Here is a 144,179-nt window from a genome sequence, read left to right as displayed (position 1 = left end):
GCAGGGAAATGTATGTATTACAAAAGTCAGTATCATATAAAAAAAAAAAGAAAGGGCAAGGAAACATTGCAGATTATGCAACAATGACCCTAACCCGGGTCGTCTCCTAGTGAGTAACCATCACTAGAAGATGAAAATTTCTCTGAAGTGTTGTTAGTTCAAAAAATAAAATTAGATTATGGCCAGTAGATTATACTGTAAATCTGTAAAGTCAGTCACTGCACTGTGGTTACTTAGGAGAATATTCTATGTTTAGGAAGTACAAAGTATGTATGGATAAAGTTCCATGCTGTTTATAACTTATTTTCAAATGGTTCAGGAAAATTATGCATAAATGGGGAGAGAGCACATAAATAAAGCAAATGAGGTAAAATGTAAAGAACAGATAATCTGGATAAAAGGTAAATGGCCGTTCTTCATACTATTTTATTTTAGTGATTTAAAATTTTCTTATTTCCAATTTTTTTTAATTTAGTGATACATGATTGATCAAAGTAAGTCAGAAAGAACAGAATACATTTTGTGTGATTCCATTTATATGAAGTTCCAAACCAAGCAAAAGTAAACTGTGTTCTTTAAGCATGCATAATTAGGTGGTAAAACTATCAAGAAAAGCAAGGAAATTAATGCTATAGTCGGTATGTGGGAGCATGATCCCACAATAGGATACCACAACAAGATATCGTTAACTCTAGCAGAGGAGAGGAGATTACTTAGGGAAAGTACCTGCTGAGGGCTTTAGAGTGCTACCAATGTTCATTTTTGCACCCTGGGTGAGGGTTGAATGAATATTTGTTTTATGATTATTAAGCAGAATATTTACCTTCTATAAGCTACTTTGCACATGATTTCTAAAGGAAGGAAGGAAAGAACAGAAAGAGGGACAGGGAAGAAGGCAGGAAGGAGAGAAGAAAAAGAGGAGAGGCAAGCCGGGAGGAGAGAGACCAAGATATAATTTATTACCTGTCCTGAATGCTCTTATTGATGAGTGATTTGATCCACTCTAGTTATCCTTGTCAGGACTAAGAATTGCTCCTGAGTCTTATCTTAGAGCAGAAGCCCACAATTGCTTTCTGGTCCCTGACTTGGCACAAGCCAGATTTTGAGAGTTTCACATGTCAGGTTTTGCTAGAGGCAGTCTAGCTAACTATAGAAACAGGAAGTCAACAGAAGCAAGATCTGTGAGGCCCAACTGCACACTTGGAGAATGTCCAGGGCAGCAGGTAGATAATGGTATTAAAAGGATAAGAGAATAAATCAACAATAGCCAGAGTCAGCTCTCCTGCATCTTAACTCTTTAGCATCTCTTTTCCTGCGACATGATTGGCATACACCCGAGGGAGTGTTGTATGGCTGCTAATGCTTGGAACCTATCCCTGAAGGGGTGTGGTCACCTCCCAGCCTCAGCTCTGCCTGTCTCCCTCACCCGCACGCTCTGACCAAGTGGTGTTCATCAGTCCCTGAAGCAGGCAGGCCTCTCTCCTGCCTCCCCTCTCCTTGCCTAACCAGTGCCCATCCTGGAAGCTTAATTTTTGGAGAAGCCTCTTCTGACTCCCCAGACTAAATCAAGTCCTTGTAATACTCTTCCGGTGCATTCCATCATTTTCCTTCATAGGATTTATCATAGTCTACAGTTATATACTTATTTATAATACTACTTACTTCCCCACCAGCGGGAGTTCCTGAGAGCAGTCTAACATCTATTTGACAGTTGTTTTCCCTGTTCCTAAGGCAGTCACTGAGCATGGCACTCATATGTATTTGTTGACTTGTGATGAATGAAGGGATGAGTGAATGAATGACTTCACTTGTCAATCAGCCTCTCTACCAATTTCTATTCTCTCTCCCACAGGTAGCAACATGATGGAAAAATTGGTTAAATAATAGCATCCCAAACCCTTCTACAACCATAGAGGATTTTCAATAACATTGGCAGATTCAAAAGAGATCATGTGTGGGAAAGCGCATGTAAACATCACTTATTCTTTCCTAATTGTTTAAAGTTCCAAATTGGAGACAGGATTATTTTTATTTTTCCTACCCCTGGTAGTGCCTATACGTATTCGATGCACATTAATCTTTGTCAAATGAATGAGCTTGATTAATCTCACAGTGTATCAGTTCTCCGATGGATAAAGTGGGTATAATAATAGCCACTTTATTCTCTCAGGGACACTGTAAAAACACTTTTTAACTCTCATAGCAAGACTTCTTTTTATACCAATCGAGGTATTTTCTGATGTTCTCATATCTTTTCTAAAAATATAAATATGTGGTATATTTATCAGCTCATAAAAGTAATAGCTTAACAATAATATCAAGCAATAAACTAATGATTTTAAAGACGTTATCTGATTTAATCCTCACAACTCCTATGGTTAAATAGGTATATTACTACCTACTTATTACATGTGAGGAAGCTGATATTCAGAGATACCAAGTGACTTCCAAGACCATGCAACTAATTGTAGTGTAAACTAAATTTAAACCCAGATCTGTCTATAGGACTCAACTTATAGGGTTGTTTCTACCATAGCAGAATTATTAAGAGTTGCCATAAATTGTAATCTACAAAGCACTTCCATAAAAGTTCTGAAAGATAAAAATTACTGGGTCATCATGAAATTTACAGTTGAAAATAATAAAATCAGTAGTATATTTGGTATATGTGGTTAAGTGTATAGTCAGTGTTTACAAAGTACCAAAGAAAGAGCTGATGAGTCTTACACAATAAGACTATTCAGTCAGGCCAATTAGACACTTTCATTAAGAAAAGTCAGTCAAATTGTTTATGCTTTTCATTTAAAATTTTACAAACCAAAACTACAACCAGTTGAATTTTTCCTTTCCCTGTGTGGTATACAAGTATGTAGAATACACACAATCAGGGGCAGATCTTTCATGTTCTCAAAGGTAGTAGTAATGTAATGGGTGGTGTGGGGTCAGGGGAAGGTCTGATGACTGTTTTCAGCATTTCAAGGAGTCTAACAGATGCCAAATATGTCTCCTAGATAAGGTAGAATAGGCTAATTAAATAACCACATTCCTAAGCTTTTGACCAGAATTACTTCAGCTCAATGCAATGACACTGATGATCTCATTCTGATCAGAAAGACTGATTGGGAGTTACATGTGTCTTTGGTTAATAAAAAAAGTTTCAAAAAAATAAATGATTACTTAATGTCAAAAAGGTATACTGCTAGAATATTTATGCTTCTTGCAGTATTGTAGCTATGATACCAAAAAGGATGCAAATTGGGTAAAACAGATTCTCAACGATAAAGGAATAACTAAATGAACTACAGTTTACTCATGCAATACTATGTAACTAAGAAAGGGCCAGCATCATTTCAAGATATGTTACAGAATGAAACAAACAGGTCACAGAACAACACATCACATGAATGCTATGTGCCTTATGTTTTCACCCAGGTTAAGAAGATATGGATAGAGATATGAATGTATATGAATAGAGATATGCATACTCCCTAGGTACCTTCTAGTGCATTAATAGAAAAGGAAATAGAGAAAGGTAACCTGAACTGGTAAAATCAATTACTTCCAGGAAGGAAGAAGATGGGGAGAGATAAAGAGGGTCTTTCTGCTTTCTAGTCTAAACTCTGAATCTGAGTAATACACATCAGTTGTGCTGTAGTTCAGGTGTATTAATTCCTTAACACATATAAGGAGTTTTTTTGTTTGTTTTTTTGTTTGTTTGTTTAACCTTGCAAACCAGGACTCAATATGGGAACCAAAAGAAAAGAAGTCAGTGGTGGAAAAAAGGTGATCTGCTAGTACAGACATAGCCTTCCAGTGGACGTGCATAACACACACATCCACTCTACCGAGGAGTCATGGGCTCTTGCATCATTTAAAAAGAAAGCTGTTTTTCACTGCCAGAAATCTTCACCATGCAGTGTCTCTTCTCTGCAACCATGGAACTACTGCAAGCTGGTAGCTAAGGAGCATAAACAAGCTGAAGGACCCACACTAAGACCCTTCAGAAACTCTGGCACCATCCTAAGACCCGGGTATAGTCCTGCTCCTACTTGGTCACAGGCACATCTGAAAGGGAAGAGGCCCTGTAAGTGTCCCCGTGAGGACCCCCACCGGCTGTGTCCTTCCCACTGACGGCGGTGGACCAGGACCTGCTCCGTTGGCTGGGCCACTGAGTGACTTGCTGTCCACCCAGCTCCACCTCTGGCACAACAGCTCAGCCCATAATGTGTGACTGAGAAGGTGCCAGCAGTACCCAAAAAGCTCTGCTGGATGGTGATGGTCTCCCCAAAACAAGCTTCCCAAGGCCTGGAAAAAGTCACTTGGGCTGTTCCAGGGAGTTCGCAGTCGGGAAAGAAGAGGGAGGCTCAGCAGGGCCTGATTTATCTCCCGTCTCATATTCAATCCAAGTCTTTTATTCCAAGTTTCTTAGTTTTCATTGCAATAGCCTAACCTTCCACGTATTTTTGTGCTCTCTCAGCCTATGCTTTTTATCATAACTTTACATGTTAAGTTATTCGTTTGGAGGGAGGAGACCCCATCAAATAAGGGACATGGTGGGGGAGGAACAGGACAAAGGGAGTGAGGAAGAGTCAAGGATGACCAGGAGGACTTGCAGTGCATCTTCTTGACAGTTCTGCTGAGACCCACCTCTCCCTGTTTGTGGTGAGGATGCTGTCAGGCAGGACATGCCCCAGAGGCTGCGCCCCTCTGATAAGGCAGGGGTAATGAGGCCAGAGAGCTGGGTGTCACGGGGACTGGGTGAGTGTGTGGCAATTAAAGCAGCCAGAGTAGTCGAGGTTAGCACAGGCGTGTGTGATCAGAACAAAAGGAGATGCCAGTCGGGGGTGCCGGGTGCGGTGAGGGGGTAAGAGTCTCCGAGGGAAAGGAAGGAAACTGAGAAACGAGACGCTGCAATAAAGAAATAATAAAGTGGGTGGAGCATCTGCAAGGCATTAACACAAAGATGCACCAGGTCATTTTTTTTCTCAGGTGGTGGCGCCTTTCCAGCACCTTAACCTTCAGATACAATGAAAGAGCCGTTTTTAAGTTTTTGAATAAAAAAGGAAGGCACACCCCTAACAGCTCTGGCTTTTTCTTTGGAATGCACTTAACTGAGCTCAGAAACAGGCTGGGCCCTGAGAGCTGGTGGTGAGCACACAGATGGGGGGAGGTCGGTGCAGCCCACCGCTGACTCCAGGTTCTGCTGCGGTTGCTCGCTCTCCCCCGACCCGACACCCCCAGGCTGCAGGCCTCACCTCAGTTCGTCCCACCCTTTGTGGCCTCCAGCAGCCTGCTCTCCTCTTGAAGGAGGTGACATCCATCCTCCCGTCACCTCGCTGAATTCCCAGACGTGATCACCCCAAACCTGCCCCCACCCATGCCCTGGGACCCCTCCCTCTCACCCAGGTTTTCCCCACCGCTTCTCAGCAGACGGCTTTTGCTGTCCAGCCCCAGCGCTGACGCTCCGCATCTGAAAACCCGCGCAACACATCAAATGTCCCCACAAAAATGTTTATGATCTTGAGGCAGAAGACCTGGGTTTGCTTCCACTCTTCACTCACTATTGTTTATTACGGGACTCTTGCTCTGGAAGGCAAGTTTTATTTCACCAGAGAGCTTGACTTGAATACCTCCACGTCTCTGATGGCTGGAGATGCGCCGCTCAAAGCTACAAAAAGCCCCGCGCAGCTGCATTAAGCCCTCGCTCGAGCAGGGGTTCCTCTGAGTTGGATTGTGCTGTCATCTCTGAAACTGAATTTCAAAGACTTTGTAGAAAGAAAAAAATAAAATATATCTCATGAATAATTTTTATGTTGGTTACTCATTGAAATGAGTATTCTCAATATATATGGTTAAATAACATTATTCAAATTAATTTTACCTAGTTCTCCATTTTTTTAACGTGACTACTAGAAAAGTTTAGGTTACTTATGAGGCTTATATTCTAATTCTATTGGACACCATCAGCCTAGACTTGTCTGCGCATTATTGCTGGCTAATGTGAATTAAATACATACATACATACCATGGCTCTTTAGGCCCATCATTTAAACTTGCTAAGCCTCCTTTTATTTTTACTCTTTACATGACAATATGAATTTGTATCCCAAAAACAACTTGTTGTAGAGACTAAATGAGATAGTGCTGCCCCAAGTTTACAATACTGCCTAAAGATATCCTATTTGTATTTGAAGTCCATTGGTGCTTGATGCATGAGAAATGCAGTATAATTGAATAATCCCCTAATTATTAAGACAATCTTATTATCAGAGCATGTCAGCGTTGCAAACAACCTCTGTGAAAGGAACAGGATTACTGCTCTGAACCCACATGTATTATCAGTCTTACACAATCAGAAAACTGAGACTTCAGCAGAAAATCAGAGGTTTGCAAAATTATGATGGAAAAATAGATTTATTTTTTTTTTTGACAGCTTAGTGAAAATACAGATACCTAATTGTTTTGCATTCTAGATTTCAGCTGGCACAGGGTGTTTCTCCCTTGGGTAATTAGCCATTCAGTGTGGCCAAGTACATTTTACCTGTCAAGAAAAAAACAGCTTCAACCTGAAAAAAAAAAAAGAGATGAAATAATGATTGAAAAGTAAAGTCAAATTAACTCAGGAAAGGCAAATCAGTTTAGGAAAGTCACGGGTATTTTGATCTAAACATTCCTGATCATCTGTCAGTAACAAACATATTCTCAAGTCTCATTAACACAATTGAAATTCATAATCTAGGGGGGAAAGCAGAACAATAAAAAAATCCCAGGTTTTCTTCTTTATCAAAGAATAGATTCAAAAATAAGAACTTAACATGTATAAAAATTTATCTAATTTGCCATCTAATAAACAGCACATAAATTTAAGGGAAAAGTAGCTATTGATCTAATTTCATGTTCCAAATTTAATCAAATGAAACCCATTCTTAAGAACTGACATATCCAAGCTTCGCATTTTAATAAGAAGTCTGAATTTTGTTGTAGAGACAGGAGTCTCTGTCCTTTTTCTCCCTCAGTTACTACAGGTTTGGAATATTCTAAAGCAGTGGCTCTCCACTGGGAGAGATTTTGTTCCCCAGGGAACATTTGTCAATGTCTGGGGACATTTTATTTGTCACATGTCCAGAGGGTGCTACTGGCATCTTATGGTTGCTGCTAAATATCCTTCAATGTGCAGAACAGCCCCAGTAACAAAGAATTATCCAACCCACAAGGTCAATGGTGCCACTGTTGAGAAATTATAGTCAAAGAACAGGAACCTGTGAGATGTTTGAGGGTTTTTTTTTAAGTGTTTTTACTGCACATCACAGAAAATCAAATGAAGATAGGCACATCCTTCATGGCCTCTGGCAACCATCACTGCATGATTACAAAGCTGAGAGAGCAGTGAACAAGTTAACTCACTACAACTCATTATAGAAAAACTTAGCGATAAATCATTAGTCTATAAGAATCGACCAAAAAAGACCAATACTGACAAAATGCTTAATGTAACTGAGGCAAAGTTTATAAGGATTAAAGACTTTCATTGAAGCACTTAATTCAACATTACCTCATTGAGGCTTTGACATCCAAAAGGGCTGTACTAGGGACTTTAAAGGATATAAAACAAGAAAATCCCATTGTTACCACCAGCAAACTTACTATAGACTAAAGTTAAGATGACCTTTCAAGAGATGTCTCTGGAATTAAAGAAGACCTGGGAGGCATTGTACCATAGAAAATAAGAATCTGCCTTTGGAATCATCAAAGGACAAACCAGGATTTGAATCAAGACATGCTCTGGGAGAGCTCTTAATCCCTCTGAGCCTCAAATTTCTCAGCTATAAAATGGGGATAATAACACCCACTCGGTGGGCAGGCATGAGGATCATGTTTGATCAGGTACGGAAGTGGTCTGGTATGATGCCGCCACGCAGTGGTCAATCAAAACACGCTAGTGCTGTGCTGCTGAACTCCTGCACTAGTGTTTCACGTTCACTATACCTAAGTAATCATGGTTAGGGAAGATGAAAGGAAGCCTTCTTGCAGGTATTATGAAATCTTGGCTTTTTTTTTTTTTTAAACTAACTCAAGACAAACAGAAAATCCTTAACTCCAAAAAACTATTGCAAAAGAAAGAAGTAGTAGAGGAATCTGGAAACCTGGATGTAACAATATTGATGGGAAAATCTTAAAAGACTTTGAAGTCAGTTAATGATGGAACACTCCCGGCTGAAGAGGATGCTATTCAAGAACACAGTAAAATTTACATTATTTCAATAAAATAAGATGTGACCTGGAGTTTGAGAAAAGACCCGGGTGTCTATGGCTAGGTAGAAATCAAGAGCTGATTGCAGATGTTCTTGGATCAAAATTTATTTGCAAAAATCTTTTAGGATCTATGTGACAGCTCCCAGAGGTTCAAAGGGTTTGAGTCATAGACTTTATTAAAAACTAGTAAATGTGATTTTTTGTTTTGGATGTACTTAAAAGCTTTCCCTAGTTCTCTTTGTTAACTCCCTCGGTGCCATCATCAACAGATTTCTGTGGTTCTCAACATTTTTCAAGTATTTTCATATTTGTATTTTACATTTTTATTTGTCATCATCCTTTTAGATAAATTAGGCAGGTATTAATATTCCCATTTTGTTGGTCAGTTTATGGAGACTGCGAGGTAAATTAATTTGCAGAGTTTTGCCAAAAATTGGTGGAAAAATTGGTTCTAACACTACTGCCTCTCTCTTTAGCCTTCTTTTCATATACTAACTCTTCCTTGTCACATGCATAACTCAATTTAACAGTATTGTTGAACATCTAGTAAACAAGGATAAATAATTGACAGCCTGCCTCAAAGACCTACAATCTAGTATGTACATAATTATAACCTGGCGAGTGACATAATGACATAAGAAAAGTGCCCAAAATAGGCTCTGTGGAATGAAAGGAGGGAGTGATCATATCAGGTAAGCAGGAAAAACAGAAGATAGTGTTCTAAGTAGGCACCAATGTATGAGTGGTATTTTTACAAAGACGCAGAGGAAAGGGGTCCCACAGAAGAGGAAGAGAGGAGAATACTTGAGGGTATTTTCAGAGATTAGAGTGGGACAGTTTGGCTGGAGCATAAGATGCCACATGCCCAGGAGAAGCGGGAGGTTGACTTGGAAAGTTAGACTGATATCGTACCCGAAGCACTGGAATACCTGGGTGAGGAGTTCGTGCTTAATGTGCAAACACCAGTGCAACTTCACACAGTGGGGGAGGTCAGTTTGAATCTCTAGAACACTCTTAGCAGTCCTGTCTCTAGCTCCCCCTTGAACTCTGAGTATAGCTCTTTATACACTGGTCACTCTGGCTAGCCTCTACACTCCTAAAGAATAAACATTGTATCTTTTATTTTATGTTTAGATTTCAGTTGCATCAACACAGAGACCAGACTGCTGTTTGCCATAGGGAAGGGGAGTGGCAATGGAGGGGAAAGAGATAAAGAGGTAACAACCTCAAATTATCAAATAAATTAAACATGGGGGTAAATGTACAGCATAGGGTATATAGTCAATAATATTGTAATAATTGTATGATGAGAGATGGCAACTACACATCATGGTGAGCATTTAATAATGCATGTAATTGTCAAATAGCTATGTTGTACACCTGAAACTAATTTAATATTGTATGTCAACAATACTTCCATTAAAAAGTTTTCAGTGGAAAGATTACTTTGCAAATCACACACTAAGCAGTCTGTAAGGGTTTTCAGAATATACGAGTCACCATGAGTGAATGAATCAGTGAGCTAAAGAGGTAACAATGGAAAGGAAGGGTCAAAACACAGGAATAATGTGGCCAGTAGTATGTGGTCTGGATTATCTCAATAAAAGCAGCGGAGAGGAAAGAGTAGGCATGACATAACTTTGAGTCTTTGCTTCAGGGTAACTGGGAGATCAGTATCAAAACAGGGCAGCTAAGACGCAGAGCTTACTTGAGGTAGCAGATGAATAAGGTAGATGAAATATCATCAGGGTATTACATAAAGTTAGCTGACCAGCCCAGGCTGCATTTCTTCATTTCAGTGCAAATGTCAGCTGTATTGAATGCGTTGGCAGAAGCATGCAGGGCACAGTGTACATTCTCTCAATGAAGGAAAAGTGTGGTTGTCAAAAAATTTTACTTTTAGGTTTTAAAGATCATGATAATTAATTATCTGTGACATTAATAGAACTTTGAGAGCAGCACAAGATATCAGATTACTGACTCAGGAAACCCGTATAGTTCATCTTGGTACAGTTGCAACACTTGAAGAGTTCAGAGACCAGCAGAGGTGGCCACAGCCCAGTAGCACGGCTTAATACAATAAGTGCTATGAAGAGGCGTAATCACATGGCAATGAGTGTAGCACCTCAAGCATGTTTGAGAGGTTTTTCAAGGCTGGGTGAATGAGTCCGTGTATGAGTAAGTGAATGAATGTTGACTCAGCAAAGCCTACAGAATACAAAACGATTTTCTTTTGTGCATCTGAGTTTGCTCTATTCCATGTCCACCATAGTTGTTAAAAATACTTCCAGACAATTGGGATGGATATATGAGAAATGTTGACTCATTTCCAGTGGAGCCATATCACTTTGCTATGACATACCTGGGCAGCCCTCTTCTCCTGTCAAGGAATTAGGTAACAGGTAAGATTGGCAAAGACTGATGAAGGACTAGATGAGTCATTTCTTATGCAAGATTGCAGCACACAGAGCAAATTAGCCCCGCCACCACCATCATGCACACTCACACATACACACACACATGCAGACACACACACAAACTAAGGCCAAGTGAACCAGGTCCTAGGTTGCTAAGCAAAAAGCACAGCCATAAGCTGAAGCCAACACAAGAAACCTTAACAGCCCTTTGTGATGAGTGGCCAAGAAGATGGAGGGAGAGAAAGACTAGAGGAAGCCCCAAGCCACTGAGGGGTCATCCATCACAGTTGCTAACTCGGTTTCCATCCCAAGTGGGTGGTTCCAAGAGGTACATGCAAATGCATTGAAAGAGGACAGACTTTTTCCTGGTACAAGGTGAACTTTAGTACAGGTCTTTCTTTTAAGAAAATGTATAGTATTTCTGTTTTTGAAAAATGCCACCTGCAACTTTACTTAAAAGTTTGTTTCTTTCGTTTGCTTCTTTTTATATAAACATGGACTTAAAGAGATTTTTTTTAACTTTTGAGAATATAATACATTCAAATGTGCTTTGAAAATGATCTATAAATGTAAGAAGATCCCAATAAAGGTAAAAAAGTATAAAGACAAGTGAGCATTAACATTTCTGCTTTGGAAACAATTCTGACTTCTTTGAATGAGATGCATGTAAATGGTTCAAATAGCAGAAATGTTTAGTTGTGATTTCACATATTGTAGATATTATTTGTATCTCAGCTTAATTTTCTTTGAATTTTTTACCATTGGACATAAGCATAGTCTCTGTGGCATTCTTGACTGATGGTTAATCTTACCATACTTGAAAGGTTGGCGTTCTAACCACCTAGCAAATATGTATCCTCATAGATACCGTGAAGCAACATAATGAAGGCATGCATATTGTTCAATGGTAAGATGGCATTTTCATATTATAGGAGTTTATTGTATGTTATTTGGCTTTATGAAAACTGAGTTTATAAAAGTGTAGAGAAAAAAGGAGAAGAAATGGAAAGATAAATTATGGAGAAATATAAAAAGAATGGGGATTTAACTAGCCAAAGTACTTAAAAGTTGTCAGAAAACCACAGAATTCGTTATTGGAGCCATTGTTAGGGATTCTGGGCTTCAGATGGTCATGGTCTAATGTTGAAATGTCCATCCTGGCAATAACATTGGGAGCAAGCCCCACTGTACCTAATGTGAAGGGGAAGATCAAATTATTTGGTCAAATTGTAATTTCATTCAGTCAGAATGTCTGCAAGTCAGTGATTTCTAATCTGGAAGCAAGACAGGTCATCAAATAACACTGGGACTTCTGTTATGCTTTTATAATTGTAGAGTAGGGGGCAAGCTGATTTCTAGGATCCATTCTGTGATTCTACAGTGTTGCTCCATATCATCCATGGTGGAAAATGTCTGTCCTACTCCTGAACAGTTGTCTGATCTAAAGAAGGGCCCTTTTGTTCCATGAAAGAGGCTGCTCATCCTCACCATTTTATTTCTTAACACTTAGAACTTTCATGAAAGATCTAATCAAGAAGACACCAGATGTCATAGCATCCTAATTGCTGTAGATAATCACCAAGAGCTTAAAGGCATTGTACGTGCATGGGAAACATTTGCTGGAGGCCTGGTTCCCAGGCAAGAACATGGAAACAGCTGTCTCACTTGAGTTTAAGTTCTTATGGTTGAGGGGATATGCTATTTCCAAATCAGATCAGACGAATTAACTTTAAAAATAAAAATTATCCTTCTGTAGTCACACAAAGCAAATGCTTAGTTTTAATCAAACCAAATGCTGGGAACAGAAAGACCTCAAAATTAATTGAAGTGTGTGTGTGTGTGTGTGTGTGTGTCTAAGAAGAGAGAGGAAGGGAAACGTGTGCGTGCCTGTATGATATGAGGAAAAGAGAAACGTTTCAAGCTCAAGTGTGACTTTTAATGTTCCTCTTTATCACTGGTTGTGTAAGCATATTGATTGTGATGTATTCTGATGTGATTTTCTTAATGTTTCCTGTGCTTGGGATTTGTTGATCTTTTAATATCTGTGAATTGATAGCTTTCATCAAAAAATTTCCAGCCATGAGTTCTTCAAATATATTTTCTGCACTCCCTCATCCCCTATCTTCTCCTATATGCAGTATAATTACATTTTTGTTCATGTGAAATTGTTCCACAGCTTGCTGATGTTTTGTCCTTTCTCCTTTCAGTCTATTTTTTCCCTCTGCAGGTCATTTTGAATAGTTTCTACTGCTATATCTTCAAATTCATTGATCTTTCCTTTTTCAATGTCTAATCTATGGTTAACCATCTTTGTATTTTTTTCATCTCAGACACTATGGTTTTTATCTCTAGAATTTTTATTTAGGCCATTTGTATATCTTCCATGTTTCTGCTTAATATTCAGTCTTTCTTTCAGCTTTTTGAGTATATGGTAAACAGGAATAATAACTTTAAAGTCCTTGATTACTAATTCTGTCATCTGTGTCACTTCTGGGTCAGTTTCAATTATTTTTCTCCTCATTATTGGTTGTATTTGTCTGCTTCTTCACATGCCCTGCAATTTTGTATTGGGTGTCAGACATTATAAACTTCACATTGTTGGGGACAAGCTGTTTTTGTATTCCTATAAATATTCTTGAACTTTATTCTGCGACACCATTACATTTCTTGAAAACAGTTGGAGCCTAATAGATCTTACCTGGTGAGGCGGAACCAGAGCAGCATTTAGGTTTTATTTTCCCTGATACTGTGGAAAAACCCTTCTTAGTACCTCAACTGATACCCTAGAAATAATGAGATTTTCCCACTCTGTCTGCTGGGAACAGGCACCATTCCTGGCCTGTGTGACCTTCAAGCACTATTCCCTCTAATCCTTCTGAGCGGTTCTTTCCCAGCCTTGAGGACTTTCCTTATGTACATGTGCTGATTAGCCCTCAAAGGCATGTTAGGGGGAGCCTTTCTGCAGGTGCTTGGCATCCTCTCTCTGCACAGCTCCCTCCTGTCTAATGTCCTGGCCTGCCCGCTCTAGCTGCCTTGTTTCCCTGGACTGTCTCCTCAACTCAGAGACACTGTGTGCACCTTGCTGAGTGTCTACTTTGTGTATTACAGTCTGGGAAATCCCAAAAGAAACTAAGATGGGGCAATCCTAAAGATCACCTCATTTGTTTCTTACCTACCAGGGATGGCATGGGTTGGTCAATATCCAGTACCTTGAATATTGTCATTTTATGGTCCCATTTTTTAATGGTTTTAGGTGGGAGAGTAAGTCCAACCACAGTACTCCATCTTGATTAGAAGTAGAAGTCCTCAAATCCAATCGTTACTTAAACTATTTATATATTCATAAAGCAACAAATACCAAAGCATTTTGCAGAAGTTGAAGGTGATTTCCATGAGGAAAGAGAAAAGAAAGACAAATGAATAGAGAATGTCTACCAAAAAACTTAAATCATCTACAAAAATTTCATCATCAACAATTGACAAATCTTTGTGTTTAAAGAAAATACAAACTTATAGGTAGATCATTTGGCAAATTTTGTAAAAGATTTGTTTTAAGTTCGCAATAATCCGAAATTCTGAACCTTGGAGTTTAGCAGAAGAAATCACATTAACAAAAAGTTAATCTAATCATGGGAAGAATGCTACAGTTAGGAGTGCCTTTATGAAGAGACAGAATCATGCCTGCCAGGGGGCCTAATATACACATAATAAATGTTTGTGCAATGCTAATGGTCACTGCAGAATATAGGAAAGAATGGCCACTACAAGGGCATAAAACAGTCTGAGGTGATTATGACACAGCGTCAAACTACTAGATGCAAAAGATTATGTCAATTATGAAACATGTATACACACACACACATACACACACACACATATCTATGTATGTATAAAGATTCTATAAAGACGTGGACCTCTGGGACACTTGCATTGTTATTTCTTGACCTGGATAGAGATAAAAGTATTCATTTTACATCAACTTATTAAGTTGTTCCTTTACACTTTATGCACTTTTCTATATTTTATTAGTACACAATTATAAACGATTTTTTAAAGATCATATAAGAAACCATAAGAGAGCTAGTTTCCTTTGTCACCTGTGAAACTGAACAACTGAATGATTATATACTTCATAAGAAGTCATCTAATATCACAATCTGATGTTCATGCACAAGTCTAAATGAAAATTGAAGAGAGCTCTTTTAATAAATTATTCTCACAAACATATCTTCTTATGACCTTGAAGAATAAGCATAATTATTCACCTCCATTTTGCAGATGGGAAAACTGAGGCTCAAAAGACTAAATGGCTTGTTCAAGAGTAAGGAATTGGTGGAGTTGTGTTATATACATTGCACCACAATCCTTTATCTTTCTTGTTATTTTAATAACATAGTATAGGAGGATAATATGGCAGATGCTCTTGGTTTTATCCAAGCATCGATTCCTCCACTTTCCTTGTTAATAAAATCTGAATTTTGCTCAATAATCAGGTAGCCATCTCCTGGAGGAGTGGGAGTGACCCTACCCAAGAGGTAATACCTGATTAATTTAAGCCTATCCTAGTAATCTCATCCCCTTTTTCAATGTTTGGTTTATGAAATGGACATGCAACGCATCTTGAACAATGAGAAGCAAGAGCCCCACTGTGGGGCTCACTGTGTAAGGACATGATTTTAGAAGCTGGTGGGACATCTTCATAAGTCTGAGGATAAAAGTAAGATGATGAGGAAAGCTAGGCAGAAATATGGGGAAAAATAAAATACTAGATCTCTGATGGCATGGTTGACCCATGTAAGACAACCCTCAAAATGTCCTTACTTCCAAACCTCTTATTATGTGGAATAACAAATCCCCCTATTGTTTGAGCTATTTTGAATTGGATTTTTCTGTTACCTGCAGCTGAAAGCATTCCTACTAATATATTAAGTACTAAACTGGTGATTTCCTTACTTATTTAGTTTTTATTGGAAATTCTATTATACAGATAAAAATATTGCCATTTTTCAGAAAAAGACTTAAACTAAAAAGCATTTAGTAACTTACACCAGTTAGGAAGTTAGAACTCAAATCTTCTATGTCTGACTCCAGAGATGTCACATGATAAACTCTGCAACAGAATCTTTTTCAAAAGATGATGGCTCAGTCACATGCAATCATTTAAAGTTATTTTGTTGTCATCATTTTAGCTGTGGCTACAGAGAGAATCAATGTCTTTTTCTCTTTTCTCCAGTCCTCAGACAGAGCCCTTTAGGGCAAAATTCTTGCCTCCTGGTACTCTACAACCCATTCTATCATAAAGATTTCCTCAAAGCTAAAGGAGGATAAATATTCCTCATTCTGAGAAAGTGCTTCCTAACAATAAGATGATTACCAAAAAAATGAATGAACTGTCTTAGGAGGCAGTCTGTTCCCTGTCATAGAGGCTTTAAAGTAGATACTGGGTGGTCAAGTAGGGAAGATGTGGCATTAATTGGCAAGTAGCTGAGGAAAATAACCAATTTCATCTGCAATGATAAGGTTCCATGAAGCCCACAAGTTTTCTATGGAATAATTTGTCTGTACCCATTCTATTTGTCATCTTTCTCATTCACTTCATTTCACAAGAGTGAGAAAAAAACAAAAATCTTTCAGCTTCTCAAGGGAAAGATTTTCAAAAGATGCACTGTGAATATTAGTATTTTATAGCCTGACATTTCTTTCAATCTGCAAATACAGATTGAAAATTTTCCATTCTGTGTGTATCACTTTGCTAGGCATTTTCTAAATACAAAAAAAAGTGTAAGACATATTCCTTTACTTATAGAATTTACAACAACTTGCTTGATTGGATGCATGCCCATTAAAAATGAAAGAAAAATACAAGACAAAGTGGTGCTATTTGAAAGAACATAAACATTTCTTTTAAAGAAACAACCTCAAGGCAAACAAATAAACCATTTGGCAGTCATTGCCTTTTTTATTTTTAATATCCTTGGAGTAAATAAGCACTTGGTGAATACAACTCACGTGGTAAGATGACCAAAATATTAGGTGAAATCTTGACCAAAGTCAAGTTCATGAAAGAATACATCCTGGTCGTGGCCCCACATTTTACATTAAGAGCAGGGCTTCCCTACCTGGGGTCCACAGGTGTTTAAGATGTTCTTCTGTTGAATGCAAAGAAATCATATCTTCAGTTTCACTAACCTCTAACTGAAGTCTCACATTTCCCTCAGCCAACTACAGTATTATTAGCAGTTTCTGTGGCACAGCCATAATAGAAATAACAGTTTTCATGTCACATTACAATTTTGTGGATATCTCAAAGTATCATATATGTTCATCCCTACTTCAAAATGACAGCTGTTATCAAGCCTCTAGCTAACCCTTGTTATTTAATGCATTACTAAAGACACAAGCGTTACTATGTCACAAATGTGGGTGTTTTTTTTAACATATTTTGATCAACATTTTATTTCAATATAATGACTTTCTTTGTTATCCTATATATTTTGTTTGCTGCATTTAGAAGCAATGTTATGAGACATGGCCCACTTACCAGGCTGCCACAGGGTCCATGGCATGAAAAAGCTTAAGAACCCCTGGTTCAGCTATAATTAGCTGGTTCTTGAGTTTTACTGAATGTTTTGTTATTGGCTTAGCAGATATCCATCAGCACTCTGTGTTTCTGTGTTTGTCCCATATTTGAGTTTTGGGGTTTCAATATTTAGAAGATTGGATCCATAAAAAGAGATCATTAGTGTTAGAAGTTAAATTGTTTTAATTTTTTTAAATGTGTCTCTCACATATACTTTGAGCATTTTTATCCCTATTCAATAAGTGAAAGTGGTCCCAGGTCTCTCTCTCTATAGCAGAAGTGAAGTGTCCGTATATGATGCATGAACTCATCAAGTGTTGGATCTGAAACATATTTTATGGGTTTCAGGAGTTTCTACCCTGGAAATGAACCTCTTCCTGCCATAAGGAGAGGTATAATCTCCTTTTTCTTCCTTTTTTTTTAACCTTAAACTCCCTGAGCACAGCTTAACCTCAATGAACTCAATTCTTAAAGATCAGATGCTTATTCTTTGAAGAATCCATATTTCTTCTATATACAAAACAAGTTAATTCATAGTCTTATAAACATTTTTTAAATGTATATGTCAAGGCGAACAAATTTACATTGTTTTTTTAAGTTTGCTCTGAACTTATATGTGAGGTGCACGTATTTCAAAGAAATAAACATCAAAAGATGACTTTCGGCCATTTAAACTCAATGGGAATTTAAACTCAATGGCCAGTTTATATTGGTCTATTCATGATGTTAGTAATGTAAGTAAAGATCAAGAAAAATTAAACATAAGATATAATATTACAAAGAGATGAATATTATACTGTTTTATTTTATGTGAATTTGGGTAAAGAATTTTAGGATGACACATTCAGAAAGAATTTGTATGTGTGGGGTGTTTTGAATTTATGAATTTCTTAGAATTCTCCCATTACAAACAGCCTCTGGGCATATGTTAGCACTGAAGAAAGAAAAACAAAAAACTGGCTATGAACAGCAGCCCCATAGGAAGTCATGGTCCAGCCATGACATTTCAGGACAGAGCCGTGGTCTACACACTGCTAATTTCCATGGAATTCCAAATAAGAACTTAACCATTTCTACTACGTTGATTTGCCCCTCTAGCCATCCGAAAACATGTTTTCAAAGAACAGTTAGGGCAATGAGGGGTTCCCAATCAAACTCCTCCCTTTCCTTCTTGTTTTTCATGCACTAAGTCACATGAATCTTAACCCAGGGAAACAGTGTTATTTCAAGGACTTAGCTCTTTAGAGTAAAGGGGAAAGCTCTCAGCCTCAAATTTCACAGAAGACATGATTCTTGAAGCATTTCCTCCAGCAAATTCATCTTAATTGCTACAGTTTCATATCTATAATTAGAGAACTTTATTTCTGTTTCAACTTTGCCTCAACTCACATGTTTTTGCTCAGATGTACCTCGACAAGAGATCTGGTGTGAAAATAAGGGGCAAGTCAAATGACTCAAGTTTTCGAAATACACTAATGACACAAGTTTTTGTATCTCCTTCATGTTTTTAAACACATGTACGCCATGAAAACCAGTTAAATTCCATTTTTAAACCTTATAGAACCTACTAGAGAGAATATTAGGTCGTTGTATGCCTTAGTTTTCTACCTAAAAACAAAAAGCAGAGTTTGCCTGGGAATCACCTAGGCCTGGGTGCAGGTGTGTCTCACTGGACTAAGAAGACCGTCACATCTGCTATCCTAATGACACAGCAATAATGGAAGGCACAGAATGGGTGGAGCCTCCAGGTTGCAGTACCTCATGCACACTTAATTTTTCTGGAATGTGGCTATGGTTATTACCATGAAATTCTCCAAGGGTGTGTAATTTCCACAACTCTTAAAGCTTACAGATGATTTCACATTTTGAGGAGGTGGGGAAGGGTAAGGAAAAGACCTAAGGTTCTTTTGTTCAAAATAAGAAGACAGCTATTTCTGCAAGGAACACTGGGGTGAATGGCAGTCTTTTGAAAGAGAAAGAGATAAATCCTGTTCATGAGGCTCTTTGACACTGAAAGTGATCCAGCTAATAATAGTTCATGCTCCAAAGCGGAATAATTTCTTCACACTCAGATTTGGAATACTCAACTAAATGCACTCTGATAGAGACAAAATACTATCTTAACATCCTTCTGAAACCCATCCTCCAGCTTAGCAATGGCTGCCTTCCACATCTATGGAGCCACTGTTTGATTCAAATATTAAAGTAGGGATGAATTTTAGTTTTCCCACATGATAAAGATGCTAACTTTATAACCAACCCTGATTTTGAAAGTTTTCTTAAGAAAAATTAAATGATTTGTTTTCACCAACATATTAAAAGCTCAAGTGATAATATGGAGCCAAATATAACCCACATAGCCTATGAAGCTGTGACATATACAACTTGGCCCAAATGTAGAGAAAATCTTAAAGGACGTTTCAAAACAATGAATCCAAGAAGACTTACACTGTTAGAAAAACACGGATTTGCAAAGCTGTAATGTCTTAATATTTTATCCCCCCAAATTTTGCAGTAATCTTTTGTCAGTCAGTTGTAAGCACTCTAAAGGTACAAGCACTGGAAAGAGCTAGATTAGAATTAAAATCCCAGAACTACAATATCATCTCAGTGAAACTTTGAGCAAGTTACTTAACTTTTCCAAGCTTCATTTTTCCTATAAAATGGAAGTAGTCATACCTACCTTGTGGGGTTGTATGAGAATTAAAATAAGCAGGTGTCTGTGAAGTACTAACAAAACACTCAATAGCACAAAAGTGCTCAGTAAAGGACACCTGTAATGATAGTAAGTCTTACTACTATTTGATTCAAGGCAGTTTACAAGTACATGCAAAATACAGATGAAACAGATATACAAGTGAATCAGTGCAAAAGGAAAACAAGGGTAAGAAAATAATGTGAGGCCGGGAAAGAGATAAGTACATGAAATGTGTGCCGTTTATTCTTTCATTTATTCAATCAACAAATACTTACCGAATGCCTACTGTGTGCTCATCACTGTGCAGTGGGACAGTGCAGAGAACTTCCCTGCATTTATGGAAAAGTCCTCTGTATTTGGAAAAGAAGAGGAGCATATAATTAAAGCTTTAACATTTTCTTGACATTTTTTATATGTTATCTTCAAATCACAGATATGTCAATATAAATATAAATTCATGGGTAAATCTTCTTACTTGGGTAATTTATAATAATTTACAACATTGTAAGAAATATAGAATGAGGTGCTTCCTCTACCAGCATGATCAGGATGATGGAGGCATGAAGGTGCACGCATGCCAGTACCCACCCCTACCCCCACACACACCTGCACACGCACAGCTGATGTGGATGGAGAGAGCTTTGTACTAAATATCTCAGCATGGCTTTGCAGCCCCGGGAACCGGAGAGTCAGGGTTGAACATCCTGCATCTGTCTGTCCCTGCATCTGTGAGCACTTTTCCCAGTTATCCTCTATAGCTGTCATCTCTAAAGAGTGGTAGTACACACCCAGGGGGTCCTCAGAGCAATGATCCGAGTGTAGGAATACAATCTCAGATATTCTACTTATATTTTAAAATACTAAAAAAAAAGATGAGTTATGCTTTCCTAACATTAAATGTAAAGGTTGGTGCTAGTGTCCTCACTGGGCCAGCATGCCCATGTTCTTTGGTACCTGGCGTAGCTAGGCAGGAGCAGAAGCTTCCTAACCCAGAGGGGCTTGACAGTGATGTCCACTCCCGAGCATCGTTATTATGCTCATGCCGCATACTGGAAAACTCTGCAGCTTACCCGTGCCAACTAAACTGTTTTTGGAGTGATATTACTGGTTTTGACTGAACAAAGTAATAAAATCAACAAGTGAGTTAAAAAGACTCTTGCAAGAAAAAAAAAACATGCATTGAATATAATACGAACAATAGAAGTAAGGGGAACAATTTTTTTTTTTCTTAAAGGCAGAGCTGAAATTTCTTGCGTCCCCAGTACAAGCTCTTGAGAGTCACGTGGTAAAAAATAATGACAGTCTAGTCAAATCTGACTAAAGGACAACCAGCAAAATTAGACATTATCAAAATCCATTATACCAAGTGATGGCCTCACCTAAATGTGTTCAATGGATACTGAAATTTTATTCTAGGACGGATTTCAGTCATCACGATGAGCAAGACATTCAAAATTCAAGCATCAAGAACATAAAATCCAAACTGTGATTTTTTTTCAGCAATTTTAAAAGCCCCAATAATAAGGCTTTAAAAATTTTTTTCCTGAAACTTAATGGAAAATGTTTTGAAGTCACTTTTGAGGTTTCTTGCATAATAATGAAAGACAAAAAATGTTGGTCTGGCACAAACAAACAATTCCAGGATAAGGTTACAGAGATACCATTGCACTTGAAACTCATACCCGGCCCCACTCCGAGCTATTACAACGGAGAACTGGAAGCCAGGAGTGAGCAAAGTTCCTGGGGAGGAGGAGAAGGGGGCTACATTGAAGAGCTTGCATTTCCAAAAAACGGGCACTTTTCCATAACAAAATGCTCATCACGCTTCATCAAGAGATGGAGTAATCATGGAAAGCCACAGCACCACAGAGGTTCCCCATTGTCCCTTATTACAAGAATTTGAAAGTTTCCCAACTTAAAAAGGAGTTAACATATTTTTCTTTTATTGAAATATAGTTGACATACAATATTATATTGGTTTGAGGTATGCAACACAGTGATTTGACAATTACATACATTACACATATTTTTCTTACTACCACACGCGTGTTCCAAATTTGCTAACATTTTCTGTGATGACTCGTACTTCTCAGATGCTACCTAGCAGATTTATATCATGTATTTCTACATATTTATGTTTATATCTATATATTTACATTTAACTATCCTTTCAAAATAAAGGTGATAGTTTAATGATAACAGAAAAAACGAGAATGCTTTTAGAGAATGATTCAAGCTATGAATCTCAAGCATTTGAAAACAGAAGTTTAGAAATATTTTCTTTGTTATTTGACTTGTGGAAAAAAAATAATTTTGTCAAATAAGAATTCAGATCTGTGCACTCAAGCCTGGAAAAGAATTTTCTAACCTGTTTTGAAATGTTCCAAATGAAGAATTTCAGTGACTTTTTAAATTTGTTAGAAATATAAAAACTCAACATATTCTGACTAATTTGGGAAAAAAGCTAAGTGACATCAGAGATACGGAAATTTATCAGCCAAATTTCAATAAAAATGTTGCATAATTGATGGATAGAATTCAAAAATGAGTACCATAGTTCAGAAAACCCAGCCACAAATGCACGTCTTTCATTTGAATCTATCCATCTTTGAAAGATGTTTTTTAACTATGAAATCTATTATAATCAAGGATTGAAATGAATTGAACTTTGAGACAGATTTTCAAATAACCACTTCATAATATATTTAACCCATATTTTCAAAATAATGGAGCATGTTTGATCATCTTGCTCTTATTAAAATATAATTGTAATCACTGAGTTAAATACATCATTAATATTCTAGTGAGAGCAAAAGTCTCTACAGTAAATAAAGGTTTTAAACTCATAAAATATTGTTTCTTCTTGAAAGCATCCTAAAATATTTAACTTCTATTCTTATATATATGTCTCACAATGCACAGAATGTGTAAATTTAGTAAGTACAGCACTTTGCAATTTATAAAATTTATAAATTTATGTTTATTTATAAAGGGGGTTTCATGTTAAAAAGAAAAAATAGGTGACATAACTAACTCTGCTCCAGAGGAGTATTTCTAAACTAGCTGATTCTAGGTCACCTAGGATGCTCGTTAAAAATGAAAACCCATGTCTTTTACCGCAGAACTATGGATTCATAATCTCTGGAGGTGCAGCCCAAGGTTTTGCATTTTTAGCAAACTTTTCAGGTGAGTCTTATGCTTGCAATATTTTGCAAACCAAGGCTTCTAGTCAAGAAAATTGTACCTGACTCTGAGCCATCATATGTATGTGGTATATGCATGCATCACATGGTCCTGCGCCCAGAGACTGAAGATTGGCATATAATGAATCCATTCCTTGGTTGAAAATAAGCCCACTAGCCCATCCTCAGACTTACTAGGAAAAAGTTGAGGGAAAAGCAGCAGCTGTATGCCAAGAAAAAACAAACAACACATATTACACATTCCTGCCTGAAAGAGAAAAAAATAGATTTATTAGGAAATTTTACTTTTCTAAGACTTTTCATCCTTAGAACGCATGGTAATTTATGGATATTAATTTTGTTAGCCACACAAATCCCTATGGGATAGTAGGGAGGCCAAACTATGAAATTATGAATATAAAATGAAATATCTAAAGGATATCACAGTAAAGAAATATACATATTTAAATAGGCAATTACAAGTACCCATTTATCTCCAAGTAAAATTACATGGGTAAAGAGCGTTTTTTTACATCAAAATGTCTGAGAACTTGTAAATACCTGTTTCTTTCCACTTTAAAGATAACTAGGACTTGGCTTCAGCAATACAGAACCAGGCAAAGCAATTCTGCTGTTTCCTGAGTCCCTCCCTGGCCTTATAACCACAGAGTCATATGCTCCTTGGATCTTACCTTACAATTTGAAGGAACATCTCAGCTTTCCTCGTCAAGCAAAACCTCTCTGCCATTTTCTTAGTCCTGTTCTGTGTCATCTGCCTGTCAAAGCAGTCGCTTGTTTGATTGTTAATTGCCCTTGTTTTTTATTATAGAACACATTGAAACTTTGGTAAGTAACATGTTCTTCTTTGTAATTAGATATAGTAGTTAAAACATCTTTCAATTCACCATGCCATTTTCCTTTAATCAGCACATCAGCCAGGCTTTATGATGATGGAAATGTATCTGTATTTTCACCACAGCAGTACTGCTCAAAGAAAATTGTGCTGCAAATACATTCTGTACTTGAAATGAAAGTCCAAGGTAGGAGGGCTTTTATTTTGCAGGCCTGAAATGTGTAAAACTAAATGGAAGTAAAATGCGGACATTTCAACCGTTTGCATCACCAAGATTCAAAGATTTTCTGTGGCCCTTAGAACATCTGTAGCTACAGTTACCTAGTGAGTGGGTGTGTATGGCCTGTCAGAGAATGAATCAGTCGGAGTTCTCCAGAACTCTACAGGGCAGATAAGCAGGCTAGAAAATGAGGCAAGATTTCTATGTTGTGCTCTTGAGGTAGAAATTCTTCTTTGGGGAGCTCTAATTTTTGCTCTTAAAGGCCTTCAACAGATTAGAAAAAGCCCACCTACATTATTAAGAGTGATCTCCTTTACGTGTGGTCAGCCGATGGTAAATGTTAACCACATCTAGAAACTAACTGCACACAAGCATCTGGATTAATATTTGATCAAATCACTGGGTATTATAGACCTGCCAAGCTGATACTAAAAATTCAGCACTACAGAAGACAAGAAGAAACACTTTCTAATTAAATTCCTTTCCAGGGAAGTGTTATGAGATCCATTTTACAGATAATAAGATAAATTAAGGATTAGAGAGGTTAAGTGATTTGCCTGCGATCAGTGAGGAAATAAGCAGGTAAGCCAAGCCTCCCTGATTCCAGCTCATGATCCCAGGAGCAAGACCATCCTGTGTGAGTCCCTCTTCTCTGTTGACTGGGAACAGTGTGGAAATGGACTCTGCCACCCCTGCTTCTATGTGTATCAACTGGTCAAATTGCCTCACTTCCCTCTTTTACTTTGGAACCAAATCGTTCATGAATGAGGCTCAATCCGATTGACAAACCAGTAGATGCAGGACCCTTGGGTAAAGACAATGATTAAAAGAGGCTGTGGAGTCAGACACTTGAAGTTCAAATCTCAGTTTTGCCATTTACTCCCTGTGTGATCTTGAGCAAATAACGTCATATTTCTAAGATTAAAACAACCTAATGTTAACCCCTGGGTGCTGGAGCACAGACTGCTTGGGTCTGAAGAATTTCAGCTCTGCCTCTGAGCAACTCTGGGCAGCTTCTCACATCTTTATGCAAAGTTTTCACATCCATAAAATGAAGACAACTGAATTAAGGTTGGGGTTAAATGAGACAATTCATATAGAGCTGAGTCTTGGACACAGCAAGCACCCATTAGCTATTACTCTAAAATTCTACTTCCAATCTGAAAAATGAGGGTAAAAATAGGATGTCAAGGGTTATTGTGGGAAGTAAATACAATGAGTTGGAGAGCTTAGCCTGGTCATGGCTCACTGGCAAAAGTCCAGCAAAGATTAGCTGTTTATTCAAATGCAAGTTCCAGAAAGTGGGACCTGTCACCCCTCCTCACCACTGTGTCTCCACCACCTGACACGTGGTTAGCAATTTAAAACTTCAAGAAAGGCACTTAATATTACCTATAACCAGAGACCATGCCTAGCAGAATGGTGTCCTGGGATTCACCTCATGATTGGAAAAGGAAGGGAAATAGAATCTATCACTATGAGTATATGCAGAGCTCCATACTTCTTATATTTTAAAAACAATTGGAGATAAATTACTATTTTTGCTTCATGCATACATACAAATTCTTAAACATATATTTATATGTGTTTTTTTGTTATGCCTCCTTGGATAGCAGAAATAAACCCAGACACAGACGCAGAGAGTGGTTAGTATAGGTTCTCTTAGCATACTGCCCTCAGGCCAAACCCAGTTTGCCACCTGTTTGCATATGACCCACTAGCTAAGAATGGCTTTTACATGACCATTTACAACTGATTCGATGACAGATAACTAATATTGAACCCCAATTAAGTGAAACATTATTCCCCCTCCAAAAAAATCCCATTCATTTCACCAGTATACCTGCATTACAAAAATAGCAAAAAATTATACAAAATGATAATTATATTTTCATCTTGTCAATAGAATATTTTTAAAAATTGCTTTCTCTCTTATTACAACTATTTCTCTCTTGTTATATATTATACCTATATAATATCCTCAGTTTGACCGCTAGGATAAATGTAGGATATTTATTCTCTGCCCCTTTGGGGGAAAGAAAAGCTTGCCAGTCCCTGTCTCAGAGAATCTGATTTGTGACTTTCCATTCCCAACAGCTGGTTACTACGACCCATAAGCTCTTGCTGATGAGCGCATTAGCCTTGAGAAGAGGGATTGTATTGCTGTCTCACAACACTTCTTAAACCACAGGAAAAAACAAGGTCTATGCCTTGACAGTGTTAAACTAAGAAAATTTTACCCACCCAATTCCAGTCCCACACACTTAGCCATGAGATATATTTGTAAAGCCATGTGATCAGGAACATTGCCTGGTGTTTGCTGACCGTGGGAAACAGGGTCATCTTGTTGCCTAAAATGGACCCATTCTTTGGGAAGAAGCTCTCTCATATCACATGATTAAAAGTTAATCTCTAGGAACCTCTATTATGGTTCCGGAAGATACACTTTCTTTCACTTATTTGTCTAAAATGTCACCTTTTCCCAAGAGCCCTTCAAAGTGCACTCTCTACCTCAATTTTGTGATGGCTTAAGATTAAGATTCTGGCTGTTGACATTTCTTAAATAATGAGAGTTTATCATTCCAAGCTTCAAACATTGAAAGTTTGTGAAAGAGAAACATTTGCTGATTCCCTATTAGGGGAAGACAACTTTTGCCCAGTAGCCAGTAAGTTAAAACTCTGGGGCTTTGAAGCCTGAAGAGAAGAAATTGCAGAGATAATGCCCTTGATCTAGATCCTTAGGATTCAAGCAAGGTCCTCTCAGGATATTAAAAAATCATGATCTGCATCAAATGGTAAGGAAAAAAGAAAAAGCACCATCGAAATGAGCTAGAAATTTTCAGCATTCTCCATTGAGGGGGTATATATTGCATATCCACAAAATATCCAAAAACATGTTGGACTATGAGAGAAATAAGAATGCAGAAGTGCAGAAAGAGAAAGGCCACATGGGATGGAACTTGCTAGTGTTTTGTCTCAAGAAACCCAGTAGGAAAATGAGGTTGGAGGCCAGTTGTGACGCCCCTACTGTCACATCTGCAGATAACCAGGGAACATCGCAAACACCGCTCTCCCAAAATAGAAACTCTTCACTCATAGAAGCCGTAGGTCATGCCCTCGCGGGTTCAGACCTCCTTATGTCTCACCCATTTCTAAAATTACCCCTGTCTGCCTGCAGGGTCCATGCTGGGAAAAGAAACAAAGAGGTTTTGACAATTGTTAAAAAGTAGAAAATGCAAGAAGCTTCTCCTTTGCCTGTTTTTCTCTTGTCACCCATTTGGACAGAGAACATCAGATTCCATACATAGCAAGTTATAGATAATTTATTAATACATCCAAGTATTATGGGGGACTTAACATGTCACGAGCATCCATACAACATCTCTTCAAAAGGGCAAAATGTATAATTTCCCACCACAAAAATTTTAAATACACATTCGAACTAAATAATGTAAACTATCAAAAGACCTTCAGTGGTGCTTTTTATTGACTCAAAGTTCTCCTAAAAGGGTCCTTAGAACTCCATCACTTCTATACCAAGTTTTACTACAGAAATAAAAAAGAAATCAAAGAGAAACCACAGAACCACAAAACTTAAAGATGAAATTGACCTTGAGACATGAATTAGTCCATCACTCAGCTGCTCCGGCTGCCTCCACATTTACCCCACACCACAACCCAAAGAATATCTTTCATTTTTAGCCTCACAATAGATACCACAAATTTCCAAAACAAGCAACTGCCTCTTAAAGAAAATTTGACTTACAAGTGACCTGTGCATATCAATGGCCCCTTCCTGGCCCTTTTGATTCCACACTCACAGGTAGCAGAGCTTCTCCTTCTTAGGGAAACTTTCTGCTCCCTCAACCCTCCCCAGAAGACCCTACCATCCCACAAGCCGCCCCCAGCAATACTAGCAGAAGAGACTGGAGTGCCCAGACCCTATTCCCAGGTGCCAGACCTCTTCCCTGCTCTTTCTTCAAGCCTGTACCTGACTCCCCCCATCAACCCCAACTTGATCCACATAAACCAAAAGTGGGACAGGAATAGCATCAAAATTAAGAGGCATATGTTTATAAATATACAAGTGCACAATACATACACATTGTAAATATACACGTGTACATAGATACTTAGGTACACCTGTATGCCCGTATGCATACCATATGCACATGTAATTTATAGATACACATATATATATGCATAGGGAAGGCAAATACTTGGTATGTGAAGCCAGATAAGAGTAAAACAGGCATGACTGGTGCCCCACCCAGGTCCCCCTTACTGAACTGGTACTCCCATTCCCCAACTGATATGAGGGCTAATAATCTATGCCTTCTCTATCAAATGACCTTTAGCTAGAGGAGATTCACTGCCCAAAGATGCCAGATAATGAGAGTCCTGGACAAAAGTCCTGCCCCCTTTCCTCAAAATGGGGCAATTCTTGGTGTCATGCACATTCCAGAGATCCACATGGGATCAGGCTGAGGCTAAGCGGCGTTTTGCCTGGCTTCTCTTTCACGCTGCTCCTCCTGCACCCCGACACGGTTCACTTGACAGCACTGCCTCAGTAAACTAGCTGCTCAGGAATCCTTGTCCCGGGCTCAGCATCTAGGAAACCCAATCAAAGCCAAGGAGCAGCAGAGGAAAGGACCAAATACAAAATCGGGAGGAAGAATATGAGCCCATACATATGAAGTGATCTGTTATGTTGAGAGTTTGTTAAAGAACATTTCAATTGGAGACAAATCACGTACTGAAAGGAATTTCTGCTATTGTCCCCAAGAAGGAACTTGGGCCTAGGGCAGAACAGTAGAGGAAACAAAAGCATTAAATTGGGTCAGAGGAGGGTATTGTCATGGCATGCTGAGTTTTAAAGGACAAAAACCTACTCAAGCTGGCTAAAATTAATGGAAATGGTGGTGGTAGAAATAAAGATGCAGACTTTATAGGATCCAAGGAAAAGCCTGACTATCAGCCTCAGAAGAATCAAGAAAAGGCAGGATTTTGTGGACCTTTCCTTTCATGCACCTCCAGAATCTATTTCTTTCAACCTCTCATCAAGTATGAGTCAGGCATTTAAAATTACAAGTAAAACTTCTCATAGAATTCTGGGGAGATGGCTGAATTGGTAGCAGCAATTTGGGGATCTTCCTAAATCCCTACACAACAACCAGCAGAGCAACTAGAAAGCAAAAAAAAAAGCCCGTGGGCATTTACAATTAAATTAAACAACAAGAATGAATGGATAAACAAACTGTGGTATGTACATGCAACGGACTGTCACTCAGCCATAAAAAGGAGTGCTACATGCTGCACATGCTACAAAGTGGATGAAGTTTGGAAGCATGCTAAGTGAGAGAAGCCAGACACAAAAGGTCACATACTGTATGATTCCATTCACATGAAAGGTCCAAATTAGGTGAATCCATAGAGACAGAGGAGGGCTGGAATGATGGGATGAAAGGGGAATAGAGAAACACTGCCTAATGCCTACAAAATAACTTAGAAATAGAGGTGATGATTGTATCACACTGTGAGTGTCCTAGATGACACTGAATTGCACATTTGAAAGTGGTTAGTTTTATGTGATGTGAATTTAACCTTGATTAAAAAAACACAAAGTGACAAGGCATTTCTACAAACCCCAAAACATAAGTGGATGGGGCCAAACTACCAGCAAGCTGTGTGTTAGTGGTTCCTGTATGGATGAAAACTTATTTTCAAGTGTACAGAACAACTATTACCTACAACTCAGAGAATGGTTCCCAGGAGCCCTTCCTAAGGAATCTATTAAAAATGAGTTTAAGACAATCAAAATGACAAGAAAGACATCAACATAAGGGCTGTTAAGGAGCAAACACAGAGTATCTAAAGAAAACAGATTAAAAGAGCATTAGAAGAGAGAAAGTCTAATAAGTATATGGCCTCATATGACAGTGAAGATACAGTGCAACCATCAAGTGGGAGAGTGACGATAGTATATGCTTAATAAAAATATAGCAGCATATTTTTATAACTATTTTCAGCAATCAGAATTGGTCACAGTATTATTAGTATTATTATTCTGAGGCCATCATATAAATAACAGGGTAAAGCAAATAATTATTTATGGGATTCTAAGTCTATCACCCTCTATGACCTTCAGAAAGAAAAAGAAAGGGGATAAAGATTTAATATAGGGGAAGTTAAGTAAAGACGCTGTGTTCCTAAATTTGAATCTGAAATTGCTATATGAATTCACAAGGTTGTGTGTGTGTGTGTGTGTGTGTGTGTTTCTTCTCCTTCTCTTCTCCTTCTTCTTCTCTTTCTCTCCTTTAGCTCTGGACACTGAAAAACCTTGAAACAATAATCAACCCAAGATCAATAAAGATCTCTCATACCCAGATTGTGGTCTTGAAATACTGTTTCACACTAAAAGAAACCAGGGCTCCTTGGTGAAATGGCTTATTTCTGGCCTGCAACAAGACATACAGAAGATGAGCTGGGGACCAGAGAATGAGGAAGTTATCAAAGACCACTGGAGTCATGCCAGAAGAATCAGGAGCCAATTTGAAGAGGCACCTACTCGCCAAAGACAGGCTGACTTCAACTTCAGCAAAAATATGAACTGCGATGATTTAAAACTGATCAAATATGTCTAAATCCATGAGATTACAGTGTTTAAAATTCATACTAATAGTGAATTATCTGAGGATGACAGGAATCAAATTCACTGTCTTAAAAACTGAGTATATAAAAGCCCATATTTATCTTGTTTTTCCTATATGAACTATACCACCAGGTAGATGAGGGCAAGCATGTCTTTATGAAACTATTATTCTAGCTCTTAAATAAAAATAAATTAATAAAATTAGAGTAAGACATTTTTTCAACCCCAATAAATTAATGCACTTAGGCAATGAGTATCAATAGCTCCTAACATCCAAAAGGAAGGTAAATAGGGGAGGGGCTTTCTTGTGAAAGAAATATCACGATCTAGAGTCTTCGAAGGGATGGAGCTTGTGTCTGAGCCATTCTTTGCACCCAGCTGCTAGTTTGTAGGAAAGATGAAGGACAAGGGAGGATGCTGAATTGTACCAGAAGTTTGCAGTCAGCAAAATCCAAATAGAGGGAAACAGGTCAAATAGGCTGGGCTTGTCAAAAGATGAATCGCAATGAAGAGATAGGGTTGAAGGCTTTCCCTAGAAACAGCCTCTGAGACAGAGATCTGCATGCAGAAGGTTTATTGGCGAGTGAACTAAGGAGCAATACCTATAAAAAAAGTGAGAGGAGGAACAGAGCTGGGCAGAGGGGAGGCTGAGCTACCACTTCATTACAACCAACACACAGCTGATGCACAGGGGCGGGCCAGACACAGGTGGCCCTTCAAAGTTATTCGAATTGACAGAAGAGGGCCACGTTGACTCAGGCTTTACATCAACCAGTCAGTGGAAGCAGTTTGCTCCCAAGAAGGGAAAAAATGTCCCAGAGACCACCCGTAGTTCCTGGCCATGTGGACTTCCCCAGTACGGTCACTTCATCAAACCTACAGCAGGTCTGCTGACAAGACAAAGGCTTGCACAACATAACATAATTGCGGAAGAGACATTCCATCACCTTGGCCATATTTTACTGGTTAGAAAGAAATCATAGACTCCGTCTACACTCAGAAGAGAGGATTATACAAAGTATGGACACGAGAGCCAGGCCCATCATATGAGGTCCTCCAGTGCCCTTGGGAGATGGATGCATGAGTGCCTCTGGAGGGGCCAACTCAATGTCTACTCCAAGGGGCAAACTGTAAATTAGGAGAGACTTCTAGGTCTAAGAGACTTCTAATTTTAAAAATGGGCAAGACTAAACTATAGTGCCTAGAAATGCACAGTTTGGTGATAAAATCAAATAGAAGCTCAAGGATGTGATAGATAAAAAGTCAGGTTAGTTATCAGGACTGTGCAGATGAAGGGGCTTCAGAGTTGGCTGGCAAAGTTCTATTACTTGATGGGGCTTGGTTAGAAAGGTGCTTGCCTTATCATAATGCACTAAGTTATGCATTTGTTTTGTATTCTTTTTTGTATTTATATTTTATTTTAAAGCCAAAGAAAAAAAATCCCATGATAAAAATATCATTAAGCCAGCTGAGACAACTGTCCAGTCTCTTGAATCCAGTGGTGGCTCGAGAATCTAACAAGATCAACTGTAAAACCACAGCACCTAAGCCCCTGTATTAGCAGGGCTTTTAGCAAGTAGACAATTTCAGTAAAGAAAGAGTGAGCAGGAAAGAATGAACAGGGCGTCTCCCAATTTCAACATTATATTCTAGTAGAGGCAAGTTGAAAAAGTGGTGTCCAGTGGTAACTTCCAATTAAGAAGTTCTCTTTGTTTGGAGTAATCAAGGTCAAAAACCATGTAGGTATTATCTGTATTACCTGAGTAGCCATGTGAGGATGGAATAAAGCTGCATCAAAACTTTTCTGGAACCCTGGTAGTAAAAGCAGCTTCTATCAGTGAGATGGTTATTTGGCTATAAGCCACAGAACCATATTCAAACTGGCTTAAGCAAAAAAGGAACTTTAATCTCACACATAACAGAGAGACCCGAGTTGAACCAACCTCCGGGTTCATTAATTCAGCCGACCAACCATGTCAGAAGGACCCTAGGTCCTTTCCTCTCTTCTGCTCACACCAGACGCCTCCCAAAGTTGGATTCAAAATGGCCATGTGAGAACCAAATACTACCACATCGTGAACCACTGTCAGAAGGAGGAAAGTAATATCTGTCTCTTCTTTTGACTTTTTCAGGGGAAGCAAAACTTCCCAGAAACTAGCCTGTAGACACCCCCTCATTCAGTCACATGCCCAGTTTTAAACAATTCATCAAGAGGAATGTGATTCCCCACAGAGTAGTCACACTCACCCCTGGAGCTGGTCAGTACCCACCCACCCCCCATCCCACCCCCACCCCACTCCACCCCACCCCTGGACACAAGGCTGCCTGGGGTTGACTAACTACCTCATTAACAGCAAAGTTCTACTAGTAAGGAGGAGGAAAGGATACTGTGGAGGCTGTCAACACATCCTTCTAGGACTCAGGGTGAATTTCAGAACCATAACACAAAAGCCTAAGTGTCATCAGCCTTGTCATACAGCAGTCCTCTGAACCCACTCTAAGCTGCCTGTCCCCAGTAAATCCTTAAGAGCCAGGCATAAGGCCCTATAACTAATGATAAAAAAAAATGGTGCTTTGTAGTCAAACAAATAGGGGTTCAAAATCTAGTTCATCTTCACTTACCATCTGCATAACATTGGACAAATTTTTAAATCTCTCTTGGACTCATTAAAATGGGAGTTGATAGTATCTACCCCGTAGAATCATTGTGATGATTAAATAAAATAGGGCAAGTGATGTGTTTACCAAAATGCCTGGCACAAAGGAAGCCTTCAATAAGGGTTAACTTTCATTTTCACCTTTTTCCAGGAATTTGATCTGTGCTAACAAAATCTTCATGCTGCAGTTGCAGAGTATCACCACCCTCCCCCACACGGTGAAGTTGGAGGATTTTTTTCTGCAATAGCAGTGATTTAACCAATCCACTGGGAACTCTTCTCCTAAATTAGTTCTTGGCTATTTATCCATTACTCCTTATCTAAATTGTATCCATCTATTTTATCTATTTTTCCCTTAAATGAGTTTGTCACATCTGAAAGAAGAATATAAGTTGATGTGCCAAAGATCCAACCTGTTGTAACTTTACTGCACTAACAATAACAATTTCGTGATCTAAAATGATACTTCTTGTTAATGTGGATGATTTCACATCTTAATTATGTGTGGCTCAAGTTCACACTAAAATTAAGCAAAACTGGATTTTGGATTGTGAACAGAACTGATCCACAGAGAATTGCTGGAGCAGAACAGTTGGGGGTAATTCTGGCCTGCGCACCACCTACACAGCTGTATGAGCAGCCATGGGTCCAAGACACATCACTTCTTACCTGAACCATTCCGAGCTTCCTAACTGATCTCCCAGACTCCAGTCTTGCCTCCCTAGAGTCAGTCCTTCACACACCTGCCAGAATGATTTTTAAAAACAAAAATCAAAATCCTCCAGGGCCTCCCCTTCATGCTTAGAATAAAATCCAATGTTCTTACTATGACCAACAAGACCTTGCCTGATCTGGACCTTTTCAATTCTCCCTTACTCATGTCTGCCAATCTCCCTACTCCCACTCCTCCCCAGCTGCATTTTTTCCTCCAATATGCCAATGCTTCTCTTGTGCATTGCCTTCTGACCCCTCTACCTAGAATCTTCTTCCCACAGATTATCATCTAACTCTTTCTTGTCATTCAAGTCTACTCAAATTTCCCCTGCGCAGACATACAGAGTCTAACCCCCTACCTAAAACAACACCTCCCACCCAGCCTCTTACCCTGCATCAATTTTCTTCTTACCAGTACAGTGTGACCTGGCATGTATTTAGTGTCTGTCTTCTCCATGAGAATGTAAGCTCCATCAGATAAGCACTTTGTGTTGCACATCTCTCGAACCCCAGCTCCTAGAGGGTGTCTGTTACATAGTAGACACTCAATTAATGAATACATAGCACAGTGGTAAAAGTTGGCCACACCACAATAGTTGTGATGTTTTTGTAGGTACTGGGAGCCTTCCTGTTTTATTAGTAATGTTTGTAAATGCAATGTTTGTAAATATAGATGTGTCATCATTTTTATAACCCCTTCAAGAGGGCCACTGAAAATTTTGATATTCAAGACAAACATAAAGCGTCTTTAAATCGGTTGGTAACATCAAAGAAATCACTGGCAAAAAGAATTAGATACACTGTAAAAAAGTACACATTAAATACACTTCACCTTTGCATTAACTTAATCAGTATTAAAAATATACTTTAAAAATATATTTATGGGCACAGTCTGTGGAAATAAATGACCATTCATGACCACCAATAAAAATCAGAAAAACACTTGTGTTACAAGATTTATGAATATTTTTAAGTCATGGAAAGGAAAAAATGTCAGCTTTCAACTCTTAGCTTTTCAGTAGGTGGACATAAAACAGTGCTATAATTATGTTCTGCAGATGTTGTACTAATAATGTTCCCATTGCCTATGAACTCAGCTGGGTTGGGGAGACGGAACCACTGTATTTCCAGATTCAGTGGTATTAGTTCAGAAAGGAGAGTAAGACATGTTTTGCCACACTACATCTCCAGCATTAATTCCCAGTGAAAGCAAAAACCCATGATCTTCACAGCCATATAATATCTTAAGTGACAAATTCCTTCAAACTATTCACCATTCTTGATTCAAATAATTTTTCTTCTGCCCATAATTCAAAAGAGCATGATCCCAAAAAATTCCGTTACCGATGCTGCGTGATAAATTAGTGGCATTCTCTCCCAACACATATAGGGAGAGATAATCATTTTAAGTTATGCTGGTTCTTGAAAGCTCTTTCACAAACAAATCAGTTTTTTTAGAAAATTGGTGTTTGTTCTTTTGCTTCCAACATCATCTACATTTGGGCAATAAGTTTTTGGCTTATCAACCTGGAATTAGCTGATAAGGTGTCCACATCCCCTCCCCCTGCCCCAAGATAGGAGCCAGGTCTTCAAGTACGTAGCACAGCACCCCTTGTTTCAGTGCTCAAAGACTACTTTCGTCTTCAAAGTAATACTTCTCTGCCACGGATGGGCCCCGCGTCTGCTTCAGGGCTTCCTCCCGTTGAACTCCTGTGAAGATCTTTCTTTGAAATGGCTTTCTTGGAGCACTCATAACCTAAAAAGACAGTCAATGCTCAAGAAGAATAAAACAACACGACAAATAAAAGGAAGAAATAGGCATTTTCATATGGTTTGGATTTGGGATTTTTTTCCTCTTCTGTAGCATTTTCTACTTCGCTTTCCAGTTTTCTTTCCAGTAGTTAAAAAACAGAGATGCGAGAAACCCGTTCTCTTGAATCATGCTGTAGCCTTTCTCGAGAATAAAAACAGGTGTCTTCAGTGGGACACCAAGCTGGTGGCCCGTCCATGTCCTCCTTTGTAAGACAGAGGTTTCTCTTACTCACTGAATTTTAGCTACTTGACCACGGATGATTTTTCCCTAAAACCCTATGTAGGCTAACAAGAAAACTAATTTCTAAAACTGAAACTAATGTACGCTTACAGAGTGTATACAAATAAAAAGTTTCATTCCAACTTTAATTAAAATAAATTTTAATATTAGGGAAACACATATGGCCTTGAATTCCTTTTTTTCCAGGAAAAATAAATTGGAAAGTAAATAAAAGTAAAGGACACATTGGCTTTGTATATATTATCTTCAAACAAAAATCTGAATCCTACCTTTCATTTCATATATTTGCCCTTGAACAAAAAGGAGATTTTAAAAAGCATATCCTAAAGTCTTCAGAATAGACTTAAAATGTGCTGTTTTCATTTCAGTTTCCCAAAGAAAACCATCCGCTAACTTCACACCCAAGAAAAGGAAATGCTTTCATAAATTTCTCAGAAAGTAAAATCCTTAACTGTCCTGGGCAAAGCACCAGAGGGGGGAAATTTCAGATGTCTTTCTGGTGCACTTTGTCCTGGACCGGGTCCCCTGGCTTGAAATTAGTAACCTGGGCTTCTGTGGACTCTTAACTTCCTATTGTGTTTTACCAGCACAGCCATCTAAAGTAAATTGTTGTTTTACAAAGTAGTGAAACCCTATCTCAGCGACAAACATGCTCAAACGCACACAAACCTTCCATCTCTGGACAAACGACAATCCCAGCTGTTTCTGCCTGGGGTCCGAATTCTCCCGGCCAAGCACGCCCCCTTTGAAGTAGAGAGCGCCTCTGCCAACCTGCATTTTGCAAACTTCGCACTGTTTCTCTAAGCCTGACCCCTGAACTGATTGTCTGATGACTAATTCACATGCTAAGCTCGCGGTATATCAGTATCACTGGCCGGCCTGCGTTTGTCATTAAGGGCTTGTAGTAAAAAGAAAGATGAAAGAGAAAGGTGTAATATTAGACCCGCAGTCAAACGTCTTATGAGTGTGTTTTGAAAATGTGACTTATAAGAGAAATAGGCAACTCATTTTAAAGAAGTCTTTCAACTTATCCAGAAGACCTATATGTTTTTATTCGTCACTTCCTTAACTTTCATTCCTTTCTTTCCCAAACTGAGCTACTGCTCAAAGTCTACCTTATACATGAACATCACTACTATGTGAGTTTCAAAATTACACAAGAAAGTGAAGGTCAGTTCTTCAACAGTGCCTGCGTCTGAAACTAACCTGTCCTTCTGCCACCATTACTGTCACCAAAAATATCTAACAGAAATTAAAGAAAAAAGTTTATGCCGATGCTTCTGATTGAAAAAGCTAAGTGGCTTGTTAAATCAATTACTAGTTTTTCTGAGTTGTTAAGATAACCTTTTGTCTTATAGGTGGAAGATGAAAAATCTAAATTTTTAAAATTTTCATTGCAAGAAATAATGTCATTAAGCATAATTTTGTCCATAAGTTTTATGTCCTATTAATACTGTGAAAGACAGTGTGTTGGAACATCTTGGCAAACATTGCAATGAAATTCTTGAAAGAAATAGTGGGGCCTCAAAATGTGGATAATGGGTCTTTGAACTGACTCTAAAGACCCATTTCCATAGACTGGACCGATTCTTTTAAAGAAACACATAACGAGAAGTCACATAAAAGGGGTGGGGCAAAATGAGAAGATTAAAAAGAGAGTAAAAGATTAAAAGAGGGAAAGAATATAAGGAAAATTCAAAAGGAAAAAAGATCAAAAAGAGGATTAAGCATGTTACTTGTTGTTTTTCAGAAATTAAAAAAGTATGGAGGATAAGGAATTTGTTTCCTTTTGGCCCAAGAAAAATGCCAATTATGGTAGCTAAACTGCCCGGATCATATATCAGCATGCTTTGGAAATGTGAGAAATGGATGGGAAATATAAACATGGAGCAATAGCTTACAGTTATGTTATGAATTAAGCCAGAAAAATATCAAGATTTAGTCACTGAATAAGCTGCCAAGGTTAATTTTCCCTGATGAACTTGAGCAAGATCAGAATAGAAGCGATAGTGCTGTAGTTGCATGTTTTCAGCAACACCCCCACTGCTTTCGAGAATCAAATTCTTCATTTTCTCATGGAAAAGAAACCCTCAGGCTAAGAGAACATAGTCAACAATAATGAAGTCATGAAATTCCCTTTCATTTCTTGATTTTTATTTGATCAGTGCCTTGGATTCAGAGTAGATCTCTGATATAGTAAAACCAGGTAGCCAACATTGCCAGGAAGAGTCACTTAATAATGGTCTTTGTATATTATTACCTTCTGGCTTTTTTATTGTGTTATTTTGATATCAGATATTAGTCAATTTGAGTCACTTTAAAATATAGTGTTTCAGGTTGTATTTATTAATCAATTTGATAAAATAGTTGGTTTGCACATCCTAAGAATGTACATTGTATCATTAACTATGTGCATGTATATTATAAACCATCTAGTTTATTTTAATGCCTAGTTAATTTGCAGCAATTTTTTTCTTCTTTTTTTGGTCTACATTTTCCATTTGGATTTATTTTTTTGTTTTTGCTGCCTTTCCTCCAGTTAACCTAAAAGTAAAGATGTTTTGGTGGGTTGTTATAACCACATTTTTTTAAATTGCCAAATATTAATTGAAAAATAAGAAAATCAAGTACTTTAGAAGCTCTAAAAGACAAAACAGAGAAACAGCAAAACATGAAAGGAAAGCTAGAACGAGGTGGAGGAATCAAAAAGTTGTCATATTATGCTAATGTCAAATAAATTCTAATAAAAATACAGATGTACATTCTAAATGATGTGGTAGAATTACATAAAAACTTACGGCATTTAGGTGCTCTAATGATATATTTAATATGTTCTTCCTCAAACACTCAGAGGTAAATACACCAGCAATTCAATTTTATGGAACTTTGAAAAGCATTTAGCAGCCTCTCATTTTTGCCCTCCTCTTTTATGAACTATGTTTTTTCTAAACCCCAGGTGCTTTTCATTTTATTCAAATGCCTCTTACAGGCAGGTAGCAGAGACTACAACCCAGAAAAGCTCATGAATTTTTTATTAATTGCCTCCTTTGTCAGAGACTGTCTGCTTCTGAGGCGGGTCACGATAAACAAACAACTTAGGTCAGGAGCCACAAAAGCTACTTTACCTCCTGCCGTCCCCATCTTGTGCTCACTTGGGTGGGATGGTTTGGGGGGGCACCATAACTGAAGCTAAGGCAAGAAGGGTGATAGGTTACTTGCAGCGGTGGGACACTGACTGAAAATACAGGTGCCTGCCGCGGCGATCCCTTCTGGAAATCCATCCAGTGGAAACAAAAGTGCCCACAAGGAATATAGATATATATAAAGTTTACTGCCGTATATTTACTAGCAGAAAGAAATTTGAAGGTCCACCCATCAGGAAATGCTGTAATGAATTATGACAGATTCTCCTTCTACAGGGTTATGTAACAGGAGGTCCATTATAGCATCTGTTACGTGAAAAATAAAGCACAGAGTAATGTGCTCAAAACAAAACAAAAAGCAATTCCCTATGTGCAAATGTAGGTTGTATAAGTTTGTATGAGCATAAGGAATAAATGGAAAGACCTCTTAAATTAGGAGAGTGGAGGGAGATATGCAGACTCTTAACTTTTGACTTATATGCCTTTTTCTGCTTTGGTTATAAAAAGCAGAGAATTAATTTTACATATATATATATATGGTCATATAATAAAGACTCATAAAGATCATTCTAATAAAGGATCATAAGGAAAAAAAATACCTAAGTTTTATCACCTATCCATTTTGGGGAGAGGAATCTTTGTTCTAGAATCTAATTTCTTGAAGCAACCTTTAGGTTTCTTAAGAAGACAAAGAATGAAGGCAGGTGTTCTAAGTCGGTAAGGAAGCTGAGATTGGTGAATATCTGCAGGAAAAATGTTTCAGGGAGAATAAACACCAAGTGCAAAGGCCCTGAGGTAGCCCATACTTGGAGTATCAAGAAAAAGCAGGGAGGATTAGGGCTGAGTAAATAAAAGGGTTAGAACAAAAGGGGTTATGAAGGGAGCCAGGGGGCATATTTTTTTAACAGGGTTTTCATACCTTTTTACTGCAATTCAGAATAAGGAAACACTTTTGCATTACAACCAGTAGATATTTATGTACCCACACACACACACATACAGTCAGACACACAGATCACAATCAGCTTGAAAACCACTGATTGAATTTTATTTGTGTGAAAAAGTAGTTAGAAGATGTGACCTATGTTTAAAAGAATCACTCTGGCTGCTGTGTGGAATCAGACTTGGGGGTAGGGTAGCAAGAGTGGGAGCAAAGATTACATTTGGGGGGCATTGATGTAGTGGCCTAGGTAAGTGAGGGAGGTGGCTACACTAGAATGTTAGCAACATAAATAGTAAGAGGATTTGATTTAGGATATATTTTTAATGCAAAGCTATGAGAATGTGCTGGTAACTCGTATGTGCAGCATGTGAGACAGAGGAGTCAGAATGAGTTCCAGTTTTTGGAATAATCCACTGTGTGGGTGGTGATGCCATTTACTTAGATGAGGAGCAATATGACACAATTATATTGTGGCAAAGGGAGAATAAAGAGTTCTACTTGGATACACTAAGTTTGAGGTTAGAATGGCCAAGTGTCTTGTTTTGGCTAATGAAATCTGAGCATAAGTGAAGTACGTCACTCTGGTGAAGACGTAGATTTGGGTGACATCACGCATGGCTAGCTCATAAAGCCACAGAGCAAAAGGAAATCTTTGAAAACAGGATTTTTTAAACTGTGAATCTTGGCCATGAAATGAATGGATTGTGAAATTAATCTAGGAGTCATGATCAGAATCAATTTAATAAAATGAAATTAGTACAATATAATAGGATAAGATGAACCAGGATAGAACAGGATCAGATCACATTGAATAGAACAAAACAGAAAACATCAGTGGACACCACATGTACACTTGGCAAAAGACTGCAGCTGTTCTGATGAGCCATGTGAGAGAGAGTAAGGAAGACACAATGAATGGCCCAACTGGCAAACAATAGTCTATCTTTTGCTTACCTGAAGCCCATTTAACTATTCAGTAGGTCACATTTACTGTAACAGAACAGTTAACATTGTACATAGTTTCACTTATGACAATAGGAAGTGAAAGTAAGTCAGCAGTGGAATCCTCAGGTCACAACCTAGTGCTGGGCCTGCCACCACTGACCCTTTCACACCTTATTCTCATTCTTTATAGCAGGTTATAACTCATATGAGATACATAATTTTAAAAGCACTGAAGGGCCTGGGTCACGACCACTCCTTCCATGTGTACTCAAGGATCGTGATGATGGTGTCATTATGTGTGTTTATGTCCAAGCCTCTATTCACACTGTGTGCCTTGGAAATTGAAGATTGCAAAATTAATAAATCCCGGTTTCCTTCTTACTCTTTAACATCCATGAGAATTGAAAAAAGAATGAGACAATCTCCACGGTGTCAAACATTTGAGTGTAGACTGTTATTTACTATTATACTAAGATTCAGTATGAGCAATCCCTTAAATTCAGCTTCAGTGACTTGAAACATTCACCCTCAAATATTTATTGAACAGCCATTAGGTTGCAGGAAAACTATCTCACTTATTTCGCATGACAACTCCATGAGAGATGAGTTAATATCTCCATTTTGTTGCCGAGAAAGCCAAGATCCAGGAGGTCCAGTGAGTTGACTATTCACCTAATCGGTGGGATTTGGGATTACAAACCAGATCTTTCTGAAGTCAAGACAAGCCGGTTCTTGTTGCACGACAGCACAGCAGCTTCATCTGAGCGTGCGGTTAGCGCCATTGTCAAAGGAAGGGATTGGAAACACCCTGCTTCCCCATCAAAAAAGGAACAGTGTACTGTGGTAATTTGGCCAAGAGGACCAGAGCAGGAGGACTGTCTGATATACACAGAAAGGTTTCCGACGCATATTACATAGAAATAAAACAATCGAAAAGCCAAGAAAAAAAGACACAATAGTGTTTATTGAATATTCTTATTTGAGCACCATAGAAGGGACATATACATATATCCATATACACACCACATATGTTTACATATGAAGAGAAAATTTTGAGCCTGTGAAGAGTAGCTGCCCCTGGAGAGAAGGACAGGGGGTCTAGAGTAAGAAATCATATTACCTTTCACTGTTTACCAAGTGTGCTATTAACTTACATGTTTGTCGTGAATGCTATAGTTAGAATAATTCTAGATCTCCTGCTGGGCATGAGGTGGGAATACATTTCCCCCACCCTTTTTGACATCAGGCTGTGCAGCTTGCTTTGGTCAATAAAATGTGAGCAGATATAGAAGATGTCAAATCTGGGTGGAGTCTTAAGAGCCAGTACCAACTCATCCTGTTAATGTTTCCTGAGTTCCCTTCTCCTGTCCCAGACACACTGAAAGCATGTGCAGAGATAACATCAGCCAGGGTCCCTGAGTGACCATGGTGGGCAGAGCTCTCCTGCCAACCCACATCAGTCGGGGAGGGAGGGCAGGAAATAAACCTTCACTGTTTGGAGCCACTAAGAACTGAGGTTGTTTGTTACGGCAGCATCGCCCAGCCTCTTCTGTCTGAAACAACACACAAAAGAAATGTTGATATACAGAGAAACATAACTGGCAAATATATTAGAAATTTTTAGTATTTTTTAATGTTAAGGGAAACTATTTGTTTTAAAATAATAAATTCTTTCATTCATTCATTAGGAGAATTTTAATTGGGGACCAAATGTCCCAGGTAATCATAGACACAGGGGAAGTACCATGAAAGAAGATAGATAAGATCCCCACTGTCATTACTCATTATACACAAATAAATGAGCAAGAAGATACCGTTTAATGATGTATGCTCTGATGAAACTAAAGCTGCCTGATGTCATCAAGAGGGGCCAGGAGACCAGTGGGGGAAATCAGAAAGACCTCTAGGAAGAAACCACTTCAGCTGATGGTTGCAATGATGATAGTTCTAATGCCACAAAGAAGTTTCTTTAGATTTCTGCGTGGTCTCCAAATCGTCTTGAGGAGGCCAATATTTCATTTTAAACCCAAGAAACGCCATAAAATAAATAAATAAAATGATGGTGTTGAGTCCTTCGTTAGAAAGCCCAGGAGGTCCAGTCTGCACCTGGAAAGTAAGGGGCCATATTCAGATCCACCTGCATGTGGAACCGATAGAGTCATAAGTGGATACAGCAGCAAACACGGGCACCTCTCTGTCTGGGAGGCCACCCATTGAAAATGTATCCCATAAAACATCAGTCAAGAGAGCAGTAAAAGGGGTGAAATGTGTACACACATAAAAACAATTGAAAACATATTTGCCTAATTATACAGACACAGATATCAAGATGAGGTGCTGAAAGCAGATGAAAACCTAGGAGAGGGCAGAACCTCCGCTTTAATGGAACCCAACTCCAGAGCTGGTAACATGGCCTCAGGGACAAATGCCACCAATTACAAAGACAGTAAAGAGTTAATAAAGCCTGTGAAGTGTTTCCAAAGAAAGGAGGATCTGAAAGAAGGAAGCCACAATCCCGCTTTTATCAGCAATTTCTCTTTCATATTTTTGTATCGAGCCAACTTTATTAAATCATTCTGCAAAGGTCAAGTAGGACGTGTCTTTCCTAGACTACTTTCATATTTCATGACACAGACTGAGTAACTGGATAATATACACTGTATTTCCAAAGACTGGAAGACATTTATGCTCAGCATTGATTTCCTGTGCTGTGATATTAGTAATTTAGACAATGGGGATTTATATGGAGCTGTGCGTTTACAGTAACTCAGACAATTGCTTTTCTGGGGCCCGAAATTCTTCCAGTTACCAGCTGTCAAAATACAGTTTGGCTTCTTATCCTTAGAAAAAGAAACCAGTTCCAATTCATCTCTACAGCAATACGGAATGATTAGGTTGCCATAATCAACACTTTTTCTTAAATGAAATAAGTCACTCAAAAGATATAAAATCCATTTAACTGCTAGAACAGTAATATGAGACCCCAAGTTCTCTTAGTCAAGATGTCTTCTTTGGCCAAATGTTGGGGCAATGCTTGAGACAAGGAGAGGGTGACCATCCAAAAGAGGGGCCCTCTATTTAAATTGTTATTGCATCACTGTGATGACCCACTCAGAAAGTGACAAGGAAAAACAGTGCGCTATATTTATGTACTATCTTTTATCCAAAATTTTGAAAAATTTTTCACAAATATTTCTATTTTCCTTTCAGCATCCCTAACAAGTAGCCACTGTCTTGTGTTGTTTTCCTTAGTACAAAAGAAGCAAAAAAACACACAAATTTTTGTTATCAGCAGTTGTGTCTGGGTTGTGGCTCTTTAGGTGAGGTGTTTTTCTTCCATCGTTCTACTTTTCTGTGTTTTCAATTTTTTTTTAATAGGCCTTTATTATTTTTACAATGAAAGCTGAATTTTTAACATTTTGAAGTAAATACCAACAGATATGGCTACTCCCAAAATAGACCCCATATGGTAAGGATTAATGTCTGTGTATACAAAGAGTTATAAGAAACACATATTTGGTCACCCAGATACTCTCACGGTATCTGACTCCCAGGACAACACATACAGTGTCAGTCTCACCAAGCACCCTCCTGGCATTTCCAGGCCTGTCTCCCTCCAACACATCCTCCAGAGGGGGTAGTAATCAGACAATGTCCCTCCTCTGCTTGCAAGACCCCAGTCACTTCCAATTGCACTGTCAGAACCAAATCCAGCTCCTTACTGGGCCTACAGCCCAGCATGACCCAGCCCAGGCCAGTTCATCTTACGTCATGCTCCCAACTCTGCACACCACACATAAAGACCTAATTTCAGTGCCTCAGACAAGCAAAGGTCTGTCTCAAATCCAAGCCATCACACATGCTGTTTCCTCTGTTTAAATAACCTCTCTATTCACTTCCCCAGGCTCATTTCTTCTCTTTCTCTGCCAGGCCATCCCTGACAACTTGGTCAAAGCAGTTCCCCTTTTTGTCTTTGGATCCTATTCTTTTCCTTCTCGGCACTCAGCACAACTGCTAATTATATGTCTGCTTCTTTATTCATGAGGTATGTGAGCTTCAGAAGCTAGGAACCAAGTCTGGTTTGTTGACCAAAACATCAAAGACACTCAAACAATTCCTACCTGTCAGAAGATTCTCAAAAAACATTTACCAAATAAATGAATAAAAGGGTTAGATGACAGATCTCAGTGACTTCTGATTCGTATTCTAATTGTTCACATAGTTTTTAGCATTTATTTAAAAGTTCACATGGCCTGCTTGGATCCATCTCTGCCATCAGTGAGCATCTGTCTCACTCTCATCTTCAAGAGCGAGTCAGTGATAATATTGGAACACAATCCTGCCTTCCCTCCCCACCCTTTCTCAGGATTCCACTGGGCCCATCTGACCTGAGCACATGGCTGCCACATAACTGAATAAAACTGGGGCTCTTCCAGCAATGAAGCAGACAGGAATGATCGTTGGGGGGCCAAATGATAGGCTACCTCCTGCCTTAGACCATGAGGCTCCAAGCCTGCAGATTTGGACCTACAAAATCTACTCAGAGTTTCCAACCCCCACCCCGCCTTCAGTACAGAATTCGGTAAAACCCAAACCCAAAGAACTATCTGCCAAAGAGATTCCTGATGCCCCTAATAACTGCTTCCCCAGGAGCTCCATGCCGCATTTCGGAACCATCCTGCAGTGGGACATTCTTCAGGGTCTAAGCACAGTGGGTGGAGGGACAGTGGAGACCTGACCCTACCGTAGCTCCGTTGGGTCCTGAAACCCAAATGTTTTCATGCCTAAGGTTGCAATGATAAATGAGCCACCATGAGTGGAGAATCTTTGGAGAGGAGGTCAGCTTAGTATCTTCTTGTTGGTAACTTCAGTCCCTTTACTTTCACAGTTCTCAGTGGGAAGAGAGAGTCATTTAAAAACTGTGACTATATATGGCAAAAAAAGAAACTATGCATACGTCTTCTCAATAAATGTTATTCAAATAGAACTACAACTTCTCCATTCTGTGACTTCCCCACTCATGGTCATTAAAAATAATCCCTCCATTATCTGAGTAACTTGGATAGATTAATGTGCAAGTTTAAAAGCCCGGGAACATGTTTTACAATCTGCATATTATGATTAATGTGATTAAATAATAATATTAATGTTTAACATGGACTGATTGCTTACTATCCACCAGGAATAGCAAGATACCGAAAAGCAGCTCTCCAACCTGATCTTTCCAACACTCGATCATAGGTTGTGTTTCCCCTGCTTTAAAGACTAGTCTAGCAGCCCCACATGTACTTAGGGGGAAAGCCTAGCAGTGGCCTCAAGGCCCTGCAAGACCCAGCCCTGGCATCCTTTCCAATGGATTGTCCACCCTCCTAGGTACTAGTCCACAGTTCCTCAAATCCCCCAAAGGATCAATCCCTAGACCTGAGCCACGAAACACAGCTAAAGAAAATCACTCCACCCTTGCGTTGGCTTCAGGCCTGCTCCGCACCCTCTCTGTGTCCCCAAACCGAGCCCTCACTGCTCCACCGAGGCCACTTTAAATGTTGCCTCCTCCCCACCGACTTTAGCTTCCGAGAAAACAGAGGCAGCAAAGGTAAAGCCCACAGCTCCTTGGCCTTCTTTTCCACCTGCAAACACGTCTGTGTTCTTGCCTACTCCCCTTGCTTAAGTAGAAAAGATTTAAAAAGATGCTCTTTCTCGTGGATAAAGCCAGTCCCAGTGAATGTGTTCTACGTGTCACTCATTCCCTTCGTGCTTTGCAAGGACTTGCCTGCTTCCGTCAGGACCACCACTGACCTCCTCCTATATCTTCAGCACCTCCCTGGGCAACAAGTCTCCCCACATGGCTTTAGGAAAGGCACCTAAATTTTCTGAGTATCAGAAAGTTGCCAATTGCTGTGAGGATTTTTAGATAATACATTTTGCAAAAGCTCAAGAAAATATAATTACTATAATTATACTTTCTAAGTCACTAATCTAAGAAGTCAGTTTTCTACTCTAGAGTTCTTTATTCCTTAAGAATAAAACACACATGCATTCATATGATATAACACAAGGCCCTCTGGACTGGGCCCTGGCTACCACTCCACACTCACCATTCTACCATATGGACAACTGATGCTGCATTTGAAATGTAAAGTAAAAGTAAGTTTCAAATACAGCCTAGACTGCCCTTTCTCCCATTCTCATTATCATCTCTATCCTCCCACCCCCAACCCTGCCATCTGCACTTACATAGTAACTCTAGAGCTGTCAGTACTTTAGGGGTTGGGTGGCTTATGTTCATTTCACCGTCTATCCTCAGCCAGCTGGTAGTATCTTAAAAACAGGCTGATTTATACTGTAGAATAGCCAGGGATTCATAATGCCTTGTCAAACTTTTATAAGTTTAAATACTGTGAGCTGAAGTCTAACAGACAATAATGTTAGGTGCGTATTTAAGAATCCATTGAGGACATTTTCTAACTGCAACATGCGGAGAGAGAACTAAACTGAGAATCAGAAAACTTGACTTGTCTTGCTGACACTACCCTCACTAGCTGAGTGTGAATTTTGGACAATCACTTGACCTTTCTGTCGCTTAACATTCTTGTTGGAAAATGAGGAGCGTCCCTGATCTTCCTTCCTCATGAAGATATTGGGAAGATCGATATAATCTACGGGAATAGTCAGTGAAATTCTCAGGTGTTATACAGACGATCGCAGACTCTCGGACATTTACAACTAAAGAGAAAAATCTACAAATACGGAAATGCGTATGGAGACATTTTCTTACATCAATTCTCAAGATAATGTCTTATTTCCAGTGTTATAGCTGGAAAGAAGGACAAAGGGCTGCCCCACTGCTCCCCAACTTGGGTATAGACCCTTCCCTTAATTCTTTAGGACAATAGCTAAGCCTGACTGTTCTGAAGGGTTGGGAATAACAGAAAGAGACTGCAAAGCAGAAAGCTTAAATCTAGGTATGGTCTGTGGGCCTCTCAAATAATTCTCTCCCTTTTGCCACCCTGTTCTCTGTGTAGGGGACCCAGGTGCTTGGTTTCTGTGTCTTCCAATTTGTAACTGGGTTCAGCCAACAAGCCTGAAAGGAGTTGGGAGAAGGGAAGAAAGTGAAGCCAGGGTATTTCTTCCTTGGCTCCCTCTCCCTGTAGCCGACTCTGAAGCTCCCTCTCCCTGTAGCCGACTCTGAATGTCTATGTCCCTTTATCAGAGGCCAGGGTCAGGGCCAACTGTTCTACACGACTCCCTCTTTCCAGGATTCGGTAAGCTCTCCCTCCCCAATCCATAGCAGCCCTCCTACTGTCCCCAGATTTCTGCATAATCCCTTGTGATTTCCAAACACCCCTCCAATTTTGTAAGCAGTCTCTTTATTAAACACCCTTCTCTGAACTTCCAAATTCAAATGTGGTTTCTGTTTTCTGTTGACTCTAACTGACATCAACCGTGATTGGGTACCATACATCCAGGCCCAAATGCTTCTTCAAGGGCTCTCAGTTTGCTACTGTGCTTTTGGGAACAGTTCGTTTTTCTTGAGCAGGTCTCTACTCTCCCAAGACCAGAAAGAAGTAATTGGTTTCCTAAGAGCAAATGTAATATGCAAACATAAAACACCATCTACAGAGACGGCCTTTGACATCCTTCGGCAGAGTTGCTTAGTTTCTCATCAACTGTACAAACACCTACATGTTCTTTACTCTCCATCTCAGAGTAAGATATTTGCTCTCCCTTTATATAATGAAGAGACCACTAGAATGCATTTGGGAAGGGGAGAGGGATAAGTTTAAATTCCAAAGAAGAATTTAAACTTGGAACTTGAAACAGAAGGAATATAGTTCTTCCCATCCTTTCCCATCAAGGTCAACCAAAGAGAGCTCAGAGTCCATCCTCACCAGAACACCCAATTACAAACAATGGAATAGCGAGTGAGAAAGGATCATCCCAGCCAGCCTGTAATGAAGGACTTTGCAGCTTGCAGACCTCCAACAAAGAGCTCTCCACTGACGTACATGCAGCAGGGCCACTAAGAATTGGCATTACAACCTTATCAAGCTTTTAGGGGTCCGTTTAGGAAGGTAATGATCATGGCAGATGTATGTCCTTCTCCCATTTCCCTTCCCTTCATTTATTCAACAGGCTTTGTTTCTTATCAGGCCTCTGAGACTGAAAGTCTCTGTCCATTTTTTAAGAAAAAATAATTGCTGCATTTTGCCTATTCTCATATCCTTTGACCCTATAAACTGAAGGTTCCAAGAAGGCTCTGGCTGTGGACCTGCTTTAACTAGAGAATCTGAGAAGACCAGCCCCTGTCTGACCTCCCTGGCTTCTTTTGTCTGGCAGCCCCACAGCTGGCATCATATAAAAGTAGAATGTACATCCCCTATGCCACTGCATCTGCCCAGTATTTTTCTATTTCTCCTTAAAGATTCAGCTCCAAGATCACTTCCTCTGAAGTAATTCTTTGCTGGGTAGAATTAATGTCCTCTTTTCTTGGGTTCCCACACTAACTTTTCTTCACATATTACTTTGTGCTCCAACTCGTTGTTTACTGATACAGCTCATTCAGAGCTGAGATCCTTTGACAGTAGGAATTGTTCTATTCATCATTATAACCCCACCGCTCAGCATACAGTAGGAGCTCAGTAAGTATCCAACAAATTAATTAATTAAGAAACAAAAACTACTGCCTATTTCCCTCAGTCTACAAGTAGTGAAAAGAGCTGGCATTTGTGGTGATTATGTTCAAGGCTCAGGAGCTGTGTGAATGCTCAGCTTCACAGAGTTGGGGGTGCCAGATGAGCAGGATCAAAAACATTTATGTTTTCAGTTTGATGATTAAAACTCCCCAGAATGCCACATGATCACAAGATCAAAGAATAAGATGTCAACACACCCTACGGAGAAACACCCAAGCACTACTGATTTTTTGGTGGTGGGGCTTTGTAGACCCCCATCTGGGGCACATCAGGGTCACAGCACAATACCAATCACGCAGTAATTCCACAGCTCACCCTCACACAGCATCACTGGAACTGCTGCCTCCTCACATCTTTCCCTCTGGTTCAAGAGCTGGTGGCAACGGTTTGGGGGAAGATGAGGCCAACGTGTCTCCATCTTCCAAGGCCAAGAACCAGTGCTCTAGGCAATCAACCAACTTTTTCACCTCCCTGTGCCATCTGCACAGTCAGACACACCAGAAATAGCGCTCTCAAGTGATTTGTTAGGCCTCATGTGTCCCACTCCTTCCCTAAGGCTTTGCACCAATCCAATCCCAAAACAGTCTGTGCCTTTGGTCTGACAAACCAACTGGCCAGTCTCTGATACCCCAGGGATTATTGTAATAACAAACTCATTTGCTCTGATTCACACACCCCGGAGGTTGAGCAACTTCAGAAGATCATGTCAGGACAATATAAGGCAGTCACTCTTCATTCATTCGTTTATTCATTTATTCAACAGGCAGGTACTGAGTACTCATTATGGGTCACACATGGTGCCAGTCACTTGGGATACAACGTTCAGCAACATGGAAGAGTGAATCAAAACTAGCTTATATCACTGGCATTTGGCAAGAAGCCTGAGTCTAGCTTTGTTTCTTCCTTTCCTCTCACACATCTCCTAACACCAATTCCAGATACATGACTACTTGTCTAGGGCTGGGGCTGGCCTTGAAGATCTTTGCATAAATGTTGCCACTCATCATTTGTTCTCCTCGGGGTTTGACCCGAGCTCTCCTTATCCATAAGTGATTACACGCTTAAGTCTTCATCCCCAAGACAAATTTCCTTCCTATAGAAATCTAGGTGCTGGTTCCATGTGGTAATTATGTAGTTGGATGATGGATTCTTCCATGGCATGTTCCCACAAAGGGGATGAATTAATCCAACCCTTTCCCCATTTAATACTCTTTCTAAACTCACACCCATGAGCGGGTGACCTTGTCCATTACATCGTTTCTACACACTAACACTAATGGAGATTCCTTTTTGACATAGGATGTTCTCCAAACATCCCAGTGTATGTGAAAATACATTTCCAAATTGGGCTAATTAAAAGTTTAAAACAGTTTGTTTCCATCACAGATGTGAAATATAGTATCTATTCCTAGGAATACTGCTGCCAAGGAATGACTCAACAGCTGACATTAGTATTTATTGAATAATAAATTAAATATTTAGTAATTTTTTTACCCATTATTTAACAATTTTAAGTTCTGATTTTTGGTTTTTACTTTCAGGTTTTCAAATTAAATTGGATAACTATATGGACAAAGAGGAACCCCTCCACCCACAATCAGGTTCCAAGCTCAGATGAATGCCAAGGGCTCAAGTCCTTAGGGCTGCTTGTCTTAGGGGATAAGTTTAGGGACCCCAGTTGGGATTAGGACTGGGGGATGTCAGATCCCTATTCCCCTGGAAGTGGATTAAATTTTTAAGTCAGGGGAAAAATGATCTACGGAGACTTCCCACATGAGAAACATGAACAGAGAAACAAAGCTCAGAAACATGCAGAAATAAGAGAAAGGCGTAAAGAAGTTTATCAAAAAGAGGTATGAGTCATATGTGGCGAATTCTGAGATCAGGGGGGAAGGGAGAGTGATACGTAAAATCAGTTTCTGTTGTGTAATCCCATATACTGGTAGCATTTCTCTTCCGTATTGAGAGTGAGGTTTTTTCCAGTGCCTGTTTTTAACTTGACTCTAGCATAAGGCAATTGACATAATGAAATGAGCATTCCAAACAGGATTTGGAGAGGTGAACAAAACCAGGTTCTGCCACCACGCTGAGCAGAAGTCAGGCACGCTTCTGTTACTTCTATGTGTGACCTTGGCCAAACGAATGAACAACTCTGGACCTTAGTCCATTTATCTGTAAATTGGGGCTAAGAATGCCCACTTCATAGTATTTCGTGAGAATTAAATAGGATAAGAAAAGTGTTCAGTAAAGACTACCTTATTTTCCTCTTCTTTAAATATTTTTGGAATAGATAATTGTCAAAAACAAAAGCAACATATTTGACTGAAAGCATGAGCATAGGAACTGAGTAGATCTAAAGCATCTGAAGAACTTGAAGATTTTTACCTATTGCACTTCAGGTCTGGGGTTTTTAAAGGATGCACTCACACACTTCAGATCAGCACCGCCCAATAGAACTTCCTGCGACAATGAAGAGTGTTGGATCTACACTGCCCATTGCTGTAGCTTCTGTCCGTGTGTGGCTATTGCACATTTGAGATGTGGCTAGGGTCACTGAGGAGCTGACTTTTTAATTTCATTTACTTTTGATTACTTTAAATAGCTGTACCTAGCTAGTTGCTACTGAACTGAACAGTGCTCCGTAAGATCTTTCTGAATATAAAGTTCTTTCAACCCAGTCTAGACTTGGGCAAACTGACAACTATAAGCTTAAGCACACGGGCTCTAGAATGAGAGAGCCTGGGCTCAAATCCCAGCTCTGCCACTGGACAACCTCGTGTAAGCACCTTGTGCCTGTTTCCTCATCTGTGAAAAGGGAATGCTAATGACATCACCTGCCTCACATAAAATGTTGCAAGGAATAAATAAGTTAATACCAGTAAGAGCCTCAAGGGCATTATGATAATTTGCTCTATAAATAACAAAATAACAGTCCTCATGCTTTATTGGAACTAAGTATTTACTCCTCTGCCTTACCTACTAGGTTATAAAACACCATGACTAGCACATTAATCACATTAATTAAGTGATTAAATAAGTATTGAAGGAAGGGAGCTAGGGAGGGGGAAGGAAAGGAGAATGAATGAACCAAACAGGCAGTAATGTTAATGAACAGTGAAGAAAGCTTCTAAAATAAAATAAATAACCAAATATGAGCGTTTTCAGTAAAAATTTCAGTGGCGATAACTGTTGAGGCTCAAGATTGAATAGGTCCTCTGGGGACAACATGCTCTCAAGTGACAGTGAAGGGGTTTGGTAGCTCTGAGAGAACCAAGGAGAGAGAAAGGTGGGCTTGAGGATTTTTTTTGAGATTCCACATCTATCAAAATACAAACGTCAATCCTAAATAGTGTGTTTAGCCAAGCATCCTCTTCTCCCAATACCACTGCGAGGTATGTTACCTCATTTGTCTGTGTGGAGTCTAATCGAAGGTACCTCTAGAAGCCAACTTACTGTTTCATCAGTTCCCCATTTCCGCATTTTTATGACTACTGCATTCACCGGTTCCCCCAGAAAAGCAGTGTGGAGCAAGTTTTCATAACTGTTTATTCATTATAAATAGTAAATATTTACTGCACTTTTTACATGAAAGACATTTTTACAACACATTGCTGTTGGTTGAGGCTGCCACATGAGGGTAAGTCTTCTCCTGATCCGTCACCCTCTAGGACCAACATGCGAACTAAACTCGGTACTATGCCTAGTCTCACTAACTCACTACATCCTAGTGCTTAACTCTAAAAGGAATGTATTTGTGCCTACCTCGTTCACGGTTCCAAGAATAGAAAGAAATAAATAACACTGCCTTCCACCTTCTTGTTGCTCTTAACATCTCAAGAACAAATTTATTGACATCCTAAAATGTCACCACACAAACATATGTAAACCTCAGTTCCTGTAATCTTTCAATATTGGGTATCCTTGTATAATTTAAAAATACATGAGAGCCACGTGGACATTTCTGTTCTTGCCCTGCCTTAGAAGGAAAAAAGAATGTAAACGTAGTCATTTAGAAAGCGTTATCCTAGAATATGGTCTCTAATCAAAAAGAGTAAACCGGATATCGGTTGTCCATTAAATGGCGAACATTGATGCATTCTACCACAATGAATCATGGGCTGCGGAAATAAAGCACCTGCAAAAATATAGTTCTGATTCTGTTTAAGTGGCCCTGGCCATTGCCAAAGCATCCATGAGGTACACAGTATTGCACACTGATAAGCAGCTGTGGGAATGCACATCAGTTCTCCGCCTCGCCCTCCCCCTGCCCGGGTTGTCTTCCAAATGAATATGGATTGGGAAAATGTCACACACCTCTCCCCACACCTCACAAGAAAAACAAGCTTTTCTTCCTGTTATCCCATGTTAGCAAGACATGTCCATCCATCTGGGACATCTACTGACACCTGGGTCACAAATAAGGGAAAGATAACAAATAATTTATTTGGGAGGCCCTTTACATCTAGTCTAACTTCCTAAAAATGGTGGCATTTACTTTTATATCAATTTCCAGTGTGTAAAGTCAAGGGTTCCTCCATTCCTGCTTCATCAAGTGAGCAGTTTTGAGTTGTACCGTAAGTGTCAGATTGGACATCAAGCGTGTTATGCATCAGAGTATTCTCCGATTAAACTTCAGAATATTCTGTTTTCCCAAACCAGTCCAGATTAATCACACACAATCACACACACACAACGCAAATGGAATGTTTTAGCTCCTTGATCATCAGAACAAAACAGTTGGGATATCTGATCTATAGCCATGTTAAATCATTGCTTTAAAATGTTGCATTTGTCTTTTTATTGTCCCGGGTCTTCCTTTCCTGCTTCTGTCGGGTATGTTCAAAAGAATTTGAAACCAACTACCAGAGAAAGAAAACCAATCCTTCTGCCAAAACTGCCCCCCAAAAAGATGATGATTTTTTTTTTTCTGAGAAGATTCTTCATGTCCAGACTGTGAAGACCGGAAACAGGGCCAGTTTTAGCTCCAAGTGTACAGTTCGCTTAGGCGATATCTGGCTTGAGATAATGAAAGGCACCTGTAAGGAAACACACAGCTTTTCAGGTCATGCTGGGACAATGCACAGCAAGGGGCAAAATCAGCTACAGGCTGACAATGTCATATTTAATACCATGGTATCAAAGGATCGAGACTAATATTTTTATTCCTGAGACAAGTTTGACACAACTCCATGTCCCTGGGATTATATCCCATATGATCCTTGAGCTGACCTCATTAAGAACATGTGTTTCTAATGCCAGGGGTTATTTCATTTTGGCCAACCCTTGTGTTTCTCCTAGTGGCAATCGGGTTACACATCTCAGCAATTAATAACTGCAAGATGTTGTTGACATCAGCTAGGAAAATAATTATTCGAGGGAGCCCTTGCTGCAACAATCAGGTGGCTTTGCCACAGAACTAATACTGGGATGTCAGGCTTATCATGCCACTACCTCCCTTTTCCTAAGGAAGAGTTGATATTTTTTTACCCTTCCAGAGTAACAACCCTCTGCAAAGTCCAAGGCTTACTTTGTCCATACTGCCCATATTGGTAGCCTGTGACAGGGTCCATACTGTAGCCCGTGGTGCTATAGGTGGGTGGACAATACGACTGAGATGTTGGCAGACTGTCCAAGCTCTTCATATGGTCTAGTCTCTGACTGCAGCTGGCCGACACTGTGGTGGTAGGTTCCAGACCCCCAGTGAGAGGAGAGAGAGCATAGTCGGTCTGGGGCTGATGAGGTACCCCACCGTGGTTGGTCAGGAGTCCCATTACCTAAAAGAAACAGGCAGATCGAGATGAAGTGAGGATGCAGATCACAGCCTATAAACTTGAAGAATAGCTGGAAACATGCAATGTTTATTTCTTTAGAAATCTACTGTTTCAGAGCTGTCCAGAAGACAGTCACCTAAATGCCAAGCGGCAGAGATTTACATCATGCCCAATGATAACATCTGACTGCAGTTTCAGAAAAAGAAAAGGGGGGAGGGAGGGAGAGGAAAAGACAAGAAAAAGTGATAAAACCGGACTGGAACTTCAAAGAAGGGGAAAGGAAGGAGGGACACAGGGAAAAAGGGAGGGAGAAATCATGTCTGTTCACACAGAATGATGGCTAATCACATATTACATATGGAAGTTTCACATGTGATTTTAGGCAGGCATTTGCTTATGTTTTTAAAAGCTAAATGAATTCAAATGGAATATTTTTTGTGTATTTGAAGATTGATATGTCCTTTTTCATAGTGTTCCCTCTCCAGAAAGTGTCTCTCCCTATCGTGGTCATCCTGCAGTGATTAGACATAATTACGCCTTCCCAGATGACCTGGTGTCCCACTCATCCCCCCACCATGGAATCATTACTTCTGTCACCGGCTTTGAATTGTGAGAGCTTTGAGGGGAATAAACACCCACCTTTATTTATATCCCCAGCACCACACAGTGCCCTTTACACAGAGCCCTGAGGGAGGGAGAGGGGAGGAGGAGGGAAGAAGAGAGGGAGGGAGGGGAGAGAGGCAGGTGTGAATGGCAGACGATTCTCCAAGTAACTGTCTCCATTAGCTATCCGTTCATCTCTTCTCTGAACTAGGTTCATACAGCAGAAGTGTTCGTTAAAAGGAAAGAAAAGCGTGAAAGGCAAACATGCTCTAAAAATTCCGTTCAATTTCATAAGTATCCCTGGAGAGTAAGAGAAGTTTAAAAAAACAACAACAACTGTGGTAACAGAACAACTTTCAGATTAGCTTGGGGAAGTGGTTCACAAACCCTGGCTCACTGACCCCTTGCAGCACCGTGTGATGGAAGTAAGTGGATAATTAATTTTGCAGCTGGAAAACTGCCACCCGAGAGAGGAAGTGATTTTTCTCAACTTCACACAATTCGGTGGCAGGGTTCAAAAAGCAATTGTGGAAGAAATGGGGCACTGGGTGAAGAGCTGCCAGGAAACATGATCTGCCCACAAAGTATTAAAATGCAGGGGCCATAATATTCCTGTCATATTTTAGGAAGTTTGGGGCATGTGGAGATAAAAGGGTACAAATAAGAGCAAGAGGAAAAGGCAGCAGTGAGACCCCAGCCCGGATTCCAGGCCTTGGGCTATCCACCGAGGAAATTCAGGCCCGGCAATCCTGGACGTTGAGGGTCCAGCAGGCCGGGGAAGGACTAGGCTTGCATCTCACAAAGCATCCTAAATTAGATTCGAGCACCAACAATGCTACAGCCCCCTTTGGGAAAGGTTTGCATGATCCTCACAGCCAAATAAAATCTTGAAATAAAGCTTTAAACTGATCCATCTTCAATCAGTCCCAAGAGACAAAAGAGAGAGATTGGCGGAACATTTGATCGCCACCCCTCCCAGATCACCCTTTCTTCCTCCATTTTAACAAGCCCCTGATTTCCCTTGCCTTTCCTGGAAGCACTGAGTCATTGTGCGTGAGCACGAGCGCGCAGGCAGGTGGGCCAGGGTGGGGAGAACACAATTAATACCCATATTTTTAAAGACATCCCAAGGGATTTAAATTTTCTTGAGCTATGTGGTAAAGTCCTTTTTTAAGTCTCTAAAAATTACTTAATTTCTAAAAAACAATCCCATGTGACCAAGCATAGTTTTTTTTGCTTTGGGATTTGGGGAAAATCAAAGTCACAAAATAAAGTAAGAATCAATAGGATTCACAGCTTCTCGGGGACAGGAAGTCACCAGAACATGGGGCTGTTAGAAGGCCCTACCCAAGGCTGTTTATAGCAAGTTAATTACTTCATTTTCTCATTTTTAAAAACTTGAACGTAACATAAAACACACTTAACTTCCTGAATATATTCTCCCACTTATATATTTTTTCTCATTTGCCTTTCTTTGAGCTTATATAACTGATTTTACAGTATATTTTTGGAAAATTCATGAACTCCTATTGATATACTAATTTATTGAATATTTTATGCCAGCCTAAATTACTCATGTTATTTAGAAGAGGGTCTTTAAAATAGAGGTTGTTCAGAACAAAATACACTCCCTTCAAATCAAGGGTACCTATTTATGTACTGGCCTGCTAAGCAAATATGGACAGGGAAGATAAACATATGAAAAATGTGATTGTTTTAATGAAAGGGGGATAATGATACAGGGCACAGATATTTTAGTTTAAATAAACTGTGCTAAGTAAAACACAAGCACTTAGCTAAAGCAGTTTTGTAACTGTTTCAGTCCAGAAAAGAAAAACATTCAGTAGTAGTGAATAAAAAGGAAATATATTTTAAATTAATAGCATCCTTCATTTGAAACTCAGCTAATGGTATATCACTTTCAGGCAGAAATGGAATTCTCTGTATACAGTTAGAATTGAAGAGTAAGAACAAAATTTTATTCAAAACATGCACACTCTCCCATGAGCTATATGTACATTTTTGTGATAAATTTTTTTGTAATCCTCTGCCATACATTTCTTATTTGCATAATTTTGAGGGCAACAGCAACTGTGCCTGTGGGAAAATTTTAAAAAAATATGAAAATCCTAAAAGAGAAGAAATGAGTCTTTCCTCTAGGTAAAAATTCAACTTCTGATGTTGTTCACAGAGCAACTTGTGGCAGTTGCTAAATTAGAAAATACTTGAGAACAGGATTTAAATCTAAGACCCTGAACTATATCTACTGGAAGATGGAGAAGATACAGTTCTTATCAGCCAGGGCCATATTCTAGGGCAACAGAAAGATATTTCCTCCAGGCTCCAGGGCACAGTGTCCTCAAGACACCCCGGAGCATGAGCCAATCAGGAGGCGGAGTGGATGGGACCAGAGGGGGGCTGGCTGGCTCCTCCTGTCAGCATTGCCCCTGCCCTCCTGCTTCAGCAGGAGCCCTTCGCTCCACAGCCCAATACCTGACAGTACCGGGTGGCTAATGTGCAGAAATGAAGACGACCAGAGACCAATTATCTCTGATCTCTCTGACTTCCCTGACTTCTTTCTCAAGAATTGTAAGGCTGGGGAAAGAGGCACTAATATTTTCCTGGTCTGAAATGGAAGTTCATAAATAATTATTAACTAACAAGAGTGATTTCAGTATTTCACATTGAGAGCATGTGGGAAATATATGTCTTTTTAATAACTTTCTAATTTAAAAAGTAAAGAAAGTCTGTGATGAAAAAAAAAATAGTGAATATATCAGTATAAAACACATGACTTTCCCCTAACATTTAAAACCTCACATGTCCAAGGAAGGGTCCTATTACACTTTTATGTATGTTTCTTTAAAAGCTATTTTGTATCTCATGTGGCTCAAGGGAAGCTATGGAAATTTCTTTTTGGTGCACAAAGAAAGTTGGTAAACAAACTTCCTAGAACTCCCCAATATGGTTATGGAATGTCTTCCAGGCATAATCTCTCCTTAAAAGTATCGTCAGCATTTTTTTTATACATGCTTTTCCTACAGTAATTTGTAATTAATTCAAAGCCTAAAATAAATCTCCATTTGTTGCAAAGGGGGCTTTTTTTCCCCTTTCATACACCATTAGTAAGCTTTTTTTCTACTACGGGCCTGGCTTTTCTGCCTGATTTTTTGGGGGTTGGGGGCGAGGGGGAAGCACATTTGCCAGGTTTTCACAATTTCAAAGGAAAAGAAATAAACTCAGGGCTATTCAGTTTTGTCTACTGAACATCGATCACATAGTTTTGAAATGCCACCAAGAAATGGGTTTTCCTTTAAGAAAGATCTCAGTTCTGTTCCACTGGTAATGGATGTAGGGGGAGGACCTCCTTTTTTACTTTAAGCTGAGCAGAACTCCTAGTTGAAGTGTCTGAAAAAAATCTTATTAAGCATATTTCTGAACTGTTAACTCCAAAACCATTTCCCAGACACTGTTGCTAAATTGTTTTATGAGTAACCTTTAAAAACAAAGCCTTAGAACAGTGAGTGGACGCTTCATCTGCAGCTTCCGCAGTCATTCCCATTATTAGAGGCATTTTCTAATGCTCTGAGTTCATTCTCAAGTTTCAAAATTCCAAATAGATTGTTTATATCTTGATTGAAAGATCATACGGTTCAGGAAAAACTAACTCTTTACAATTGCTTCATGCCATATTTCTCTTGAATTAGTTTTCCTATTGTAAGATTAAATATAAAAGATAAAAACTATAGGACAAATTGAGATTTACATTTAAAACAATGTGTCTGGAAAATATTGGTCTCAGCATAAGTATTATGGTTTTGTTATCAGTTGAAAGTACTCAGAGCTTATCAGCAATCTTAAATTATTTAGCAAATTATGGTATACATCTAGGCACCTGTTTTCCTTAATAGGAATCCTGGTTCATGTCTTTATTTTCTTTTCTTCTTAAGTAATCAGAGGTTCTTCAGATTTAACATTTAATAATATACTTTCAGTTGCTTTTTAGAAAACCATTGTGAATTACAGCTTTGTATGATATAAAGGGACTTTTTGTAGCATCTGCCCTTCCCTCCAAAATCTACTGACTATATATATTTTTTAATTTGGATATAATTTATTTTCAGAACTAAACAAAAATAGCCAAATGTTTATCTAAATGTTATTGATGTCATCTAATGGTTAAATTTCAGCGACTCTATCTCCAAAGGCTGAAAAGCCTACGTTTGAACTGGGGAGGCTTTCCTGAAAACCTGGTTTTCAGATTCAAACGCCTTAGGAATTATCCTGCAGTTGATTAGCATCTAAATAATTAGATTTTTGGCCCTGTTTGTTTGAAAGCTGTAAGAGGGAAGTTGCCTGAAGGCAGAAGTTTCTCTTAAGGTAAGTAGGGTGACCTTCTCACCCACACCTAGAGTTATGGGAAAGGCATGGCTGACCTTTCCCTAACCAGAGAGAAAACCAGTGCATGAAAAATGTCCAGCTAAATACATCCTTATTTTTTATTTTAATCTTAAGCTTACATTTTACAAGTAGTTATGTTTAATGCATCATGAAAGAGTGTGAGTGCCAGACAAGTGTGGTTCATATGTTGAAAATATTTCCAAGTTGCATTTGTAAAGGGCACAGCAAGTACTCTAAGTGACATACATGCTTCAGTCTCCAGCCCAATGGCCAATTACAGAATGACACTTTATCAGTTCTTTAGAATGCCTATTTCTCAACAGAGATAAGCTGCTGAATTGACAGCAATATTCTTTAGGGACTCATAACTAAAATATAAATCTAGGCAAGGAATTAGCCTAGAAATGGCTCATAGTAATGACAGGTGTGTGTGTGTGTGTGTGTGTGTGTGTGTGTAGTTTACTTCTAGCTAATGATGAACAATCATATCTATTGTAAATAAAATAAAGCCCATTAAGAAAAACTTACTCTACCTAAATGAAAAAGTATGCCAGTTAATACACTTGGTGTTTGACTATGTTAGACCCACCATGGGCTGTAATAAAATTCTCATATGTTTTAATTCATTTACGCATGCCTGCATTTAATATGCTTGGTGACCATGTCTACAATTAATATGATTTATGAGAAAAGGACATGTGCAATATTAGGGGGATAGCATACCTATTGTTTTTCTTCTATGAATGAAAAATATAACAAAACGACTCAAGGAAAATTGTAAGCCTTTAGCCTATTAAGTTGGAGGGACAGAGTCCTGAGTAAACTTGGGGGAGCTAACGATATCCTCTTATCTGACCCTGACACATTTGCAGCATGTAATTTACAGAAGCTCTGTCCAGGGAATCTTGACAAATGCTCCTAACGATGTCAGGGCAATGTTCCATTCTAATGTAAAACAGATGTGGGTCAGATACCCTCATTCATCACTTCACACAGAGTCTCAAACTCTTTCTGGGAGGAATGACATTACCTGCTGTTAACGCTTCTCATTTCGGGAAAGTTCTCACAGCCACGGTAGCCCTCTCAACGGTAAGCACTCAAACCTACCACTCTTTCAAAAACCTGTCTGAAACCATGACTGTGGAAAATCAAACATATATCTCGGTTTAATTTCATGACTACTTCAGGACATGTTTACTAAATATTAATTGACCCTGTGGGACCGAGGATTCCAAATAAAGAAAAGCTCCACACTTGGGCATCCCACAATGCAACATGATTCGATGGGATGGTGTCTAAAACTTCAACTCTAATCCATAACGCGGACCTGCATTTGACAAAATGCAGGGCTGAATGACCCTAATAACCCATCAGAAATGCGAAACTTGCTGAACCTCAACTGCCCAGCTCAGGCTGAGATTCACTGAAAAACTTAATAATAAACTAGAAGTCTACATGATCTTTTAGAAAGAAGGGGTTCAACTCTGCTCTCTGAAGCAGAGAGGTGCTGGGCTAAACTGTATTCCCATTCTCCTAAAAGTTTCCCTTCTACCCAATACCCTAACATGTGGAGGGCAGACCTCCCAGCCTACTAAAGGAGGAAACTCGTCACCCAACTCAAAAAGGAAATTTCTTTTTTCTTCCAGACCATGCCTGATGTAGGCAAATATTCCTGGGGCTGCTCAAAGTCAGTGTACTAAGACTCCATCTACTGAAAGCCTAGGCTTCCAGAATAGCAGCTTTCCTGCCCTTCTTGTCATGTGAAGGAAGGTTATGTGCTCAGTTAGAGAAAAGAGCCGACTGAAAAGACCAGGTGGTACTGCTGCAATAAATAGATTTTGGAAAAATTATCTCTATTAACCATGGGAAAGCAGAGGGCAGCCTTGCAAAAGTCTAGGAATGAAGAGACCCTTTAGGAAATGTTTCCTGGCCTGTTTCATGGGCTTTGTGGTAAGGCAGATGATGGTAAGGCAGATGAATAAGCATTCATCTAACATGCCCGGAAACGCGTGACAATTCTACAGATATGGGACAACATAGGAAAATACAGTCTTCCAAGAACCAGAAACTACTATGCCACTAAGCTAAAATCCTGTCTACCTTATTAATTCCCTCCCTTCCCCAGTTCTACGGACACTGGACCAGTAAGGGCATTGTGTTGCTTTTCCACCTACAAATTTAATTGTGTCCTTGATCATATATTGAACAGTGGCTTTGCCTCCTATTGTATAGGCAACTTGATGTAGGCTGGCGACAGAAAGCCCACAGTAAAGAGGCTTGCATAGCTCTTTGATCTACAGAAATTAAATCTGCTCCTACCGATCTTGACAAAATAGTCTTTTTTTGTAATTCTGTGATTAAAAAGAATGCTTCCCAACCCATTAACTCAAAATTACTGGGCTAGATTGTCCCTTACCTTCAAAAGACTTCTATCGCACCACTGCTTTAGTAGCTTTTATCCTTTGCTGGTAAAGAGAAGCATAGCATTTATCAGATCCTCCTGCCTTTGAGATAAGTACCTGGTATCACAGAAGCTGTACTGTAGATTTTTTAAGTGCGTTCATGTCGATATTGTATTTCAATAAATCAAAACAGGAATTCTCTTTCTTTACTCCATTCTCTTCCTTAGCTAAACTTTACGAAGCAATTTACAGCTGCTTCTTTCAAATTACTCCTTTTCTTACCAAGTTCTTATACAGAGGGTTGACAATGCATTAAAGCAGATTAGATGTTAAACAGAAAGAAACATTCACATGTGAAAAAAATCAAGGGAACCATTTTAGAAATGCATGAATCATGAATTGGGTCTCTAGCCCTGTTTTCTTTCATTCAGGACCTCCCAGGAAACCTCACAACTTGGTAGCTAAATACTCTGCAAAAGGGCTCCGTAGTTCAATTAAGGGCTCAGTGTGTTAAACAAACATGTTTCCATACTGCAGGACTTGTCAGAGCCCTTAGTAGGCTAATGTGCACTGGGACTCTGAAAGATAGAGGGATATAATTTGTAGCATTTACCAAACTGTTGATTCAGAACACTTTTTCCCTAAACCATTGTTCCAAAGAGCTAGTTTTGGGAAACAAGCCTTTATTATGAGGCATTACTTGGTTTTGGATGTTCAAAGATTATGACCTAGTACCATTCCTCTAGAAGCTCACAGTCAAAGGGGCCAGTGGACACATTACAATATAATAGTGTGCCATTGTTTTAACAAGGTATAAACACACTAATGTGGCATCAACAAAAGCTAAAATAAGAAATTCTGCATGGAAGCGTCATGGAAAGGTTGACATTGAACTAGAAAATTCCCAATGGAGTCCTACAAATAAAAGATCAGCTCTATAGAGAGTTTTTTTTATCTCAAAACAGATGGAATAGTTTCATTAGATTTTTAATGCTAGCTGCAAAAAGATGAGACATCAGTGTGATAAAAGGTAAGTTATTTCTTGAAATAATGCCTACCTCCTTCAGCAGATATTGAAGTATTCAATATTTAAATAATGCCTACATGAACTTCAGTTCAGTGCTGTGGACTGGCTGCACAATCTTCTCACAGCTAAGAAATATTCTCTATAAGGTGGAATTTCTACCCTCTGATCCTACAAAATGCACTGTCACAAAGAGTTTCTCAATTTGCCAACTTTTCCATTGATCAGTACGGACAATGCACTCACTAATCTCGGAAACTCTACTGAAGTCTAGCTAAATGTCAAAAGTAATTTTTAAATACTATCCTGTACATTGAAAAATATACACCTTTGATGAAGCCCAGCCTCTGTTTTGCAGAGACAGATTCTTTAGGAAAAAAAAAACAAAAAATAGTATACAAATAATGACTGAATCCAGTCTTCTGTGTCTGTAGTACAAAGCATACATTCAGCCCCTAATTGAATAAATATGCAAGTATTCAGATTTCTGCAGATATTGCCATTTTGCAAATGCAGTAATAAATTAAAAGCCTTACATTGCATTCCAACCACATATAAAGGGCTGATTCAGACCACTGGCCTCACACTAGAATCCAGCATGGCTTTCCTGTGTTTTACTGACTACAAAGAAAAACTTTTAATTCTAGTAGTTTGGTTATAGACCAAGCAATCACACTGGATTTTTTCTCCTCAATGGCTACAGGAATTCAAATGGGTCCAAAAACCAAGGGGTTGTTGCATTTGATTTCTCCAATGTACAGGAGAAAGAAGTTACTATTTCAGTCAATTCAGCAGACAAAAAAATTTAATGCAGCAAAAAAGGTTTTTTTGCTCATTTCAGCAACATGATATAAGATTCAGTCATTGGCTGCTGCTCCCTCCTTTTCTTTAAAAAGGAGATTTTGGCCAAGTACATGTTTCTCTCACAGGTCTCCAAATCTGTAACTAAGTCAAGAGGCTGTGGGCAGAGCTGACATAAGCCAGGGCTCCCCTCATATTCTTGAAGGGTAGCAACCACAGCCCTCGGAGAAAAACCAAAGGCACCAGGTCAATTACAGCCTGCATTGATTCAACAAATGGATTAGCAGCAATGTTTGCACCATGGAGCAGAATGTCTCAAAAGCCTAATATGGCAGAATGGAAACAGGCAAATGGTCAATGGTTATTCTGGTGTAGCTGAAATGGGCTCATTTATGATCATAAACATCCCCAAGCCTTCATAAACATGTGACGTTTCTGCAGCCCTGGTTTTGAGCTCAGGATCCTGCTTTAGAAATGAAACAGAAAGAGGCTCAAGTTTGGAGAGGCCGCCTGCCACTTTCATAGGGACGGAAAGTCTCTGCCCAAGCTTTGTTTGACACCCAACCAATCTCTTTAATCAAAATCACTCCTTTTCTTCTACAGATGAATTTCTGGAAAGTGTAAAAGGAAGGAAGTGCCTCTGTTGAGAAATAGTTTGGTGGCAGGCCACCTGCTTGTCTGGTTCTTCATGATGACAAAGGTAGGCAGAGGGCTCAGGATCTGCAAGCTGTGTGTGAAATGGATGAAACAAACGGCCTGGCATCAAGGTAGCTACTGGATGTATGTCTGAAAATGCCAGAAAAATAGCTCTCCTGAAACAGGAACTGGCCCTGAGACCAGGGTAAATCTTACTGTTTTTTCATATATCAACAGTACAAGAGGTAGTCCAGGAATTGCCATGCGAAAAAGGGAAAAAACTTTCTCTCGATGTGAAACAGAAAAGCACCCGGCACAACCATTCTTAATGACTATCCTCCACCCATAAGGTGCTAACCCACAATAAGCCCTCACGCCGTCCTTGGATAAAGAACCATCTTCTTGCCTTGCAGCTAAGGAATTTGAGATAATTGTGAACACTGTGGTCCAAAAACTGACAAGCAAAATCAAAAGCAGTCTTGAGTTTTGTGTACACATATTAACACTTAAATGCTTCCCCCTCCCTAATAAGTTTCAGGATTAACAAATGTTTGTCAAAAGACACTGTGCTGAGCAATTGAAATCTAATTTGAAATGGAACCACGCCAGTCTAATACATATATGCATGAAATGGAGAAGCTGCCTAATGAGCGTAGCTGACACCAAATAGGCAATTTACATACATTACACACTAATAATCTCGATTTTAATATTATTCTTTAAAAGCAAATGGACGGGTGGTAGAGTAAAAGGTTTTGTTTTGTAAAACGCAAGTAAGCACTGAAGTTGATCCTGGAATCTCAACGCCATTAACCACAATCTTGTTAGAATAAAGATCTATCTGCTCTTGCTTGGATCTGTCTCAGGGACAGTATCTCAGACCCACAAGGCTGGTGATGATTCGACCAGACTTAACAGATGAATGGCCGATAAACTTGATGAGATCTGCAGACCTCCTCTTTGTTCCCGAGGTGCTGAGTGGCGAGCAAACGTTCAAGCACTTTTAAGCCTGGTACACAAATCTTTATGAGAATTTCTTCTTTCCTCAGTCAATTATCCATGAAATAGGACAGGTGTACTGGTTATTCAATTACATCTTACCCAGGACCTGGACAAAATTTGAAATGAGGCCTCTGAGCATAGCTTTTGCCATGGGGATTTATTAATACCAGTTAAACATTCACTAAAACAAAAGTTTTTTTGTAATTTAAACCTATTTTCTTATTTTACCATTGGTTTCCCTCATAAACCAGAAATGAAAATCTGCCCATCTGCTCTAAACATAAAATGTGCTTATAGTAACCCAGATTTATACCAAATGTATTTTTAAGTATTGCTGAATTAAAAGAGTACTCAAAATTTATGGCCTCTGAGGTTGCAAGGAGGACTTCCTCTTTTTAGGGAGGAAAATGCTTAAAATGAACATAGGAGAGGCTCAGAAAGCTTCTTGGATATCAAATAGCTCCACAGGAAAAAAAAAATGGCAATGATATAAGAGTAAATGAATCAAAACCATATGGATCAAATTTTCCCTAAAATACACAGTTTGAAAAATTAAGGAGGAAAAGTGCTTGGCAAAATGTGTTTCAGGTTTTACCAAACCCAAAACATTTGAAGAATCATTTGCAATGGCTGATGAACCCAAAATGCAGCCAAGTTGGCCCATTTTTGTATACTACATAACATTAAAAAAAAACTTCCTAGAAACCATGTCACCCACTAATACTTTTTTTCACTCAAGAAATCATTAGAAGCTGTCACCAAAACCGGTGGAGTTTGTAGAATTAGGATGGGGGTGGGGCGTGAAATGATAAAAGTTTGTTAATTTAATTGGCCTTGTTTTGGGGGGTTGGCTATGTGTTTTAGAGGTGGGGGAGCGGGGAGGGTAGAGTTTCTTGCAAAGGAAAGTTAATTAGAAGAACATGGGCCCAAAGGTAATTAGTCTCACATCTTGTGCATCTGGGAGTACTTCCTTCCCACTCCATAGTCCGAGTCAGCATTCGTCCCCTGCACACTCAGGAAGGTGTTGGTAACATACCATCTGGATTTGGAGGGGAGATACATGGTCTCTATTTCCCTGTGTTCTTTCTGTGTTGTCCCCACACCAAGACAACAAGACCTTTTCAAGGAAGGCTCCTTCTGCAGGGGTAGCCCTTGCTAGAGTGAGCAGAATGATTTTCTTCTCAGAGGGTGTTTCTATTACTCTTGGTATAAGCCCCCAGCTCCTAAAAATGAGATGGAATTCAGAGACAGCAGAAAATTTTGAGGTCATTGGTCTATCCCCTCTGTCATCTAAAGTTACATGATGGATCCAGTCTTTGAGGGAATGTGAAGCCAAACGCTCCACTGGGGAAACCTTTAGCCCGTGCCTACAGGAAAGTCAGGTCAATTGTCAACGCCATGGCCCATGGAAAGTTTCCTAGGGCATAGTGCTTCTTCAGCAGGTGACATGCGTGATTTGTGTTACACAAGAATCAGTAGCAACTGGAAGCAAGAGAGATTTGGCTCTTAACTCTGCTGGTAACTCTGTCATTTAGATGATTGTGTCACACTGGCCTCAGTTTTTCAGTAAGTAAAATGGGAATAATCCCCAGGTGAAGTTCCTGATACTCTCAGAACAAAATAAAATAGTGCACAAACCCTCTCAACAACTTGAGGAAGGATATGACCAAAGTTTCGAAGTATGTATTGGTGTTCTGAGATTTTGAATGTCACAAGTACATGTCAGTCCACTGTTCCTCTCATCTGACCAGCTGGACATGTGTGACCTTCCCAAATCAGCGCTTCACACCATCCCTCAGGAAACTGAGACCTGAGAAGAAGACTGAGCCACCTAACACCAATTGGCAAAGGGCTCTGATTCCAAGCTTTAAAAGAATCTTTGCTTGAGGAAGCAAGTATGTTAGAGACCCCAAAAGAAAGCCAACCAGAGCCCACACACAGAGAGAGAAACAATTTGCCTATCATTTGGTGTCTACTAATTCCTTGGCAAGAAACTAGAAAGCCCATTCTGCAACAGTTCATACACGTTCTGACTCATGACTTCCCGGCTTGAAAGGCAAACAATACCTCAATTTCAGTAACACTAGGAAAAAGTCAAATAAAATACACAAATATTTTTGACATTTCTAATAGCCTCCACTGAAGACATCTACAATAAATTGATCATGACGACTCAAAAAACATCAGCTCCAATTGAATGTAAATGAATAGGTGGGGAAAGGCCAAGTGATAAAATGTAGAGGTAGGGAAGGGCAAGACCCGGAGTTATATATATGACTATCTCAGTTGTATTTTTTCAAAAGGTATAAGACCCTAAAAGAGCTGGAAGGCAATGTGCAAAAATATTTTAACAGTGATTGCCCAGGGAATTTTTTTTTCTACTCTGAACACATGTTTTAAAGTTCTCTATGTTTTCCACAGTAACCATGCAGTACTCTTATCATTGGGAGAAGTTAAAAGACTGATAGAAAAAAATTTTCGATGCGAAATAATGTGTAAAGAGTGTATTAACAAAAAGAGGTAAATTAATCTGAACTCAAAAGTTTAGAAAACAAGTCTTTACTAAATGACTTTTAAAATAGGACTAAAGCCTCTGCCTCTATTTTGCATGAAACCTGTTTCGTTTTCACTCACTGTGTGCTTTCACAGACAAGATCTTAGACTAGTAGCCAAGAATCCCAGGTTTTAATGCCAATTTTTTCACTACGGGCCCTGTGGCCTTTTGCAGGTCACAGGTTCTCTGATGGATTTGTCTGCCTGTTACGTGTCCACTTAGAGGAAGAGGCTATGGAAGGGTAGGAGGAGAGAAAGACAACTGGTAACTAAGACTACTTCTATTTTCAATATTATATAATGCACTATATTAATAAGCATTTCTACATAACAGGCAGAAAAACTAAAGGGTCACCAACCATTTCTTTATAGTCTTCTTTATTTACTCAACCAGGCTGTTAGAAGTGGGCTCTTCAAATTTTGTTTAAAATATTTTTAATAAAGTCAGACAACCAAAAGCAGGGTAGCCCTCCCCTTGCTTAAACAGAGGTGTTCCCTGAGTAATAAATCCCAAGACTATGGAAATTTAAGTTCCAATTCCCAAATCTCCTACCCCATTGTTTTGTAAATATGTTTGGCAAGACACCGATTTGCTAGCTGTCCTTCCTTCTCCAACTTTGCCTAAGGAAATAGGAGGAAATATCCTCTGATTTTTCTCTTTGTCTAACTCACTGGGGATGCTGCAAGACCTAAGACAACATGGATTCCTGCTGGTGGTTTGAAGAGGAAATATACAGTAGAAATGCAAAATATCCTGGATATATGCAATGTAATAAGTAAGGAATTAGCATAACATGGAAGAGCATAGCAAACAAATAGAGGATAAGTTGTGGAATTTTCCATTGCTTGATATTGGAATGATTCCTGCACTACTGCCAACTTTGGAATCATAGCCAGGCTTCTTAAAACTCGAGGATTAACAGTTTCAGGATCTAGTAATTCCACTTATGTAATACTTTTATAATACACTTACTATAACATACACGATCATACACTTATACTTCAAGAAACTAGGAGTTTCGCTCTATAGAATACAGAGGCATGTTGTTATTTTTATTATGACTGAACATTAAAGAAATCCCGGGTCTCACCTTACAGAAGCAGTCAGAGTTGGATTTACTTTTATTAAAACTGCCAGCCAGATCATGTTCGTAAAAAAGCATATGGCCCAAAACTGTGTATACAGAGATAACAACTTCTGATGATCCTTCTCAACTGTGGAAGAAGCTTTTGTGCCATAAATCTGGGCATTTTAAAGACGAATCTATTAAGTCCATGATGTTTATGCAAAAATCACACAAATGCCAGCACTTAGAAATTAAATTTACTAAAGTCCTGTAGGAAGCACGTTCATTGTTTTCATGTTGTTATTTCTCGGCTGAGGTTTAAAGCCACCTCTTATTTTTTATCCCAGGATGTGCTAGAGGAATCTATGAAACTTAATTACATTTACTGTTACAAAAAAGGATTTATGAACTTTTGCCTTTAGGCAGAAATGTTTATTTCATTGCCTTTGCTATTCATTCTTTTTAACTCCCACGGCTTTGAACTTTTCAGCTGCTCAGAGTTATCACCGTTGTGCAGAGCCCAGGAACTCCACTCCAAAGACGCAAACCACAAGTTGAAGAAAACGAAGAAGGCAGAGATATATGAGTCGTTATTTTGGCCACCCTTTGTGCCATTAAAATCTCATTTTCTGCCTATTAGGATGCCCTCTTGGTGCTTAGGCAGCGGTGAGAGTCAGTGATTAGTGTGTAATTGAGTATAATTGTCTTTTCACTTTTCATTTGTGTCATTCTAAGCTTCTCTCTGTTTTTCTACCCACCAAGAGGAAAAAGGGGGTTAAGAAAAGATAAAGCTGTTAAAACTCTCACTCTCAGCCCTGAAGAGATTCCCGATTGCAATTATAGATTGCAACCCCTTTGTGACATTTCTCCAAATTTAGCGGGCAGCTATCCTTGCCACCTGGGCCAAGAGCTCTCTAATAAAATCAAGAGATCTGTATTTAAACAACTGCTAATAATGTCAACCTCAGACAGATGCCACATGTAGGAAATTTAGCCAACCCTCTGACATGCAATTACCAAGGCAATTTATTAATATGATCTCTCAAGAAAGGCTCATAGTCCAATGCAAATTAGAAAAACAATTACAACATTCAAATATCTATATATTCCCAAAGAGCAGCAACTCTCCTAATTTGTGCATTTATAACTCGTTTACCCCAGAGTTCTGCAGCCATCAGCTGGGTTGCCTCCACACAACTTGTTTGCTTCTTCTGCAGCCGTTCCATAAAGGCTTTGGTGTTTTCTATTAAGTGACGGTGCTCACAACCCTATCAGTTGACCAAATAGTTCTTTTTAAAAAAGAGGTGTGTGAGTTTCTCACCCAAAGCCCAGAACTAGGAGTGGAGATGGCCAGTGCCTTGACAACTAACTATAAACATCAAATCTCTGTGATGACGTGAAAATTCACTTGAATTTTAAGTCTAAGCTACAACCTTTGATACAGCCCATAGGAAGGGTGGAGAGAAAGGAAACTAGAAAACTGAAATCATGTGGCTTGTATAAAGAATACATTATGGTTTAAATTTGGCAATTCATTATATGACCGCCTCAGGGAACTGGCTGTTTGGTTCTGGTATACAGCAAATCGTCTGTCTGGAAACACGGGACTGACCTGAGGTGAAAGGCCATTGCCAATGGCGGGGTTCATGGGATTGGAAGGTCCAGACGGAGGCACAAAGCTGTCTGTATAGCTGGAAAATCCATGCCTGGTGCTGGGGAGGCAGTAGGCAGAGCTGCTGTCTGGGTTGGAAGGAAGAGTGCTTTGGTGTACAGTGCTCGGAGGAAGCGGCTGGGGTCTGTGAACAGTGCTGCTGGGGTCCGACACGGCTGCAATGAAGAAGACTGTCAGCCTGAAAGCTCCTTCACGGGCCACAGCAGAGAAAGGGCAGTCAGTGCAAAAGTTCACACTCGCAAGCCATCAGTGGTATCTCCCGGCCAAACCGAATGTTGATTTCCAACGGCAGTTCTTAACATGCCGGCTCAGAACACACACAACAAACAGAGCCTCGTCTCTGCAACAGATGTGCAAGCACATAACTTCCTTATATACCTTCATGGCACACTCACCCAGAATATGAATGCGGAAATCACATTAGCAATGCTGACACACCTATTTTGGTTGTGAATGTTATTAATCAACATAAGAATTGACCAACCTAAGAATAGCAAGATTCGCATTTCTTATCAAATATACTTTCAAAGCATTTAAATATTAGTGTAGGGCTATAGTTTCAAGTGCCTGGAATGCTATCTTTCATAATCCAAAATAATTTAATCTTACCATTTATCCCATTCACCTCCATATGCTAACAAATAGTGACTTCATCAAAATTAAATTCCTCCTATACTACTTTATTACTACTTTCCTCTATTAACTATTGCAGCTAGGAACCGTTGTAGAACTTCAGCTAATTGCAGACTGAAGCAAAAATACAGAGGTAAAATTTTAAGAAAAGCAAAACAAATCACATATTTATTTAGGAAGGTTGTTTTGTTTTAAAACACTGAAATACTACTATGTAATACACAGTTTATCTAGAGAGATTCAGATATGTCATGGGACGAACTGTTTCTGAAATGTGCCTGGCACATTCAGAATAACCTGATGGAATGTAATTAGCATACAAACAGCACCAATGTCAGCATCACAGACCACTCGCTATATAAGCTAAGCAACAGGGAAAGCAATTGGGAGTTACTTTTTAAGCCCTGGGCTCCCTCGCTGCATACCTTGTGGAATAGCTGTGGGCTGGTAAGAGGTCTCCGACAGCTGGTACGTTGGCAGAGTGGGCATGGCAGTGGGAGGGAATCCCCCCGGAATGAGGTGGTTGAAAGCCATCAGTTGATTGGCCCCAGCTTGCTTCCTCCATCTTGCACGGCGGTTGCTAAACCAAACCTATGGATTTAATTTAAAATTTGAGGATTTCACTGATGAAATAATAGTACATTCTTAATGAATTTTTCATGCTAAAACAGATTAAAGGCCCCTTACTGACAGGCCAAATAGATGCAGGAGCCTTCTACCTTCTGAGCTGCTTTGTCAAGGAAGAAAGGAGAATTACACATCAGCAGTGAAGAGAGGGGCTTTAAGGGCCTTCCATGGTCTTGCAGAGCCCCCCGGAGCCTGGGGATGACCACAGGGAGGGATGGCTGAGCAAGAGTGGAAACCTCAGAGCTTCCCACACTCACCATCAACACCCACCCATCTTCATGTGTTAGAGCATTTCTAGGCAGGACCGATGCATCTCCTCGACACCCCCACAACATACGTCCTAACTTAGCCTTGCCTGTTACACTAACCCTTGCACTTTACATTCTTATCAGTCTGTCTCTGCATTTCTGTGGGCATAGTTCCAGACAGACACATACATTGACCAGGAGGATACATGGGGACATTTTACCATCCCTTTCAAAATGTGAGACATTTATGGGCTTAATGGAAACAACTGCTGAAGAGGTCAGGATTTCAAGGAATAAAAGTATTTTATCTAAGAAGCTTCCTTACATAATTAGTTTGTCGATTACTTCTTCCAACAACAGCTTTAAGCACCTATAATACTCTGTGCCAGGCCCTGTGCTACACAGGTATATTCAGAAAAACTTGATGTAATAGAACAAAATGCCTTCAAGGAATTCAAAGCCCAGGTATGTTGTGTGAGTAGCTGCAGAGAAATGGCAATAATGGGAGCCACAAATGTAACTGAGCATCTCAAATGTTGAGAAACTGTGATATGGGGCCTTTCATAGACCCCATGATCTTGCCCAACTCTTACAGCTACAGAATTTAAAAGTAGAACTTAGAGTGATTTTTTTTTTCCAAAGTGTCCATGTGATGTTTCCCCCAAAGTGAGAGAGGATTTCTAAATATATTCTAATTTTTATATCAAAAGTTCATTGACAATGATACTTTAATAAAAAGAAAAAAGGTCATTGAAAACTTAATCTGGAGGCAGTGTGGAGTTGGAGAGAGAAAGAGGTGTAAGATGATAGGGTGAGACGGGACCCCTGCAGTAGTCGGAGCTCCAGGCTTGTTCTCACGGAATTCACAGAGCTGTCCAGGCCACCAAAATAATGGCTCCAGAGAGGCAGAAACCCCATGTTTGAAAATGAAGAGAATGAGGAAAAGTTTGGAATGGAGACAGAGTTTCAACTCATCTTCAAGTGTGGCTATGACTTCAACAAGTTTGAAACCAACCGGTACAGGAAGCCAGAGGGTCTGAGAAAGGGAAGACTTCATTTCTTTATAGAACAAAGTCAACAATTCTACAACTTCTTCGTAATTTTTTAAGTCATACATTTTAAAGAAGAGTGGAGGGAGAAATTTCTCCCTCCTGGAGTGAGAAAGCCCAATGTAACATATACTTTGCCAGGCACCTGCTTAAACTTTTGCTATTCACCCAAGCATGTGTCTGAAACAGTCTGGCCTCTGAGGCATGTTGTGAGATACTGGAAAGAAAAGTTGTTTGAACTTCCTCAAAATACTAACACTGACTACTCCTTAAGTTTCCAACAGGAAAAAAAGGTAAGTCAATATTTTCCCATGTTGATACATAATTGAATTAGAGTTCTACTTAACTTAATAAATTGCCACCTGCGACAATAGAACCATGAACACCAAGGGCTCGGTCTCAGGGCTGCATCCCCGTGTTCTCTCACTGCAAAGTCTGAGCATCTGTTACCATGACTCCCAGAGGTATCAGGGTTAAAAAAAAAAACTGTTTTCAGAGAAGTGCTTACAACAAGCTGCGTTGGCCTGGAAGGCTGAAGGTAAGAAATTAGGGCAGAAGACATGCCTGAGTATGCTGTACTCTACCACACGCCGTGGTCCTATTTCATATTCTAAAACACTGAGATCAGTGAAGGACAGCTGGCTCAGGTCACCTATCTAGACCAATCTATCTCCAGCCTTACATGCTGGGCTGGGAGGAGAGGTACATTTCCAAACATGCCGATGTGACTTCATTCATCCAGACTTACTATCCTCCATTCTACTGGTGAGATCCTTTATGAAGAACTCAGAAGTGTACACAGCTGTGGCTGTCAGTCTCTCTGTGCCAACTTCCTTCTATAACCTTTCGATAAGTAAAACAAGTTTAATTTATCCAGTGGGTGGCTATGCCTGATCACTCCATAAATCTCAACCCACTTTTGATTCAAGATCATTCTCACTCCTACACAACCCAGTTTTTTAAAACAAAAATGTCCTTGCTCATATACTATGTTTAAAAACATCGTAATTTTCTACAAATACCTTCAAAAGGTCAAATCCAAAAGACTAGGGGTGACACCGAGTAAGAAGACACTGAGTAAACCCACCAGGAGTTGAATTAAGAAGTTCTTATATTTACAATACAATATGTATTAGATCTACAATAAAAGATGAAAAGAAATAGTAGAGAAGCAAATCTTTACTGAAAAACAGACCTTCAATAGGATACTCAAGAGTTTGCCAACGGAAGGAACTTATGTGTTTAAATTTAGGTTAAATATATCCAGGGGGCTACTTCTGAGAGAACCAGGGCTTACTAAAGACTGGCCATCATGTCTCTGGCCATTTAGCCAGATTTTTTATCATCATGCCATTGCCTTCTGCACCGCCTAAAGCCAGCTGTGACTGCCAAAAGAAGCATTAAAGGAAAAAGGTACTGAAGTTGCAAATTGGGAAGCAGTCTTAGCCTTCTTTCTGCTTTTAAATTCGTAAAAGACGTATCTCCAATTTTTAATAGGAAAAAAGGTGTCCTTGAAGTAACCTTCATTTTAAATACCCAAACTAACCAAGTACAGTGATTCTGGGATAGTCTATGGCCTCACCTTCAACTAAAAGTCATCCCCTTAGGACTCAGAAGTCTGAGATAACCCTTTAAATAGGCACCACTAATTCCCAACAATCAATGAATCATCTACCGAATGACATATGTGAGTATATAACACTGAATCATTTCATTTAAAATGGGTGGGAGGCATTTATGACTCAGAGTCATATATGACTCTACAGTTACTAGAACACTCCCCTTTGTTTTGAAAAGAGTACCAACAGCAATACAGCCGATTGGGTCTGTGGTGTTCTAGAGCAGAATATGAGTGTTCCACCCATTTCTTAGCCAGTAGGGCAGAAAGAACAAGTTTTACAAAGTTAGCTGTACACTGTTATGTGTAATTCTATGTAATTCTGTGAACTACAAGTCAGTGTAATTTCATTCTTTCCACACATTACCCAGCCTTCCACATCACACCTAGAATGGTAAACAGGTTGGGGCAGGAGGCATACACTGGTTGATAACTACTGTTATCTACAGCTAATTGCTTTTAACTGCCGGTACAGTATCACACCACAGCAAAACCCTCCCTCACAGCAAGTTTGTTTTCATTTGATGAACTGCAGCTTGGTTCATTTAAATCTGCCCCTGGGATTTTCCCTTCATGGACGTCTTTCTGCAGAGCCCTTCCACAAAGATATAGTCACGTCTTTTAGAAATGATCTCTAGATCCATTTCTGGAGTTATATAATGTCCAGCAATTTTTTTTTGAAGCAAAATTAAACTGATTGAAATATATCAAAAAAATAAAGAAAGATCACCATAACATCATGATAACAAAGGAAATAAAAGATAATGAAACACCACCCCTATGTTTACTGCAGCACTATTTATAATACCCAAGATATGGAAGCAACCTAAGTGTCCATCAGTAGGTGAATGGATAAAGAAGAGGTGGTACATATACACAATGGAATATTATTCAGCCATAAGAAGAAAACAAATCCTACCATTTGCAACAACATGGATGGAGCGGAGCTAGAGGGTATTATGCTCAGTGAAGTAAGCCAGGCAGAGAAAGACAAGTACCAAATGATTTCCCTCATTTGTGGAGCAAAAGAATGAAGCAAAACTGAAGGAGTCAAACAGCAGCAGACTCAGAGACTCCAAGAAGGGACTAGTGGTTGCCGAAGGTGAGGGGTGGGGGATGGCGGGTGGGGAGAGAGGGAGAAGGGGATTGAGGGGTATTATGATTAGTACACATGGTGAATGGGGGGATCATGGGGAAGACAGTGTAGCACAGAGAAGGCAAATAGTGACTCTGGCATCTTACTACACTGATGGACAGTGACTGCATTGGGGCATGGGGTGACTTGATAATACGGGTAAATGTGGTAACCACATTGTTTTTCATGTGAAACCTTCATAAGAGTGTATATCAATGATACATTAATAAAAAATTATATAAAAAAAGATAATGAAACACAAAAGAAGAATAAAAATTTCACAAATGTTTCTCTTCATGGGCAAAATAAGTAACCAATTTGTTCAAACTCTCAACAATATAAGTAGGAGAAAACTTAGTACTTTAAAAGACACAGTAATACTCTTTATTCACAGGTGTGCAATGCAGACCAGGCAAAAGTTGTATGAATCCCAGCTCCCCCCATCCTGTATTATCTCTATGACTTTAAACAATTTGCTCAGTATCTGTGGGCCTCTGTTTTCTCATCTGCTAAATGGGAGAAATAAAAAAACTACCTCACAAGATTGTGTGACAGTCAAATGACACAAAGCACTCAAAGCCCTTACAAGAATACCTAAAAGATATTAAGTGTTCAATAAACGTTAGCTAATAAGTAAAAATTATTCAGAGATCACATTGTCACCTCTATCTAAAAAAAAAGCAAAGAATTAGAGCCTTGCTCTGTTTTCCTTGCTCTGTGGTCTACAGCCAAGGCCTTTTGTGCCCATGAGCAACGAGGAAGTGCCCAAATAATACCTTAAGTCACTGAAAGCCAGTTTGGCTTGAATGAAGACTTAGGTCAAATTTGCTTCCAAGTTTCATGGATTAGTGCTAATTGCCCCATGGCATAAGCCTAATTTTGCCCATCAGTAAATCACTGGTTCACACTTTTGGTGTGGTCCTTAAAGGCAATCTAACATTATTCCAGATGGGTTAAATTTTGAAAAATGGTAGTCCTTAGAAAGAGAATTCACAAATTTATAAAGTGCTTGGCTGAGCACTAGATTCTGTGACATCTCATGAGACACCGCCAAACACAGTGCTTTCCAAGTAGGTAAATTCGGGACACGCTGCCTGTCAGCCAGAACCTTCTCCTTTACGCCAAGCCCTCTCCTCCGGCCCATGCTCTCCCAGCCCTCCTGTCATCACTGCCACCCCAGATCTTACCATAGGATGGAAAGCAGGGGGGAGAGAGAGCGGGTGAGGTTGACGAGCAGAAACGCCATGTTCCCATGAATGTCAGGGGATCACACACATGCATAAAGGCCCCTCGCCTGCATCGGACACATTCCAAGAGCAAACGGCACAAACTGGCAGGATAACCCTATTTTTGTTTCATTATGGTGCTCGGGCCGAATAGTCCATACCTATCTTAACTTCTGAACTCCACAGATCTGTTGGTTGGCTTTAAATCAATCCCAAATTACTGATGCTTGGAAAGTCCTGAGCGATCCTGCATCCTAGTTGTCTTTAACTGGGGGGCAGAAAAGGAGGAGGTGATATTTAAAAATATGATGAAAGCCAGGGACCCTCTTGCAGGTTCACACTGGTGTGTACACATATCTATACACACACACACGGCAAAGGCACAAAACTGTGTACTTTACAAATCTCATGTTCCCAGGTCTCTTCAAGCCCACTCACCATCATCCTGGTCGTCCATGGACCCAGACCTAACCCAACCATATTTTTTAACTTAAAAAAAAAAAAATCCTGAAGCCCAGCAGAGTACAGCCGAATTAAGTGACTTGCTCAATCAAATACTAAAACCAAAACCCACATTTCTGAATCTTAGTTAAATGCTGTACCCCCCAAGAGCTTCCTTTGCTGTCTCCCTTTATCTTGATAGTAGACAAGAATGACACATGCCCAACTTGGGGAGTTCTTGGATAGAATATTCACTGACTTGCACACCATGCATTTTTGCAAGTTATTCTTCCCCACAAAACTTTCATGCTTGCCATCGTTTACATAATATCAGCTACCCAGCAGGGGAATTAGTCACGTCAGTCTTTGGTGTCCAATAATTCTTAGATAGTGAACTCAGATCTGGCTGTGATCAACACAACATAGCTACTGTCCAAACAAATTTTTATGGAATACTGACAAATACCTAAGTTATTATAGCTTTAGTCTTGTCTCTCTCCAGACCTCCTTAGAAATATTTTTCCTCAGGAAAAAAAAAAAAAATGAAATGTAGACATATTTGGGTTTTTTTTTTTCCACCTGGTGTTTGACTTTCCCAGGTGCCCCAAATTAAACTAACTCACACTTTCTGGCTATCACTCAAACTGAGCTGACTTTGCTACTGCTTTCCCAGATCCTTCTAAAAACTAAAGGATTTTGTTCTGGCATTTTAATCAGTGATTAACTACTCCCTTCTTTTTCCTGCTGGGTTAAGTAAAAGATCCATATGCCGGGTGTTGTAGGGAATTTGTCAGGCTGTAGATCATAGCTGTGGTGCAAGACATGATGTGTCTCAAGGGAAGTAATGAAGCCATAAGGAATGTAAAGAGTCACCGGGTTAAAGCCACATTAGGACAGCTGCTAGGTTAATGAGGGCCCTGCTTTGGAGAGGAGGTCACTGTATAGAAAAATATGAACCGGTCTTTATTGGCTTGATCCCATGTCCTCTGAAAGTTAATGGGCTATTCTTATTCTCCTTTGACGGTCACTGAGCCAGACCCGAATGCTGGGCCCTGTACGAGCTGCTTGGGTCTGAGCTTTATTTTACCCCCCATGTCCATGTTGGTCAAGGTGGGAATGAGACAGAATAATGCCGGACGCTCTTTTCTGTTTTCCATCACTCTGTTTGATTTCTTTAAAATTGATGTGTATATTTTGACTCTGGGTTCAGAGCTGATCTTTGATCTGTCTTAAAGACAGGCCCAGTCTGCAGACTTGGCCATCCAGGAAATACAAGGAGCCAAATCCTGAAATATGGCGGGTATTCAATAAAGGTTTGCAGAAAAAATGGAGGAAGGAATGGACCTTACTTCACACTTACACCAGATAATCATATAACTCTAATAAAAGCAAACAGAACTGATCCAAAAATATCCATATCTGTCACATTGTTATGTATAATATTATAATATGTACACTATATATATTATTCAATAATAATATAATATTTATGTATACATATTATTATGATTTATGGTAAGTGGTGGTCATTTATAGAGAGAACACTGTATCCCAATGTAGTAAGTAGAGGGATTCAAGAGTTCCACCTATAAAACACCTGCCCTGTGAACATCGGAGTCTCTGTGACTCTCTGTGCACTTACCCTTCCACCCACCTCCTGCTTCCACAATCAGTTGCCTGTGCCCCACCTCTGACTACCTCTCACCACCATCCTTTCCTTTCTGCCCCTAGTGCCACTGACCTGTTTCACGCCCACTGCCTCCACTGCCAATTGCAGCGAGTGTGTGTGTGTCCATGTCCTAGCCTGAAACCCAAGGCCTGCACAGGATGTCCTGAGCCTAAATTTCCACACACTCCTTCCTGCCACGCTACCCCTCCCTATGCTCCAATCAAAGTGACCTACTCACTCTTCCCTCAACATGAGTGGAAATGGAAGATCCCTTGATATGTAGCTCGCATGCCCCCACTCTGGGCTTATGTTCACATTCGTCCCTCTACCAATATCCAACCCTCCCTGTCCAAAAAATATTTAGCCTCAAAAGTCCATCTTAACTCTGCCTTCTTCATGAGCCTCTCATTTACTCCAACAAAACCTCACTCCTTCTTCTCAACTCCCAGAGCACTTTGTCTCTCTCTTACAGTACTTACTATGTCGGCTTCATTCTTTTAATTATTTGTGTGTTTATTTTATTGCCCATATTACACCACAGCTCCTTGAGAGACTTGTCTTAATTCACCTTAGCATTCCTCGGCTCTGATCATCATATGAAAAGTCAAGCTGAGTAAGACAATCCCTCCAATGAGGGTCTGCAGCCTGGGAGAGGCTGGCTATTTCTATAATAGGAAAGGTGATGAGCTGCATATGCGAAAGCGTAATCAATCTGGAGACCATGTCACCTGACTAGTTCATTGCTGAGTCCCCAGCCTCTCCCTATGAAAGTCAAGAATCTGAGAATAACACAACATTTCCAGAAAAAAACAACTTAACTTTGGGGTAGTAACAAGCTCCAGGATACCCTACAACATTTATAACCTTTCAAACAGTGCCTTACTACCTTGAAGGGAAAGCTCATCATTAATGGAGGGAACTACTCTAGCACGTGATAGAAACAGGTTACACCAACTTAGACTATTTCAGAGGGTTCAGAGTACTTCTAAGAGTTCAAAAGGTAATCTGCACTGTTCTTAAAGTAATACAGTTATTTGAAATGCTTCTAGACTACAAAACCCTCAAAGGTAGGGATTTTACCTTATACGCCTAAGCACGTTTCATAATTGAATGGCCACAGAGAGGAAGTATATGAATCTTCTTTTCTCTATCATTTATTAGCTATATGACTTTAGATAGTTACTTAAATCGTCTGATTGATAAATTGGGGATATACATTGGGGATAAATTGGGGACCAACCTAGAATTTTAGTGACAAATAAATGGGCTAATTCATATAAAGTGCTTACAACAGTGCCTGGCACAGGGGAACCACTCAAAATTTATTTACCACTACCTGTGTTCCACCCCCAAAGCCATATATAGTTTATGATATATCATAAGGATTTCTGAAATGATGAGTGAATAACACGAGCAGACACGCTTCTGTATGTTACGTCCTATATAATTGCATTTTCCAAGTAACCATAACCGAAGTCTAAAATAAGAATGTACATTTTCATAAATAACAAAAAAGTTTAAGAATACTAAGAAGGCAAATAGATCCCATTTTAAAAACCTGTACAGATTAAAAAAAAAAGACTTGTGTGGAACAACATGATAGAGAAGAAGCCAAACTGATCTATCCCATCAATAAATTTAATTGGACTTACCAACCTAATAAGAGAGAAAAAAACAATGCCTTTCTGACTGGTTAGCCAAGTAAGATACTGCTATACAGCACACATACCTCAAACAGAAGTGTCTGCGGATGGGGCACGGTGGGGAAGAGGGAGTTGGGATCAGGCAAATGAAAATAGAAAGAAGTTCGTGATAGTGTTACGACAAAGCAAAATATTTTTCTTAAAGGCATTAGAGAGAAAGGAGGGAATTTTTTAATGCTGGAGGCTACAGTTCACAATGAAGCCCCATCCCTCCTGCATTTATTTTCTTGGTTTAAAATAAGCTTTACGTGAGAGGTCGCTTTTTGTTTCCTTGTCTGGATTGAAGCAGATGGTGGGCGTTCGGGAGGCAGTACCTGTACTCGGGCCTCGGTGAGCTTCGCCCTCTGGGCCAGCTCCTCCCTGGTGTAGATGTCTGGATAATGGGTCCTTTCAAAAGCTCGTTCCAGTTCTTCAAGCTGTTCCGCTGTGAAGGTGGTTCGGCTCCTGCGCTGTTTCCTCTTTAGCGGCAAATCTGGCTCAGAGTCGATGTCAGAGCCTTCATCTGACTGGGGTGCCGAGGCTGCAAGCACAGGAGACAAAGTGATATAGATGAGAATCAAAAGCCAAGTCTGACCACGCCTTCACACTCACATCCCAGCTCAAAGGCCCTTCCCAGCGTCTTCCCAGGAGCACCAAGCCCTTCTGTGCAGGATTACATAATTACATGACATTTAATCTCTACCCCACCCTGCCTTCAAGCCCTCCAAGGCAGAAATGATTGTGCTCTGCATCTGTCATTTTAGGCTCATCATGAGCTCTTAGAAAACAGGGGCAAGCAAGCATTATTCCATTTTTATGGCCCTCACACTTAGCACTTACTGAGTATTCCATTCGTGTCTAATAAATGAATCACCTTTAATTTGGTTCCTTATAAATTTTCACCAACTTTTATACCAAGACATCTGTTCATAGATGTGACTTTTTGTTAATTCCAAAATTGTGTTAGTATCTAAAAAGGAAATCATAGTAAATTATTACAAGATTCTTATGAATTTATAGACTCGACTGAGCCTAAAATAAAAATCATGTTTAAATTTAGTATATTACTACCAGATATGGGGAAATGCTTTAAGGAGAGTTTAGATACTGTTAATGCAAATCTCAAGAACAGGCTCAAGAAAAAGCAAACATAGTCTAGTAAACTGTTTCTAAAGTGAAGTTCAGAATCTGGGTAGTTCAGAAATGGGTAGGCACATTCCCAGGATAGCTGCGCTATTTGATGAACCCAGTGCAACGTGAAAACGTGGGGCCCCATGTTAAAAAATTATTCGAGATGGTAACCACAGAGCATTAAACCCAACAGAGGACCCTTCTGAGCATGGGGCCCTGACCCCACTGCACAGATCACACCTCCCCGAAGCCAGGCTGCCACAGCTCCCTCCCCACCAAAGCTTGAATTTGCCTGTCTTAGCATGTACCAGGGAAAGAGACCTTCCAAATTTAGTGTATGAGAATCTAGAAAAGAGAAGGAGGAGCTGTGAAGTTAGATGGGAATTTGCATTAATGATACAATATAGCCTCTGTGAGCTGTGACAGTAACAGAGCACCTGCTGGCCTAGAGGGCGTTCTGCTGTTTGCGCACATACCAGGCACAGGGCTCTCGGCAGGAGAGCAGCCTGCTCTCAGAGGTCCTGGACACAAAGCCAGCAGAGTGCTGTCAGGCCCCAGACCACGCACAGCACCCTTGCACCTGAGCACATCCAAACGCACCCTGAAAATTTCCCAGATAACTGGGGATCCTCTGGAGGAACGGCTAGAGTGTACTGTTCACAAATGAGAGAGGATAGCCAGAAAACTAAATTATTAATGTCAACATCAAGGTAACTCATTTGCACACTCAGGCTAGTAGGATCTGGGGAAATGCAGATGGCATCAGAATGTAGTCTCTCCTATATTACTAATTATTTTATCTTAAGCTCACACTTAACTCTGCCTACAGAAATCTAAAATTTCATTCTATATCAGTATAAATTAGAAGCTGCCCCCAAAATGTAATGAACATAGAAGCAAAAGGAAACTATAATATACAACACATCTATTGTATGTTAGCCTTTATGCTTAGTTTTCAATTAAGTTATCTAATTTAATATAAAAGGGTCTAATTTAATATAAATCTTATTTTAGGATATTTTAATATTAACTTGAAAAAAGAAAACTAGACTTTCTTTAAACATGGGAACATTTTAAAGGAATATTAACATGCTAAGAAATGTGCCATGCATTGCATTATAAACTTCAAACACCCCCAATACAACTTACATGTGTAAATGTTTGCTAAACATGAGCCAAATTAAAAGAGCAGTCATTTGTGCATAATTATAGAGCAGTGGTTCTCAAACACAAATTGCTGTCCCCCCTTGCACAGTTTCTGATTCTGTACGTTTTAGATGGACCCTGAGAATTTGCATTAATAATACATTCCCTGGTGATTGATGCTAATTTTGCTGATCCTGGATGACATTTGGAGAACCACCTCTACAGAATATTCCAGATTGATTTTTCATTTCCCTCTCAGGATTCCCCACATTATAAAATATTTCCTACCACAATTTATCAAAACACTTGCTTCCACATATACATTTTTTAATTAAAAATAATATTTTCCCCCAAAGAACAGAGTACTTATTCCCCTAACGAAACAATGCATTTCCACAAAATGCTTTCTTTCCACACTTCCAGTTTCTGTTGCCCTGACTCTTCTGTCTAATGTGAATTTGGGTGAAAAACTCAACAGCACCAAGGGCTGACGGAAAGCATCCTCTGCCTGTGAGAACCTTAAATCCTGGCTTGCACTCTCTCTTACCATGATCCCATTAGGATAAAAGTATGTGGAAATGTTCGTGTTTCCTTTGGGAGTCTCTGGGGTTATTAAATCCTCCCAAGTAAATATGATGTGCTATGCACTGTCAGGTCAATTAATCAAAATCATCTCTGGTATCTGAAGCAAAAGGGCCGCTTAGATTTACAAGTACCAGCGAGAGTTAATTTTGAGGGTCAAGACCACTATGTTTCACCTTAACAACCAATATCCTCCAGAATATAAACTCGCAGAGCTCAAGGCCTTTCTCTGCCTTGTTCACTGTTGGAAGCCTTGGAACACAGTAGATGCTCAACAAATACACTCCAAATATTTTAAGCGACTGAAAGAGCCAGGTAAAACTTAACTTTCAAAGTAACAATGATTTCTCTGCCACCACTTTACACCTTTACATGGAAATCCTGCTCTTAAGAGCCTCCCAACATATATTTAGAAAATGTTGCAAGTACTCCCATACCTGTATATTTCTGGGGAATAATCAACCATCTTTTCCAAAAGAACTGTGATTTTTTTTAAAAGATGAAAAATCAACAACAGCTACTGGTTAAAAAGATTCTGGATTTCTCAGAGTTCAATAAGACAGCCTTTATCATCAAAAAAAAAATTTTATTTAACAAGCTAACAAATCACTACTTTTATTTCTAGGCTTTTTATTCAAAAAAAAGCCAGCAATCCCAAGGTTGCACATAACTAGGAAAACCTCCGTACAAAACCTCATTTCAAAAGACACTGAGGAAGTGATTTGCCTGATCTTTATGCTGGAAAATTATCTGAACCAACTGATCATTTTTGGCAACATGAAGCTGCATTCTTACAAGTTAATTCTAACTTTCCCCCATCTGTAAAGCCCAAAAGGATGTGGTGTGGGCTTTAAAATATCTTAAGTCAGCAACCCAAGATTAATCTACCAGCTAAGAAATCCTAGCTATTTCTAAAAATAGAAGTACTACTATTTCTTACAACACACAATAGAAATAAAATTTATTATTTACACAGAATATGATTTACAATAATGTCCTCAATTTGAATCACTGTTTTTACCAAAAGCAAATCTTAATCTTAAATCCCATTTTAATGCACAGAAGAAATCATTTTGCAGAAGGTCATCTATTTTACATACTCAACCTTACTCATAATAGAACAAATTAGATACTACACACAAAGTACCTAATCTTGCTAAATACTACACCAAAGTAAAAACAAGGTTGTTTTCAGACAGCACAACAGAATGAAATTTTTTTCTGTGCAAAGTATCTAATGCTATGTGACTTGGAAACTGTAAGTAGCATTAGCAAGACAGTTATCTAGATGGCTTAAAAATTTATAGCAACTAAATTAAATATAATGTCTCCAATAACACAATCTCTTTGGACTATTTCTATGGTCCAGCCTTAAAATTAAGGGGAGATTTTCAATTCCATTGAAGATGCTCTTATCATATTCTACACGAGCCTTCACAAAGATTGCTTTATTATTCATTAAATAAAGATATTGACCCCCAATTTGAAATTCCAGAATAGCTCCCACAAGAAAGTCCATATCAGTGTGTAATGCACAGTAGAGACTCAGAGAAGTTACTCAGATCACACAGCTAGGGAAGCAAGGATTTGACCCAGGACTATGGGACTTCAGAGGACACACTCTCTTTCTCTCTTTTAGCTGATGTGATCTAAATAAGCACTGAGTTCCTTCATCTCACACACACACACACACACACACACACACACACACACAGAGTTCTTTCGAAAAGGAATACCAAAAACAAATCAAAACAGAAATTCCAATCTAGGAACTCCATTCAGGTTGATTGCCAACACTCTCATTTGTCCCAAATTTTCAAAAACTTCATTTTCAAATGAAATTTACAGAAATACAACAGTTTGATCAATATCATACACCAAATCAAAGACAATTTTCCAATTGAATTTAATTCAACAAACACTTATTGAACTCTTTATATATTCCAGTATAAAGGATAAAATATTAAGAAATGAATTGATTTGCCAAGATATTAAAGGGATTGTTTAAGAAATCAAGCCAGTTTGTCTGACCATTTGCAGTCTCCCTTAAGAATGATCACAGACCCTTGGTTCTAAGATCCAGAGTCAGTCTAGAACGTACTATTGATCACAAGCAGTCAAACTGATCACTCATCTCGTATCTTTTTTAAAGCCTTCTCTTTTGGTATTAAAGACATCTTAGTGAAAGGGTATCAGGAGCATTAAAGTAACCTCAAATTCCTTTTAGAAAAAAATGTAGAAATAAATAACCTGAAATCCGTTGGAATATTCAGAAGTTATTCAGCAGAAACCCCAGAGTGGTCACAGGAAAATGTTACCTCTCATCAGGGGCTTGAGTGTTTCAACTCCGTGCTTTATATCTCAAGCTAAGTTTAGGTCTTAGGAGCCAAATTTTTAGTTATCCCAGTGACTTCGCATGAACTCCCAAGATGAACTTTGAGAAAATGGATATTGTCTGTTTCAAAAAAAAGAGAGGATCACGCATAGTCAACAATCATACCCCAAAGGATTACAAATTTTTTCTTCGGAAACAAATCAACCGGGAAGAGAAGGCCACAGTATTACCACCAGCGGCCCAACCATGAAGTTTAATTAAAGAAGGAATTACAGAATTAGAAAGTATGTCTGTGTCCGTTAACCCCTGGTGACCTCTTCTGTAGCCTGAGGAAATATTTCATCCTCGTTAACACCATTATACATGAGATCTTACCTCAATTTTATAGGGATTTAGTCACATGGAATTCTATAATTACTGGTTTACAGACCAATATAACTCAGAGATGGGAGACAGGCAAAAAATGGAGAAACAAAATAATGCACAAGCATGAATTTGGCACACTGTCTTTCTTCTCAGCAAGACCTTTCATTTGAATAATTAAAGAATCAAAACATGACAACCATTTAAAGTTTATGTTTGCCGCAGATATAATACAATGCCATTTACAGACATGGAAGAAGGTGGAGGCAGGGGGAGCTCCCTCTGTGGGCTTTGAGGGTGAACTTCCTTAGTCTTCTGTCATTTACTCTAAGATGGTCTCAGACCCAAACAGATGGTCTTTCTGTCCCTACTGCTCTTTCCAAGCTAGACCTGTCAGCATTCCTACTCAAAGCTGTGTTTCACTGATTAGGAAATAATACAAATAAAAATAGTTTCTGACAGCTGCACGAGATCATCTCCCCCTGGGTCTGACAGTCGAAGGGTACGGCACAGGTATATTCCGTAAGGTCTTCAGCCATTCAGCGGGAAGTTAGATTCACTTTCTTGGCGAGTTGCAGAATGCCTCCTGTGTTTGTGAGTCTTACCATTCAACATGAAGGGGACAGTGGGACAACGAACTGTTTTCTGATCTCAAGTGGCCCTTTTACATGGAGAGAGATGTGAATGGCCTCTCTCGTGTTTACTCGGGTGAAAGCCAGGAGGAGTGAGGCAAGACTGATATTCCCTCACAGACCCAGAGTAAATGACAAATGACGTTTTCCCTTTGTGATCTTTGGGATTTTTGTTGACTTATTTGGAGGCTTTTGTTGGATCCCAAGAAATGGCCTGTGGCTGAAGCCTATTCTACCGATTTCCACGCTCCATCTGTGGAATCCATCAACGGGGCATTTACCCTCATTCAGGGCTCCTGACACCTGCCTGGCAGGGAGCAGCAGACACAAAGGAAGCTGGGGTGGATGAGAAAGGGGAGGTTGGCTTCTGTTTTTTTTTTTTCCAGAGGAGGGAGGAGGTGGGGGAGGTTGAAATGGATGCACAGTAGGGGTTAATCCAAGCCAGTTGAGAAGCTTCAGCACCTGGAAGCTTCTCTTCCACATTAATTCACCAGCTAAGAAGTAATCGGCGATTGTTATTTTTTTCATGTGTTTTTAAAATGTATATGTGGAGAAAAGAAAAGGTACACCGCTGAAAAGCACAAATCAGATTTCCAACAAAATCCAAAGGTAGATCTAGAAAGTGTGTGACCTAACAAACCACCAAGCGATAAATGGAAGCTCCCACAATTCCAGCCCGAAGAGGATTTGAGTCATTGTTATTTTGTTAGTTGAGAAACTAGGAGAGATGGTTTATAACCTCATCAGTGGTCTATTTGGGAGTGTGAGGGGGTCTTGTCTTTTTATCGCCTCTACACTTTCTGCCCCAAAAGGTGCCAGCCCCAGAATCTTTAACGACAGTTTATGGTAAGGATATGCTGGACTTTCTGGTGGAAAGGCTCTTTTAAGAACACCAAATCTAATTAAGATCCTCCAGCCACTTACCGACTCTGGTCCCTGCCCCTGCAGTCTGCGTTTTGGGACTGCAGAAATGTAACGCTATTCCCTCCCCCTCTGACCCACGTTCTTCTCTCGGAAGCCGCCTTCTCACAGCACGGGGTCATTAAAAGGAAAATAAGCTCCTGCCAGGTTGGTGCTAATCAAAATAGCACAAATAAACTCTGACACTCAACAACTCCCCGAGTGCCTGCTGCCCTGGGAGGAGAGTACAGATTGGTTATGAGGACGGCTGGCCGCACGGCGGTCCAGGAGGCACTGTCGCCCTGAGCTCTGGCCCCTGAGTCACTTCAAATGGACAAGGACCTTTGGGTGTTTGTTAAGATTAGGGCTGATGTGCCGAGGCTGGCAAAACGGCTACCCTGAGGCGTTGAGCCACGTGGCCCCAAAGACCCCCGTATCCTCAGGTCCCAACACCTTTGAATTTCAGGTGCGTGCCGGATTTCCATCCATGACGCATCCAGAAAGCTTACTCTGGGTGGAGTTTTCCCCCTACAGCCATCACCTCACCATTAGTCCCTTAAAAGGCCTCCTTGTAACAAGGAAGCTGCAAAGAACGCCTTATTTCTCCTTCACTGATCGCAGCCCTGCTAGGGATTATTTTTAGTATTTAGTAGATGTATTCCCTGATGTTTAAGTAAAAACGTGCTTGTGCCCTTCCTCTTCCCCTGACACAAGCAACATTTTGCTTAAGGGAGCCACAAAATCTCGACTACACTGTCTCAGCACCTCCTCCCAAAGGCTTAAAGTGAAGGAGGGCTCATCACCACCAGCTCAGGGACCCAGACACTGACCCAAATCGACCCAGCGGCTTCTTAAACCCTTTGTTTTGAGGCTTACGTGTGTAACAAGAATTCCTTTTACAAAATGTGCCTCTCTCATCAACCAAAGATGAAGTCACACTTCCCTACCCACCCCTGCAAATTCTATTTGTGATGTTTTTTAAATGGCTTTTTAAAACTCCGTAGTAACCGCCACCAGGGCATTTCAAAGGGGAAAAGACAGGAAAACCCCAAGAAATGTGTTTCTATTCACTTGGGAAAACTGATTAATTAACCAGCTAACAGCTTTCTAAGAATAGTCTCCCATAATGAGAACTTTCCCCCTCAAGAACTTAAAAGTCAGTCATAATTAATATTAGAGCCAGAATTCTACCCAAGGTAAGTCTCCATGCGTCCAAAGCAGTGAGCTAGGTTCTGGTTTACTTGCATTACGTTGCATGGCGCAAAGAAAGGTAATTTGCACACTGAAGGGGAACAGGAAAACAGTAGTTCTCCTGAAAGGAAAAGGGCCAAGTGCCTTTTATTTACAATTGCCAAGAGAGAGGCCATTACTGACCATATGTACCACAATTGCCCTCTTATCTCGGGCTGGCCATCATGTCCTTTGGGAGCTGTTAATGAACTGGGTAATTGAGCTGCTGACATGTGTTAGGAAAACAAAACAATAGGAAGAAGAGACAAATGAACATTTTATTTGCCAATCAGAGTAGGTTCAGCTTTTCACGGAGCTGCAGCTAAGTAACTTACTGAATACATAAAACAGTGCATTGAAAGCAAGCAGATGCAGACACAATAATATAACTGACAGCTTATGGCCCATCTGTGCTTAACATTTTGTTAAAAGAAATTACTTGACTTGCTAAAGAGACAAATCATACAGCTGCCCCAAGTGCTGCATTAGAAGAGATAAATCATTAACTAAACTGTTTCATGCTTAAAATGACAATGCTTATTAACAGTTATGTCGGGACATTTTGTCAGCACAGCTTGACACAGTTATTTCTTACTAAAAATGTGACAACTCACAGATACTCAATGAAATTGAGTTAGGAAAAAAAATCAGAACACTGTAATTTGAAAGAGCAATAGGCAGTTTTCATTTCTCATGACTAAATATGCATTTCTAAAATATTATGAATGAAAACACCTGGTGAAACAGAACCTAAGATCACGTTCCATGTGGTAAGTAAGTATCGTTCTTCCATTCATACCTTATTTATTCAGAACTGTACAATATTAGAAAGGCTCTCATTCTGGGTTACCACTAATTTCATCAGTGATATCAGAACAAAAAATCAGTTTAAGAAACAATTGTCTGGCTATTTTACTGTCCTAAACTCACCTTCCTCCTTCGGAAATATATCCTTTAATAAAGAAGGAAAAACTGTTGCAAAAGATGTGCTTCATGAGGACATTCAGCTTATGTGTTTGTTACTGCATCTGAACTGAAACCACATTTTTTTGTCCCAGTCTGGTTCATCCACTGCCACGTGGTACAATTTCTCTCTGAAATCACTTCTGCGTAAACTGGCTAACCAGAGGCAGAACATGGATCTCTGAAAGCCCTTTTTATGATGGTTCCTTCAACTTTCAGAGCAAAATTAACTCAATCATTGCAATAATAATATAAGAAAAGCAGCAACTCATTGTCAGTTTACTATGTAGCCAACCCCTGCTTCCTTTGTCCTTTATGTTCATTTTCTTTTATCTTTACCAGAACCCTATGTGGTTTGTCATACCCATCTTACAGATGAGAAAAAATGAGGTCTAGAGAGTTTTGTAACCTACCTGACCTGCGAGAACTCAGAGAAGCTACTCAAATATAAAACTATATACACCAAATATATCCAAAAAAAGTCTTATTAACATTGTCAGGAGGATTGATATGGGTTGGAAAAAAACTGTGGCCAATATCACTTTTTTTTTCCTTCCTGGTCTACTATAGTGCCAGGACTCAGATGTCACAGTCAACCCTGCCAAACAATTGTGAAAACATGGCCAGAGAAGGTGGAGTGATATTTTCAGCGGTGGTTGTGTTGGTATATGTGAAAATTATGCTATAGACAGTGACTAAGAAAGAATTCTGGCTGAGAATCCTAAACATTAGCTCTATTTACAGAGCTTTAAACCAGACACAATTAGATCTGTGACACAATCGACAGAAACAAAGACCCACCCTGCCTTCTTCATCTTTATTTTCCACTATCACCGCATATTTTTGCTATTGTGCACATCCGTCATTTTAAAGTCAACAAACTAAGGCTGAATATGTAAGAGGTAACAAGCTACAGACAGCTTTTCAGAGGGTAGAAAACAAAAGAATGCTTTTGCCACCCTCATTAAGACAAACCTACCCAGAGACACACAAAACCTAAACAGCTTTACCCACAACTAAATTTTGCCAGGATTAGCATGACAGGAGACGTTAGGGAAACAGAAGAAAGGCGGGTTTAAGAAGAAAGTTAAATACTATGCTTTTTGTGCCAGAAACCCATGTGAGGAGGTAAGAAGATAAATGACAGAGACCAGAAATACCAGGGCAAAGTGCTGACAAAACTTCAGGACCATCCAAAGAAACCCCAAACCAACCCTTTCATTTCATAGCTGAAGCCCAAAGAGAGCAAGTGGGGCTGCCCCAAGCCACACAGCTTTCAATAAACTTAACAAATGCCTGAGATGTGACTGATACTGTGCTTAGCACCAGGGACCCAAATAAGAATGACGTATAGAGCTTAAACTCGGAAAGTAAAACTCAAACCACCTAACTCCCACTCCAGCGCTTTTTCCACTGAAGCCAAGGGAAGTATATAGAGAAGATACAGAGAAGATAATCCAGTCCTGCCCTACAGCAACAGAAAGATTAAATGGCCTCCCCAGGCTGAAAAACCTAGATATGTTAGTTTACTAAATAACAGAGCCACAGATTCTGTGAGCCTGTGATCTTTAATACAGAGATCAAATTCATACGTAACAGCTTTCACTGACACCTCCCATATGGCATTTCCAGATTGTTCGTTTGCTTTTCGTTTTCTACTGGGTTCCATTAGGAAGAAGAGGGGCAGCACAAGGAAGCTTGTTCTGAAAATCCCTATCTTATCTGGGCCAATTATTGCTTGTTGGAAGATAGAAAGAGGTAATAACTAAATGTACATGAAAGAGGAAACCCTTTTCCTGGAGGCAACAAAGAAAGTTGAGCTTAATTCTCGCTGGCAAATGAATTAGAAGCAACATCAAGGTCATCATCAGAAATTGTTCATGGGATACTTACTGTGGGTGAAGTACTTCACTAGAGGCTGGGGAGAAAGGAATAATGAAGAAGAGGGTGTCTTTGCTGTCCTCCATCCTGCAAAGGCATGAAGCTTAGGTCTGAAGGATTGGATTTCAGATTAGCAGCATATCCCACCAGCAGACCCCAAGAGGAACTGGCGAACAAATCAAGGTAACTAAGCAGACGATGTGCGTTTATCGCTGTCCTTAAATATGGACTGCTGCTTTTTAGTTATTTTGTTTTCTTCTCTTTGTGTCTAAGCAAGGGTTCCCTTTGAACTCAGAAGAGTTACCATTCAAGGTTCTGAGCAAATGAAGCTGCATGTCATGGGGGAAAGTTTCAGCTCTGCAGCCAGATGGATCTATTTCAAATGCCCACTTAGCCACTTTCTCTCTGATTTGAGGCAAGCTGGTTAACTCTCTGAACCAGTTTTTCCATTAGTAAAATGGGGTTTCAAATACCCGCTTCAAAGGCAGGTTTTAAGGAAAGGAGGTAGTTTGTAAAGCTCAGAAGGAGACCTTATATACAAAGTGTCCTCAGCAAATCTAGTCCCTTCTGCAGTACTCAAACCCACAAGGTATAACGGAACAGCCTGAGAAAAACGCTCTCTATATTCTAAGACGGAGAGTGAAAAATGATCACCCAAACTTTGAAGATATCTGTAGAACTTTCTGACTTTGCAAAATAAGAGAATTGTCTGATCTCCCATCTGCTTCTTTCCTGAAGGCCCTGCCCAGAACCGGCCACTGTCTATGTATCCACTTACAAAGGATATTCAGCTCTTGCTCCATATCTAATTCCCTTAGGCATCCAAAATGTAGACCAGGGAACTCTGCTCCTCCTGGCCCAGGACACGTGTCTGTGCTGTGGGACCGATAATTGACGTAGCTACGAAAGCAAATAGATTCTGTGCCCACAAATACCTCAGGGCCTAAACAAGAAGGCTGAGCTTAACAAAAATCAGGCCATCAGCCCAGAATAAAGTTAGTGTACTTCGCCTTTCTTTTATGCCAATGTTCATTTTGGCTTCCATAGGGAAGAACCTTGACTGTGTTTGCTTGGAGGCAAATTCTCATCTTCTTTTATGTCTACACATGTGGATCTATATAGGCAAAATGAAGTATTGTTTTGAGCCATTCACTATCTGATCATTTTGATGTGTGTCCACAGCCAATGTGAATAGGTCAGGAACCCAACTCCAGAAAAAAAAATATATATCAAGAATTTCTTCAGTAGCAGAAATTACTGGAATTACTGGACATGAATTACTGGACAATTGCCTTGCCTCTCCTCATTGCCCCTTCAGGAACAATCATGCAGACCTGGAGGGAAGAGTGAATAAGGAAGCACTCGTTAGGAGAGAACAAGGGGAGGGGAGGAGAGAAGAAAAAAGAACAGAAGACGTTCTGCTTTCTTTCCTCGCAAAGGCAGTACATAATTTCAGAGTCAGTGGGTTGACCCTCTCTCCAAAAGACTCTGACGACAAGTCTTTGTGAGTCAGGAAACCCTGCTCTGAGGGACCAGAGTGGCAGGGTGAGGGTCTCAAATGTGTCCTGATCCTTGGCAGCTCGGACTAAATGAAGGACCTCCTGGATGCATACCAAAGGTATAGTCCTGCTCACCTGTCCCCCAACACCAGCCAATCGCTTTCATTAGAAGTCACCTCATCAATATGTCAGGGCAATGCCAACATCTAAAGAATGTGTTGTCAATTCACTTTACACTCAAGCCCTACTCTTCACCACCCAATCATAAGTTTATTGCTCAGAAGAGTTTCTTGGGTCAAAGATGTATTTGGTGTGTGTGCACTTTTGTTTTTACATTATAAAAGTATATTACATTATTAAATAAAATTGGGGCAGTATCTAAAAATGAAAAACAATGATAGTCCCAGAATCCAAAACCATCAGCTTTTTATTTTAAACTAGGGAATTAGGTTATATACCTGGGTGGGTAGAGGGGTGGATGGATGGATGATGGATGGATCAAGAGATAGAGACAGATATAGACTGACCAAAGGCTTTCACTGTTTCTTTCCATTTTGTTCTGTGTATATTACTAACAAAATAAGAGTTTTTTTAAAACTCTTTCTTGATTACCAGAGCACTGAAAATGTAAATAACACTCTTTCCTCAGCAAGTATTCAAATGAATTTATCGGTGTTGCTTAAGAACAACACTGGTTGATAGTACTGTTGATATGTGGGAATTGGGCTTGAGTTCTGAAGTTACGGAGCACTACACCTTTTGATTTGCTCATATGTACCTGTGGATACATTTCAGAGTGCAAATACAGGCACTTGCCCACCTCTACCCATGAGAACACAGATAAATGACATGTGTTTGCATTGCATCCACCTAACACAGACACACATTTCATCCGAACAGACATGGAAGCCACGCCCATACCTCTTTCTTTCCATTCTCACTATAAATAACCTGCAGTTTTATGGAAGCTTGTCAAAGGCCTGAGACATCACAGGTGATTTTTCTTGCTGACCATTCCTCCCAAAGCATCATCCCTTTTCTAACCAGGCTGCAACTAAGAGGGGACCCTTAAAACGCTTTCCTCTCCCTGAGCAGAATCAGTGCGTGAAAGGACAAGAGACTGCATAGAGAGAGAGACAGTGGCTCGTGCAGAGAGCCAACAGAAGAAAACCCGCTGAAGCACAGGAACACAACACCCAGGAAATGAACAGAGCAAAGTGCAGGAGAAAAATGGGAATGTGTCACTGTTTAAAATGTTTTTTCCCCACTTCTTGCTAAAGATGTTCGTGCTTTGTGTTAGAGGTGCTGCTTCACATAGAATTTTAAAGCTGGAAATCACTTTAAAGGTCATCGGACCATGCTTTGCCCTACAGACAAAAAAATAGTAAGATCTGAGTTTCAAATCAAAGAGATGACCCTTCTATCATCACCTGACCTGTTAGTGCCAGAGTTAAATCCCAAACCTGTTCCTTCAAATTCTAAATTCTGGTTCTTTCCTCTCACATTATCAACTCCTAATTTTCTGTGGGTTGGTAGGTAAATTGACTTCTATTTTCCTACAAGCTGTGTGGTAGCTCAAGTCTTGCTCCCAGATCCACAGATTCCAAAAATGAATGAAATGAGATGAAACACTTTGCATTCCAATTGGGCCTAGATGTAAAAATCAAGTGTTCAGCAACTCAAACCTCTCTGTGTACATCTAACCATTATATGAGGTTGCCTTTTATTCTGATTTTTAAAGTTTACTTCATTATATCTTTATAACAACTGTGAGTTACATATTAATATTCTTTCCTTGTTCTTAAAATGAGCTTGACACTCAGGATGTTTAAAACGATTTGCCCAAAGTCTCAGCAAACCTAATCAGTGTCCTAGTTAAGAAGATAATCACCAGTCCTCACTTGAAAAATGCATAAAAATTATTTCTAAATCATGTATTTCTTACTATCATTCAACAATTGCTTCACTCAACATTTCTCAACGTATTCTTCAACTCAATATCTGTATATTCAAATATCATCACTCAAAACAAATTTTTATAAGAAATGATGGCCAATATAGTCCTGAACAAATAAGCTTTAAAATGTAGAAAACTGTTAACTAATGGGAAATTGAGCATGTACTCAAGTTTATTGAGTGAAATTTAAAGTTTTCATTGAACTGGAAAAACCCTGTTTTCTAGAATCCCACGTACTTGCCAAAATGGACCAAGGATTTGTTGTATCTTGACTTCCCTACCATAATTCACTGTCTCTCTACCTAGAATGACCCTTCTTCCCATCTTTACACTATGTCACATATAGGCCTCAAAACCTAGTTGCAAGAAACCATCCCTGAACCTCCCAAATATAAATGCCCCTCCTTTTCTTTTACTGAAAAAGAACTTCATACTTCCCATACATTCAGCACATTTACTTCTTAATTGAACTAGCAGCTAAACTTTCAGTTCAGCTCTTTCACAACCCCACGTTTCTCTGATTGTACATTTCCTTGAATTTATATAAATTTAGTTGTGTCCCAGAGAAGACAAATAGTGATTTTACAGCATCATACTATGTTGATGGACAGTGACTGTGAAGGGGTATGTGGGGGAGACTTGATGATGGGGGGAGCCTAGTAAACATAATGTCCTTCATGTAATTATAGATTAATGATACCAAAACAAAACTAATAAAAAAAGAAATTGATTTGTGTCCTAGTGGTGTTTTTTCATTTAAAGGGTCAAACAGTCAGAGGTCAGCAATGCAACTAGTAAGTTCATACAGACAAATCTAACGAATGTGCACACTGCCTTACTAAGGGCAAGTTTTGAGGGAACTTGGTTCTAATCTTGCCAGTTGAGTAGTTTTGCAAGTGAGAAAGTAGAAGCCATTCCAAGAGAAATGGCTTTGTGTGTCCAAGTTCAGTGGTTGTTTTGACTGCCATGATGCTGAAGAATTCACAAAAGAAGAGAATCTGACTGATGGTGCCATGGCTGCATCACAAAGTAAGGAAAGAATAAATGAAAGCAGCACGAAGCCCATTCTACCTCAATTTTCATAAGATTCAAGTTGATTTTGGAGGCATCTGCAGGAAAGATAGAGACCCCTCCTTGGCTTCAATAATCACCAATGCAAGAAAATATGTGAAAGGGTGTAGTAAACTGTAACATTCATGTAACATACATGGTATTACTTCATCATCCCCACCATACTGTGGTTCTTATTATAGTAGATAGTGCAACACCAATTAAACAAGCTGTGTTAGCTGAATCTAAATTGAAGAGGCATTACAGTAAGCCTTGCACTTTCTACAGAAAATAATATGTATGTATGAATCTCTTCTCTCATCAGCCAAAGACACTTGCCCCTCTTTTTCCCAAACATCCCGATTTTCCTTGACTGCAGGAAGACAGCGATGGTGACATTCCTCTCTCAGCCTTATGCTCCTTTCCCCAAGAAAATCTCTCCTTTTCACAATTTCTTCTTCTGTCTTAGGCTTTCAGGAAAATTGACTCTCGACTCCTGGAATGCTACCTATCTATCAGCAAAGATGTTCTTTTCTCCTTCCAAAAGCTCTGAGTGAGTCCCCAACTGAAAATGCAGAGCCAGAACAGATCCATGTTCCTCCTGTGGGGCCTGAAGCTTTTATAGTTTTGGTGGGAAGGAGTTCCTCTTTTAAAAAAGAAAGAAGAGGATCTGACTGATGGTGCCATGGCTGCAACAGCGCATGACCATGCGGAGCCCTTTACAGAGATTAAGAAGGATTCCCTCCCTGGAAGAGCTCAAAAGTTCACCTCATTGTAAATCCATCTCTGCTTATAAACCTCTGGTAAAACAAGAGTCCCTAAGTCTCATGCACAAGAGAAAGGACACTCTACCTCCGCACTGCCTGCCATGAACGCAGTGTAAGAATCCCTTAGCAACAGCGGTGACAGCAGGGACAGACAAGTCAACCAAGACTCATGATTATGAACTGCCTAGAATCTTTCATGGCGTTTCTTCCCCAATTCAACTGAAACCATCCCTCAGAGGAAACTACTTCTTCAGTCTAGGAGTAAAGCCCATCCTATAAACTGTAGTAATGGAGACATGCAGGTCATGCGTGGATAGTTCAGAGAAACTCATGATAAAGATGGAAAGCCATTTGTTTTGCTCTCTAACCCCAAAGAAATATCTGGGGAGCCTCCTACACATCTTACATAGAGATCTCATGAGCACGGGGATAGCCTCAGGAAACCACTATCATGACTGTGGCTCCTTCACATCCATGTTCCTTACACTCATTAGGCCTCAAAAGAAATGCATTTGAAGACTACTCAGTAAATTCTATTTTAAATATTATTTTTTATGCCATGAATATGTATCACTTCTGTATTAATGTTAATAGCTCCAGAACATGCTTCAGTCAATTTAACTAAAATTTTAGCCAGTGTGTGAAATCTATTTGTACCTAAAAGATGACACTGCTAGCACCCTTCTAAACTTGAAAAAAATCAGAGAGTAAAAATTATAAACACCACTCAAAATATTATGCATGTTAATTAACTTTGTAACATTTTGTGTAAGAAATTCTTCCACCACAGGAACTTGGAAAAAATTACTATCCAAAAGGGAACTTGTGCCAGACTTTGGTCAGATATAATATCCTAGAAATTGAAGAGAAATAAATGGGACAAAGTTAAGTTACAAGGGAAAATAATGCTTTTGCTTTCATTGATTGGCTATTTCAGGCACAAAGGTGTTATAGTTTCACTTACCGAAATATTACCTTGTCTTCTTACTTGCTTTAGAAGATGGGGCTTTATTCTCATCTGAGATTTCTTAAATTCTGAATATGATACAGGTTCTCACACACTTTTATCCCCAGATGACTCATTTGGGACTAAATTTCTTTACACTTTTAAATAGGTCCAACACTAATTTTCAGTTTCTCAGCAGTTCTAACACATTATCACTTGAGAAAGAATTATTACACATGAAATCGTGAGCTGACTTTGCCAAGACTCCACAAAATTGAAAAACGCCCATTTGCACTTAGAGGGCCACCCATCCCTGCACTTCAGTTGTCTTCTAGAAGTGTTCTACTTTGTGGGTATGGCCAATCTTGGGTGAATGAGGAACTGTTAACACCCCATCATGCTCTGCTGCATAACCAGAAGTTGCCAACAGAACTCTGATAAAGGCAATCACTACAAACACAAGGAAGGCACAAGGAAATACTACTTCCAAATTAAAGATGTGAAGATCTCCACTGGGGTCAGCTAAGCATGACCCATGGCCTGTCTTGGTATATCCTATGATGTCAAGATGGTTTTTACATTTTTAAATGGTTGGAGAAAATTAAAAGAAAAGTAACTTGAAAATTAAATAAAATCTTAGTGTCCATAAATAAGGTTTATTACAACATATTCATTTGTGTATTTTTTATGGCTACCTGCTGCTACAAAGGCAAGCTGCGTAGTTGTAACAGAGACCAATGTTGCAAGTCCAAAAATATTCACGACATAGCCCTTTATAGAAAAACCTCCCTGGTCTATACAATAGCCAACATTGATACTTACTCAGCACCATGCACTGGGTTAAGCATCTTTACTTGCTGCCATTCATCTAATCCTCAAATTAACAGTATTATGACCTCACATTTGACAGATGAAAAGACTGAGGCACAGAGCTAGTATTACATAGCTAGTATGGAGTAGAGGTGCACTTGACATACCTTTCTCATGTACATGCTCATGTTTACAAATTCTGTGTCACACTTCATCCCCAAGTTCCCTGTCACCACTAGAGCCCGGCACCACTATCATCATCCAAGGCAGGTGAAATGGTGAAATATACAGCCAAAATTCTCATTTTTCCATAGCATGATGCAAGTCCCGATCCCTCTGCAGAGCAGATGGAGGGACACCTTGTCCTAACTTCTACAACTGTCATTATCCATGTCGAGGCATGAATAGAACCAGAATTGTGGACTCTCTGTGACATCACTCAACTCTATAGAGCAGGCACCAAACATAATCCATGGATTAATTATACCCAAGAACTAAACTACTGCCCAGTTCACAAGGAGATAGAGAACCAGGGATCTCTTTTCCCTGGACAATTTTCCAGGGGGTCTGAAGTCTTGCTGCTGTGGGTACTTTAGCTTAATGTTGACCTTTGCTTTGAATTCAGACTCTTGGATTGCCTGAGATCTTCATGCCATGAACTCAGTGACCTCTGACATGAACCACCAACTACAACCGCAGAAATGCTAGAACCATAGCTGCTGCCTCCCTCCCCCATCCTACGCCCTGATGTGCCATCCACCATTCTCATCCTTTCCATCTAAATGGCCACCACTAGGGAGGCAAATTTACCTACATGATAAACAAAGAAAGCTAAAGGCAGCACGAATCTAAGAACTGGTATTCTGTTCCCAGGATTCTATCATCAACCCAGACAGTCAAGTTGAGCAAGTTGCCTAAACTGCATGGCTCAGATTCTCCATCTGTAAAGAGGTGGTAACAAGCCACAGTGATTGCAAGGAGCAGATTTACAGGGGTATAAACAGATGGGAAATGTAGAGTACTGTAGAAATATAAAACAAAAGTAAATCAGAGTGTTGAAGTATAATGTGTATATATATTCTGGTTTGACATTAATATGCTCACTCTCCTAAACACTAAAGACATTTTGGGGTGTGGTTCAAGATCCAAAACCTCATGCAAAAGAGACCCTGTCTGTATGAATCAACCAAGATGATTGAACCACCAGAAATGCCCATGAAACAAGTTGTCAAAGATAAAACCAAATTTCAGATGATGGGACAATCTACACCATACATATGTCTAGACATGTTTTCTTTCCTGGAAAAAAGAGTCCAAGTTTTTAATAAGTTAATCACAAAATTTTTCTCTAATTCCACACTTATTTGGTCACCAAATGCCTATTTAAGGTCTTCTCTATGTCCAATTATGTACAAAGCAGTACATGCAGAAAGGTAAACAGAACAGAGCTCACAGTCTAGCAAATAGCAAATAAAAAAAATATATCTGACATCCAATCTCCAGGAAATGCCAATTGCAAATTTTTTTTTAAATGGAGAATTTTCACTTTAAGTTTTCAGTCAGACATGTTAGATGGGTAACCAGATAATAGTTGGACTTCTAATCCCATTTTGTGTTCAGTGGATATGTTTTTTGCCTGTAGGGGAGGGAGGGGAGCTGTCACAGTCTTTTTCTACCTTGCATTTTGTCAGTTTTTTCTCACTTTACATTTAGATTGGTTTTCTTGTACTGAAATATGCTTGTCTGTTCTGACATGCTTCCTCCTGCAATAAGCATTGTCCAATGCTTCAGACATATAAGGTTACTCTGAAGGTCTGAAATTCAAGGTCTCTTATGTGTCCATAAAGACCTTTGGAAATCTGGATTTCCGGGAGTCTCGGAGGATTATTTTATCACGAAGGCATCTCTGAGACCCATCGCTGGGTCTGCCCCTAAGCTGATGTCTCCATCGATGCCATGGTGACTTAAGATGCTCAAGAATATCGTGGCCAGCTGAGACCACTCAAAGATCTTTTGGAGATCTTATTTCTGTATTATTTTCATATCACTCTACAGTATAAGCATGTCAAACGTATCAGTTAGTATCAATATACATTTATCATAGAATCTCATATACTTAAGGTTTACTATTGAACTTTCTATTCTCAACTCAGACACGTTGCAACATTAATAGAAATAGAAATTTTATTTTGTTCAAAGCTGATCTCATTTACAGATCTCATTGTAAAGAGAGGGAATGTACAGTCTTCAAACACATGAGTCATGGGATCTGATTTTAATACTGAGAATGACTGAGGAAGTCCTATTCTCAGGATGTGTCATAGAAAATATCTGCCCCGCCTAAATATGGTCAAGGATTCAAGGAATTGGAAAGAAGGTTATCAAGATCGGCTAGTGGAGAGTCCCCAGAGGTGATAAAGTCTTAGTGCCCCTATTAAATGAGGCTATTGTGCAAATCACCTAAGGTGTTTGTTTAAAATGATGCTTTCGGAGCTCCTCCTTAGAGCTGCAAAATCAAGATCACACCTGAAGGTGATCCCAGACATATTCTTTTAGGCAAGGAACCCAGAAATTAATTGTAATAATACTAACACTTCTCTTGTGCATTTGCCATGTCAGCAATGTTCTGAGCATTTTACATATACTAACCCAGGTTCTTTTATGCATGACTCTTAGGTTCTGTGAAGTCAGTGAATCACTGGGCTAGATTTTGCGAGTAAGAACCACAATGAGTCAAATCCTGGATCTATCATTATTCTAGCAGCATGGCACTGACAAGTTCTTTAACCTCCGCCAACCCCAGGAACTCACGTTTAAAACAGGAGTAATGACTCTGGTATCATAACTTCGGAATTTCTGAAACGCATAAAGCACCAAATAGATGTGCACTACAACCCCTCCATGAACTGGAGTGCATGCCCTCTTACACAGCAGGCACTCAAGTGCTAAGAAAATATTCATCACCACCAGTAATAACATGCCCACTCATGTTCTTTACGTGAAGCTGTGAGAGCCCACCTTCAGAATGAGCTGCCACTTCCCAGTGGCTGATACCAGACCCCGTCCTCGGAAGCCAGATTCATCTTCATTCTAGAATTAGGGCTGTGCTAGAACCAATCACACTCCCAGGGGGCAAACTGGCTGGCAGGCAGATCCCCCTAAGTGTTTGCAGAGTTTCCATGAAGGACTTCCTCTGCTCACAGAAAACCATTCTTCCCTCCAACCTGCCCCGAGGACTTCACTCAGCATCCCCTGCAAGAGGCCTGATCCCAGGGACCTCCTCACTTCAGCTAATGCCAGCCCGCCCCCTCAGAGCCCCCTGCTGTCCTCCCTTGATCCCTCAGGCTCACTCTCAGGCAGCACTTCCTGATCCATCCCTCGCCCTCTCCTCTCCCACTGAGACAATCCCCCAGGCACAAAGACCCCCTAACCTCCTCCAGGCCCTCAGCCCGGGAGACTCGGAAAGTGCTCTTTGATTTCTCTACTGCAAGGAATTAACTTTTCTTCACTAGTAGCCTGGAAGTCTCATTTTCTCATAAACACAAAATAAAATACTGTTATATAACAGCGGTGCCAACTCGAACAATCTTTTAAATTCTCTTTTCCTAAGAATCAGAAAGTAAGTACCAATACGGTATTTTTAATGCTACGCTTCAACTGCACAACCTGTTTAGGGAGGGTAATCCGACTCCATCTCTGAAAGCAGTCGCTGCATCTGATAACTGGCTCTCCATTTGGAGATTTTACACTGTCCCCAGCCCGACTCTCACTCTAACTGTACAGATGTGGCCACCAGACGCTAAATTCGAAACTTCGGCTCACTCTGCGTCGTTGAAGTGGACCCTGCGGTGATGACTTTCGTTGAGTAAGACAAGTTGGAGATAGTAAATACAACTAGTAATAGTTATAATATGCTGGTGAAACCTGGAAAATATTCACAGATGGGCCCACAGGCACACCACGCCACAGGCTCTTTTTTGGTGAGAAACACACCCCTAAAAAGGGAACAAAAACTTCCACATTGATTTTAAACTGTCTACACTTTGCTTAAATGTCTCCAGGTGCCTTTTCCTAACAGGGACACATAAATATTTGTTGAATAAATGGCTCCGCATTTGTAGGCCTTCAGATAGCATCTAATTCCTCACACTCCTGGCCCAACTTATTTAAGTTCTCACATCATAGTAATTCAAGATGTATTCTGTTTGCCTTTGCTTTTAACTTACACAGCCGAACATAAATGGCCAATTAACGATAGGCTTTCATGTTCGAAGCATTCGTAGGAGGCTAGAACAATTATTTTTCTGCCTCAACAGCAAGCAGAAAAATTAAAACCTGCAAAGCTTGCGAATTTAAAAAAAATTATTATTAGTGGTTTTAGCACACTCATTGTGGGGCCTCCTGTTCTCGACTACTTCCGCTGAGAAACTGCCTATTTTCCATACCCTGTTGCAAACTCATCCTTCATTTTGTGCAGCGAAAAGTGATCAAATGAACAACACCTGCCTCGATTGATGTCTGAAAGCGGGTGCGTCTGTATGCAGTGGAGATGGCCTCCCGCGCTACCTAAAGGACAATGAGGAGTACGGGGGGCCCCTGGGCCCCGCGCACCCAGGGCCCCGCAGGCCGGGCGGCAGAAAACGGGCCCTTTCGCGCCCCGGGGCCTCCCAGCGTCCCCGGCCACCGCCGGCCCCGCCGTCGGCTCCGAGTTCCCACAGCACCGGGCTGGCCGGGCACAGAGGGCGCTTTGTGACGGGAGGGACGGCGAACCCTTCTGGGGAAAGGGGAAGGAAAAAACACAAGAAGCGCTTAAGTAAGAGAAATCCTTGAGAGACACCCTTCCATCCTAAAACCGACTTGAGTTTCTGCAGTGCACGTAAGCCCACTTGCATTTTTATTAAATCAAAGTAGGATTAATTCATGTCACACCATCAATGTTTTTGAGGGGAATCATAAAAGTCTTTGCGTATTTATCCGCCCTTTAGTACAACCTTAAAAGAGGTTTCCATCTGCAAAGTGGGAATAATAACATTTACCTTAGCATTGTTTTGAGGGTTAAATTATGTAAGGTATGTGAAGCTTTACAATTACTATTATTATTATTACTCCATACTAATTAAAAGTGAGAATAATTTTCTGATTCTATTATTAAATAATATTTAATCAACCTAAGACAGTAATTTTTTAAGTGAGTACCTTGACACAAACTTATTTAAATACAAAGCTTATATTCAGAGCCTGAATGACAGCCCTGCCTCCTCCTCCTTTTCATTGACCTAGAGATAAACTTTGACCTGGGTTTGATAATCACACTTTTTCTGAAGATGCCTTGTTCCTTTTAGGAATGTCAGCTTGACCCCAGAATCTGAAAACTGACATGCATCCATACACCTCCTTTCCCTCCTTGGCTTACCAGCAAGAACCTCTAACCTTTGGACTTGATTCAAAACCTTGTATATTGTTTGCAATAAGAGAATATTTTGGGCACATGGGATTTTTTTTTTTTTATTCTGAGTTTTATTGCATGTTTACTATATCTTCCTAAAGTGTGGATCTGAAATATTCAGTTCTTCAAAAAAAAGGTCTCTTCTTGGTAACACTGAGACTTTTTTTCCAGAGCCTTATTCTCTTGGGTCAAATCTGGGATTGACTGCATGGCACTGATTTAACACACACTATAAAAATCTCAAACCCTGAGGCATTCTGTGAAGTGAGCTGCTAAACTGCCCTCAGTTGGAATTGGAATAAAGAAACTTGTTCCTGCAGATTTGTGCTTCTGTGGCTTCCTTTTTTAAACAATCTGAAAATTTAAATTTTCCTAAACTAAATTATTCTACATTTTACCTGATATATTTTACAGCAGCCGAGATCTACCTTTCAAGAGTGGTTTGTTGGGAGAGGAAAAACCAGCCCTTACTGCATCTAAGCAAACACGCAGACGCACACACGCGCACATTTAGAAGCAACCAACACAATTTATCCAACAGAACATCATTGTTGAATAAGCCTGTTCCCCACTTCCTGATGCATTCTGAGTTGGAAAGTCCTAATTCCTGGAATTGTATTACATTAAAGGCTGGAATCACATTGTTTCTGCCTGACTGATATCTAGATCAAAAGGTAAGACAAGAAGATTGCAGAAAGCAAACAAGCACTTCGCAGGTAACATATACCAAATACAAAAACTAGGCATAATATTATACCAATCAACATCTATGAAGAACGTTAAAATAAAGGGTTTATAACTCCTAGTGCAAACACAGAAATTACACTGGGTAAGAGCACTCATGGCACTTAGAAAAATACCCACTGCCTGCATTCTCTGAAACATTTCAAAGCCAGAGCTGGTGCTATGGCGTTCAACATTCTTGCGTTAATAGAAAATTTGTTTTAAAAATACCGTTTCCTTCAAATCAGCGTTCGGTACTTTGGAGTCATCCTTTCCGTTTTCTTATATATTTATGGCAGGAATTTGTTCCAGTTAAAAGTAAAGTGCCGCTTCAGATTGGCCCTCAGGAGACTGAGGTTCTCAGCCTGATTCTGCTCCTTACTCTGGCTCAATATTGGATCAGTCACTTCAATTTCCTGAGTCTCACTGCCTTCATCTCTGAGGAGGGGAAAACAGTGCCCTTCTACGTACAACACATCAGATACTGAAATGGCAAATAAGAACTGCATGTAAAAAAAATTACAGAAAAATAAAGCATTATAATCATCATTGCTGGATTGTGATAGTTTTACAGAACGATATTTCTATTTGTTCTTTAAGACATCAAACAACTACCTTTCATTTACATGTGGCTATATTTCAACACCATACAATTTTCGTTGAGGGACAAAAAAAAAGTATTTCTGGCAACATAAATTTAAAAATAATGCTTTCCTTGGACCCACTGAAGAAGCACATAAAGCCACCTAGACTTTGTATAAATAATTAACATGAACTCAAGTAGCCACAAATGTTCAGCTCCACATCCTTCCAAGCACTGTAGCCTCAATGCAAAATTCCTAAAATTACTTAACTGATAAACTTTAACTTGGGATTGGATAGTTCAATATACAGTTGTTAAGGAGTAACCTGAAACAAGCAGACTTTATCTAACCCAAAGTTTCCAAAATTAGATTGACAAGCTGAGTTATTCTGGCAGACCTGGCATGCACATAGCAAGCTGCCAAGATGTCCAGGATGACTGACTTTTAACAGCCTCCCTAGAAAAACCAAGAGTTTTACAGCATTCTCTGCCAAAGTTAAGACTTGCTTGTTGAATCCTTGATGATACGTTAAGCTCATTTTCATACTGGTCACACTGACTTTGTTAAGTGTTAAATGTTAGTTCTATTCTAAATGTTAGAAAATGGGTAGAAAAAACATGCCAAATACCTGGCATACGTGTCAATTTGTATAAAACCTTAGGACAGCTTTCATAGTTCGGTGGAACTCTGCACTGAAATTCTAGGCCAGGAGGAAAAGATACCAAGAAGGTTGTAACATCTATCTAGTTATCCCCTTCTGAGACAAAGCAAAGTGTGGGTTTCTTTCTTAGCTCAAAGCAGAAAAAGAAAGCAAAACTTCCTACCTTCTACTTCCCTCCTTGAGTTTCTGGTATTCTAGTTCTTAATTCAGGAGCATTGGCCTGGAAACCCTATAATACTGCACATTTGCAAATGTTTTTGAAAGGACCCAAAGGCTTAAAATTATATAAATTAAATAAATGATACAAAAGCCAAGGGCACGTTGACCTGTTCTTCATGAACATACATTAAACGTTTCATGTATGCCTTCCTTGTTCTCTAAGACTGATTTTGAGCGTTGCATGACAAATGCGGAAAGCAGGTTAAACATGCGTGGCGATTCAAAGTTTATCTCTGGTATAGACATGACTTTGCTCAACCTCCCTGACTTATACCCAACCATTTCACTAAAACCCAGCACTTACATAGGGGAAGAATTTGTAACAGAATTGCATCCCCAATTTGGTAGGTCATTTTATTAATTTTGCATGTAATAGAAATAGATTCATTTTGTGATGACTATCTGATTTCCCAAACTCTTCAAAACCAAAACAGAATACCTTTCAAAAATTAAATTGTTCCCAGCAGGAATTTTTTAGATATAAACAAATGTATGCAGAAAAGTAATAGAATAGCTAAAAACAATTTTGAAAAAGAATAAGGTTGGAGGAATCATGTTATAGGATTTTAAGAATTACTACAAAACAACAGTGATCAAGACATTGTGGAATTAGCAAAGTGATATAAGCACATCAATCAATGGAACAGAATAGTGTTCAAACACAGATCCACATGAATATAGCTAGTTGATTTAGACAGAGGAGCAAAAGCAGTTTGATGAGAAAAGTTTAGTCTTTCCAACAAATGGTACTGGAGCAATTGGACATATATATGCAAAACATAAATAAACAAACCTTGCCCTAAACATAAAACCACATACAAAAATTAAGTGAAAATGTATCACAGATCTAAATGAAAATCTAAGCTTCATAGGAGAAGGTCTCCATGACCAGAAGGTAGGCAAAAAGTTCTTAGATACGATACTAAAAAGCAACAACCAAAAATTTTAAAAACAACACATTGAACTTCACTGAAATAAAAATCTCTTCTGCTAAAGACACTATTATGAGAATGAACAGACAAGCTAGAGATGAGAGAAAATATTTGGAAGTCCTATATCTGAGAAAGGATTTGTACCCAGAATATTAAAAAGAACTCTCTCTCCACTTCTAGGAATTTACCCAAAAAAAACAACTTCTCAGATTCAAAAAGACATATGCACCCCTATGTTTATCACAGCACTACTTACAATAGCCAAGATATGGAAGCAACCTAAGTGTCCATTAGTAGATGAATGGATAAAGAAAATGTGGTACGTATACACAATGGAATACTATTTAGCCATAAGAAAGAAAGAAATCCTACCATTTGCAACAACATGGATGGAACTAGGGGGTATTATGGTCAGTGAAATACGTCAGGCAAAGAAAGACAAATACCACATGATTTCCCTCATTTGTGGAGTATAACAACGAAGCAAAACTGAAGAAACAAAATAGCAGCAGACACACAGACTCCAAGAAGGGACTGTTTACCAAAGGGGAGGGGTGGTGGAGGGTGAGTGGGGGAGCAAGGGAGAAGGGGATTGTGGGGTATCATGATTGGTGCACATGGTGTATGTGGGGTCACAGGGAAGACAGTGTAGCTCAGAGAAGACAGATAGGGAATCTGTGGCATCTTAATACACTGATGGACAGTGAATGCAATGGGGTGTGGTGGGGGGACTCAATAATAAGGGTGAATGTAATAACCACATTGTTTTTCTTGTGAAACCTTCATAAGAGTGTATATCAATAATAGATTAATTAAAATAAAAGTAAAATAAAAAGAACTCTCAGAATTCAACAGTAAGAAAACAAAATAAATAATTAAAAAATGAACAAGAGTTGAAAAGACACTCACAAAGAGGATATAGGGATGACAAATAAGCATATGTAAAGATGCTCAGTATCATTAGCCATTAGGGAAATGTGAATTAAAACCATGATTAGATATCACTGCACAAAGATTAGAATAGCTAAAATTAAAAATACCGACAATACCAATACTGACTGGCACAGATGCCAAGCACTGGAATGCTTATTCATTGCTAATGGAATATAGAATGACACACCATTGTGGGAAAAGTTTGGCAGTTCCTTATAAAGTTAAACATACCCTTAATATGTGACCCAGTAATCCCACTCCTAGGCATTTACTCAAGAGAAATGAAAACTTGTGTCTACACAGCACCTCTACACAAATGTTTATAGCAGCTCTAGTCATAAGGAACAAAAACTGGAAATAACCCAAATGTTCTTCAACAGGTGAATGGATAAACAAACCCTGACACATCCATTCAATGGAATACTATTCAGCAATAAAAAGGAATGAAATGTTGACATGTGCAGCAACTTGGATGAATCTCAAAATGATTATACCAAGTGAAAAAAGCCAATCTCAAAAAGTTATGCATGGTATGATTCAATTTATATGATATTCTTAAAAGAACAAATTGACACTGATGGAGAACAGATTAGTGATTTCCAAGAGCTGGGAATGGGAGGAGGGTGCACTTTCAAAGGGATAGCACAAGGATTTGCGGGGGATGATGATAATATTCCATATTCTGATGGTGATGGTGGCCACGTGAATTTATATGTGTGTTAAAATTCCAAAAAGAACAAATACTTGTACACACATGTTCATAGCTGCATTATAAATAACAGCAAAAAGGTGGAAACAGCCTAAACAAACTTTGGTCTGTGCATATAACAGAATATTATTGAGCCATAAAGAAAAATGAAGTACTGATTTGGGCTACTACGTGGATGAACCTCTAAAACATTGTGCTAAGTGAAAGAGGCCAAACACAGAAGATCATCTATCACATGACTCCATTTATATAAAATAAGCAGAATAGTTAAATCCATAGAGACAAAACACAGATGGGTGGTTACTAGAACACTGTGAACTACAATCACTGTGCTGCAGGGAGGGCGAGGGCAACGGAAAGCAACCGCTTAATGGGTACAGGGTTTCCTTTTATGATGATGAAAATATTTTAGAAATAGATGGAGCTGGTGGTTGCACTACATTGTGAATGTACTAAATGCCACTGGATTGTTTACTTTAAAATGGTTAGTTCCACGTTATATGAAATTTCACAAATACAAAAAAATATTACAGAGAAATCTATTTTACTATGTGATGTAAAAAAAATTAAATCACAAAAAGAAGGAAACTAGAAAAAAATTAGTAGGCGTTTGTAACTCCATGCTTAGATTACCTCCTTGAACAAAGCCTAAAGGAGGAGTTAGAGTTAAGTTGTTACATCCAGTGGACTTCCCGTTTCTGGGCATTCTGCTCCTCCTAAAAATACTCCTGCAAAGTGGTCACTCATAGTGGGAGAATTAGAAGAAAAAAAATTCGACGTATGAAGAATTCATCTCCTTTTCACACAACACCTAAGAACAAATGTTGAAGTGACCTGCCTATTAAAACAGCATAGATAGACCTTGAGGGCATTATGCTAAGTACAGTAAGTCGGAGAAAGACAAATAGTGTATGATCTCACTTCTATGTGAGATCTAAAATAGCCAAAGTCATAGAAACACAGACCAGAATGGGGAAATGGGGAGATCATGGTCAAAGGGTACAAACTCCCAGTTATAAAATGAACAAGCCCTGGGAATCTAATGTACAGCACAGTGATTATAGTTCATCATACTGTATTATATACTTGAAAGTTGCTAAGAGAATAGATCATCAATGTTCTCACCACAAAAAAAAGAAGTATTAATTATGTGATATGATGCAGGTGTTAGCTAATGTTATGGTGGCAATCATTTTGTAATATGTAAGTGTATCAAATTATCACGTTGTACACCTTAAACTTATACAAGGTTATATGCCAATTGTATCTCAATAAAAGTGAGAAAAAAGGTGACCTCCCTGGCCTTTTGAAAAGTGGTTGTGTTTTAGAGTGTATCACTTGTTCATTTCTGACAGAGCGAAAGACAGGGACTTACTTTGCCTTTTAAGACTGACGAATTCTTTCTGGTGATGGGATTCTTTTGTGCCTTCGGCTCCTTGGCAAGTCCCACATATACTGCGTGTTTGGCTGCTCTGTGCCTTTGCTCATGCTATTCCCTCTGCCTGTAATGCCTTTCTCCTGTAGTTTTTTTTTGCGCTGGTCACACCTAGTCATCCTCTAGCTCTGGGAACTTTTCTACCAAGAAGCATCCCTGAACCTGGGGGTGGCCAGACCACCTTCCCCCACATCCCCACAGTGCCCTGGACTGTCACAGCCCTTCAACACATTAGATTGGCAGGATCTGCTCATGTGACCATCTTCCTCCCGGGCTATAGGCTCCTGAAGAGGAGGGGGCATATCTTACTAATTATTATTCTCTCCAGTAACCAGCATTATAATAGGCATTCAATAAGTGTAGTTAGTTCATGCTGATTGTTGTGTATTTCTCACAAAACAGTATCTGAATTAACTTCTGGACAAGTTCAAGTTTCCCCTTATTCACACAAGTTGTTAACCTTGCTTTAAAATGAATTCCAATTTCCCAAGTTCTGTGTTTTTCCAATAGTTAGCCTCCTGTGGATTCTTAATACTTGGAGCAAGATTTTTCCTCTAAACACTTTCAGAATTTTGGGAGTTAGCACATTGGGTAAGCCAGCCTTCAAACAATTCCACAATAGGGTGGTGGTTTTGACTTCTTTAGTTCACACACATGCATGTGCATAGAATCTGACAGAACAGCTAGAATGATCATGCAATGCCTGTGAATGAATCAAACCAACCAATCAGTAAAAGTAACAGATCTACCTCAAGCCAGAAACTGACTCATGGGTGCCTGCAGAGCATATCCCTCTAAGGGTTTAAAAGCAGGGCCAACCCAATAGTGCTGGAAGCATCCTGTAGCTGATTCAAGCTTTGGGGGACTCTCTTTTAAAAATATATATAGTTTTACAAATCCAAATCCAGGTACAATGTGAATACTTGTTTAGAACTGGGGGGTAGGGAGATCATGGTAAATTGCCTGCAGCTCCCTTTTGTGTGTATCTTTCAAGGTAATTTACTAGGAATGCTTACACAGAAACACATCCTGATTGTATCCTGGTTTCCTCTTGCCACCTAGAACACTCTACAGCGAACTCAATAAACTATCAACACTCTCAGGGGTTCATGCACATAAGAGCCCTAAAATTTAACCTTTATTAGCTTCCTGGGAAACCCTACCTCTAAGGCACACCCCACAAATACGATTAACAAGAATAATACCTGATATTTATAGAGGGGCACTTTGTGCCCCTGTGTATCCTCTCACATAGTTTTTATTACAATTTTTTAAGGAAAATCCTAGTACTGGCACCATTTTATAGACCTCCCAGCTGCAGGGGCACTAGACCCTCTCCTCAATACTTGCTTCATGCAGCTTTTCTCCTCCAGAAGCCACAAACCAGTTACACAGTGTGGTAGTTAAAGAGTACAAGGTCTGGATAAAGTGAACCAGGATATCAAAGCCAGCTCCGCCTTTACAAGCTGTGCTGCTCAACCTCTCTACGCTTCTGCATCTTAGCTATAAAACAGGAAGTACATTATTATTGTCATTTTGGTGACGTCCTTCTGGTCCTTGGAGGACTGATTGTCGATCCGAGGAAAATTGTGATTTGGGGGAGCCACTACACCCACAAGATCCCCCAAATCACACAGATTCCAGGAATTCCTCATGCGCCTCTAGGAAGCAGCCTGGGGAAATGACAGAACCGGGTTTGTTGCACTGTAAACCTAAGAAAGCATAAGGCTTTGAACATGTATGCAGCAGGGGTTTCAAGTTGACTGTAACCCTGCTCTGTTAAGCTAGATCCAGCCGTTTCGATCCAAACTCACCAAGGGAGAGGCAGAGAAAATGGTAAAATTTATCTTGACTTCAGAACCAGTCTCACCTAGAGCTAGAAGGGTGGAAATTTGCAAATCACAAGCAGCCCAGAGAGCACGTGAGAAGCAAAAAGCTCCCAGTCTTTCTTCCCACTTGGAGCTGATTTTGATCTGAAAGGTATGTCAAGATTTGTCAGTATTCTACGATCATGGACATTTCCTCATATCTCCAGATACTAATGGCTTTTAGTCATCCCGAAAAAGGTCATCAAACTGAGTTTTTAATTTTAAAATTTTAAATGAGTTTTCAGTTTCTAAGACTAAAATAAGTTTTCAAAATCACTGTGAAAAAAGAAATGTCCTCTCTCTAGAAACTGCTAAGTTCCATGGTTAACATTGGTGAAATGTCCTCTCTTGTTCTGTTTCTGTTATCTGAGTTCCCCTAATTTTATAATTATTGTTTAATTATGTTTTTATTATTATTTGTGAGTATAATGTGGTTACTTTTCTCCAAAGACATCTAAGGAAATCTGCAAATTCACATAGTAAATTCCTATTAAGTAGCTACTGCTTTTCTCACTGTAGAGGAAAAACACCTCTTAACCCCTCAATTGTTCTGTCTTAGCATTAAACAGCATGGGAGAGAGAATTGAGGGGTTGGCTCTCCTACAAAGCTGAAATTATTAATATGATCCAAAATTAGCCATAGATTTTGTTTTCCTAGTTTTGTATGCAAATCACCCTGGGTCACCCCCAAATCAGGAAATTTTGTTTTAAGAAGAGGAAAGTTTTCAAGCACCAATGTATGGTTGGTGTGTTAAAAGACAGCAGTTAAGTACTTAGTTCAGTAATGGACTTTTTCCAAAGGCAGAAACTTTTATATTAATAACTACATTCCGGAGCAGTATGTCAAAAAGCTGCACGACAGATCCTTTGATCTCTTACTGTCCCTCCAAACAAAACCCATTATGCACAAACAGCAACTTCAAACAACAAAATGCAATGGCCCATGTAAATAATCTGAACGGAGTCTTCAGGGGCCTCTTTAAAAGCCAGCCATGTTTTGCAATTCGGAGACGCCGTCTAACCTATCTGCAGACATTTCCACGGGTGCTTGGGGTCTTCCCTGTCTTATCCATACACAGGGGGAATCTGCCAATCGCTTCGAAATCAGTTTTGTTCACACTCTCAAAGAAGCGCTTGACTAAAGCGGTTCTTTTGTTTTTCGTAAGGGTCCATAAAAGTAGAATCCAAAAATCTCCGTCCTCACGTGAACAGAAGCCTATCAGCTTCCAATCAGACCCCGGCTCCACCTCTCCCCTGGCTCCTCCAGGGGCCGTCTGCAGCTCCCAGCCCGGCACCGAGGAAGGCTTTCGGCTGCCTTCCCCGACTCCCGGGGTGTGTCAACAGCCAGGCACCGTGGGACAAGCTGAAGAGGCCAGTTGCGGACTTCACTCTGCATCAACTCTTTTCCAGGGTGCGGGGGCGGACGGGGGAGAGGCACAGGGGAGTGTTAGCCAAATCCTACATATTATTTGAACATGGCTTTTGCTGGCTATTTTTTTTTCTATAAAAGAACTTCCCTAGATGGGTAAACATGTTTGTCTTTAAGGCTTGTTAAAGGAGAAATCATGCATATTTCAGCCAGCTCCAGATGAAACGAGTTAAGTGATTCTCCAGCGTGCTAATTTTGAAAATGCCATATTCGTGCCATATTTGGACCTTTTACTAGGAACTTGGCTTCAGTACAACCCCACCATCACCACCATTCCCCTCCCGCCCCCTCCTACTCCTTTATGTATATATGTTGCATAATTATGGTGCAGTGAGTATTTATCACCTTTTCTGGGCAGTAAGCAGAAAGAAATACAATACCATTACTTCCAGTTACTGCCTTTCCCAAGATAATTAGGTAACACAGTGGAGGGAACCTCCTTAGGCCTAATGCTGTTCAAGTTAAGTGATTGACATGGCTCTGTCTGGCTGCTCTATTAACTGTTTCATTTTGTTGCTATTTGCAGTTTGCTTGGCTAATACTCCGAACAAATACAGACTGTTTCTTTAGCCCCTTTTTTCTCTTTGACCTTCTCCTGCCCATTTTCTTTGACTCACTTCAAACTGCCTTGAAAAGGCCTGTTGAATACACACAGTCCATCAGAGGCCCAGGTTCATCCCTACCCTTGCCCTGAATGCCTTACTTCAAAGATGGGCCGCATTCTTTAATTGCCCTTTGAATTAATATCAAAGGGTCACAATGCGAGTGCCAAAAGAGAAAGGGGCTTTAATGAAGCAAAGAGCTGCCATTCATTTGCAGATAAGCACGTTTTTATGCCTGAATGGTCACCACAGCTAAGGCTTGGGGAATAGGAGGCTGTCCAGAGAGGACTTTTCCTTAAGCAGTGATTAGTTCAAACAAACAAGAGTAAACAAATAAAAAAAATCTACAAAAGCGACAACATAAAATAAATAATAAGGCTAAATTCGTGAGCCACACATTTCTCCTCCCATACTTCCCTTTGAAAAAAGGAAAAAAAGCTGCATGTAATTAACAAACCCATTCACATTTTTAATCCCATATTTCATCATTGAAATTCCAAGCGCAGGATTCAGCAACATACTAGAGATGAAGTATTTTCAGTCTGAAATTTTGTGACATGGGCAACACAGAGGGAAAATATTATGACTTTAAAATGCAGGGGAAAAAAGTGCAAATTTCGCCAAAAAAAAAAAAAAAAGTCCCCAGTGCTTAAGACATACTTTTCATGTGAACATTTGTGTTTAAGTTACTGATGCTTCACTAACTTTTTCAGTACAGAGAACTTAGTCTGAGCCTAAAATAGTAAAATTTATCTATCAATCAATCAATCAATCAATCTATCTATCTATCTATCTATCATCTCTTAACACCTGTGGGCCATATTTTCCATTTTTCCCAGAGAAATCACCATTTAATGGCCACTATCCTTATTGTCCCCTTGTGATACTGTAGCTGCAACTATAGAATGAGCACCAGAGGTCAAGGTGAGGTAAAATACAGCTCAAATCATAAATGATTACAGAGTGAAACAGTAAGCCATGCTTCCCCTCATCATCATTCTCCCTTTGGAGAGGTTGATGATTAAGCAAGGATTTCAATCCTAGTGAATTACCGTCTTAGCTAAAGCTCAGACAACATCCTCGGTGCCCAGCGACAAAGTAGATGGCTGGCCTCTGGTAGACATAACATTCAGACCATCACCTGGACACCTCTCTTTAGCAGATGCCTGGCGAACAGAGTTTATGTTACTCTCCATGACGTTAACAAGGAAGGTCGTTGTTCCTGTGTTTCCAGCAGTCTACAAAAGTGAGTTGCCAGGTTTGAATTGTGCACATAAAATTGCCACTGCTCTGTTAAGAGAAAAGGAGAAGTAAAGAGTTCTCCCTTATATTTGAAGAAATGAACAGCATCTTCCCTTCACTGGCCTCATTTTCCATGAGCTTGTCCATCTGGGCATAGCTGCCAACATAGACTGAGAAAAGGGCAGCGAATAAATGTCAGAAAGTCAGCCAATCTGCATAAATCTCCAGCAGCTTCCAGGGAAACTCCTTCCTGGCCTGCTAGACCTTCCAGTTTTGTGACATGAGCCAACAGGCTTTGGAACAATGTGGATATCAAAAGACTTATTTTGTCCAAGTCCAAACCCCTAAAAACAGATTCTCCTGTACATTTTCCACTACATATGCACCAGTGTGCGGTCTGCAGTGAAGCATTGCTATCCCAGCAACAAGGTACCGTTTATGTCCTGTATACACAGAAGGATTCTGGTGTATTTTGCACTGACCACAAGAAGATCCACTTAATTTTTGTTAAATTGTACTCTGAAAAAGCTTGAGAGAAATCGGTATTGGCTACCAAATCTTGTTTCAATGAATACAAAAGTAAGGAGATTATAAGTAAATGACACTGGATATTCATTCAGACCTTCAAAAGTATTCAGGACAACTAATACATTACAACAATCCTTTGAGGGAGTGGAGCAAGTATTACCAGCCAAACTTCCGAAGAATCCAGCTCAGAGTGGCTGGTGAGTTTCCCTTGATCACACAGCTAGTTAGAGAGTAAACTGGGACAAAAAGCAGTAGTTTAACCCCCAAACCTTTCATAAAACCACAGTTACATCTGGTGCAGAATTGGACTTGGGCAGTCTGATGTGCTGTGTTTCTTTACGAGTACCCATAAGTAGAATAAACTTCAAGATGCTGCAAATCCAGCTTTATGAGTCACAAGAAAGTGTTTGGACCCTATATTTTAGGGCTTCCCCGGGATGCTACAGCCATATAAACACAAACATCCATAAGCTCCATTCAAACACAGCAATAAGGTGGTAATGATGCTATTGATGATAATGGTTATCACTTGCATCTGTCTAGAGCGTTACACTTCTTTTTCACACCTGATACAATTATATGATTAAGATGAGCCATAATAATAATAATAATAATAATGGTTTTCACTGTAATTTCAAGTGCCAAGAAATAAGACAGTGTTCAGTCTCTAAGATGCCTTGGCGTCAGGTAAAATAAAGCAATGTGAAGTTTTTACACCTAAACAGCCTTGCCACTGAAGCTACCCCAGTAATAGGTTTCTTATTTCCTATGTAACTGTCAATAAAACTATGGGGCATTTGATACCCAAATAAAATTTATATTTCCGAAGGCCAAATCGCTCATGACTACATTCTATTCTCTAGCTCCCTTCCCATTTGCAGCTGGAAAAAAAAGTGCTTCTGAAATTCAAATTCAGGTGAATGACCCTTCACTGAAGTTTAACCTGCAAAACAGCAAAAACACAACAGGAAAGGTGATCCAACCTCACAAAGAGCTGTTTTATTAAAGGGCTTTCCTAGACTCAAATGAAAGCCTTATCCAGTTGCCAGCTGAACTTCTCTCCTGAAGGTTTTCACTGTTGCTGTGTCACCAAGTCATAGCCACAAAGCTGCTGGCGCTGCAAGCAACCCTCCAACCTGACAGCACAGACGGGGATCTGACGGATACTGAGTTCAGGAAGCACTGCTTGGTGGCGTCCCATTTATCCCCATTTGGAATCAGAAGCACACTTGGACGAAGCTCTCACTTTCAGTGAAGAAAGAGTGGAGAAGGCAGTCTTGAAATCTGTGGACTTAGAAAAGTTGAACTAGCCTGACTTCTTAAAAAGTGTAAGTCTACATTTTCTGCTCTTGCTGCCACTTCTCCCAAGAACCAGCGCGGAGTAAGTGTTATGTCAACGAAAGAGGCTTAAAGGGGAAGAAAATGTGATCTAAACAAACCTCTCAGAGCAGACATCCTGCTGTAGGCTTCAATGGGAAACATTTGTTATGAAGTAATAAGAATTTGCATAATTTTGGGGAAGACTTTGTTTTCAAAGTAATTCTCTTTTTCACCTGCTTAGGCCTTTGCTGTGTATGGCTTTGGTTAAGTTTTTGTTGATGGAGGCTCATGTTTAACCAACTGTTTTTAATTTACAAATTAAACTTGTCAGAAGTAGAAATCCTTCCCTTGGAACTCTTCCAATATGTCAAGAATTAATTCTAATGAAAACGGCATTGCCTAAATGCAGGATGGCCAGTCACTTATTTTATTTACACAAAGTCCTTCTCAGTTTCTTTGATAAAAGCAGCTAAATCTTTTTCCTCTTTCATGTTTTGTCAGCACTTGATTCCTTTTGTCCCTTGGCTATTTGCCTAGCTGTGGACAATAAGGCAGGAAGAATAGAAGCAGATTGTTGGACTGGCCCTCAATAAACCTAATTATGACATGTTGACTGCCCTCACCATGACACAGTCAAGGGACCCAGGCTTATTCAATTACCCTTGCCAGGTTTCTCTTTCAGACCTAAAGTTATCCTTTGACTGTTTGTATTTCTGAACAGTATTCATGTTCATTGTGAAAGAAAATCCCCTGGACTTTGAGGGGTTTTTAAGTTGATGCTGTTATTGTAGCTAATTTTTATTAACTGAATGATAACATGATAAAGAAATAGACTTTTGTTATGTAATAAGAACAAATCAGTGTGTGCTTAAAATTACACCTCTCTTTCCTTTCTCCTCCAGCCAGCCTGACAGGACATGTACCCTGAATTAATAAACAAAATAATTTCTTCAACCTGCATGTCCCTTACAATATGATACGGAGTCTAGCTCCACAGAATGGGACTGTTGCTTCAATGCGATTCTTCTTAACTTAAAAAATAATAATCACATGATGGGGGAGGGGGTTAACCACCAAGAAGATTCCCTGCCTATTAACACCAGAGAACATACGTTCATTGGTACCTTTACGCCAACAGCTATTTCTTCAGCTGTTTGAGACAGACAGGATGAACAGTATTTAATTAAAACTCTGGCTGCTGGTTGGAGGAGCCCTTTCCTCCCTGAACAGATTGTCCCAAGATCATGCCAGTAGTTCCCACAAAGCAAATGGACAAAGTTGTATGTTGAATGAACAAAAGGGTGGAAAAATGAAGGAATGCCAAAAAAATCAGCTCCTGATCCATCCTTGCTTTTAAGTCAACTAGGTCTGATAGAATTAATATTCAATTGTATTTAAAGCGGCACAAAGCTTAGCAAAGACAATTGTTTTGTAAGTCACAGCACCTCTGAGTAATTTTTTTGTCTTTCTTTCTTTTTTTTTTTTTTCTTTAATGTTGAAAAACTCGTTGTTCCCTTTAGATAATTGGGCAGCTCTTGGGACTACAAGTGAATTAAAATTCAATCACAATATAACAAAGTAGGTGCTATAATTTCGTAAAGTCTTTCCTCAATCCATTTCCTTCATTACAAAATTCCTTCATTCGAATAAAAACAAGTCTCAATTGTAATCTGCCCTGCAAGTGAATTTGGAGTTTGGCATTTATTTGGTTCCTAGGGAAATTATCTTTTTCTTCCTAATGTGCAAAATTAATTTCACAGAGGACTTGTGAACTAAAATATACAGGATTCATCACATTTGCGTTTGAAGAATGTTTGGAATAAGTCCCTTCTAGAATGTGTTCTGCTCTGCTGGTCCCTCTTCTGGCAAATAGCAACAGTTTCATTTTCTCCACAGTCTTTAAGTGTTATTAATATAACTAGTTTCAGTTATATTTACCTTATATTATAGAATGTCATTCTGTAGTTTCACTTTAGCATCCAAATCTGTTTTCTCCAATGTGTATAAATTTGTATTCATATTGACTTCAAAATTCCTCTGAAAAATTGCAAAAATAATCATAATAGTACCCATCTTATAAATAAAATATACTTCTTTTAATAGCAGTGGAAAACAGTATATGTCTGGCCACTAGAAAGTTGGAAGTGTACTTCCAAAGTGCTAGAATTACTTTAATCAGCAAGTGTAACCTCCTGTATAAAGGAAGTTAAAAAAAATAAGTTTGCTCTGCTACTTTATAGTGGAAATGTTATTAAAATATCCAAGATGGCCCAATATTTTAACCTGAAGCATATGTATTTTTGCATTCCCTAAACTGCTTTAGTGTTTTTATATAGTTAAACAGAATAACAACTCTTCTTCGGATCTCGACTAGCACTTCCCTAAGAAAACATGAAAAAAAAATAACTAGAGGAAATCAAATACTCAGATAGCATGCTGCTCACCACCCCAAACTTAGCAAAGCATTATAAATGCCTGCTGTTTTAAAAGTTACATGGTTATCTTGCCATTCAAACTATATTAAATAAATGTATGCCATAACTCTCACAAATTCATCTTCTTCAAACCTGTTGGAACCCAATTCATGTGGGCATAAGTCAGAGGTTTGCTTATGGATATGGGGAGTCGATAACTTGAATTGTTTTGATTTGTATGGAGTTACTCAACAAAAGTTCTAATGTTGGCTAAAAGTAGCTAAGATCAGATTTCTTCTTTAATCTGCAGGTCAAGTAGGGGCTTTCTCTCTTATCAAATACAAATATAAATTTGTGATTCAAAGTTCAAAATCGCAATACATTTGATCTGAGGACAGGATAATCACTAAGAAAAATAGAAACAAACTCTTTCATAGGGTAAACAGTAGTACTTATTATTCTGAATGTATAAAAGGGGTATAGTTTCTTTTCTTGATGCTCTCATTTTATAACTGTTCACCTTCTATTTTAAAAGATTAGTAGATATTTTGTAGCAATATTTATTTACATATGATTCACAAATCTATGTGTGTAAGAAAGAAAGCAACAACTCGAACTATAGATATCAGATATGTAAGAAAAATTACGCACACAAATATTAGTTTAGCTATCACATTGTTTAAAAATTCCTCAAGCCACCACCACCCACAAATTTTCACAATGTATTTTATATAATTAATTTCACCATTTGGTCTTTGCAATTAAAAATTGCAGCATTTGAATGAATCATTTTCTGTTCTCAGAATATATACCTAAAAAGTCAATATGTAGTCAATGTTGAAATAATTTTCTTCCTCAAAAGTAAAAAAGTGAGTAGAAAATATTATTAAAATCTCCTCTTGATAGGTTATGACATCTTGCCTTGAATTGTTTTCATGTAACAAAAATATTTCTCACATTCTTTTCATGTTTCTAAAATGGTTCATAGCAAAGTCCTTGCAAAAGCAATACAGCTTTTCTGATTTGAAATTATCTACTGTTTAATCTTCACCAATTTACTCTCAAACTCTGTTTTTCAGGAAAACAAATAACTGATTCAAATAAGATATTTTAAAATTCGTGATTATATGTGTAGTCGTGAATATACCTGTGTTTTGACTCATGGACCAAAAAAAAAAAGTCTTGTCTATCCAATTTAGATTGTGACAACTATTAATGAGGAAGTTCATTTAAGTTTAAGATATGACAACAGAATCAGAGGGTGTGAAGGTAACTTTGTCTGATTCTCATCCTCAAATCCAGACGGTTTCTAGCTTTGACTGGGTCAGTTATCAAAAATCTTATGTGTCACTCTCTGGTCACAAGGAAAATGTAGCATTTTTGAAAGAGGGAACGTCACCATCCTGCTTAAGCAACTCTAACTTAAGGGAAAGCTCTCTAAACAATACCTCCAAGTCTTTCCAGCTTCTCCTAGGAGCCTCAGTCTTGCCAGGAGGTACAAGAAAGCAGGCACTTCCCCGAGTGGGTGAGGAAGAGAGGAGCCGGAGCATCCACCTGTTCCACGGCGCAGCACTCCTCCATCCCACCCTCACTCTCCCGGCACCTAGGGACTCCCTCCAAAGACGAGATGAGGAGGAGGTGCTCACCTTCTAAGGTATCGAGTGGCCACAGGTCTCTCCATCCTTGGTCTGGTTCCCCAGCTGCCTGGAGGCCCCGCTGTCTCCTCAGACAACTGACTGGGGTCTCTAGGTGTCTGCTGAGAGTACGTGAGCAGGACACGGCCGCAACTGCCACAGCCTGACAGAGCTGGGAGGGACGACAGCGTCTCGTTTTCCAAAGGAAGGTAGAATGAGGTCCAGAGAAGGAAAGCAACCCGGTCACAGTAATAGTTTGAAGACCTCCAAGAAACATCTAAAAATTGCCTAAAGCAGCCTTATAGCTCAGGGAACTAAGGCCCCCCAAATTTAAGAGCCTTGCCCACCTGCCCAGAGCCAGTGAGTGGACAGAGATTCCTCATTGTCTCGTGAGAAGGCCGTCCAGGATCCCTCTAAGGAGTTCCTTGCCAGGACTGAGGGTGCCATGGGGTGTAAGGGCCACACCAGTAAATTCCCAGCTGCTCTACACTGCCAGACACAGACTTGGGCTCCATGAGTAAATACGATGAGACATAAGAAATGAGGAAGCATTCCGGAAACTCTAAAGCCCAACAAGTCTATTTATTATTAACCAATTTATAATAACAATAGCATTTATTATTGTTATTGTTATTATTATGTTGCTCTCACACTTGGCTGTGACAGGCTACCCTCCATGCACAGGGACCCCATCTCTCCTCACCTCTACTTCCCCACCCTTCACTGAATTAGGACAAGGTAGAAGCTCTTATACTTTAGGAATCCCCTCCTGAGAAATAAATACTAATATCTTAATTTTGCAAGTTGCAAAACCTAAAGGCATGAAGACATTGTGTGAGCTGCTCCCAGAGCCTGCAAGGGGCTCACACAGGTAAGGAGCCCTGGAGCTGAAGTTCATTAGCTCCATGGTGAACCCACCTCTGGCAAGGTTCACCTCCAGTTGAGAGGTCCTGGGGGTTTGGGATGGGGGCTATTTCTAGATGCTTGTAGCCATTGTCATTACCTAATACTTGTAACACATTGATCGAGTCTAAGTCCTAACTTTGAGGGCTCAGCAGGAATCCAAGATCATTTAACAGTCCTCAAACAAGACAGGCTTTTTCCAAACCCGATATTTTGCAGGTAGAATAAATCCTAGCTGTTCCACTGGGACCCTCGTGGCTTACATCTCCCAAACAATGTGCTTCTGAGGCTCTTCAGGGCCCCAGCACTGAGAGTCTAGGATTCTCTGGCCTCCATAGGTGCTTTAGAGCCCTTCCCAAAGGCTCTCCCAGCCAGTGGATCCATGATGGATGCCCCTTGGGCCCTAGTTGTCTTGAGGAGGGAATCTCACTTCTGACCTCCAATCACTGTCCAGGCAGCCCCAGAAATGTAAGAACTCAGATCAGATGTTTGCTTCTTGGGAAGGGTCTTGAGCTCCGAGGCAAGATGGTCCCCACAGTGCCCTGTCTCTGGCTCCAAGCCAGAACAGAACCTTCATGTCCTTCCAGCCCTGCTATATGCCAGAAAGCCAAGGATACCAGCCAAGGTCCTTCCCTGGCACCAGGAAGTGTGGGTGGAAGATGCTCTTATTCCCACCTGGCCCTGCCTCCTCTGGCTAGCTCCAAGGTGCACCATGCCCTGGCAGGCTGTGCCTGTCAGCTAGGAGGTCCTTCATTGCACAACTGGTCCTGCCCTCTCTCAGTGAAGATAGGATCCTGGCAGGTGTGACTTGAGAGGCATCAGAAACTTACCCCTTGCTCCTGCCAAAAGTCTTTCCTATATGGATACCATTAGGTATCCCTCCCTCCATGCTAATTATGAGCTCCCAGGGTCCTTCTGGAAACTACAAACATCCCTAGGAGGGGTAACTGATTGAGTCTCAGTGTGAATGCAGTGGAGCTTAGTGGAAATGTGTGTGTGTGTGTGTGTGTGTGTGTGTGTGTGTGTGTGTGTGTGTGTGTAGTAGGGGTACACAAGGGAACAGCAAGCCAGAGGGAAGTAGGATAAGCAGGTGGAGGAGACAGGAAAGACAAGGGGACATCTGAGATGGATCCCCCTCTTTTTACCCAAGGTCCTTATACAGGGAGCAGGGGAAAAACATTTTCAACGGTCTTGAAAGAAGCATTGGGGGAGGGAGATTTTCAAACATCCCTATGAAAGCCCAGACTTGTTCTGGTAACATCATTTCCTATAAACTACAGTTTCAGTGACAGTTCGATTTTTCCTAAATTCTCTCCGAAAGGATCTTTGAAGAACCAGAAATTTCCATGTGAAAGATAGTCATTGTCTTTCCTAATGAATTTAATTTGCGTTTTCCATTTTTTTAAAAAATAAAATAAAGAGGATTCATTTCAGGGGAAAAATTTTTAAACTACTAACATTAAATTATAGTAATTCAATAAAATGATGAAAGTTAGCCAACAAACAAAGATTCAGACAAAATTTGGTTCTCTGTGTCATTTGTATTTTGTAATAAGGAAACTGTTCCTCTTTCTTATCTGCCCAAGATATATGCTAATACCCCATTCGAAATGAAAGCTGGTTCGGTGGCTTAGTTTCAATTATCCTACAAAGGACAGGTAACATGACACAAGGGCGTGGCAGATGCCAAGTACTAGCTTTGACCTGCCCAAGATCTGTATGTCCCTACACTACTGGGCACTCACTGAGGAAATAAGATGAGATGGCCTTCCAACTACCTGTACTCAGCAATTCCCTGAGAAATACCAGCTGGCACCTTCCACAGGCAAGAAGACAGAGAGAAGCCAAGGCTCAAAAAGTTCACTAAGAAAAGCTCAGAAGCTGAACCCCAAATATGTCAGGTCTGGAGCTTCCCCTCTGGCCTTCTACCTGGGGACAATTCCCTTGTCCTATGGGGCAGCCCCCAGTCCCTGTTCTCTTAAGCCTGGCTCTTTGCACTTTCTGACCTGATGCTAAATCCCAGTTCTCTATTTGCCGCCTTCTTTCAGACAAAAATTCAGCAAATATTCAGAGCTTGGCAGGGTCAGTGACCACAAGCAGACATTGGCTTCTAGCAAGAGACCATAAAAGTTGCCTTTCTGCTGCACTCTGATAAATGTGTGTCATGCCCACCCAAGCCCCGGATGTTCCCTGTCTGCTTAAAAGCCAAGCAAATCCATCACCTGGAAAGTTTCCATGCTGGATGGCTTCCCGAATCATATCTTGCTCTGGCATATTGCTAGTCTGTTGGACATGCTGTGAGGAGACCCCATTTATTTGCTCAGCTCCCTGAAACGGACTCCTAGCCCCCTTTAGAAATGGTCTAGGAAGAGGTTAGAAGTTCCACTATTTTCCAAAATATAACCAACAATTCCAGACACTGAGCTCCCACTCATTTGGGGAATCATTCAATGGAAAGTTGAAGTATTTCCCCCAGATGAATTCAGGGTATCTTTTTATTTCAAAAAGCTACAAATCCACAGACCAGAAGAGAGGGGACAACTCTCCCACCAGAACCCTCTGTTGCTAATAAGGAGCCGCTCTCCTGGAGAATGCCTTTGTTTGCTGTACTTGTGTGAATGAGAAACAGGTGAGGATGTGTCCAGATTATAAAGTTTGGTTGTTCTTCCGATGCAGGGTCTGAAAAACACTTACGTTCTATGGTTTAAACTTCTGTCGAGAACATCACAGCGACCTAACAAACAAACCAAAAGTCTCCTCATTGGGTTTAACCCTCCCTAGGACCTCCTTCCTATGTGGGGAGCTGCATACTTTCATAGGTAGTAATCAGATGCCACCAATGATGGGTCTGATTCAATCCAAATTACACGCAGAGAACAGGGAAGGGGGGAACAACTGCATTTCATGCTTCTCGTCTCTTTGCAGATACTTTTAACACCAGGTTGTTTACCTCCCCAAACAGACTCCTTTCGATTTCCATAAGCAAGTCGGAGGGGAGGCAGAAAGAACCCAGAGCAGCCAGCCAACCGCCTTCTATCTAAGCACAAACAAAAGTTCTAGCACTAGGAGAACACACCTTCCTTCCTGGCAGAGCTTTGCTACACCCTCTGGGGCTGGCAGCAGGAACAGTCCAGAAAGAAGACTTGTGTTTGTGTTTCTGTATTTTTTTTTTTTTTTGAGCTGAATCAAGATTTTGATTTTCAAAAATAAATCTTTAGCCTCAACTCCTTCTCTAGTTTCTGAAAGGCCCATTCCTAAAGAGGGCAGACTTGAAACATTTACTTTATAATATTAATTGGCGTTCACATCTCAGGAGGGTTGGGAGAGGGTTGTTTTTCTCATAGAGTTGGAGCACAGTTCTTTCTGGCTCATGTCACAGACCCGCGCTTCCAGCTTAGGTAAGCCAGGTACTCAGCATCAACAAACTGAATTCCCGAGCATCAGATTTAAGGAAAAATAGGCCAAAGTGATTTGGGGGAGGCAAGGTATGTGCAAAAACATAAAAAGTCTTTTGTGCACAGAAGGGAATGGATGCAAACCCTCTAAAACTTCATGAAATTAAAAATCAGCCTTTACCAAGCTCCAGAAACCCCTAGAGCAGCAGGCTAGCTAGCACTTCTCAAAAATTAGAAATACAAGACCCTGTTTTATTACTCAAAATCTACTCTCTGGCTAGTTCAAACCTAATTTCGTGGCCCTGAAAAGCAATTTCTCTTTTGTTAACTAAACAATCAAGATGAGTTGCCTCTAAATTGCTTTAAAAACCACCCATCATTTTTAAACTGGAAAGAAAAATAAGAATGCTTAACATAAATAGACATCTTTGGTAGGGATGAAATGAAATAAGCAGTCAACAAGAGAGAAAGAATAAAAAGAGAAACCAATACTTAAAAAAAAAAACTTTCCTTGAATTTAGAGAATGCTTCATTTGGAAAAGTAACAAAATAGTAGAGGAATTTCCAGAGGGTCGTCACTGTTAACAGAACAACTTCCTAAGCAGAGACTTTAAAACCTATGCTCTTGCATGCATACAGTGATAAAGCAAAGTGTTTCGTTTTTCTTGTGCAAGCAGCCAGAGGCACCTATGCTCCTGCTCCAAGCTTTTCCAAGCACACCACCATTTGTTCTCAACACAGAACCAAACACCAGAGCATTCAAAATTAACAAGCCATTCCCTTTGTCTCTACCATGCAGGAATTATTTTACAAATAAACCCACACCTGTACCAAATGGTGCTGTTGGATTGCAAACAATCTAATGTTCAATAAATCATCATTTGCCAAAACAGTGGAATACTATGCAGCTATACAAATAGGCTGAGGACCTCATCAGACCCTGATGTGCAGTAATTGCTGAGATATATTCAAAAGTTGGGGGGGGAAAGAAAGCAAGACACAAAATAGTTTCTACAGTAGGCTACCATTTGTGCCTAAGGGGAAGAGAGGACATTTTTAAAAGACAGGAATGTAATTGCTTGTTTATGCAGACTCCCTAGAAAGATAGCCAAGATACTGAGGGATATGGATGGGAGGGACACTTTTCACTGTACATCCTTATATATTTTTTTGAATTATGATCAGAGTGAATGTTTTCCCCAGTCAAAATTAAATATGATGATTCAAAAATAACTGACAAAGCGTTTATTTCACATGACTGTTCCAATGGACTAGAAGGCAATCTCGGAATAAAAGAATGCTTCCCTTTTGAGGTTACGAGTTGGCCCCCATAATCCAGGAGTCTCCTTGCATCTAAAAGCCTTCAGGGGGCCGCACAGTCCAGAAGGAAGGCCTCATGACTGGCCGGCGAATTTTTATCAGTTCACTGGGGGCCGGCCGGCCAAGAAGCCCCGGCTGCCTGCCGCGACGCCTAAGCCGCAGCAGCTGCATAAACTGGCTGTGCCCCAGCCTGACCTATTTCGGAGACAGGTCAGACCAGTGCATGCGGGGATAAGAAAACAACCTCCTTCTCTCCGGTGGCTGCACTGGCAAGCTGCACCAGCGGGACGCACATGGGGCAGGCACTCTCCAGCTCCCCACACCTTACAAGCCAGGCTACTTTTCTTTTCACTCCCAGATAACACAGAAGTCCCAGGCTTTGGGGACTGGATAGAGAGGGGCCATTGCAAAGGATCCCCCAGTTTACAAAGCACTGTTATGGAAAGTCTTAATATTTCTGAACTCAACTTTAAAGGAGCGGGAATAAGAACACACAAAGAAAGAACGGCCACCATCTCAAGGTGTGGAGCTATGAAGACGTTTAAGAACAATGAAGTGGGCTAAAGAGGAGACGTATTGAGAAACTGTACCACGACAATTCCACAAAACAAAGGATTATGATAGGAATAAAGGAGTTAAGAATGTCTGTGTGAGACTATTTTCAAAAAGCAACTTGTTTGCCAATCTCTGATGGAACGAAAAGTACTTGTGCCAAGTAACAAAAAGGAAAGTTTGATCTGGAGGAGTGTTAAAAACCAAGTTAATCTAAGAGAGAAAAGTAATCTTTATAGAACTGGGAGAAAAACTAAGTATCTTTTGACATCTGAGTGAATGGTTTCAGAATGTTATTGTTTTTCATATCTATTAAATCAATAAGGTCTATTACATGAAATAGCTGCATATAAATTCAAATATTTTCTGACTCAGTGAAAGTGGACTTTGTGGAGGGGGGGTGTATGTGTGTGTGTGTGTTGGTCTTCATTGTTGCTCCTAAGCCCTGAATTAAGCTTTTATCTGCCTTTGGGCAGAGCCCATCTGCCAGTAGGCTGGTCACTTTCTGCACATTCAGAAGATTTTCACCCCCCCACCCCCAGATTTTGAGTTTTCCTATAATTTGCATGTAACTTGCATCTTCTCATTTTATCTTCATATCACCCCAGGAAGTTAGTAGGATGATGTAAGGAATCTATCTTACAGACGTCAAAAGTAAAGTTCAAGGGGTCACACCTGAAATGGGCTTGGTTTCAATTCTAGGGTAAAATTCGTGAAGCAAGAACGGGCCACCTTTATCTTGGGTACTGTGTTCTTAAAAAAGCAAGCAAAGACACAAAAAAGAGGTATGTTTAAGTCAAAGTAGAAATACCCAATTGCTTTCATGAACCTCAGTCAGGAAATGGGCCAAATGGGTATTCAGAAGGAAGGAACCTGTTGCTTTTACTGTAATAAAATGAATTGGACCAATTAATTTTCTTTAGTTCAGGTTAAGCTCAACCATGGTAACAGAGACACACACACACTCTTTGGCCAAGATTTTCTTAATCATGATATTATATATGAATCTTGGGAGAATTTTAAGATATATGTTTGAAGATAGACTCTATGAGTTTACAATCATTTTTAAATTATTAAATATTTTCTTTTAGAAAATGGACCCTCTGAAGCAAATAAGTAAGGATTAATACCCCTATATAATGCTCAAATGCTTGATAACTGGGTAAGTTGTGCCTATACTAGGGTTAGCCACAAAAATAAGATAAGGTGGGTTTGATGGTTTACTTTTAGCATACCTGTGTACCCGTAAAAATCTGAAGCCTACAAATGTAGGCTCTCTGTTAAAAATGCAAATTTGTTATGTGACCATATAAGTATTTACTATGAGAGTACACAAAAACAAAATCAATTTCATGTTGCAAAACAAATCGCACAGCAATTAATTTTCCTTTCTAACTATTCCAGCCTGACTTATTGTTTCCATCTAAGGCCAAGTGCATTTAATTGTGCAGTTGTTTTCAGAAACAATGCTTACCACCCGGTTATGAAAATTTTCAAAATTTACATTTACATCTCCATGAAACTATACTGTGTGAATTCTCAATACGATCTTGGAAATGTTTAAATGCTGAAAAACAGTGGTATTTCCTCTCTTTCAATCCTATGTTGGTCAGCCAAGAAGATTCTCCCATCCTTCTCACAAAGCATTTTGGTCAGCTATTTTAAAATGAAATCCACCAAAATTAGGTCCAGGGTGAGTAGGAAACTGGCTCTTAGAATCAAGAGTTTATATTAATACACTGTTACAGATGCAGTAAATCTGGCCAAACAAATGTACATAAGAGTCAGGAAATCACTAACCAGGTTTAAGGACAAAAATATACAGCTAGTTTGCTATATTGCCTGTCTTGAGTTCTCATTTGTTTTATTGAGAAAGATTCATTTCCCAATCACTGCAGTAAGGAGGACATACAACCTCAGACTACTTTGATCAAATTGGTTCATCGCAAGAGAAAGGGTTCTTTGTTGTGCTGTTTTACTTAAAATCCTGCAGCAAAAACTTAAATGCTACAAAACTTTGCTACATGCAATGTGCCAGGTAAACCACTTACTCACAGTTTTCCTTTCTAGGAGATTTGTGCATCCAATCTAATTCTAAAGTTTACATTGCCCTTTCTTATAATACAATTTATTTCTTAAAGAGAAATGACCACTTCCATAGCAGAAATTATCTTCGTCTTTTCTTAGTTTTTATCAGGGAAGAAGGAAAACAGACACTGAAGGTAAGAATTCGTAAAAGCTATTATTGCTCAAGTGTCTTCAACAACTATTTCCCATGATTTTCATATTTCCCCCTTTGACAATCGTATAGCGCTAACTCATCTCTCTTGAATAGATTCTTTATAATGTTAATAGGCGTTATGATAACTATGCATGTTCTGGTTACAAATTGGAAATTTTATATATTCTGCTCATTTGGGAGTAGAATCCCAACCCAGATAATCTGAGCTTTTTTTGAAGAGAGAGTGGTATTTCCTCTCTTTCAATCCTTTTTTTTTTCATTTTTTTATTGCTGTTAATTCAAGGAAAAAAGGTGCATAAAATCCAATCTGTTCTAGAAATATAAGTGGCCATCCCAGTAGATAACATTTCAAACATCAAAGTACATGGTAAACATACAAATAAGGAGAAGATAACATACCTCCTATGTACAGTACAGTATTTTAAATATAAAATAAGCTCCATAATGTACAGCTGTCAAGGGATTCACAATGTGGTCCATACATGGCTTATCAAAACTCTCACTTGAACAACTGAACTGCAGCTTAACAATTAATTTATAATGTGGTCCAAAAATACCCAGATCAAATAAAATATACTTAATCAAAATAATATCCTTTTACTCAAGCTTTTTTTAAAATTAAAGTTTTCATTTGCCCCTTCATACTCACCCCTCTCTCTTCTGCTTTAACTCCCCACACCTGAAAGTTAGTTTCAAAGTGTACATTGGTCTATAAATATAAATTCTACCTATGAAGCATTAAATGAAGCTTCCTTTTTCTTCAAGTGTTTGGTCCAACACTGCAACATGGAGCTGAACCCTGGGTCATGCCACACTCTACCACAGGCTGCAGGTGGGGCAAGGAAACCTTTCCCAACAGGGCAGAGGTTGGCCCTCTGTTCCTGCTTTGCTGTGCACCTTCCAAGAGAAGAGTAACGTGGGAAGTTCTCTTTCACTTTCTGTGATCACTCTTCTCTTTCACAGTTCAACTTGGAGCTCTGCTCTTCTGTCCCCCTGGCAGTAAAAAAACACAGCCTGATACCCAAGGGGGAAAAGTCTCTTTAACTGCCATATGTACATGAACTGTACATGTACGTGCGGATCACGCAACAAGGAACTCTCTAATGCTGTGTCTGGACCCAGGACAAGGTAACCATAACAGATCTGAGTTGACTCACATGCCTACCTTAATCTATCTCAGGGAGTTTGTCTACACCACCAATGATTGGGACTGTATCAAAGAATACTTGAGCATAGGTGGACTATCAATTAACTGGAAGATTATAATAGAAAATACTAGAAAATATCCACTAGTGATTCTGACTCTGTCAAAGATTCAGCTTGTTCAAGAGTGAATAAGAAAGTAAAAAATAAAATGAAATGCAAATAAAGCCCAATGCACAATGATTTAGAACTCAAATGAACACAGTCCTAAAGAAGGGGATTCAGAAATCTCCCCGCATGGGCAGATCCATGCTGTGCATTTAAATATTCAAAGCTTGAATCTGGCATAAATTTCACAACCTCAGTGAGAGTGATGTGTTGGGATTTTCAAAGAAGAGTGGAGATGGTATTTCCAAAAAAGCCTTTGCAGGAATTTTAGCTTTCATAATAAAAGAAAAATCTATCCAAATATACTGAATTCTTAAACAAACAAACAAAGTGTAGTAGTTCATCTAAAAATCACAGCCAAAAAAGTTATAAAATCATTCGGAAAATATTTTTCCTAGTTTTCAGCAGCAGTACTGAATATGAATTGGGAGGCTGTGTTGATACCTCAAATTCAGATGACTCTCCAGAGTGTAATCCATAGGACAAATAAACCTTTATTTTGTGCAACTGGTATAGTTTACTGCCAGCATAATTCATAGTGACCGACTTGTAAATAAACTCTAACGATGCACAAACGCTACACACAAACACATATCTACTTCTACATTCTAGGGGGTTTTAAAATATACATGAGACTCATCTAACCATCTATAAACACAAAAATTATGGAAACACATGTAGAGAAATGTAGTCAACATAACTCCCAGTTTCCTGTGTATTTAATTATTCCCCACCTGGTTTTACATAAAAATCTGACATCTTTCCTTTACCTCATTCCAGTTTGGAAAGCAAATTCAGTGAAACTTCCATATTTAGAAATTCAGGAACATGCTTCCCATCCCACCCCCCAACCCCACCCCCAAAAAGAGAATCTATTTGATGATAAACTAACCATCTTAGCCTAAATTCTAAACATGAAATCACCATAGGATAATTAAAAACACCCCATGAATCTCTTCTCTGCAAACCTACGACAAGTAACTGGTTTGGGTTCCTATTTCTTCAAGAGAATTTGGTCAATCCTCCTTAGAGGTTTCAGAGGAAAAGGAGGATTTTCTAAGACAGATAAGTTGAAATGATCCCGCTTTGATCTCTGTGGTTAAGAATCCCTCACAATAGAAGATGGTCACTGAGGGGCCGGATCCTGGCCTTTTAATGCGTAACAATGCTATCAACAAACAGCTACTTAATCAATATTTGGCCAGAGCTGCTGAAAACTTCCTTTTCAGATTTTAATTCCTGGTTGTAAAACAACCTGAGAGCAGCCAGTGAGATAAGGCATTAAACTGACTGCTTAATTGCCTTTTAGTGTCTTGTTAGTTATATATGTACATTCTTAATGGTTCTTTAATCTTTATTTACCCGCATAAATAAGTTACCTGTCCTAGAATCCCACCGAACTGAACCTCCTCTGCCCTAGTTCTAGGTAAATTCTCGGTCTCACCGTTTGTTGCTGCTGTTACGGCTTTTAATTTTCATTATTTACTTATGCACAATTGAAACATTGAACCTCATGGTTAGAAAGGGTTTTTTCGCCCTCAAAACAGATGTATTCATGGATGTTGAAACTGGGCTCAGTGGCAACGCTCCTATTCACCTGACTGATTTTCGCAGAGTCCGCTCTCCTGAACCCAGGCGCACTTGCTGGTTCGGCCTCACCGCTCCGGTGGGTTTTATTGCGCAGCCCTGGGGACTCTTAAATGACCCTTCAGTAATTATTACGCATTTCAAGCCCCTTCGCCCCTATTCCCGTGCTATCAACAATCAAATCAAGCCCCAAAATAAACACACGATTTCAAGCATTAATTAGAAAATCTGCATGTTTTCAGTAAGGCCAGAAAGTAAGCATACAGCAGTCAACGAAACAAACAACAACAACAACAAAAAAAAAAAAAAAACAAGCGAAAGGAAAGACCTAGGATCCAGAATCTGGGGTTTTCTTTCTAAATCGTTCCAAAAGGAACATTGTCACCTCTCTGTCCTTTAAAAGAACGCCGCGTGGTGTTTTAAAAGTCATGTTCTGATAATGCCAGTTTTTCACTGAGTGGTATTCCTTATTGAGTTTTGTAAGGGCTTCAGAAAATGTGAAATTTACTCAAAAGACTAGAAGACGACATCGAATTCGTGATTCTGACAAACGGACTTACAGAGTGACTCTCCACTTCAGAAAAGGTTCCGATGCTACAAACCTAAGATTCTACACCCCAGGATTTTAATATGTGGGAAAATTCCTCCCCGCCTTTCTTGCCTCGCGCCAAAATGTGCTTCCCTGCTAACTTGGGGGAGCGCGGCCTTCCGTCCCCCGCGACTTCGGTAGCACTCCCGTTAATGATAACGTGCTCTTTTCATGTTTCCACTGGAAATGGAATACTTCAAAGCCCCAAACGCTTTTCTGAGTTTTTCATTGCTTTATCACATGCCCCGCTAAAAAACTGACGTCGTCCTCGTTATTTTAAAAAAGCTCACAAGTCTACAAACAAAACGGGGACTGGAGCAGAAGTTTTGTCACTTCTATTTTCTCAAATAAAAAGCCAGCCTTGTTGTTCATAAATGACAAACGGGAAGGGAGAGACATAAATGGAGTATAAGCCCCAACCGAACTATCCTTGGAGTGTAGCTCAATCTGAAATTGTTCAAAACCTCCCACGCTCACTAGTGATTTTTAAAAGGAGGAAAGTCCTAAGAAAGTGTATCTCCAGCCCCAATCAAAACATCAATTTGGCAATCTGGCCTCTTTCCCCCTGCACTCCCGAGCTGCCACTTCAAAGCCGCTGCAACAAGTCAGTAATTGTAGCGTTGCATCTAAATATTTAAGGGAGAGTCTTGCAGTCGCGTGTCCATTTACAGTCCTCATCTGTCCTCTAATTCCATTACGGCACAAAGCAAAAATGTTTCCCAAAACTCACAAACAGGAAAAGCGTCACCCTGCTGGAGAAGGAGGAGGAGGAGGAGGAGGAGGAAGAGGAGGAGGAGGCGGAGGAGGAGTTGGAGAAAGAGATGAAGGCGCAGTTTCTATTGATTAGTCACTGCTTTTGTGTTAAGGGCTTTCTTTAAAATAAGAAAAAAAAATGGGGGGAGGTTGCAGAAATTTCACTAATGTGAGCCTCAGGCAAAGGAGAAAAAAAAGGGGGAGAAGAAGGGGGGCAGGCGGGCTGTGTCTAGATGAAAGTGAGAAGGACATAAAGGAGGCAATTGAGTCGGCTGCAGCCCGGCGAGCTAAGCTTCGAGCCGGCCGGAGCGCAGGGGAGGGGCGGCGCGGCGCTTTGGCGCAGGGCGCAGGAGTGGGGGCCGGCCCATTGTGGCGGCGCCCGCGGGCCCGCTCGGCCGCGCCGGGGGGAGGAACAGAGGCGCCCATTGAGTGGCCGCCGAGCCGGCCGTGCCCACTGCCTCCGATGCCGCGGCCGGGGCTGGGCTCCTCCGGCCGCGCCTGCTCCGATCCCGGTGCCGGCCGTAGGGCCGGGGGTGTCCCTGGCGGCCCAACCCTCTCCCTCCACCCCGACAAAGGAGCTGGAAGGGCCGACTCAACAGGCGTGCTCAGCGCCTGGTGCGCGCTGAGGCGCGTGGGCCTGAGCGCCTTGAGTTGTCACGCCACCCTGCTCTTGGACTGGGCGAAGGACAGGGGTAATTTGGGAAGGTGAAAGGGGCCATCTGGGAGAAAGGGCAAGACCCTGCAGAGAAAACCGACGGCACTTCTGACCTCTTTCGGGGTTTCTCTCTTCCCGTGTTCCAGCGTGTGACAAGCAGAAAGCTGTCTGTCCCCTGGAGAGCCAGTCTCTGCAGCACCCCACAAGACCGCAAGAAAGCTGGAACCTCCAGAAAGCACACAGCCCAGGTCAGGGCACCCAAAGTTCCTTCCTCGGCCAGTCTCCTCCCCTCTGCCAGGGAACTCAAAACCCTTTATCAACATTCATTCCATTTTACGAGCGGGGCAGCCTGTGACTTTGGGTGCCCAAACAAGGAAGAGAATTTTTTGAGGTTTCTAGACTTCCCTTCAAACTACACTTCACTCTGTCCTTTCTCTGGGCCCCTCTTGCCCTCCAGGGCGCATCTGGAAAGAGCACTAGAGGCACTGAAGAGACGGCCGCTGCATCTTCCTTGACAACCCCAAATTAAATTAGGCTTCAGCCTCCGAGGTGTGTGTGTGCGTGCGTGCATGTGTGTTTTTAACAATACAGCCCCTGCTGGGGAGAATACTCTGATTTTTAAAATGGTAGCAATTGCCCTTGAATGGCAGCCGGCCCAGCTAGATGGCCCAAAAGACTAGAAACATTTTGTAGGTGAAATGGCCACTTTTTCCACGCTGGAGAGTCCATAAAACTTCCTGGCGCAGCAGCTATTGGGGCTCATTGAATAATTCATCCCTCATTGCAAGCCCATAATGTCTATTCTCTGGCCTTTGTGGGGCTGTTTTCTCTTCTTTTCTCCTTGAATTATAAAAAGGTTGCCTGCCTTTGTTCACATCAAGCTGCTGTGAGCCAGAGCTTTGTCTGGGCAGAGCTAAAGTGTGAGTTTCAATGGACTCTCCAGGCTTTGTCTCCCAAGTTCATCTCCAAGTGTAGATTGTGTAGAGAAGGCCTTCTTTGTAAAAGCTGGAAAAGTTGTACAAATGTTTGACCAGCTCATTTGGGGCGTTTTGTCTCCTGGGCCTCGGTTGCCTGTGCTGCAAGGGAGCCGCTGGTCTGCCGCACCCAGGGCCGCAGCAACCAGTTCAAAGCCGTGGCACCCCCATTCCCCTTCCCAGCCCTTTCGGATGCTCCGGGCTCCTTGCCCCGCTGCCCAGAGGGGCCCTTTGGGTTTGGTGTTGACCAGTTTCTCACCTTCCTCCCTCCTCAGCACCTCCATGATGCCTCTAGGCCTGAAGATGATGATGAGGGCAAAATGCACCCCTCCAAAAGTAGGAGCTTAGACTGAGCCACGTGAAATCCCCGCTTTACAGGGAGGGAAGCCACAATATATGTATCACCCTGCCCAACCTGCTGTGGGTTTTGGTGTCTTTTCCTGACTGCCTGTGTGTGTGCCAAGGCATGTAGGCTTCTGTTTATCCCTGAAATCAGCACTGGGATTTGTAATATCTAAATCGGAATGTCCCTCCGAGGTTGTGTACAGATTTGGCATTGGTATGTGAACCTGCTGCTCAGGACCAGCGATCCACTCAAGATTGGCAATGATCTAAAAGAAGTAACAAGCTTCCTGATCCACAGTCCTACCCTGAACGCCACTGGGTGAGGGCAAGGACCCAGCTGGTCACAGTGAGTGACCACTCCAAGCTCACCTAGGGAGCCACCTGCCCTCTGGGACAATTCAACTCAGCCCACTGAAGTCTCAGCCCCACACAAGGGACAATCAGCTGTGGGCAGGGAAGCCAGGTGACTCCCGGTTTTCTGTGCTTTTGAAGAGGAGCAACCACCCCCAAGACCAAAACTGCTGAGACTCTCCTGTTAGGTGATCCCTTCCCAGTTCAACTCCAAGGAGTTGGCATCCCTTTTTCTGGGTGCGGGGGCGGGGGTGGCGGGCAGAGCAGGGATGCCTTTAGAGTCTGAGGAGGAGGAGAAGCAGGTAAAAGGGAAGCAGGCTGCACTGATGGCTCTGAGGGAGAGATTTTTCTCCAGATGTTGTCAGGTCTCTGCCAACAAGAGGGTGAGTACAACCCTGGGCAGAGAGAGGGTGCGAGCACTGCGGGCCAGATCCAGATCTTAGGCTGGTTGTACTTCCAAGACATACAGGGATCTAACTCCATCTCATTTGAAAACCAAGTTAAAACAATGAAAAAAACAGCTAACTTACATATATATTTATATATATTTATATATATGTTTTAATATTTTTATATATTTATATATATTTATAAGGCAGCAGATCAGGGTGGCTGCCCACTGCCCAAGAAGTTTTGAGAGTCTCTCTCTGTCTCTGTCTCTGTCCTGCCTCCTCTGGTATGGGAAACTCTCCGGAGATCCAGACCTTTCCTAAGGACGCAAAAGTTCCTTCAACCAACAGCTCCCACCACCAACCCCGCCACCCGCTTCCCTGCAGCCCTGGAGGCTCAACTCACACTCTGTTCCCAGCCCCCCAACCGCTCAGAGATACCCAGTCCCATATGCCTAAGGGTGGGCGGGGTAGCCCCCACACCTAAACGGCAATCCGCACCTCTGGACGCCAAGGGGGGTTGGGAGTGGTGCGGAAGAACGATATATAAAATAGGAAGAAGTAAGTTTTCTAATTGCAAGTGCGTCTCTGGTCTTTCACTTGAATGCTTTTACCCGGGTGGAGTGAATGTGAGCGAGGAGGGACGCTGACACGAGCCGGAACTGGGCCGCCTTCGGTCCACAGCATCAGAGCGCCGGCTGTCCGCCCCGGCGCAGGCCCTCAGCTCGCAGACGCTTACCTCGCTCACTCAGAATGCCGTCGATGCTGTGTTTCGCTTTCTTCTCGCTCTCCTCTGCCTCCTTCCTCTCCAGGTCGGCCTCCTCCTCTTCGCCTTTCCCGAATTTACTCCTCAGGATACGGCTGATGGAACTCACTGCGGGCAGAAGGACGGAGGGGGCGCATCCGACTGAGACATGTAGGGCGGTGCAAGAGGGGGCCTTCCAACCCCAGCTGGAGCCCCGGAGCAGCTGCCCCTCACAGCTTGCCTGTCTCGTCCTGCGTCTGACAGCATCCCCGTCCTTCTACCACCCCCTCACCCTCCCACTCAAACCCCTCCGTAATCGGCATCTAGCTATTGGGATACTGTAGCCTATGAAGCTCTTGTCTCCAAAGTAGGGCCGGGAACCGCCGTCTCGGTCCCTTTCTTCCCGGCAGGAAGCATTTCCCTTTTCGACTCTATAGACTGGGCTGGAGGTCGCCCATCTACGAGAATTCTCCCACTTTTCCAGCCTGCACCCCGGCGGTTCGTGATTAGGGAGGAAGAACCACACCGGACCCGTTCACTGTGCAATTCAACTTTTGGGGGGGGGCTATAAAGGGTTTAAATTTCAACTGCAGAATCGTTTCCTATTGTAAAAATCAAAAGGAAATGCACTATCCCCATTTATTTTTTCCAGATTCCAGTCTGGTAAACAAATCCATGCTCTGAAATATCTCGTTCTCGCAGGGTGGGGGAAAGGGAGTTTCCTTCTAATTAGAAACAAACTCTCCCGCGCGCCTTCGCGCTCGCCCCCATGTCCCCCTCCACCTCCCGCTGGCTGCCGGGGGCGCCGGATGGTCCCTGGGACTCTCCGGGAAAAAGTCAGACTCCTGCCCGAGCCTCCCCTCCTTCGGGCACCCGGCAAAGCGTCGGCCCGCGCAGCCCCAACTCACTTCGGTTGGGGTTATCAAAACATTCGTTTCTCTTTAAAAGGGGTACATCAGTATTAATAAACGTTGGCCTCGCCTCACGTTTCCTGCCCTGCCTCCTCGACAGAAATCTTCCTTGGGGAGCCTTTAGGAACGGTCTCTCAACCCCACGACAGGCAGCTCACCACCTGCTCCTTAAAACGCCATGTATGTCCTGTTCGCAAGTATACCAGGACCCTGGGAGGGGCTGCCTCCCAATCCCCCAAATCGGTCCTTTGGGTGATTAGGACGCGCCTGGGTAATAGCGATTGACTGCCGCGCCTCGGGACTAGTTAATGGGTCTGGTACCTGAGGGCACGGTGTTTCGATCACAGACCGCGTCCTTGAGTAATTTGTCTCGAATTTCCCAGCTGAACATGCCCGGGTTCTCTCTTTTGTATTCCTCAATTTTCTTCTCCACGTCGGGCGTTGTCACCTGCTTTAAGAGAACAGGCAGGCAGCATGGGTACCCAGTACTCTGGGCGACATGTGATGGCCCCACATCTCCAGGCCTGACCTGATGCTTCTTCCTGCACGCCCTGGGAAGGTCCCCCTTGCTAGCAAAGGGACCCCAACTCTCGGGGAAGTTTCCTTTTAGGAAAAGGCAAACAGGAAATCAGCCCACCCCAGAGCAGCCTGGGGACCCTCCTCCTTCACAAATAAGATCCGACAATCAAGATAAATTGAGAAGAGTTATAACATTTTTGGGGGGCGGAGGAGGATGTACTTTCTGATCCCTGGAAATAAACAAAGGCAACTCCTTACACAGAATCAACATGAAAACGAAACCAAAAAAAGGAATGCTTGAAAGAGGAGCAGAAAAATCAGGTTAGGCCTGCAATTTGTACCTCTCCAGAGAAGCACAGATTTTTAACTAAAGTGAAGGGCAGAATGAAATGCAAATGGTGAGTATCAAGGTTTTTACAAATTAAGAGTGGATAACAAATGGATGAATTTGAGAGACTGGCTCTTCCCTGCCCCCAATAAGAATGGTTTCCAGAGATTCTGAGAGAGGTTGCAAAGGGAGTTGGGTGGGAGAATGGAAAAGGGTATTTTGGAAGTCTTCCATTTAGCAGAACTCTCCTTTTGATTTTGCCCTGTGGCAACTAAGACGTTATACTGGGTTTGCCCCACATCCAGAAGAAAAGGCAGACCCTATGTTAATCTTTATCTCAGCCCTAGCCAGGGTGAGTCTTTCAACTTTTAAAGGGTACCAAGTAATTTTTGGAGAGCACCAAATTGCTTTTTAAAAGCCAAGTCATCCATTCATTACAAAGAGAACAGATCACAGTAGCCTTTGACTCCTTGAAGACAGTTGGACTGGAGGAGATGGGGGACTGGAGTTGGGAGAGAAAGCACTGGAAGCCCAAAGTGGCTCTTCAGTTCACTTTGGAAGAGGTAATTGAGTGGATGAAAGCTGGGACAGATGCCTGGGGAAGAAACCAACAACAGGTGGGCTCACACGGCTTGCATGCTTTAGGTGTTCGTTTGCCTATTAAAATTATTTTATGAGGATTCCAGCAGTCCCCGGCGTAAAAAACAAATGCTGTATCTCCTTTGCAAAAGGGCCTGAGATTTCCCTTAGCACTTATCAAGGAGTTTCAGCTGAGGCAGCGACCATGGGCCCTCAACTCTCACCACAAACACGCACCCACACAAACACTTCTCAGACTTTAAAAATAAAACCTTGGAAAGCCCCAGATGGCAGCCCCTTGCCTGCTGCCTATTTTCCCTAAACCCAGAAAGCGCAGGCCCGGAGGCCTTCAGGCCAGGCCCACGCGCTCACCTTGGGCTTGCTGCCGCCGATGGCCCCCGGACGGATGGAGCCCGTCTCTTGGTACCTGCACAGGATCTTAGAGACGCAGCCGTGGGACACGCGCAGCTGGCGGGAGATGACGCAGGGCCGGATGCCGTGGTGGGCCATCTCCACGATCTTGTGGCGGATGTGGTTGGGTAGCGGCCTGCCGTTGATAAATACGCCGCCGAGCTGGTTGACGCGGCCCTGGCCGAGGGGAGTGGACACTGAGAGCAGAAGGCGAAAAGAGAGGCAAAGGGAAATTCATTCGGGGAGAGCAGTGAGCGGTCGGAAAGATGAGCCCACCTAATTTCGCACTCTTTTGGCCAATCTCCATGTTACAGTCTCATCACTGAAACTGCTGAACATCCGACCTCCAGCCCCAGACCTTTTTCCAATTACGCTTGTCCAAATCATTAAGCAAATCGGGGGCACATAATCTTGTGTGAAAGGAGAAACCGGGGCAAAATAACTTGCCCCGGGGCAACTGTCTTCCCTTTGGAACCAGGAAAGGCGGTAACTTTGGTGGGGAGAGCCCCTGGGGGCTGGTACAAAGCATATCTTGCTCAAGAAACATCCTCCTGTCAGAAAGAAGTTCACCCAAGGCTCTGGCCTTCTGAAGCTGCTGGCACCAAACCCTGTCCAATGCGGCTACTCTGTTTTTAAAGAACTTGGAGTTGCTGACAGCCCTTGGGGTTTCCGGCTAAGACTGCAGCAGCCGGGGGTCAAAGAGGGTCCCTAAAGGAGACCGCAGGTGGCAGCGAGTGTCACCTGTTAGGCCTCAGGACAGAGACTACAGCCGGGTCTGCTCGCAAGCCCCTTGCCTCCATTCGTGTTCGGGTATTACATTCTACTCTGGATGTAGGGCAAGGGCAAGCGCCAGCGAGATCAGCATCCCAGCCTGGGTGCCCCAAACTCAGCAAAATACTTGGAAGGGCTCGGGCTTGCAAATCTTCCTGCTCCCTGGGATTCCCAGAATGTTCCAACTGACTGAAAGGCAATTTCCCAGACGGGTTATGGAAACTTCGAGATGCCACTTGAGATGAATGGAGCTCTAAGTAATCTATTAATACGAAAAATTCCAAGCACGATGCCACGCGGTGTCCACCACCACAACTTTGCACCAGGAAGAAAATTCTTCTTCCAGAGCAAGAGTTTAGCAAATAGAGGCACAGCCGGGATAATTTTGAGACGCTTTTGGGTGAACAAAATGCAGAGAAGTCGCTTTCTGGCGCTCAGATGGCGGTTCATCCTTTCCCCGCCACGGCACTTCCAAAACAACGGGGGAGAGTGGACCGGCCCGAAGCAGGCCTGGGTCGCCGAGCTCCGTGAGGGTTTGCAGAGAGAAAATGAGTTAAGCTCTCGCCCCTACTGTTACCTCCTAGGGTCGGGTTGCCCAGGATCCTGTGACGACCCCGGGTAGGGATCGAGCAGCCCGGCCCGGCCCTGGGCTCCAGGCGGCTCCGAGGCCCTCCCTTACCTTCCAGAGGGAACCCGCTGCGCGGGTAGTTCTGCCCCGGGCCCGGCCGCATCATCCTGGGCACAGCTCCGGCCAGCGTGGTCATCCTGAGGGCAGCTTCGCTTGGAAATTATATCCAGGTGGAGACGAAATAGAAAGGCAAGCGCGGCGCTGGTGACCCTCGGGAACTCCCCCAAGCGTGGAGAGCCCCTCCCCAAAAAGGCTGAAGAGAGAGGGAGGGACGCGGGGAGGGGGAATTCTCCCTCCTACTCCAAAGAGAGGCTCGAGAAGGAACCCGGGGAAAGGGGCGGGCAGGGAGGCCCCGGAGTCCAGGATCCCGAGCCCAGGGCGGAAAAGTTTGGTACGAGTCTGCACGAGTGGCCCCGCAGCTGGGGGAAGCTGGGGAGGAGGCTCCGAGCGCCGCAGCCGGCCAGGGAGGGGGAGTGGGGGCGGGAGCGCGGCCAGCCTGCGTCTCCTCCCGTTGTGACACCGAGTGCGGGGATCGGGGCTCAGGAGCATTTATTAGTTCTTTCACCCAAAGCTTGGTCAGGAGCCCTGAGCTGCGATTGGCCGACGGGGAGACCGTCCCGGGTGGCGGAGACACGCGCTGATTGGGCGACAGCGGCCACTTTCTCTTCCCATCCCCGGCGGTGCCAAGGCCTCCGCCGGCCCGGAGAGAAACTCTCGCGCGGCGCCCCTTCCCCGGGAGAGAAGGGTAGACTCACTCTAACTGCTGGAGACAGTCCGAAGGGGGTGG

General features: G+C 40.5%; 1 protein-coding gene and 1 long non-coding RNA gene across 3 annotated transcripts; both read right to left on the bottom strand.

Annotated features, from left to right (window-relative positions):
- Nucleotides 1-42,255: 42,255 nt before the first annotated feature.
- On the bottom strand, nucleotides 42,256-43,498 carry LOC140844735 (uncharacterized). Its single transcript, XR_012123218.1, has 2 exons — nucleotides 43,125-43,498; nucleotides 42,256-42,863 (listed from the first exon to the last, which is right to left on the bottom strand). It is a non-coding gene; the product is annotated as an uncharacterized lncRNA (long non-coding RNA).
- An 11,436-nt stretch (nucleotides 43,499-54,934) lies between these two features.
- On the bottom strand, nucleotides 54,935-143,911 carry PAX3 (paired box 3). Of its 2 annotated transcripts, none has more exons than XM_017654236.3 (9): nucleotides 143,444-143,911; nucleotides 141,955-142,190; nucleotides 140,478-140,607; nucleotides 139,240-139,374; nucleotides 82,599-82,804; nucleotides 72,994-73,159; nucleotides 71,876-72,090; nucleotides 55,531-55,777; nucleotides 54,935-55,039 (listed from the first exon to the last, which is right to left on the bottom strand). In XM_017654236.3, the coding sequence occupies exons 1-9, from the start codon at nucleotides 143,526-143,528 to the stop codon at nucleotides 55,005-55,007; spliced, it is 1,455 nt and encodes a 484-aa protein (XP_017509725.1). In that variant the 5' UTR covers nucleotides 143,529-143,911; the 3' UTR covers nucleotides 54,935-55,004. The 2 variants fall into 2 exon arrangements, with proteins under 2 accessions (XP_017509725.1, XP_017509726.1); XM_017654237.3 differs by having other exon boundaries at nucleotides 140,478-140,604.
- Between the last annotated feature and the right edge of the window lie 268 nt (nucleotides 143,912-144,179).

Source organism: Manis javanica, chromosome 12, assembly GCF_040802235.1.
Source record: "Manis javanica isolate MJ-LG chromosome 12, MJ_LKY, whole genome shotgun sequence".
NCBI classification, from domain to species: Eukaryota; Metazoa; Chordata; class Mammalia; order Pholidota; family Manidae; genus Manis; species Manis javanica.
This window is presented reverse-complemented; position numbering and strand designations above follow the sequence as displayed.

Excerpts from the sequence above, each read along its gene's own strand:
- PAX3 (XM_017654236.3), bottom strand. The coding sequence starts at position 143,528 with ATGACCACGCTGGCCGGAGCTGTGCCCAGGATGATGCGGCCGGGCCCG. Across the intron at positions 139,375-140,477 it reads TCGAAACACCGTGCCCTCAG|TGAGTTCCATCAGCCGTATC; the intron begins GTACCAGACCCA and ends TTCTGCCCGCAG. Across the intron at positions 72,091-72,993 it reads GCCCACAGCTATTCCACAAG|CCGTGTCGGACCCCAGCAGC; the intron begins GTATGCAGCGAG and ends TCTTCATTGCAG.